General features: G+C 49.4%; 3 protein-coding genes, 1 long non-coding RNA gene and 1 other non-coding gene across 13 annotated transcripts; 1 reads left to right on the forward strand and 4 right to left on the reverse strand.

Moving 5' to 3' along the window:
• Nucleotides 1-23,459: 23,459 nt before the first annotated feature.
• On the reverse strand, nucleotides 23,460-25,889 carry CST3 (cystatin C). Its single transcript, XM_010115646.2, has 3 exons — nucleotides 25,637-25,889; nucleotides 24,971-25,084; nucleotides 23,460-23,867 (listed from the first exon to the last, which is right to left on the reverse strand). The coding sequence occupies exons 1-3, from the start codon at nucleotides 25,868-25,870 to the stop codon at nucleotides 23,790-23,792; spliced, it is 426 nt and encodes a 141-aa protein (XP_010113948.2). The 5' UTR covers nucleotides 25,871-25,889; the 3' UTR covers nucleotides 23,460-23,789.
• Nucleotides 25,890-39,637: 13,748 nt separating this feature from the next.
• On the reverse strand, nucleotides 39,638-60,364 carry LOC147601280 (uncharacterized). 7 transcript variants are annotated; one of them, XR_015258165.1, is made up of 6 exons: nucleotides 60,214-60,364; nucleotides 57,210-57,275; nucleotides 55,063-55,141; nucleotides 51,580-51,686; nucleotides 44,141-44,320; nucleotides 39,638-40,006 (listed from the first exon to the last, which is right to left on the reverse strand). It is a non-coding gene; the product is annotated as an uncharacterized LOC147601280 (long non-coding RNA). The 7 variants fall into 7 exon arrangements; XR_015258166.1 differs by lacking the exon at nucleotides 39,638-40,006 and adding an exon at nucleotides 42,180-42,559 and having other exon boundaries at nucleotides 51,588-51,686; XR_015258163.1 differs by lacking the exon at nucleotides 39,638-40,006 and adding an exon at nucleotides 42,180-42,559.
• On the reverse strand, nucleotides 41,247-41,375 carry LOC147601281 (U6atac minor spliceosomal RNA). The gene has a single exon (XR_015258356.1). It is a non-coding gene; the product is annotated as a U6atac minor spliceosomal RNA (small nuclear RNA).
• A 139-nt stretch (nucleotides 60,365-60,503) lies between the features above and the next one.
• DSTN (destrin, actin depolymerizing factor) lies at nucleotides 60,504-71,631 on the forward strand. The gene is made up of 4 exons (XM_086745015.1): nucleotides 60,504-60,668; nucleotides 69,440-69,747; nucleotides 69,988-70,064; nucleotides 71,341-71,631. The coding sequence occupies exons 1-4, from the start codon at nucleotides 60,666-60,668 to the stop codon at nucleotides 71,448-71,450; spliced, it is 498 nt and encodes a 165-aa protein (XP_086601141.1). The 5' UTR covers nucleotides 60,504-60,665; the 3' UTR covers nucleotides 71,451-71,631.
• Nucleotides 71,632-77,519: 5,888 nt separating this feature from the next.
• On the reverse strand, nucleotides 77,520-105,580 carry RRBP1 (ribosome binding protein 1). Of its 3 annotated transcripts, XM_086745418.1 has the most exons (25): nucleotides 105,331-105,580; nucleotides 103,776-103,807; nucleotides 97,925-98,629; nucleotides 94,041-94,189; nucleotides 93,678-93,800; nucleotides 92,548-92,700; nucleotides 92,106-92,224; nucleotides 91,158-91,311; nucleotides 89,167-89,305; nucleotides 88,627-88,814; nucleotides 88,409-88,446; nucleotides 87,125-87,215; nucleotides 86,329-86,421; nucleotides 85,860-85,952; nucleotides 85,676-85,756; nucleotides 85,486-85,575; nucleotides 84,955-85,047; nucleotides 83,381-83,452; nucleotides 81,992-82,087; nucleotides 81,462-81,545; nucleotides 80,061-80,153; nucleotides 79,097-79,180; nucleotides 78,534-78,632; nucleotides 77,917-78,060; nucleotides 77,520-77,635 (listed from the first exon to the last, which is right to left on the reverse strand). In XM_086745418.1, the coding sequence occupies exons 3-25, from the start codon at nucleotides 98,607-98,609 to the stop codon at nucleotides 77,597-77,599; spliced, it is 3,000 nt and encodes a 999-aa protein (XP_086601544.1). In that variant the 5' UTR covers nucleotides 98,610-98,629; nucleotides 103,776-103,807; nucleotides 105,331-105,580; the 3' UTR covers nucleotides 77,520-77,596. The 3 variants fall into 3 exon arrangements, with proteins under 3 accessions (XP_086601544.1, XP_086601543.1, XP_086601545.1); XM_086745417.1 differs by lacking the exon at nucleotides 103,776-103,807 and having other exon boundaries at nucleotides 105,331-105,579; XM_086745419.1 differs by lacking the exons at nucleotides 80,061-80,153; nucleotides 103,776-103,807 and having other exon boundaries at nucleotides 105,331-105,578.
• Nucleotides 105,581-141,140: the final 35,560 nt, after the last annotated feature.

The following is a 141,140-nucleotide window of genomic DNA, read 5'->3' on the forward strand; positions in this document are numbered from 1 at the left end:
AAGTTACATCACTTTAAAAGACATCACTCCAAAGTCAAGCAGAGAAAATACCAATTTTAAAGTGTTAGAGGACTTTATGTTGGACTCTGGTGTAAATCCAGATAGGTACACTCTTGAAAGTCATAGCAGTAACTCCTTATTTGCCCCTAATAAAGTAATTATGGCTGTGATTGATGAGTTGATTAATCCTGCTCATAAAATTGAGACAGCTTTTACTAAGTACATGCATCACAGGCATCTCATCATCCTAGACATTGTCCAGAGTGTTATGGCCTGCAGTAAAGGCAAGCTGCATATCACTGTTCCACCAAATTGCTTGACTTGCATGAAGGCAGGAAACTGGAAAAGAGGGAAAATTATGCTCATTCTACTGGGGAAAAAAAAAAAAAAAAAACTAAGAGGAGACATAGGAAAAGGCATCCCTTAATTATGCGATGGTCCCAGAGAGGTTCAGGGTGGGTTTAGTTGAAGGTGCCTCACTGAAGGCACACCCATGTATTTTCAGATGAGGGAGCTTTGTTACTCTTCATCCCAGGCAGCGCGCTCATGGGGACTGCTCAGCTGAGCTCTGCAGGGACCAGGATGTGCCTAGGAGGTGGAGAAGTTTCCCCCGCAGCCCACACGGAGCACCTCCCCACCATGCCATGGAGGTGCCACCACGCGGCCCCAGAGCCATGCTTCCCGGTGCTCATCACCCCTCACAGGCAAAGAGGCCACAGGAGATGATAAAAATCATCTCTCTTTGCAGCAAGACTGAAATAACCCTGGAAGGTGTCTCCATCCAATTATCCGCAAGCATCTTCAGTGATGCATCCTTCAGCAGGGTCTGCTGTAAACATCCTTCTCATCTGCAACTCCAAGAGCGGATTCGGCTCTCTGATCAATGGTGCACAATTTCCCAGAACAGCATACGCTCTGACTCTCGCAATCAAATAGATCACTCGCAACTGGCTTTCTGTGAATTAGTCACGCTTAAATTGGCTTTTCATGAGCATTTAGCCCAGTGTGCTGACGGCTTTTGCAGGAAGTGGGCAAATGAGGATTGCTGGTATGTTCCAATGAAATTCAGCTTTTGCAGTTCGCACATTTGCAGGAAGAAAGCAGAGGAGGGTGAGCTGCTCAGGAGCGCTCTACCACACCTGAATCCAGCACTTGCGGTCCAGTGTTGAAGGGACCTAAAGGTCCCTGAGGGCATCAGGGGTAGGATTAAGTAGGTCTGCGTAACTGCAGCTATGGGAATAACAGGAACGGCACAGAGCAGCAACGCTCACCCATCCACAGGGAACAAGACTTTTCCCATCACCTCCTGATGGGGAAAACCAATCAAACCCCAACCTTTTGCCACGCGAAGGTGGTGGCCGCTGTAAGAGTTTAACCTCCACAGACGGGAAGCAGCATATTGCTTGCAGCTGCAGCTCCTGGTTTCGGTGCTACAGATACGTTAGTGTGAAGATGGGTAAGCTGTGTGTGTGAAAACAGGAACATGTCAGGAGCACATTGCTCAGTCAGCTGTGGGAGGTGAGTTTATGATTCAAATACCCTTGATATTTGAGGTTATAAAATACCCAGGGTTCATTTATTTTAATCTGAAGATCCATGTCTAGTCTTAAATGCCTTTTTAGACATGCTCCATGTGTCCTTTCTAAAATAAGGGGGAAAAAGCCTTTTTTATCTTTACAGAGGATGCCTGCATGCAAAGGGGTTGCTGCAAGACTGAGTTTGGGGCTGAAAGACAGTGACAAGCCATACCCCCACAGGAGGAGACCTGCGTTGCTCACAGCTTTCTTATCTGTATCCATCCTTCCCCTCCTTCTCCAGCCTTGGGGCTTTCCTGATGAGCTCTCCAGGAGGAAAAGCTCAGGGTTGAGTGTTGTTGTCACTGCCCTATTTCCCCCTGGGGAGAAGATGGAATTGGCATTTCTGGCTTAGGTTTTGGACTTTTCCTTACAGCAAGCTCAACAGAAGCTACACCACAGCCCATTTACCAGTGCTGCGGGAGGGATGCACTGTGGAGGCGAGGAGTGCAAAAAGCCAAAGCTGCAAACATTGCACAGGGATGGAAACGACAGGGCTGGAGGAGGGGACATGAGGGGAGAGGCATTAGCAAGCAACGGGAGAGGGGCAAGGGAACATGCACAGGCATGGTGCAGTCACTTGGCTGTGGGAGGGAAGCTGGAGGAAGCCGAGGGCTGTATAGGGAGCTGCAAGAGCAGAACGACTCGTTCCGAAAGACCTTCATTTAGCTGTGGAAGGTCCCTGCGCACACGTACATCCGTGGTCTGCTTAGTGGGAGGCTGGATGATGCAATTTGCAGTGTGATTGTAATTCATTAGGTGTAGGAAGAAAAAAGGGAGCATAATAAATTTGCTGGAAATAATGCCGTTTTGAAGGAGCTGACATGAATCACAAATTGCATGAAATTTGTTCAATAGAAATGGGTAGCTCAGAGTAGTTGAGATGTTTCATTTCACTTTTTCTTTACACATATGCTTCCATTCTTCTTTTTGATATGAGACTTTTATTTCATTTTCATATTTTAATGGACTAATAGAAAGAGTTAAATAACCTGAAAGTTACATGAACTATTTTATCAGAAGACAGGTGTTGCCAAAAGAGACAAGTAGGCTTTTCTTTCCTTATGGCTGTTAATTTTATGTGAACATGGGCACTTTTCAAACCCAGATATCCTTTGGCCAAGGATACCGTTAGCTGACTTATGCAGGATGCTGTGGGCCAAACTGAGTCAAGTCAGCAGCATCCCTACAAATGACAAAAGCTTGTTGTTAACAAGAGAAAACCAAGGAGTCCAAGTATAATGAGCCCCTGAATAAGAGCACTGCTGAAGGAAATGAGTCTATGGTCTCTTCTACACTGTGTGCCCATGTGGAACAGCTACTGTGGCTGCAAAGTTGATGCAAATTGTTTTTTCCACCATAAAGGAAGGATCTCAGGCACTTAAGTCCTCTTGAAATGCCACAGTAGGAACAGAAAACCATCCTTTATGAGGCCAATGGCAGACCTTTCACAGGAACATCCAAGAAGCCAAAACTGTTGCTCAAAACATAAAGCCCTTATTTAACCCCAGGACTGAGCCCCAGCACATCAGGTTCCACAACATGAAGCATAGCCCTGGTTTGTACCAATAAAATGTAAGCATTGATGCATGAAGCTTGCAGAGACAGAGCGAAAAACCCTCAGAAGGATGAATGTTGCATGACTGCCAGAAGCAGGGAAAAATCTCATTCCCTTTTAATCAGTATGGGACTATTTTCCATGAACTAAAGCTGGTTCAGGTAATAAAGGAAGTGGGAAGGACAGCAAAGCCAAGGCATCGCAGGGAGCGGAGCACTGTGTTGTATTCAGCCTCATACCCTTCCTGTAGCCCAGCACTCAGGTGTAAAAGTCCAAGACCAGCTTTGGCAAAATGTTCTCCTATTTTGTGAGCATGATTCGTAGTCAGAGAGAGCTGAAACTGAGGTGACTTTGAGTTCGCTGCCAAATTTCCTAACCAAAGCCAGTTATTTCTCCAGAAGTGTATTGGCCATGTGGTACTGCCATATCCTCTGGATTTGAATTGCAAATTGGCAATCTCACACACACACACACACGTGCCATCCCCAAAACAGTACACAGCATTAAACTGAGCATCTACTGCACCTCACATCCGTATTCCTGGGGGCACTACCTCGTGAGGGCAATCCTGGCCTTCTGTATGGAGCTTTTCTTTTTGAATGGAATAACTTGGGGTCTTTCAATAGAGGCACTTTTCTTTCTGCTTTCCTCCTTAGAAATGTTTTAAAAGGAGTTTTTCCCCTCCACAGTACTCAGCACATATAAAGGCTGAGAAGTTACAGCCCAGGCCAATGACAGAAGTGAGCAATTACAACAGCTATTCTCTGAAACCATTAGCAGCAGAGGTTACTGCTTTCTCCATCTTAATTAACCAGAACTGGCCAAAAGTGGTTTTACTCCTTCCTCTTCCTCCTCTTCCCAAATTAAAAAAAAGTTTATGAATTATATAATGTCATTTCATAACAGAAGTGGCAGCTTAGGTTTGTGATCATCTGAAATCAGTATTTTGAAGGACAACACAATTTTCATTTTAGCATCTAATTAAACAATAAACATTTATAATTGCAAATCATTTATTTGCAATTAAAACATTGAAGAGATCTTTCATTTCAGTGCCTCACTTCAGTTCAGAACAAAAAGCAATTGCAAACCATCTGCCTGCCACTCACAATCTCTTGGAAATAGCTCCCTGAGGCCTGAAAGGAGCAGTTCTTTCAATCCCATCTCAGTCGACACTCTGACTACCCTCTGCGCAGGGGAGACTTACAAACACCGTAATCCAAAGGCCTATGGTTTTGATTAAGATGAAAATTAAATAACATTAAATCAATACTGTAGCACCTGACTTCTGCCTCCAAGAAGACTTCTTCCAGATCCAACCTACCTGCACTCAACCGTACTGAGGCATTTCTAATATCAGCTACAGACAAAACCTTCCCACTAAGAGGTACAAGGAGACACATCCCAGCGGTGAACTTCCTCTTCGCTGCGCTGCCGATGCTCCTGGGTTTGCATCAACCTGCCCTCTGCCACAGCTCCTTCTGGGATGTAGGTGACTCAGGGTCAGTTCCTATGGCAGATGAACTATTTCACACGGGTATGGTTTAGCAGTAATTGAAGATTTATTAATGGTGTGAGGGAGATCAAAAGGTGAATTCAGCAGCAATTAATCATCAACTAATTTACAGATCAACAAAGTAGAATATGTTATAATTAAACCAGTGACTTAATTACAGATTTGAGAATGACAAGAGTTACACTAAATTACTACAGGGTATCCTAAATCTCTATCTGTATGTCTATGTGTATAAGCACAAAACAAATATAAATCAATATACACATATACATGTATAAACACAAAACACACAAACACAGACAGAAATATTTGGACACAGTGAAATATATGTATAGAGGAGAATAGCTTAGAGTTAGAAGTTCCCTCTTCCTTCTTGAGTTGAGAGTTAATACTCACAGTGCGTTGGCATTCCTCAACGGGCAATAATTGAGCCTCGTGAAGTTGAACTTCGCCCTGGCCTTTCGTCGACTTTGCAGGCAGATGGTCTTTAAGTCTCCTCAGTCTAAGGATAAGGATAAGGTGCCTGAGAGGTGTCACAGCCCAGGGAGATGCTGGTCACAGCCCACTGCGATCCAGGAGAGCTCAACTCGCTTAGGATTGCTACTCATATGGTCTGAGATAACACACTTTTGTTAGGTACTTTTCCATTTCAACCCAACTTGGATTATGATATATTCTGGTGCTTTCCACTTGTTGCACAGGCCCAGAATTTGTTTGATTTTTGAAATTCTGGTATCACCCACTCTGGGCTACAACCCAGGTGCAGATGTACTAGGAGGTCAGGAGGTGACTGACTGTTATTACTTCTTCCAGTAACGGGGAAAGCAGGAGCCAGGTATGTTAAGGGGATTCCCCAGTGCCTGGGTCCATCCCCTTCACAATCCATGCTTGGCTTGTCCTAGGTTGATATGTGTCCTAGGTTGATACGTGTCCCAGGAGGGGAGTAATCACACCAAGCATCAAGTGCCTTGGCGGGGGTGCATTGCACCACCACAGTTCCACACCCGGCTATGGTGTTACCAAATTTCCTTCCCGAACAGCACAAGAGGAACATCTAGGTTTTCCCCAAGCCAATGATCCATGACCAGTTCTCTCCTGCCGGAGCTGTTCCACTGCATGGGAGTGACATGGAGCCAAACAGGGAGCAGAGAGGGAAAAGCAAGAGGTGGGCAGGTTGCAAGTTCCTGCTCCCATCCACCATCCTGCTCAGATGCAGGAGCACAGCTACGCTGTGTTTTCCCAGATTCCCAACAGAAAAGCCATTTCTCCCCATTAGCAGGAAGCACAGCCATTGTGCCAAGGTAGAAAAAGACAATGACAGAGAGCAGTGAGCCATGTCATTTTTCAACAGCTTCTTCATTCAGCATCAATCAGAAAAAAAAAAAACATTTCGACTACAGCAAAAGCATCTTCAAGATTTCTGCCAACTGTCAGCATGTCTGGCTTGTCAAGGAGAAGCAGGAAAACTTCTAAGCAAAGAGATCAAGTGATCCAATCCCCTAAACATTTAACTTATCTGATTAAACACTCAAGGCTGGGGCTCTGAAGGTTTATTTATCCTGGGGTGAAGCAGCCAATTAAGTACCGGATGCTTCTGCAGGCTGTTGGGAGGTGTTGCTCCCAGCCTGCCTTGGTTGCCAACATCTGATGGCAACAAAAGGAATGAATAATGTGTTCTTTGCAAAGCAAGGTAGAAAAGGACAGTCGGCTTGGGGAGCAAACGATGTGCTGGCAGGAGCCTGTCCCCTCTACCTGTCTTCACAGGGCTGTGAAAAAAAAAGGGGGTAGAGCGATACTCACTTTGCTGTAAGAGGACAGCCAGCCCCACCGAGCAGTGGGAAACATGGCCGGAGATCACAGCTCTTGGCTTTCCATGTTTTTTGCTCCTGCTCTTTCATCTGCGACGCAGGCAGGCTCGCAGCCTTGGCTGTCACCATCCCTGGTCCCTTGGCCAGGGTGCAGCTCCCAGCCCCTGGCTGAGCCTCCGCTGCGCAGCTGAGAGCAGACCTGCACCCCAGGCTGACATCTTGCAACACCTGGGCCACATCCATCCTGGTGTCACCCCACACACTGGCGCACTGCTCTGCCTCGGAACATCTGCATGTATGCGTTTTGCATACATCTTCTGTGTGCCTGCCCTTCTCAAACACGTGTGTGTGCTCTGGCTGCTCTGGACAGTTTATCAAAGATCTGCACGTACCCAGCACCCCAGATGGTGCGGCCAAGCATACATGATCCAAAACATCTGCGCACACAGCAAAGCCAGTTTGGCCAAGGCCTTGCTTTGCTGTCCTTACAGTCCCTCCAACAGCATCTCTGGGCTGGAGGGATCACCCACCACCAAAATTGTACTGGCATCTTAGTCAGGGTCAGGAGACGGTGAATCCTTACTTGCTCTTACTGCTTCCTCACTACCCAAACCTTTAGAGCAGGTTTACAGAAGCACAGATCTCCTTTGGGTAATGAATTGCACTGTCTCACATGAACAGCAGATGTTGGTAACTTGTTCAGTGCAAAACTTTGAAACAAAACCGCAATACAAACCCCAATGTTTTATTCTTGCATCAGTTTATGGCAATTGAAGACCCTGACCTGCCTGAAATGACTCTTTTCCTTTAAGGGGAATGAATAAAGCTTATCTTCTAATTATTTTTTAATTCACTGAGAATTGTGAAAGCTTGAACAGGAAAATAAGATGGGCATCTCAGCAATTTATAGTAAAATATTCATTGAAAATTGTCCAGGCACCAGCAGCGCTATCTAACAAAAATTACCCTAAAATTTCAACTCTACAGGTGGGTCCGCTTCAGGGAAACTTAATATGGTTATATTTCAATGTTTCTTTCTGGAACTTCATACATAATCATAGTGTTTTTTACACCGGCATGAAAGTGCATAAGCAGAAACACACTGATGCTGTATAGCACAATTAATTTCTCCAAGTAGTAAATTGACCCATGTGTCATGAGGGTCAGACTGAGAGAGTTAGAACATGTTCCTCTGCAAAAACTGAAAATTGCTTGCTTTATTATGAAGCTCTTTATTCTTCAGGTGACAGAGCAAATTAAAAATTACATATTGAGAAAATTGCCCCACAAATAAGAGCTCAGCTCCTGTGTAACCATGGCAGTGAATGTTTATATCTACTCAAATGAGTTTGGACATTTTTTTAAAGGGTGCGTGGGGAGAGGGGGGAGGTGCCTCATGGTTATCACCATTTTACAGACTGGGGAAACCGAGGCACAGAAAGAAGAAGCAACTTGCCCAAGATCACCCAGAAAGCCAGCAGCAGAGCCAGAAAGTGAAACCGAGTCTCTTAAGATCCAGTCCCGTGTTCTGGGACACGCTGTCCCCTGTGAAGGAGTTTGGCTCCTCATCACTTCCACCAAAGCTTTCTGCCAAGCTGAGAACCACCCACAGGCCAGCCTAGCCAATTTGCAGACCTCACCACCAACAAGTGACCTTGTAAAACCTGCGGTGGACCTGCCTGTTCCCTGCAGCAGATGGAGATACGTGGACCTGCATGCTTGCCTTTTGGGCGAATGGGGAGAAGTCAGACATTAGTGACCAGAATATCACCCTGAAGTTCACAAACTCTAAACACGGCTTCCTCCATCCATGAAGACTCTAGGGGAGCAGAAAAGCATGGCAGTCATTCAACACCCAGAAGCCATGAAACATGTACCATGTGTAGACCTACGCTACCATGCAAACATAGGACAAAACATAGACCTTGCCCTGCAAAAGGGCCAGAAAAACCACATCACCAAAGATGACACCCTTGGAAACATGGTATTTGTAGCTGGAGTCACAAATTAATGCAAGCTGGAGATATCTGGTCCCACACCATGCTCAAAGCAGGGCCAGCTCAAGCAGGTTGCTCATGGACCTAACTGGTTGAGTTTTGAATGTCTCCAAGGATCGAGACCCTGCAGCCTCTTTGGGCAAGCTGTTGCAGTGCTTGGCTGATGAAATGGGGAAACCCAGTCTGATTCTCTCTTGTTTCAGTCTATGCCCATGCTCTCTCATGTTCCCAACACGCACTGTTGGGAAGAGCTCAGCTTCATCTTCTAGATAAATGTGTAGGAGACAAAAATCTTCCCCTGTGCAAAAGGGGTGGGCCAGGATCCGTCCTGCTCCATGAACATCACTGTGCATGCAATCCATTTTCTCATGATTCATCCACCACTGCACTGTCCCAGTTACTCTGCAGCAGCCGGATTAATGTGGAACAAGTTTTGTTCTAGGATCAGCCATTCATCTTTCCTTGGCAGCCCACCAGCTCCTGCCAAAACACTTTGTCCAGGCCTGCAGGGCTGGGAGTTCCAAGAGATTCCACTCCAGCTCCAGCACAGCCCAGTAAATGTGATTTGTGCTATTGTTAGTAAAAGGCCACGAGCTTTCTACTGCTCTGACACTGCAAGACCTCAGTGCATACCTTGGCCCAAACTAATTTTGCCTTCTTTTAGCAGTGACTCCAGATGCGAGGGTGCATGCAAGGGTGATACCTGAGATCCCAGTCCACAAACACAACCCACAGTGGTCAAAGAGTGGTCACTACTGGAGTGAGTATGTAAGACCATGTAAGCAGACAATGTTAAGAAAACATATAAAAGTAAATCCACCACTATGCTCAGACTCCTCAATACCAAGATCTCAGAGTAACTCACTGTGTACACTCAATTTCTCCATCTGACTTAGACTGAGTCCCAATCGAGGGACCCAGGGTGAATGTGACATCCATGAAGAGGGATGGATACAGGGAAGCTTTTCCATACAATGCTAAGCATTTCCTTGACAAGGCTTTTCTGATTGAGTCAGGGCAAAGCCCATTAGTACAAGTGGAAGTGCACTATGAAGGACTACAAATAAACACAATTCAGGCAATACTGACTTGTGCATCCTTGCAGCAGCTGTGTCAGGCAGTCAGTGTGAAAAATTGTCACTGTCACCCCCATTCTAACCTCTGCCAAATTTGTGTAAACCTCCCCAAAACCCCACTGCCTCCTTTTCCATCCATCACAGCACAACATCAGGGTCTGAGCTTCAGTCACCCACGGTGGCTGGGAGCATCCCAGTTTGCAAGAACAAATCCTCATATAAGGTTCCATCTGCAATCCCCTCCCAGATAATGTGTTATGTTAATTAAGAGAGGGCTTCTGCCTTGGAAACCATGGGTACCTGTGTTGGGCTCTGCTTTGCAAGGTACAGTCAAGAGCTTAGGAGAACCAAGTAACCAGAAACCATCCTTAGACATCCTTTATTCTCAGAATGGTTTCTTTTTGGTGCAATTTGGAGGTCTTACCCACTTTTTATGATACTTTACAATAATAAAATAGAACATATCAGCAAAACTGAGCTATGATAATATTAAACACATTAAGAGCAAAATAGAAAATTCAAGTCAAGTTACTCTGACATGAACTCAAATTAGCAAATTAAGTGTTATCTCAGATCTCTAAATCCTCAAAAAAAATGGCAGTGGGTAATCAAATCTAAAAGGGGACAAAAAACTGCATTTGCTGCTCCAGTCTTGGTCTCCAGATGGGTGTCAAAGATTATTTTCCTTTGCTGGTGATGGTCCCAGAGCACAGCGTTAGCTTTGACCAAGTGTCGGGCCATGGAGGTCTTAAGCAAGAGAAGTCGCCCATAACAGGCACAAAACGAACTCAGTTACTAAGCACAGAAATCAAAAGGTTTACATCAATCTCACTGTATTGTTTTCTCTTTAAATCGAAGAGTAGTTAAAATAATCATCAGTCTGCCTGCTCGAACTGAAGTTTTCTTTCCAAACCCAGTAACTTAGGGTTGAGATGCAGCTGATGACAAGACAACCCTCAACATAAACTTTCAGTATCTGTTTAGTGAATATTTTTTCTTCCAGGGAAGTAAGTGATGTAGCCTTCCACCTCCCCAAGCAGCTGCTGAGAGAACAGGACCTTGTGGCAGAGCTCTCTGAGGACTCCAGAAATGCAAATACATTTCCCATATGCCCATGGGAGGGCTCAGAGGGGACATCCTGGATCCTCCAGACACGGCCCTCACAGCAGCGGAGCTGGCTCTGTGTTGTGCTACCAAGAGCCCCTTGTCCCTTACCCAACATCTTGCATTCACTTACATATCACCTCGTTAAACTCAGGCTGGCTGTTAGCAGAAAACGAGGAATTTGGCCATGCCTGACTTGGGCACAGCCAGGATCATCCCCAGGACTCTTGAGCAGAGCACTCCCATTTAATTTGTGTACCTTCGTAACCTCTTCCATTTGATACACGACAATTCACAATTTTCCGAGTCTCACCTCAAACAGGGCTCTGACACCCTCACAAGGAAGAGATAAGCTCTTAATTGATGGCGCAATATCCCAGGAGCAAGAAAGCAAGCAGTGAGCAAACAAAAAATGATTCCGATTTTCATTTCTTCAGCACAATGATCCCAATTATACCATATATCACATCATTTGCATTGCCACGACACAGCCTTTTATATCTGCTTGAGTTGCAAGCCGTTTAATCTCAGCCTACCTTTAAAAAAAGGCATGTGAAAAATGAGATACTTGCTTTATGCTGATGTAGTTAAGGGAGCTAATTTCAATTCTGAAGTAAACAAGATTTATGCAAGCTAATAGCCTAAGGGGTCCAGGAGCCAGCTAGAGTAAGGCTCTTGTTGTTCTGTTTTATTAATCCATGGGACAATCACAGGTATTTACATAAATTGAATTTTTCACATCTCATCTAATTTCCAGACAATAATTTCGGGGGGGTGGGGGGGGAGGCGCGCAGGGAGACATTTACCACTAATTTCAGAAGTGTCCATACGACTTCTGCTGGCTTTGCACTTGGCCCCGAAACATACTTGCGGCAGCAGGACAGTTTCCCGCTCGGCGCTGATCTGCCAGAACTAAACACCACCAGTATCACCCAAGGCGGTTTCAGTGTCTGCAGAGTCAACGGTTTACCCTGCCCCCCGCCGTTGCAGGGTCTGCCGGTACAAGAAGCTGGTGTTCAGCATCTCCGATACTTACAAGCAACGCAGTGGCATGTGTCAGCGGCTGCTCTTGAGAAAGCGATGTAAAGTTCCACAAAGCGTAACAGGCTGCATTTCAATTAGGCCAGAGATCTGAAGAAACACCAAATTAATTTAATCTGTCGTTAAGATATTATAACTCCTGTTGTTTATTGATCATGCTGGAGAAACATCCACTTTCTGCCTCTTTTCTTACGGCAACATATTGAAAAACAGCCAATTATTTCCACAACAGAAGGGAATATTTTCCTATGCAGAGCCTGGTTTTCCTGAGGAGATAATCACAATGAGATATCTCCAGTGTAACATTTTCAGCAGAACTCAGTAAGTTTACATCCCTTTCCCGCAAACATGTTGGTATCTGTATAAAATTTGTAAGAGCTGCAAATGCAATTTGTCAATCTTTGTGTTTCATTGCTTCTCTGAGCACCTGCCAGGTACGAGGGTAGGGAAGGATCTGTGGTTGAGGATGCTCGTATTTCAGTATCCCTGTTCTCACGCTTGCTTACACAGCCTCAGGACCTGCACTTGCAGAGGCACGACTGAAGCTCTGCAACTATTTTCGTTTTCTATTGCGAAATGAACAGAAATCACAAAGAGAAAAAAAAAACCACCAAATCCATGTACCATCACACCTCTCTGCCTGATCCAGCCACAGCATAAGCATAACAATGCAGCGGCTCATGGCACACAGCCCTTCGCCCAGGGCAGGCTTCAGCCGCTGTCATGGCTGAAGGTGTCACTGGACCTGCCCGAGGATTTTTAGCAGAACAGGGAAGCCCTGTGTTTGCTCCTGGGCTGCTTCTGCAATCTTAATGCATGCCAGGGGAGGAGCTGCTGGCTGCTTTGGCATTTGATGTCCCTCAGATAAACCATGCCTCTCAACCAGCAAGCCTGGCTGATTGTGCCGGCCTGGAACGTAGGTGGGGAGATGTTTCCTCCTTGCTCCAAACTGAGCAGATGAACAAGAATGTGCTCACAACACAACATGCGTTTTTGAGGTCTGCTGCATGCTAAGCCCCAGATTACATGTTTTGGGGCACACAGAGCATCAGCTGTGGAGGACAAGCATGTTCATATTAGTGTTCCTCAAAAGAATGGGAGAAAAATCAGAAGCACTGAATTCTCAAGAAGTGTCTCATCTTGATCTCAAGGAACACGATAAATACTCTTCCCCACCTAGGGAGATACATTTGGTTTTGCTCTGTGCACTTACACAAACAGCTTAATTCTCCTCAGCAGCGCAAGAAGATCGGGTGAAATGAAAATAATTTCCTTCTGTTTGCAGCCCACCTGGACAAAAGATGTTGAGAGGTATCTGTTGGCAATGGAAACATCCAGGCAAAGAGCTGCAAAAACAGGTGCTGATCGTGCAGGAGAGCACCTGTTCAGGGCATCCAGGATTTTCAGGGCCTGACTGAGGGAGCATCAGCCCCTCTAGTGACCTTTTGCCTGGGTGATCAAGGCAAAAGGTAGCTCCAGGCAAGCTGTATCAGACCTTCCTCCAGGAGGCACGTACCTGCTGGCATCAGGGACAGGGTTGTGGCAGATGCCTGGCTCTGCCTTGCTTTTGCTGAGGACAAGCAGCCAGCCTGCCTTGCGTCCCCAGCTGTGTCCTGCATCCCCTGTGAGATGGTGACCCCCTGTGGAAAGCGTTTAGGTTACACCTACAAGGCTGCAAGAGATTGAGAGCATTAGCTCAGCGACAGGGAAAGGAATGCTTTACTTAGTCCCAGGTATCCGGGGCCACTTTTCCCTGCTGGAAATTCATCCATTACTTTCATTTGCCCTGCTCTTGAGGCCATACCTCGAATACTGTGTTTAGTTTTGGGTCCCTCACTACAACAAGGACGTTGAGTTGCTCAAGTGCATCCAGAGAAGGGCAACCAAGCTGGTGAAGGGTCTGGAGCACAAGTCTTATGAGGAGCGTCTGAGGGAACTGGGGTTGTTTAGGCTGGACAAGGGGAGGGCTGAGGGAAGATCTCATTGCTCTCTACAACTACCTGAAAGGAGGTTGTAGGGAGATGGGTGTTGGTCTCTTCTCCCAAATAACTAGTGATAGGACGAGAGGTAATGGCCTCAAGTTGCTGCAGGGGAGGTTTAGACTGGTTATTAGGAAACACTGCTGGAAGATGGGTCAGGCACTGGAACAGGCTGCCCAGGGAAGTGGTGAAGTCACCATCCCTGGAGGTGTTCAAAGAACATGTAGACGTCGCACTTCAGGACATGGTTTAGTGGACATGGCGGTGTTAGGTTGATGGTTGGACTTGATGATCTTGGAGGTCTTCTCCAACCTTAAAGATTCCATGATTCTGTGTCATCTTTGTGAAGATCGGCAGAGACACAAGAGCAGGAAAGGACCACAGCATCGATGTCCACTCACCATCCATCCCATATGAAGGCATGAGCCACAAAACAAATCCCATTCCAGGCTCCATTCACCCAGCATTTGGCAACCTCAGCAACCCTATGTCACGCACATTCAAGCAATCACCAACAGGGGAAGTCACATACAGCCCAACCCAGGGGTCTGCAGCCAAAAGCAGTCCTCCATCCTGGTCCTGCTCTCCAAAAATAGAGACTGGGGTTGCTTCCCAAAAGGCATAAGCAAAAGGAGGTTTTGTGCTCTGTCTCCCTGGAGCTGACCTCTTCAGGGTAGACAACCCTGCAAGTGAGATCTTGCCATGCTGTGCTTGTGCAGGGACCTGCTCACAAGCAGCATCCCACCCACAGGAGGAAGCACAGAGAGACCTACAGCCCTAGTGCAGAGCAGAGCCCAGGCTGGACCACAAAAAAGAGTGAGTGGGCTTTCCTCCAGCCCTTGTGCAGCAGCGGTGCCTTTTTCTCTGTTTCAGTCCTGAGAGACACAAGTGCAATGGTTAGATATCATCTGTTTCAGGAGGGCTTGTGAGATGGCATCTTCCACAAGACAACACAGATGCCCCAGAAAAATGCCGATGGTGATGATCAAGCTCAGGGAAGAGCAGCCCAAATGTCAGCAGAGGGGCATTCTGACCACATCTGCAGCTTATAGGCTGGTTTCAGATCCCATCACACAGCACCTTCCCCAATGGTAGATACTCCCTCAACATTCTTTATACAATAAAAATAAAATTTTAAAAAATAAAAATAAAAATGTAAACTTTTCCTCTATATGAGGCAAGACTCAATAGAGAGTCTATGCCTCTCTGTTGGCTAAAGCAGGGTTTCTACAGCGCCCTGCTCCTCTCACAGCAGGTACTTTGGCACCATGTGAAAGTTTCAAAGGTGCTTGAACAACCAAAGTGCTTAGAGGCATCACATCAGGCAATGTACAGCCCCTTGTATGGGGCATTGCCCGGCTCAGAGGTGGATACCGAACACCAGATTCAATGAAAGGCCAAGAAACCCTCTGTGACTTCAGGGGGATTTGGGAGCCCATTTCAGCACAAGACCCTTTGCTGTCTACATTGTCAGACCCAGGCACTGGAAGCCCCCATAGACAGCAAGGTGTCCTGTCACAGCTCTTGCGTTGGCTACATGTGCTTTGGGCAGTGTTAGGGTGAAGGAACAGATCCCAACCCTGTGATGGCTCACCGAGTTCACTGGCAAGAAACATGCCCGGGGACAAGTCCCTGCTCTCCAGCTCAGCTGGGTTAGTACAGCCTCACCTGCACTGGGAGGGGAGAGGATGCCCACCAGGCACCACAGCCCTTTCACGGCTCTCCTCTCAGCAGCTCCCAGGCAGTGCTTCTCCTTTGAAGTGCTTGAAGGACAAATCAAGTGCTAAAGATATCTCCAATTCTCTTTTAAAAATTAGGCCAGCTTATAGCGCAGGCCTAGAGGCAGGCTCGTTTCCAAACAAGTCACTTTGGTGCGCAGCATTGCTTTAGGTCGAAAATTGTCTGCCATGTCAGGCTCTGCCATGAGCATCACCCCCAGGATGTGGAAGGATGCTGGGGTGGCATCCCTGAGCCATGGCTTTGCACCAGCCCGGCGCTCCCCATCCTATCCCTGCGCAGTGCAACAAGCATTGGTCCTGACTGGAAGCTCTGCAGAGAGCCAACACAGGAGAAGCCAACATCCTCATCTTCCTTTCTCCCCTCCTGGCCTCCCTTCTAAGGACAAACAGGCTCATTTCAGTGCACTCAGTGTGCACTGAGCAGCGCATATTGAGTAGTGGTAGGTGTCTGAAATGTGACCAAAACATGTCCGTTTGGAGACAACGTTTAATTTCTCACTCACTACTCGCTCTCACTACTTCCCAATCGAATTGGCTCTGTTGATAGCCATCAACAGAGGGTGATGCTGTTGGATGCTGGGGTTTTTCTAACTGTCAGCACCGCAAACTCAGCGGAGCGTCTGAAAACCTGTCAGGCATTTTTCCATCCCTGCTATCAGCCCAGAAGCTCTGCGGTTAGTACTGAGCTGACAATCTTTGGGATGAGGTGGAAAAAAATTGGTTCACAGCAGCTGTGGCTCTTCCCTGGTGAATCCCACCCCACCAGACACAAGAACAGACCAGTCCTTTTTCCTCTGAGTCCGGCCCACACATTGGCCTGTCCCACAGCGTGCACAAACCATGCTGGCTCTCCCCGTGCACAGCGGACCCCAATGGCATCTCCTTGGGGGATTAAATATCTAGCTCTACCCTCTTGTGCTGCAAACTGGGTTGCACTACTGGGTTGCTGCTTCCCCCATCGAGTGCAGGTGTTGGGCTTTCTTCACTCCCATTAGAGGTGGCGATCAAGGGGTCAAAAAGAGGTTTTTCTGAGGGCTCTTGATTTGTGCTGGCTTGCTGAAAGCGTGTCTGTGCTTGTTTTCATCTGATATCCGAACTCCGCTTCTTGCTTTCCCAGCACAAGCACCTGGAAGAAGCACTTGCTATATTTGGGAGAAAGTAGTTTAAAACGGCACAGAGCAAAAAGTCTCTTGCCAGTTCTCCAGCTTCCTGACAAACTGCAATCCCAGATCCAGTTTTGTCTGAAAGCCGCTGAGCAAGTTAGCAGCACAAAAAGCTTGTTGGAGCTGTGGAATTACATTTCGTTATTCTCTCAACATTTCTCAGAAGAAATAATTTTCACTGAGCCAGCCGGGGTGTGCAGGAGACGGACAAAGTGTCAGAGTGAATAGGAAAAAACATTTCCAACTATGTTATCTGGCTAATGCAGAAAGCAGTGAAAAGACCTACTATTCAGAGAAGAAAAATAGATAATTAAAAATCTGTAGTCATCTTAACAAGTCCCATGGTTTTAACAAGGGAAGGTCAGTGTAATTAGACAAACTATCGAGCCAAGCCATGCTCAGAGGTCCAAAGCTAATTTTGTTTTATAGGCTACTGCTCTTCTTGAGGGGAGCCTGTTCCTGAAGACTTTCCAGATGTCCCTTCTGGGACTGGCCCTGTGACCCCCCACAGTTCACCAAACCGCACGGTCTGCACAACTGGAGCTTGGTACATCCAGCTTCACCTGGACAAGCTGTAACGTGGTACGCAAAGTGCATCTTTTCAAAAGGCTCTGGTGCCCCCTCTCCTCCAGAGAAGATGTGCCTAGAACTACTGTGGCTGTGTTTGCAAACTGAAGTCAGCCAAAAAGCCCAGACAAACTTTTCTCCAGCCTTTTCCTCATCAGCACGGGTGGCTTCATCCAGCTCAGTTGGCTATCAACAAGCTAACGCCAGGTTCACTAGCCATAAAAGCCTCCTGATGCTCCTTTGCAGGGAAAAATTACTGTGCTTTTGGCCTTTGGTACACAGAGGTAGGAACTTCCCCGGGCAGCCGCTTGGGAAGAGTCCTGGCACAGCTTGTCATACACCAGGACTACAACAGTGATGGAGCAAACAGCAGGTGAAGAGAGAAGCTCACCAGCCCTGCAGCCATCACGGCTGCCATGTGACAAAGGGTGGCACTTCATTTTCCTCTCTGTCGCGTAGCAATCCACAGCCTGGCAGAACTCAATCAGGAGACAACAGAGGGTTGAAGATGTTTAGAGAAATGCTCCATGCTTACCATCACCAGTGAGGGCAAGACGTCTCTGCACAAGAGGCCTTTGAAGGTGACAGCAGTAACATCACTGCCCCACCCCACAGTCAAGGGTGGGTGATGTTACTGGGAACAAGGAGGATTCAGGCTTCACTGATGTTAATGCGACATAAGCCGTTCTTAGCCACTTCTGGCACTTTGAGACGGTAACTTTTCTCCAGGGATGTCAGAGCTTCCCTCCTCAGCCCCATAATGAGGGAAGTAAATCCCTGCTCATCTGTACAGATGGGGGAACTTAACCTAGGCCAAGGGAGAGGGGTACGCTTAGTGTCATCACTACTTCACCTGAAACCACTCTTTTCTTGCTATCTTTTATATTCAAGATATAAAAACAATTTCCTGAGTCCAGGAAAACTCCAAGCCTGAGTCCCAGTTTCCTCTGCAGGTGGGGTGAATGCCCTTTGTGGTACCTGTACTCCTGCAGGAAGACAGAGAGGATCCTGCTGGGTTCGGCTTGTCCATGAGATCATCTTGCAGCAGAGTACACGCACGCACTCACTTGAGAAGAGACCCTTAGGGAGGAAGTTTCACTCTTTAGCACTCATATTGGTTCCTGTCTGCTCACATTATTTTATTTTTAATTGATATAACATCTACACTCCTAGATTTTATTTTAAGCTGCTTTTGGTTCCCCTCGCCCATATCATCCTCCTGGTTAAGGTGAGAGGATAAAGTGATGTTGCCACACAGTGTCCCCTAGAGACTGTTGCTGTGAACAGCCAGGATGCCCGTTTGCAAGGTGAGTGGCAAGAGCCACCCTCAGCGCTACCTGCCTGCAGACATGGGCCAGGAGATAAGTACCGGGAGGAGACGCCTTCCCTTGCTGACGATGGCCTCACCCCAGCTACAGCCAGATCACCCCAGGGTGCTCAAAAGGGGTGGAGATGGCACAACACAAGGTCTGACGTTTCTCAGCTGGTGGGAAAGAGGGGACAGTGCCTCCCAGCAAGGCATGGTAAAACAAGGGCATCGTGAGTCACTGGTGGTTTTTCTCCTGATGGAGGCAGAGAAAGGTTTCCCCATCGTCAGTCCTACGCACCCACATACCCACACCCATCTCCAGCGAGGTCAAAAATAGTACCGACCACACATCCCAACAGTCATGCACTGGCTTATCACGGAGACGAGCGGCTGAGCTTCTCCTTTTCCTCCCTCTTGCTAAATCCTACAGTAGTAGCCTGCCAGCTCATGGAAGTTGAGCAATGCCATGCAAGTGAGTGACGACACAGAAGAGTCTTTAGCAAGTGTCACCTTGAGCCAGGGTCGACCTGCCACAGTGAGCCATGCCCCATGTCAGAGAGGGACAGCAGGGAGATGCTCATGAGGGATTTGCACTGTGGAGTCTGCAGGTTGGCTGCTCTCAAGCCAGGTAGGCACCAAGACTCCTCCCCACCCCTCCTTGCCAGCCAGGGACCATGCTACCTGGAGAGGAGAACCAGGCACCTGCCCTCCTGCTTTCTCACCAGCGAGCCACCACCAAAGCTGGGTGACAAGAGTCATGGAGGGGCCCAGCATCGCCAGCAGTGACGTAACTTAGGATGTTTTCCTGCTCAACCCTCCAGAAATGATCTCTAGATCACCATTGGGTCCCACAAGGCAAGGGATCTGAAGTCTTACCTCTCCAGTGTTGTCATCAAGAGATAAAGCACCAAGATTCAAAATGGGATGTGGGTTTGATCAGTAAATTTGATCTCCTGAAGGATCCACACTACAGTGATTCTAAGGCATTGCATGTTAGTGATGAATACAAACAACCTAGCACCTTCAAACACTCACTTAGAGGTCTCCACGCCTGAGGCTAAGCAATTTTGTACATCCTGAGCACATGGACATTGGCAACAGCACTGGGCAGCCCAGCCCTAGGGCTGCAGGGTGACGTGGATCCTCACATGGTTACTTGCTTTCATAATTGCAGGAAATTGCAATTTAGGCTGTGTGCAGAGGGAAGCGTCCCTGCCTGGCAGGAAGGCTGATAGAGCTTCAGAGATCTCAGAAAGACCCTGCTGGGCCACATCCCAGGAAGCAGCACAAGGAGAGGATGAACCAGGAGCAAAGGGGGCCCCAGCACTGGCCATGCCCTTCCCAACAGGGCACAGTCCCATGGGGTCTCAGCTTGGCTGGCAGAGCTGGCGGTGGGACAGGGTCCATCAACAGCCCCAGACACAGCAATGTCAATGCAGCAGCCAGGGCTGGAGATAAGGACATATCTAAGGCAGCTCAGACAGGGACAGTGGACCCAGGCTTAAGCTTAAATGAGGTCTTGGGGCCATGGGGAGAGGAGGTGCATGGGTGAGGGTCCCAGATAAGGTAAGGTAAAAAAGCCAGAGGCAACCTGTACCCCATTTCTCAACACTGTCTGGGCTCTTCAGTTCTCATGGTGAAGCTGGCTTTTATCGCTCTCTCACACACAAAAGGTGTCCTTCAAAAAAGCCAGCTAGGCTGAATGCTGCCAGCCTGTTAAGATGGGATCAATACTTCTGCTTGTTCAGGCTAACAAGGATACAGCCCCGTTGTCTCCAACTGAGCATGCCACAGTTGTGGCACACCAGTAATGCCCACAGGCTCCAAAAACATCACGACTTTCACAGCTCTGTCTCTCAGCTGTGCTTTGCAAAGCTGGCAGCTACAAGTCTACATGAGTATGGGGTCTGAAGGTGCCGGCACTGCTAAGGAGAGCTACGCTTCTCAGGCAGTTGGCCCTAAATCTCTCCCTGAGTCCCAGAGCCAGGAAAAAGCTTTGGGTTCACGAGCTGCAGCAGCAGCAAAGCTCTGACCCTCCCAAATTTAAGGAAGACCCCAGAATTGATCCATCAGATGCAAGCAAAGCATAACAAGAGACAATGTGACATAAGCACTTCTCTGGTCACTCGTTCATGTCTGTCACCAGCATTTGAAAAAGTCAGGCAGCAAGTGCAGCTAAAAATGAGGGGCTGGTGTTCAGCTGACCGAGCCTCTGCCAGCCAGCCAGCCAAGCAGAAAGACCTGCCAAGTGAAATGCCCTTGGCAGGGAAACTTCCGCTAATGCTCTTAGCCTGTTGCAAATGCAAAGGCGGCTGTGGAAGGCTTTTTTGGCACTTGCTCCAAGTGGAGAGGACGTAGAGACAATCACCAAGGCTGACGCTCAGCAGCTTGTGAGGATGGGGTAAACTGTGCCACTCATTCGTGCCCTTAGTCACTGGCATTTCAACATGAAAATGCAGTACCCTTCAATTCAAGAGCTCGTAACACAAACTCTAATTTCTCTGGCACAGCCACTCCTTTTCCCGCCCGCAGAGCCGCTGGTTAATAAATACAGCTAAAGTGGTGGAAACGCCAGTGGTTACATCCACCTGCACCCTCATTTCTTGCCTCGTCTCCCTACGAAGGAGACAAGTGCAATTACCCATCTAGGCTTCAAGCCCAGATGATAAAAAGGAAACACAGACAAACTCACCAAATCATGATGGGTCCCCTTCACCACTGCCTAGGCGCTTGTACCCAGACTAGAAAACGGGGAATAAGCATGTGCAAATGAAGGCAGTTGGTAGAAAAATGACAAATGAGGGCACCTGAGCACCTCGGCACCAGGATTTCCTCGGTCAGCAGGGTTACTGACCCAACGACACAGCAGACGGACACCTGTACTCACTAACCTGGCTGGCAAGAGAAATGGGCCATCTTCGTGCACAGCACTCAGAAGGAATGGGGCAATGATGGTGGGGAAGCAGGAGGAATAATTCCTACTGGATTTGAGCACATCCTGGGCAGAGATCCTTGGTGTCGGGCAACCAGCTCATCCCCCTCACAACGTCAATCAAGATCTGGCATTGTGCTCACCACAAGCTCATCAAACCCTGGCAACAATGTGAAGGGAGATTTCCCTTAGGAGAAAGAGCAACCCACAGGAGATGCACTCCTAGGGAGCTGTATTTCCCACTAGAAGCTTGTTTTCTGGTTACTCTCTTATTTTGCTCTTCTTCATTAGATCCAAGGCCTCCCATGCCAAAATATGTGATCGTGTTAGCTCTCATCAAGGTACCATTTTTTAGGCAAAAAAAATACCAGGATCCTTACACTTCTCACCTCAAGCTGCTTTCTCCAGCCATCGGATCACTTCTGCAGCCCTTCTCTGCACCCCTCACACATTACTTTTAAGACAGGACCACCAGAGCTGGACACAGGACTGCTAGGCTTGAGGATTTACAAAGAGCATGACAGAACACTGGGCTCCCTTTATTCCTGGGTGAGATTTAAACCAAAAGGACTATGTTTACTTCAAACCACGGAAAAGCAAAGACCCAAGATAAAGTAAGAAAAACACTATTAGGGCTATGCAAAACAAGAAGCATCCCCATTGTTCATCTTAGCACCATTCCCGAGACTCCTTCTCTTGACCTGGCACCTTCCTCTATTACCTGAAGATGAAATTTCTTTCAAGAGGATCCTGCTCCTTCCTTCCAGTCTTCCCTCAGGAGTGAAAACCAAAAGGTCTCCCCTTTGCACGGTCTCAAGCTCCAGTCTCACTTGCCTTCTGCTCAGAGAAGCTTCCTTGACTCTTTTGCTTACGTTCTGGGACATCCCATCACAAGACATTGAAATGCTACAGGCTTTTTCCTAGACCTGGAGCTGTCTTTCCCTGTGATGCTCACACCAACCCCAGATATGGTGCCATACTTATGGAAACTAGCAGCAGTGCACTTGACTGAGTGAAAGACCTCAGCAGGCTTGTACCTGCACTTAGATTTAGAGGGCTGCTTCTGAGGAACATCCACACTCGCAGAACAAAGACAGGTTTTGTGGACAACACCCATTTGCTATAAAACTACACTGGCTGATAGTGATGTTTCTTTCTTTCTTGTCAGTTATGCACATAACACCAATTTCTAACTTTCCCATTATTTTTGGGTTAGGCTGTCCTCAGATAAAGCAGGTTATGGGTATCACGGTTACCTGTCCTTTCAGATGCAGGCACAGTATCCTAAATTTCCCTGCAGTACAAATTCATCACAAGTTTATTGGAACCACCTCAGGCAGTTTTGTTCTCATGTGCTGATCCTCACTACCTGCTGAGTTAAAACTATTTGCCCAAATCGGATATCATTTAAAATTCCTCACAGTTAATACACAGTGACAGTACAGTTCAGTCTTCCCCCAAGACAGATTTGTCACTGAGCCACTCCAGGCATTTCCGCATCCATCTCTGCTTATAAACAGAAGTTGTGACAGGTCAGGCACATGTGCCAAAGCAGCTGTTCCTCCAGCTCCACCAGTTATAGTTTAGGTTATAAATAAATGCAGCAAGCCATGCCACTGCTTAGACTGGAAGGAAGGTTCTGGGGCTTTCCACTCAGAAAAGCTAGGGACAGAATAGGGGAACCTGCAAAGACCAGATGCCACTGGAAGCAAGGGTTCCTAAAATACCTCACATGCAGTGCAGGAAGACACCAGCATGTATAATTCTCACACAGCACAGCTGTATAAACACATCTAGCCCTGCCACACAACAGCTAAAGCAGCTAGGACCTGAAGTGATCACAGCCTCAGTATAAGCTTCAGTTTATCCTCCCAAGATGAAGTGTGTCACATACTGCAGTGTTTTCAGAAGCAGAGTGTTTCTTCAGTGAAAATAGCTAAGGATGTCCATCGCTTACTCAAAACCAGAGGTCAGGTTAAGGGACAAGGATACACAGTTTATCTCCTCCATGATCAGGACCCCACGATAGACCAGGTCACAAAAAAGCAAACCCTCCCTCTGAAACAGCAGAAGCTGAAAGGAAATCACACATCACAGCAATTATTAATTAAGTTTTTATGTCTACAGTAGTCACTTAACAGGGATACTAAGTTTTTTTTTTAATCAGAACTCTGATTTGGAGTTACTTTATTGGGAAAGTTATATGAAGACGAAAATAGCTGCTCTAAAGTGTAATTACAAGGAAAAACGAAGTTGAGATCATACTGTGCTTTAAAGGAAAGTTACATAGTTTAACTTGCATAGCACAAGGTTACATAAGTAGTTGAGTTAACAAGCATGGATAAAGCCCATCCCAATTTGTGTTATTACTTTTCCTTTTAAATCTGAGCAACTGGTTGCCGGTGTCTGCTGGAACCAAGGTAAGCTTATTGGCATTTATTCTCCAGTAGGCTAATTTTGTTTAGCCAAGGAACAGTGTACACTTTGAAGACACAAACAGTGTGCTAAGGAGAGAAAGAAAAAAGCAGTTATCAGATTAAGAGCATAAACCAGTGTCATTGATCACTGTTTTACACTGATTTATTACCCCACATGATCTAGAATGTATGGCACTTCCATGGCTCTCCACATTTCCACTCTCCTGACAAGTATCCTGGAACACCACTCTTGTTAGTACCTGCTCAGGATAAATTGTTTCTCTCACTAACAAAGAAGCTGAGCAGTCAGCACTTCTGAAGATCAGGTTACCTCCTTTACCCATTTACACACGGGAAAGCTTTCAGCACAGGCAATACTCCAACATAAGCTCTCAGGCAGAGGTAAGCACACCTGCACAGTTAATTCATATAGGCATATGTCAAATCACTGCGGCTGTCATAATGGTACACACAAGCTTCTAGCTAGGTGCTTCATGGATCACTTGTGTGCAGTTGCACTTCTCATACATGCAGGCAGAAAGGGCATGTACACAGAGAGGCTAAGCCTATCACTGTGATTAATAGAAGTAAAGAAGTACTACAGAAGAATTAGACTTAGCCCAGATCAAGGCAGACATTTGGTGCTTTTATCTGAAAAGCTGAAGTACTCCTCAAAGAGTATTGCTATTAGGCAAAACTCCAGCATAATAGCTTGGTGAGTACACGGGTACTCAGCCTCTTGTGGTCACTGCTTAGCCCAAAGCACTGTTCACAGTAATATAAGTCCCCCAGGAAAGTGTGTCAAGTCCAGCATGTTTACATCACCATGGGACAAGAGGAGCTGAGAACGGCATAGCAACTCAGGACACTGGACTGAGAGCCAGGAGAGTTTCCACCACATATCCTTGTGATCCAAACCATGAGCACTTTAAGAGGACTGAGGCACACAGTCCTCCATGCACTACAGCCTCAGATCCTCACTTACAAAACAGGCTAGAAGGCCCTGCCTTCTCTGTCACCATCATCTGGCAAGACAAGTTCTGCAAGGGCAGTATCTTATTAAGTGCAAAGGCATGAGGTCTCTGATCTTGGCTGAGGCTGACAGGCAACACTGCCCATACATCTCTGTACTAAGCCAGACGGAAGGGGTTGGAAACCCAGGGGTCTGCATGCTGTGCTCTAGAGCCTACCTTAGCCATCTGCGGTGCATCATGGAAAGTGCAGCTCTGGAGATCAGCTGCTGGCTTCGTGCAAGTTGTCCGGCCAATCTCAACTTTCATTGTGTATATGATTCCAGATACAAGCTGCAACAAGACAAGTTGGTAGAAGCAGTTTTATTTGCAGCACATACAGAAGGGCTCTCTAACAAGAGAAGCCTAGCAGAAAGGCAGACAGTTTTCTGGTTACACAATGGAAAACAGACTCCAAAAGTACAGAAGGGACTGTGCATGGCAACCTCCACAGAAAAGGCACTTGGCACTATTTCAAAAACAGGAAACAAAATTCAAGTAAACAGCTTCTTTAGTTAGTAGACAGAAACATGTTAAATCAATAGCAGCATAAGGAAGTTACCAACTTCTTCAATAACACACAGCACTCCTGGGCATTCAAATTGACAAGACCCAAGCTATATAAAAAAAAAGCTTTTATTCACCTTCTGTGGTAACAGCTTGAACAACCCCTCAAGCTTGGGGACTGCTCTTTCCCCAAAGAAATCTCACAAGGCCTTATTTTCAGACACCCCCCGGAGGGTGCCAGGGCCGACCCTAACACTCTCCCCCTCCCTAGCCCAGGGCCCACCTGGCCGCCGCTTACAAGCCCGTGCCGGCGAGGGGCCAGGCCGCCCCGGCACCCACCTGCCTCTGGGCGCTGATAATCCGCACCACCCGGCTGTAGTACATGTCGTTGCTGGCCTTGTTGTACTCCGCCATGGCGAACTGCAGGGCCCGCTGCAGGCCCTCATCATTCTCGGGGTTGTCGATTTCAGTCGGAGCCCCCAGGAGCGACGGGCGCCTCTCAGCGCCCACCACGGCGCAGGCGAGCAGCAGGGCCGCAGCCACCAGCGTCACACACTCCCGAGCTCCAGCCATGGCTACCTCCCCTCCCTCCCGCCGCCGCCATTTTATAGCCGGCGGGGCGGGGCGGGCCGCGGCCTCGGCCCAAAACACATCGCTCCGGCCCGCCCCCTCTATCCGGCACGGAGCCCTCTCGCCGCGACAGGAGGGTGTACTGGAGGTGTGTAGCGTCGGCCTTTGCGCTCTAGCCCAAACTGTCCACCGTCGGGCTGGCAGAGGAGCAGCTCCAGTGCCGGCCCAGGCTGGCTCATGGCTGCCTGACGGAACGCTCGGCTTGGGGGGGGGCTCGGGGTGCCCGGGACAGGCGTTATAGCCGGGCAAGGTGCCTGACCAGAAACTCGCCTCTGAAGCCCCTCTTGGTGCTGCTTTCTTTTCGAAGGCCAGCGCTGTGAGGAGGAGAGGGTTTCAGTAAACCTGGGGAAAGGCCTGTGCCCTGAAGCCATCTCTGCGTGTGGAAACACACCCGTTGTCCCCTGTCCCTCGGGGAGGGGGTGGGGTGGGATGGGAGGCAGGCAGGGACGTGGCACTGGCGCTACGCTGCCCTCCACAGCGGTACGGGCGGAGGAGGATGTTTTCTCACACGGGTCTGGGAAGTTGGAGATTTTTTTTTTTCCAGGCTCTGCCTCCTCATGAGTTATTCTAGCACTTATTTCCCTCTACTACGGAGGGAAAATAAAAAACCACAGAGCATTTTAAGCTACAAATGTGGCTCCCAGCACAAAACACCATGTGTCATTTCCTAGATCTGCCTCCACAGCATTGGTGTTGCCTCATCTACACTAACTGCTCCGCTAAAGGTCAGAGGGGCATCTGCGGCAGCGGTGACTTCCCAGACGGGTTGCTTAACTTCCAGTCTCCTCTCGTAACCACAAGCCTATCTCCCCCATCCCGCCAGGAATCCTAAATTTGGAAAGATATTGCAGGAGGGAGCTAGGTCGAGTGAGATTTAAGGCCTCGTGGGCTTGTTAGGCTAAGAGACGGCAACATTTTGCACCTGAATATCCGCAGCACGCCTTACAATGAAAAGGAAAGGGGTTGTGCACTGACTGGAAAGGCTGCCTGCACACTAGCAATATCCAGCATGAGAGTTATCACTGGAAAAATCCCTGAGGTTGGCAACAAGCCGTTGCGACTAGTGTGACAGCAACAGGGCATTGGGGTAGTTTTTACAACTAGAGAAAGGCACGAGCACTCCCGAAAGCACCAGAGAGGGAACTAGGATGCCGGTAGTGGGACTTGAGGCAGAGCTGCTAGCGGGCTGTGGGAGTCTGTCTCCATTTATCTTTTCCCTAATTCACCTTGGATCCAGACTGGATCAGTTTAAAACTCAAGGTTAGAACTCGCCTAAGTGTCTTTAGAGGCAAAGGCTCTCTTTTGCACTGTCAGTGACTCCTGCCAACATGAACAGCTGGCTCTGGCCTAAATCAGTCACCACACCTCCAACGTACCTGCCAGGTCTCTTCCCACCACCCTGTGCTGACCCTGTTAGCTCCAGCCTCCACTAAGCAGTGCCTTGGCTCCCAGCTGCTGGAGGTGCTCAACCCATCTGTGCCTCACATTACCACACAAGGGAAGCACTGTGGGGGAAAAACAGTGCCCTTGGGATTCAGGGAGCTTTAACCTTGCAGGCAAACAAGCAAGCAAAGGCTTAACCCTGCTTGGGTCACCTCATTGGAGTTAAGGTATCCAGTGTCACTTAAACTCATACCAGTAGGCAGTAAGTCAGCTCTTGGTACAGTCCTGATGCTCTCATGGTTTTTCTGCAAGTGCACATCATGTGAGGTACAGGACGACACAGCTGCATTCCCTCTCGCCTCTATTTCGACACCACAGCACGTCCATTCAGACGGCCCTGTTCTGCCTCAGAAGCCCAGGGTTTCAGTTTCTCCTTACATGCCAATCTGTCACTGGCCCAATGAATAATTGATGCCACAAAGCCACTCCACCAGAAAAGACTGAGGAAGCAGAGACTTGCTTCACTAATGTGAAGGGTGGTGACATCTTTTGGGAAAGGTTCATCCTCTCCTTAGGCAGATCATCATTCACACAGTATGGAAGAGGCTCAACAGAGAGAGGGATCATCCTCTCCAAAACAGGGACAACCTTGCCCCCAGAGAGGTGACAGCCTGGGCACAGATGTGGAAAATTTTCTGTCTTTAGTTTTATGAAGCAGAGCCTTCAGCCTGAGTTTCTTTTCTCCCTGGGAAATGCCCTATGTACTGTCTCCTCATAGGTGGGGAAATGTCTCAATGGAGTTTCAACCAAAAGTTCCCTGCTCATCAAACCCCTGCCTACAGCTTCCCCAAGCTGCACCTGAGGCAAAGAAACATTTTCCAATAAATAATTCCAAACCCCTTCCTGTACACTGCAGACAGGCTTTCCAGAAATGTTCTCTACCCTCCTGCTCATACCACCAAATTTTGAACCTAGAGGGAAGACTTACATTCAGTTTGAGAGAGGGGGGAGCAGCCTCAAAGACTGCAGCTCACTGGCCACAAGCGCAGTACAGCAGGGGTAAGCCATCCCAGTGCCAGCAGCAGCAGCAGAGCCAAGTCTGCTTTTACCAAAAAGAAGTGCACTGGGCACTTTGGCATTGTATCACTGTGATACTTAAGGTCACTGGTGATCCCCACTTAGAGTTCCCTTCTCTAGGTACAAGTCAACCCAAGAAAAGGAGTCTGCTGGATTTGCAGCTCAGAAGTCAGCTTGGCCCTTTTCTGCCAAGTGACTTAGCCAAGTGCTAGAGGTCCTGAGCACTGATGGCCCTCAAGCTTTAATATCAAGATTCCCTGTTCTCTCCCCTCGTCCTTCTGCATTCCTGCTCCCTCCCACAGAAAAGAGAGACATATTTGGAGACCTGGTGGATGCCTGACAGCTTTTGTGAATGAAAGGAGTTGCACATTGGTCAATGTCATATTGTCTTCCTCTTTGGTCATCAATACTTCACTCAGTTGAGCATACATAACTGCAGAAAGCAGAGCTGGTCTATGCTCAGCAGTGTCAGACCCTGGAGTTTCTTCAGTGCCAGGATTTCTCTTTGTCTTTCCTAACAGATGCAGCAACATTTATTCTGCAAAAGGGTGGCTGACAGAGTCCCTCTTTGACACAGTTCATGCTTTGCTCCGCTCTGCAGAATGGTTGCAAAGGGAAACCTGCCCTTCGGAGTTCCTGGTTCTTCAGCTTGGGCAGTGCCAGATAAACCCTGCAGACCCACAATGAAGACAGAGCTGCATTTGTTGACTATTGCCAGTCTAAACCTCACAAAATCAGGACTTGAATCAAAGCAATTTTGAGAATAAAAGGCTTGGCAAAAAAAAAAAAAAGACACTCTAAAATCAATGAATAAAGAGGACCTGGTTCATTAAATAAAACTGCATTTTGTCCTTTTGTTTCTGAAGGGTGCGACTATTTTCCTCTATCAGATGTGCTTTTTAAAAAATATAGATAAACCAGAAATTCTCAGATAACCAGATGACCAAAGGAGTCGGTAATTTAAGGAATATACCAAGCAATAGGAGACTCATGGTAACATTGCAAAAGTTTGTAATACTGTGTGCTATCAGTATAACCAGAAAAATAGAGTTTTAGTGTCTTCTTACATGGTTGGTTTAACAGCATTTGCACAATATCCAATATATTTCCATCTACCTTTTTTCTGTGTTTCAATTTCACTCAGAGCTGGTGAGCTTTTTATGTTACTGGGCACACTCTTTTCTCCAGATAACTCCTACATTCCTTGCCCTTGCTGTTGACATCTGTCATCTCTCTTTTAACATCCAAAGTAACAATTATAGATATCTCTACTCGGTAGCTAACTGAAAAGCTCTGGAATACTGTGACATGTCTTTCAAAGTACGATTAGGCAAGGATGTTTGAAAAAGCAGCTAGTCCTTTAATCAAGAATAACAGTTTCCCCACAGAGCTGAACTCTGAATGACTCTCAAGAGAGAGTAATTACTGTGATAGAGGCAGGAACAATGGGAAAAGCATGATCGAACACTAAACATCTGGTTTCGATTTCTCTTAACCGAGGGGCAGCAGGCCAATTCTACGCTGGGGTCAGTGCTTTGCATCCCGCTACGTGAATCTAGAGCAGCGAAGGGTGGGGTGCTGACGTGGTTCCTCCTCCTCCCACCACGCCGCATAACTAACACAAGGTGATGGAAGGGAGGTGTTTCATAAAGGGATTGCTTTCGAAGGCTGAAAGCCTCTTGAGCAAGATTGTCAGCAGTTTATGAGACAGGGCTGGGAGTGATTCAATACCAAAAGCAAAGCCGTTTCACTGTTGAAGAGTGCCCTCTGCTTATGGAAATGAACCTATCCCATACCAGCTGATATTCAGGTGGGAGAAGTAGGGAGCCTCTGCCTTCCTTTGAGAGCCATGGCTACCTCTGTCCGCTCCCTGCTGTGGCATGCAGAAGCATTTTTTTTTCAGGAGAGGAATGGATGCAATGCCATGACTCGTCCACACAAGGACAATCAGGGCCTCATCTTTGCTTTCAGCTTCAAGAGAGGGGAGTCTCTGAAATAATTTGAAAGTCCTTAGGGAACTAGGACCATGGCCACATCTCTTCTGCATGTACACACGCCTTCACATGCTGGCAAGCTCTCGCCACAAGCAGCCAGGGGTGGCTTTTCTGGATAGACTGCAAAGCAATTCTTCAGCTGAAAAACACCATGTGCCAGGACAGGCTTCAAAAGTACCGAAGGGCTGCTCTGAACATACTTCAGTCCTGGCAGTACAACCAGATTAGTAAAGACCCCTCACTTCAGTCCCTCTGAGACACAACCATGCTTCCTTTGCTCTTCACAGTAGCCTGGAAGGAGCTAGTGACTGCTTTAAATAAGCTTTGCCCTTAGTGCTGAGTGCACCTCAGTGGCAATTCAATGGGAACAGAGCTATTGGGAAACACAGGCCCTCAGTCTAGGTGTTGAGCTCTCTCGAAAGCACAGCCCTAGATTTCTTGGGAACAGAATATAAAATTAAAAAAAAAAAAAAAAAAACAACAGGAAGCAAGTCCAAGTAGTACTTAGCCCTGTTCAGTCCCTGTCAGTTCCTTTTAGGAATTTATTGGCAAACAACTTTCAGGACTGATCTCAATAAGGCCAATGATTATCAACCTGCAGAGAGCGACTCCTGTGAGATGGAGGTGAGGCAGGGGGAGCTACCCAGCTCTCTTTGCTGAGTCCCAGGCTGCTCACATCCCTTGTAGGATGAGAGCACCGAGATTTGAATCCCTTTCCCTTAAACCAATGCAGAAGATAATCTGCCTCTAAGAAAACATCTGCTTTAGTAATTACTGATGTTAATCTGCCTTTGTGCCACAAGGGAAGGCATTATTGTTTTACAGGCAAGCAGTAAATAAAGTAATTGCCAGCAGAAAAGCTGCATTTCAAATAACTGCAAGCAATCAGTTATGGTCAGATTGTGCAACTGAAGCAATAAAGGCATGGTATTGACAGTGAATGCTGATATAAGTGAAGTGCTAGTGCACTTGGGATGTTAGCAAAAAAAAAAAACCCTACACCAGCATCCTTTTTTTTTACTCTGCAAACATAAATGCTGGCACAGTGATAGCATATATTCAAAATTATCACCAGAGATTTTATGCAATCTGGTACCTTCGACTGCTGCATTAGCTTGTATTCACTAAGACTAACTTGTCCATTCCCTTTTCTTCTGTATTCTTCTTCTTATGTATTTGTTCACCACAGCCTGCAGGAGAAATAGCTTTACTGCTTAAGATTTGTATTCATAAGTTCTTACTAGATGTTTTTTTCTTCCTCAGGAATTGTTCAGAGCTGACAAGAAAATAAGTTCTGTCCTCTGTCTCCAATCCCATCAGAAGCATAAAGTGCATGTTTAGCTTCTGAAGAAGACTGGTAACTTCACAGGGCTAAAAATAAGCCTAAAATTAAGAGTATGTTTGTGTGCTGTGCTGAAACTGTCCCTCCAGCAGCGCGCTGGAGTACAGTCCATTCCTGTCTCTTCCAGCAGCAAACTCTCAAGTTGGAGTGAAATGGTCAGATGTTTCAACAGAAGTTTGCCTAGTGGAGAAGAAAAGCCAGGCCATAAAGAATGAGTATTTCTTCGAGTTTGGGCCAGAGTCTGCACACAGCAGAGAAACAAAGTGTAACAGAGCAGCCTGCAAAGATTACAGCTCATGCTCTGAGACTTCACGGGTCCCAGGTATCCAGAGGGAAAGTTTCCTCTGCAGTAGCATGGTGTCTACACAGAGTTCCTCCAAACTCTGCAGGAGAAGGTGGTTCACTAGCCACACTACTTTTGTTCTCTCTATAAATCGAATCACTCCTGTCCTCCCTTGACCACATCTCGTAGCCATAACTTCACTACTGCTAACTCCAAGGGCTTTAGGATATAGCACAAATTTGGATGTTCACTAAGCATGATATCACTCCCTAGCTATACATATACATATTTATCATGAAGGTCCTTTATGGGGAGCAAGACTACAAATCCCTAATGCTTGCAAGAACCTACAAATAAAGGGCAATCCAGAACCTCAAGCTTTTTTCCAGTTGAAATGAGCTCCTCCACTGTGTTCCCAGCAGAGCCAGGCCAGCTGGCAGCCAGATGCCAGACTGCTTTGGGTTGCATGGCACTGCATAGACAGACACAACAGTTACCAAATTACTTTTAATTTTTTTTTTTTTTAAGAGACAACTGTCAAGTAATTGCATTGATTTCTTGTTGGAAGACAAACCAATGGTGCAGAGCCTGGATGTATTCACAGTCCCCATATATGTACAACCTCTGTGCTCAGTTTTGAAGTGGTCATAGTTTCTGTCTGCTCAGCATTTCAGAGCAGCAAATTCTGCCTGGTTAAGGCTTTCTGTGGTATGGGGAAGCAAAACTCTGGTCTATGAAACATCTGAGTGCAGAGAACAGCCTGTTCTCAAGGGGTTGACTTGCCATCATGATTCCTGGCTGCTTCTCATTAGAAAGGACTTAAGCTCTTTCTACATTGTGCTTGTTGGATGTGAAGCACTGGGAAGGGGCAGGGGCATTTATTACATTTAACAACTGCATGAGAGAAATCCTTGGGAAGTCAAGGTAGCTTGCAAACAAAACCAGGGAGTCGCTTATACCATACAAACTGAGATACTTGGCCACTGAGATTTTTCCATCAAGAGGGAAGTGAAATTGTGAACAACCTCAACATTCACCCAGCCAGCAGTTCACACACTGCCCTACATGTTACATGCAGCAAAAACCAGCCCGCTCCAAAACATCAAAGGGCCTTTCAGAAGAGTACATATTGTTGTACATAAATAGGAGTACCACATCTGTTATCATTAATAAACTAGGACATAGAAAGACCCCACAGTTAATCCTTAGGCCATGCTGCATCCCGATTTATAGCGAGCCATCCTTCAGGTTTCAGTAAGCTCAAGAGCACAAGCCAAGACTCACTTCCAGAGCCGTACTTTTAGTCAAACAAGAATATGGTTATTTGTGAGTATGCAAAACTGCTTCGTATCCAGTGGCTGGCAGTCGGTTCGCTCCAGTTCAAAAGTTTCAGTCATTCAAGCAGGGAGACAGAAAGCCAGATCACAGCGCAGAAGGCAGCTGATGACACAGAGCTGTAAAACGCTACCAGCACAAACGTTACAGAGGAACCTTAGGAGGGTGCAGGGAATAGTAAAGAATGGGCCTCAGCACCTAGGAGGCAAACACTTACCTGTGAATCTGTTCACAAACAAAAACTCGCATAATCATTTCCCAGCAATCTGTGTAACACATACTTCTGTAGAAAAGGGACCAAACACACTTGGCTGGCGAGCTTACAAGGATTCATTTGAGCAGGAATAATTAAATTGTGTGAACTTGAGAAGGAAGAATTAAATTGTGCAAACATATCCCTTCTTAGATTGTCAGTTAGGTCATAATTAGGCTTTTATGAAAATGACAGCAGAGCAGGGGCAAGGAAGCTTTAGTTTCATTGCAGTTTGTTGGGTGGTCAAGTGCCCAGCTCCTTTAGGAAGAGCTACATGGATCAGGTCTTTCACTTAAAGTCTTAAGAGCTCAGCCACAATACTATGGTCTTGGTGGAACCTAGTTCCACCCTGGCTGGATATTTTGGCCTCCTCACAAACTTCAGTGCACAGACTTGACACAGTCACAGTTCTTTGTTCAGCAAATGCCTTCCACTGAAATAATTAAGATCAGGATTAAGAAGCTTTGGCATAGCTTTGCAAGGAAATGTGCAGAGACTCGCTGCAGGATCCCCTCCATTGTTTCTGGCATGCTGCTGGTTTTATGAGTATTAAGTCTTTCACAAGCATTCAGTAATAAATTAGGTAACATTTTCTTCATTCTCTACCACTCAAAAAATATATTTCTCAAACACAAAAGCTTTGCTTTTACAAGTCTAGCTATTAGAATATGTTCATATTTGCAAAAATTCCTTCAAATAAATGTCCTTTAGCCTCCAGCTGAGGTGTCTTGCCATCTGTATGGGCACAGGGAATCCTGTGAAATACAGTCAGCCAGGCCATTTTCCAGTTAGACAGTTATATGGGCAGCTCTGTGTCAGTGGGACTGAAAGGTATAATCCCCAGTTTAATTCAGGGGTAAGATTCATAGGATCAAGCTCATAAAGACATGGATAATAGAAATGGCAGTTGAAAGTATGATGGCACACATCAATAGGTAGTGCTGCTGCAGGCCACGTTTCCAAGTTTGCTTTCATAGTATGAAAATAAACATGGGGGCATGTGTTCTTTTGGAAAAGACTACATTTAAGTGTGGGAGATTTTGTCGTCTGCTCTCAGCTTTGGCAATTCCTAACATGTATGCAGAGCTATTCTCTGGGCACCAGTTTCAGAGTTTGGCTGCACTTGCCAGAAAAATCACCATTATTGCAGTCCCTTGCACATTATCTAAGTACCTCCACTCCAGACCTGCTATCTGCATTTGTCTAAAGATAATTACATTTAGCACAGCCCCGCGCTGGTGCCTGCAGGGTTGGAAAGCCAGCTTGCAAAGCTCTAATCTCCGCACGGCACTCAGGACGGAAACCAGGGCCTGCAAGAGGCACAACAGTTTTTGCTGTCACCAAGCAACGAGATAGCAAACCTCAGATGTTGAAAAATGAGTAATCATGCTCCTTAAAGCTAGGAGATTACTGTTGAAATATCTCAAAACCAATACAATCTAAATGCTTTTTAAATCTGCTTTTTGATTACTCTTTTAAATATATCAATCATAAAACAAGGTTAGATTCCCCAGTTTTTCTCTGCCAAACTGGCAGCCAGAACCAAACACAGTATAATGAATAACAGGATTTGCATATGTTCACGTGAGTCCAGGGGCTGAAACTTGAAAAAAAAAAATCTGCAAATTATTGTGAGATCTCTCAGAGGAAAAGCAAATCCATGAGGATTAGCAAGGCTGTGATGATACATCACTGTAGCAGCCCAGCAGCAACATGTACTACTCAGAGATATTTATTAGGCAAAAGATGTTTCTTACAAGACTAAGAATAAACTAATAAAACCATGCACGTATGAACACACACACAGACAGCTATCCAATAAAAAAATAACTACCTGGATAACTGAGAGCAGCAAGGGGAATAAAAATTATGCATAAGCCTATATTCTTGAGAGATCACTGTTTTTAAAATCTAAATTGCCACTCAGATGTTTGAACAGTTACTTCCTGAGCAGGCAAGCAGTCTCATTTGGAGAATGCGATGACATTATGCATTCAAGCCTTCCTCTTTTCAAATGCCAGGGACCTCTAAAATCAGCGGGGACAGAATAAAGAGAAGTTAGGCAGCTGGATGCAGAATTAATTAACCACACTGACACTTGATATTTTCTTTCCAGTTATTCTGAACCATTTTGTGTCAGGTCAAAGTATTCCACTGCGCACTTAGATACTGGCCGTTAAACTTCAGGGCTCCAGCTGAACAGTTTTTTACCTAGTAGGAAATCACTCCACAGCAAAAAGGCATTATTTACTTTGCTGCACTTCACTGTGAAAATACAGAGCAACTGAGCAGGCCTTGAGGCAGCTGTCACACGTATGCCACAGCCACTTCAGCATCAAGCAGCGTTATCTACCTAGAAGTCCCACTGTGCTGAGTCTGTACAAAGCAAGAAGCCTGGAGGCTTTACAGTCCAGTGCTCCAGTTCTGGGCTTGAAAACATGCAGGCACCCAAATAATGTCACTCTGCCAGGTGGGGTAATGCTTTCTTGATGCAAACAGCAGAAGCAGGACTAATGCCTTAGCTATTCCTAACTTCCAAAATGAGGACATGTCTCCTGAACCCTTTGTTGATGTCCCAAGGAAGAATTAAATTCTCCTCCAAAAGTATTCATCTCAACTACTCCCAACGCCACCTTCTCTTTTTCCTTCAAATTCCAGGATAAATCTGATGAGAAAAAAAATAAAGCAGTGGACAGCAAGGTAGTGCGTTAAAACCCTGCCTTTCTGCTGCCTGCCACTGTGTCCCTCTGCCTAGATCTCATTGTTCAGGTTACACCATAATTTGAAGCTCTGAGGGGTAAGAGCTGCTTCCTTCTCTTGCACTGGTACAGCATCTGCAGACACAAGCACGGAGTTCAGTGTTTAAGCACCACAATACCACAAATCATTTGGAGTTCACTGGACTGAAGTCAGCTTGCACTGGGTGAAGACCTGTCCTATTTGATCTTTCTGCATGTTTGCTGAAGATCAGATCTTTCCTGGAGAAGTCAATATGGCTATTAATTAAACTTCTAGTACAACTGATGGCTTGCAGAACCAGGACAAGCAAGGTTATTGCTCAAGAACACGCAACATAGTGAATACATTGAAGGAGATTTGAATCAAGGCCCAAAATCAGGAGAGGGAAAACATGTCTTAATACCTCTTATTTAATTGCATTATTATTTCTTTCTTTCTTCCTTCAGTGTATTTCCTTTCAACCATACGGGGAAAGTCCCTCCAGGAGGTCATTGTTAATAAAGAAAAAGGCATATTCCTTGTACTTCTGATTGATTAACATTAATGAGTCATTGCATGCTATGCAGTAATCCACCCTCACACATAATTAACAATGTCCACTTTAATAATGTCAGGAATTCGGGCTCTCTCCCCCCACCCCAAAGGAGTTTGGCTGTAAAAGGATCCAATATTTCAAGGTCACCCCAGCAGTCTCAGTTTTGGACGTCATTCACCCCTTTGCTTACACACACTTGCACAAAGAAAAGGGGTGATTCTGACTTAGGTCAAAACCAGGACATCCTCTCCCCACTGCTAGATGAAGGCAGCTGCTAGGGCCCTAATTTCCAGAATCACAAGAGAAACTAAAACAGTCTCAACCTTTCGTATTATGAATGCTAGTTTGCAGGCGGCTTTAGGAGAGAAAAAGAAGGTTGCAGACCTCTTACCATGATCCCGATTATAGCAGAAAAGATGCAGAGAACATCTACACAGTACCTCAGCTGCCTGAAACCTAGGGGCTTGAACATCTGCTTCTACAAGTCCATTAAGAGACAATTTAGGCTGCTTAGAAATGCCATCTGCTTCCTCATGAGCAACACTGGAACCCTTCTAAGAGGGTTTCCGTAGCCAAGATGGATGAGGGAACATTATGTTAAGGGCAGGCGGAACAGTGTGGATGATCAGTTGATTAAGCCAAGAGGTTGTCCTTAAGACACAGTGTCTGTGTAATTGGACATTCCTTAGCAGGGGGTATGGGGAAGAAAACACAGAGGGTTCTCACTATGAGAGGAGTGGTATGAGGTGAAGCACAGCCCCTTGCATGAGGCAGAAGCTGGGGTTTGCAGGGAATCCACTGAACAGAGGAGGCTGAGAGAGTGACCATGGGAAAAAGGAAACGTGAGGAACCTCTAAGCTGCCCCTGTTCTGCTCCCCTCCTGACTCCAGCCTGGAGGCCAGGCAGGGTCTAGAGATGCCTCCAGCTCTGATCCCTTGCTGTTCTCCCTTCCCTGCCTGGGCCTAACCAGTTCAGTCACAATGTGTGACTCACTACTGGGGTGAGACAAGTTGAAGTCTGTGGCAAGTGGTGGTGATCCCACTGAAGACAGAGTAATTGCCGCAGCAGTCCTCTCTGACCCCGACTCCACATGAAAGCTGCTCTCCAAAACCCTCTCACCCATGCTCAAGATAAAAACAGCCCAACTAGTCCCCACCACAAGCCATCCTCTATTGTGTAGCTCACACTGTTGGATTTAAGTGGTGAAAGTGTGCTGCCACTTTAGGAGTCATTCAGTTGCCAAACAGTTGAGATTAGAGATTAGAGATTCTGGAAAGAAAAAAAAAAAAAAAAAAAAAAAAAAAAAAAAAGCAGAATTAAACCCACATTTGGTCTCAGGATCAGAAGGAAGTCACAGGCCAAGTGGGCATTTGGGGACATGGGCCTTAGGAGCGTGATTGGCTAGCTCTCAACTTCACGACACAATCCTTGGCTCAGGGAGCTCCCAGTATAGGCAAATGGAGAGAATGGGAAGAAAGACGTGAGATGTCTTACCTACGGCTCTCAGGCAACCCTTAGCAGGGCTGAGTCTTGGGACCCAACTGCTCAATCCCAGCCTCATGCATTTTTTTCCTCTTGAGCGTACCACAGTCTTCGTAGACAAGTAACACTTGTTTCTGCAGCTACTCCTTCTTGGCTGGAAGCAGTTCTCATGTTATCTTTCACCATGTGTCTCTTCCCATTAACAGCAATTTTAAAAGAGCCTCACTGTTTTTTCACTGACATCCTCGCTGCCAGCCATACACAATTAGAAAGAAGGAATAACAGGCTTTAGCTGTAATTACGGTTTTGCCTATTTTGTAGAGAAGTCGTCCTGTGAAGACTGACACAGCTGAGTACTTGCCCTGGTCACCAACTACATCAATTCTCTTAGTGGGAGTTTTAAGAGGGAAAAATTAAATTGGAGCTGTATAATACATTGAACACTCAGAGGGAAGCAATGCTAGTGATTATCCAGCAAAATGACATAAAAAAGCACAGGCACCAACAGTGAAAACTTCCAAGGGGGCATAAAGTATTCTGAAGAGTTACCCTGCAAAGGATGACAAGGCCCTTCAAGAACATTGTCCAAATCCAACTACTGTCCTCATGACAGCAAAACCCGCCAAGCCACTAAAACAAAATAGTACCTACCATGAGCTCTGTGCTTCATATATAGGAGTATTGCACTTTCAGCAGACAAAAAGAGAAGGGATGAGGGTGTGTACGGAATCATACATCTGTTTCATCCCCTTTATTTGTTGGCTTCTCCGTGAGACGTATAGGACCAGACCAGTCCTATAAAACTTTGCAGATACCTCACATTTGCTTGCAGGTACACATACTTGACACAACCTGGCAAGTCTTTCCTTTTCCTTTCTTTTGCAAGCCATTAAAACACACTGGCCAACCTCTCAGTTCAGTCCCTGCCTTAATTCTGTTCACCCCAGTGCTCAGGAACCGATCCTACCCTTCCTCTGGCTGCACGACAAGGGAGCACTTCTTGGAACTCCACTGCCCTAATGTCTCACTGAATGGAAGCCTGCCACCCCCCCTTCCCAAAAACCCACACATGTAAGATACATCTAAAATTCACAGCATGACCAGGAATTTGCCTTCTTTCCCTTCCTGCCCACCCTAGCAATGAGGCAACCCTCCTCACTGCTGCAAGCGGCCAGGTACAGTACGATATGTGAGTCCTATATCACTCAGCCAAGCTCAGCGCACCTCCTGAGCTGGGATCACGCTGAGCAAATTCACCTGACAGACAGCCCCAGGGAGGCTTGTTATTTACATGGAGATGCAAGCTCATCACAAAGAGTGTGACATGAAGCAATGCTAGAAGGCAACAATAGATCTACAGTAGCAAAGACAAACCAGGAAACATGGAGCTGGTCTGGTGACCAGGCACACCTTGACCTGAGGCGTGACTGTGAGGAAATGCAGAAATGTTCTCCAGTGAGATATCTTAACACAACATTCTCAATGCCAAGTACAGAGGAGGATGTCAAGATGAACCAGGCACAGAAGGGGAGGCAGTGCAGGGAGATGCCAGATTCTGTAAAGGCATCTGGGGTCATGGGTGAGATCACATTGCTTGCAAACTCCCACAATCACAGCTATGCCAAGGCCAATGTTTTCTGAGTCTCTCCTTGACACCTGTGGAAAACAGAGGAACAGAAGACTCGCATGATTATCCTATGGCAGAAGTCCAGGCACGAAGACGCTTCAACAGCATGTCCCACAGCAAGTAAACGATCCAGCCAGCGCGGATGCCGGAGAACTACTCAACTAATCTCCATTGCTAGAACTCACTGCCTGTTTAATCAAAGGCCTGGCTTATAAAAGAAGGGTCTTCTCCACTACCTCACACACACCCCCTTAAATAGTAAGCTTTTATCATCCATTTGCTATATACACTTTGCCAAAGGCAGAGGCCTACCCTAGAAGTTCCCAGGTGCCGATAGGTCACATCCAGCTGGCGTCTGAGATACAGCTGAGGAAGGAAGCAAAGCCAAATTCCTTCATCTGGGGAGTATCCCCTTGACTCGTCTGGATGCTTCAGGGACATACCTCCAAAAATACATATGCACTGGGGGCTACCAGGAGATATAAAAGTGAGGGAGCCATCTGCTTCCCAAGGAAGCCAAGCTTCCTTCCCATCTGGCCTGACACATCTCCTGGACCAAAGTTCAGCACTGTTCCCGTGTTCCTCCTTGGCTCCATCCATTTCAGCTGTTGAGTTCACAGACGTCCCAGGATAAATGCAAAGGTAGATTCCTTTCCTTCCAAACCTACACCTTCTGCATATTACCCCAAAGAGTTTTACTGGAGGTGAGGGGTGGAAATAAATTTATAATGGTTACGTTTTCCCCACTTTTTTTCTTCTCTGCTACAAATCAAATCATCTGCCTGTTTTTCTCAGGCTCCTCAGGCTTCATAAGATTCACAACCTTCATATCCACTGATGCATATCGAAGGACAATAGAAACACCCTGGAATGCAAAAATCATTGCATTACATCTCATTTAGCAGAGGACAGAAAGCCCTGGCTTCACCTCCCTCTGCCCAGGGTCACGGGGCCAGCGCACCAACTCTTCGCACCAGGTGATGGACAGTCTCCAGATCTATAGTAACCCAAAACTGCAGTCTTCCAGATCATTGGCCTCCTGGTGCTGCAGTGTCAACGTTACTCCCCACCTGCTGTCCCGAAGACAAAGTCGGCACCCAGCTTCAAAAGCCCTGAACTTCCATCGCACATCCGTAAGTAAGCTTACCAATTAGGACTCATTTCTTAGACCCAGGGCACACTGCAAACAAAGTACATGGGCTACCTCTAAGCTTAATGAACTGAAGAGGGGCTTGTTTAGACAGCAGAGGGGGTGCAGGGGACAGGTGGAAGGAAGAGTGGTGGAAACCTCATGAAGAACATGGCAATACCTTAGCCATGTGTGTATTTTGAAGGAGAGGAAGGCATCTCCTAGCCTTAGGAAGGAGAGGGCTAACCTTCACTCCTTTTGCACAGCACAAAATTAGCAAAAACTAAGGCTTACAAAAACAATCCAGACAAGAAATGGGGACATAAATTTAAATTTTCCCAGTATTGTACGGGGAAAATACATTGTGGTTTTTCACCTGAGCATCTTTGCAGTAAAAACACCCTCACAAACCATTCAGTAACTCTCAAAAAATATTCTGCAGCTCATATCACATTTCCAGGTCAGACAAACTTTCCCCCAGCTCTTGAAGACAGAGATGTAGTGCCCCAAAGAACAATTGTTCACAAACACAAACATTCTGGGAACGCAGAAAGAGGAGGGCAGCACCATGAGGCAATCACTCAAGCCAGTATTTGAAGCACAAACACACAAATAAACCGGATGCATGCTCAGTTTATTCTGGAATAAATTAATGCTTTTCAGCATGCAATGAAACAAGAGATTCAGATTCCCTACAAACACCACAGGAACAGGCACGTCTAGTTTATCCTGTTGAGATGTGGAGCAGTTTGCCAGGAGAGGTGACTGACTTTGCGCCACTGGACAGACAAACAGCTGTTACAAAGTTTTACTTAGGTTAATCCTGCATGTTGATAGGAAAATGGACAAAACGGACACTCAGCCTCTCTTCCACCTCTGATATCTAGGAGTTATATTTCATCTGTTCTGTCCTGCTCATGTTCTCACAAGAAACTAGATATTTTGGTAGATCACTTATACCCCAATGCTGAAAAAGTTTCTTACTATACTACACGACAGAGCTTCACTCTCTCTGTTGATACTCTCAAGTTTATTGGCAAGAATATTTACAGGACCAACCAATTTCAAGCAAATATTACAGAAAATGGCCAAAATGCATGTTCTTCCATAGCAAACCTGGTTTTAAAAGAAAAGGAAAAACCAAACTTGTCACAGAGAACAAATATCCCACAGGAGACGTTTCTCAGATAAGAGTATTCCAGCAAGCCACTTCCAAACAAACACAGCAACCAGGCACGGGCATTGCTGGCAAATATCAAAAACACTGCTGAGAAACATCACAGACACCTTGTGACAACACCCCAACTGGGCAAGGAGAAGGAAGGAGAAATAAGCACTGAAGGCATCAGATCTGTCGGAAACCACTTCTCTCAGACCTACTACAGCTCACGGATTTGAGCTCTGATGGTTAAACTCCCACACACTTCAGAGTTTGAGGAGGTGCTAAGAAAACCTGTAAAGAAAAATAAAAATTGGGATTTTTCACTCGTTCAGCTACTGCATCTTGCTCCCGAAAGCATGCTGAGTCCCACCAGCCCCATTCTAAGGTCATGCTTTCTGCAAAGTTCTCACTTAGGAATTTTAAGTAGCAGTTCAGAAATGAGTGTTTTGAAAAGTGGGTAACCAGTTGCTCCGGCCATGCCACGTCTAACTTTCTATATCTCCCTCTGCCTGCTCAAGTGCCTCTAATCACTGCATGCCATACAACAGGTTCCTCTGAAATGTGCGTACACACCACTTATTAAAGGCTGGCAAACACAGATAAGTCAGTCTGTGCTATGACGCATGACCTGATGTGTGGCACAAAGGAACACCTCTCCCCACTTCTCTCTCTTCCCAGCTAAGCCACTCTTGCTTTTATTTGTTTGAGCTGGGATAGCTCAGCCTGCCTTAGGGCCTGCCACAGCCTCAGTCGGTAGCAAGATGTAGGCTCTGTTACCAGATGCACTGGGTCTGTTACAGATTTCCTAGGTGGTCTCTAGCAAGTCCCCTGCCATGTAACGCTGATGAATTTATCAGAGAGTAATATAGGTTGGAAGAGATTTCTGGAGGTCATCAAGTCCAGCTCTCTGCTCAAAGCAGATTCAGCTTGATCAAGTTATTCAGGGTCTTGTCCAGCCTATGACAGCTAAACCTTGAAGGCCTCTCTCTTTGTTGGTTTAAGATGGGTGTAAAGCTACTCCTGCCCCTACCTTCTGGTAGGCTCTCATATACATTGCTTAATGCATGGATTGGCCCTTGCCTTGCACCCAGCACACAGGGGAGGCACCTGAGGTTAATAATACTGGGAAAGGCCTGAATTAGAATAGAATGTAAGATAGAATTAGATAGAATGTAAGAGTTGACTGCTAATTATCCATATGACCTCAAAGCCCTGGACAGCCATGTGTCTACTACAGGATAAACTACAGGGTGATAGATACAAAAGTTTATGCTCTGAAGACAAGGGCTCTGACAAATAAGCTCTAGCAAGCCTGTCTATGGTTAAGACATTTTTATCTCATATAAATGATGCTCAGAGCTGCAAATCTTATTCTGTGGATTTCTAACCTGAACAAGATAATGAAAGACATCTGGAGAAGAAAAATCACACCAGGGATAGTACTTTGTCTCATCCTAAACGCTGAATGGTCCAGGTCTAAAAACATCATTTCACCTAGATGAAATTTCTCCAAGGGAGAAATGGTCCTAAATGTTGGGAGCCTGACTGCAGGACAAGCTGAGAGATTGCAGTCTGCAAGGGTTGTTGCAGAGTTCAATACTGTGTGGAAGCACTAACACCCACCCATGGTTTCTCTCCTAAATGCAAACACATGGGAAGCAATCTGCCTCCCACAATCTAGGAAAGAAACCATACCCTTTCCAAAACAGTCCAGGATAGGTTTAGAGCAGGACAACAGTCTCTGGAAAAGAGCCACTAGCTGTACTGGCTCCAAAGAAACTATTTCATCTGCAGCTAGGCTATGCAGAGATAGACTAACTTCACACCATCATGCTGTTGTTTTATTCATGCACCCACAGCTGTCACACATACCTCAGGATCCTCTTCAGATGGGCTGCCAGCCTTGGACAGTGGTATATACTGGTTCCTCACCTTGCCTGGACCAGGACTTCCCCAACACATACTCCTGCTGTGAGATTCCTGTGTAGCTCATCCTGCTGCTGTTCCTTGGGACTCCAATAACCAGGGCTTTGCAGCCCCTTTAATTTCATTCTGCAAACAGGGAATACGGTTCATGACATAAAACCTGGAGTTAGTCAGTCAGGTCAGAAAAGAGAACTCTTCTGCAAGACAAAGGGCATGGTGCAGGCCTGGGATACAACAGGGTTTCTGTTCTCGTTGCTGGCTGCTAGCTTTAGCTCTAAATATTCATGCTCAAACAACTAAGCTCAGGCTAGGTGTGGATGGGGTTGTGCCCAATTCAGCTAGCTCCTAAGAGGAAGATCTTAGGCCCACAGCAAGCATGTTTAGAACTCCATCTCCCAATTTTCAGAAGGTGCCGCAGTTTGGGCCAAGCTAGCATTTGAGCTTGAATCTGCCTGCTAGCTCCAAGACGGGAGTGCAAGAACAACCTGGTCTGAAGGCTGCAGCATGGATGACGATACAATCGTCACTGCCATGTCACATAAGTAGGGGATAGGAGAGAGAATGATCTCTGTTTTGCATCCTCCTTTTCTCACACCACCCAACAGCTTCACTATCAGTCTGGCCACAAAGTTTGCCACTACAGACCCTCAGGGCCAGTTCTGCTTGGAGAACTGAAATTCCCTCTCCATGAATTCCTACATTGTGCACGTCCTTCGCAAAAATTCAGTCATCTTCTCTGGAAAAAAACAAAACAAGCCAACAACTTCCCTAGTCATGAGAAGATGAGCTCAAATGTGACTTTGAGTGGCTGCCCTGAGCCACTCAGAAACATCACCTGCTCAGCCGATAAAAGGCAATATCCAGGTGCAACATCAAACACCATGTAAGGTGGAATTTTCCAGCACCAAATCAAAACAAAACTGGAAAGCAAAGAATGGGATGAGGGTGGTGAGGCACTGGAACAGGTTGCCCAGAGGAGCTGTGGATGCCCCATCCCTGGAAGTGTTCAAGGCCAGGTGGGATGGGGCTTTGAGCGACCTGGACCAGTGTCCCTGGCCACAGCAAGGGGATTGGAACTAGATTATCTTTAAGGTCCCCTCCAACCCAAGACATTTTATGATTCTATGATTCTAAGCCAAAATGAAGAAAGGAAGAAAACACAAAATCTGAGGTCAACATCAAAAACAAACCAAACTGAAATCTCTAGACAGAAGCATTAAAGTCAAGAGGGAAAGAAGCATGAACCAAAAGAGATTCAGGATGAAATTCTCACTCAAGACAAAACAAAATGAGTTGAGAAACAAACAAACAAACCAAAAAAGATACAAAAGGAGACTCAAGCAATGCTCAATGAAGTTTTGAAAAAGAAGTGTTCTCACCAGAGAAATATTCAAAAATATTTAATTTGAAAGAAATATTTACTTTTTATAAAAATCAGTGTTGCTTAACCAAAAAGAGACTAAACTCCGATTCTAAAATCACATGTGCCCTCATGCCAGCACTCAGGTCCCAGAAGTCAGATACTGATACATTTCCAAAGTGCAGAATTTCTAAGCCAATCTAAGGCTGTTTGTTGGCCGTCTGGATGTTAAAGCTATGAACCAAGTTTTCCATTGTCTTTGGTTTTGATTTCAACATCCTATCTGGAACATTGAGCTCATGTTTTCATGTTTTTCTAAGCCACCGTGAGGGTTAGAAACTTCCTTTTTTAAAATGAGAAAGTGGAGACTCTTATGCAATATCTTCCTTACAGCAGCTGGGATTTTAAGAAAAAAATATATATACAACATCCTGAGATGGCTGACAAAACCATCAGGCTTGGTAACCGCTGCATTATGGCATTAAAAAAAAAAGTTGCCCTTTTCCCTTCCATACACAACTCTCTTATTTGTATAATTCAGCCTTTCTTCCCAAGAATTTACTGCAGTGTTTACTGAACCAGTGTACTAAAATGAACTATTCATAACTTTAAAGAATTTCCATTAAAGCATGACTTGGATGGCTCAACAAGCAAATCTCATTGATGCTACATGTCACAGACAAACAAACAACATAGAATCACAGAATCATTTAGGCTGGAAAGGACCTTTAAGAACACTGAATCTAACCATTAACTTAATACTGCCAAGTCCACCACTGAACCATGTTCCTGAGCACCACATCTACACGTCTTTTAAATACCTCCAGGGATGGTGACTCCAGCACTTCCCTGGGCAGCCTGTTCCAATGCTTGACAATCCTTTTGGTGAAGAACTTTTTCCTAATATCCAACCTAAATCTCTCCTGGCGCAACTTGAGGCCATTTCCTCTTGTCCTATCGCTTGTTACTCTCGCTAGAAGAGACCAACACCCACCTCCCTACGACCTCCTTTCAGGTAGTTGTAGACAGCAATGAGGCCTCCTCTTCTCCAGACTAAACAATCCCAGTTCCCTCAGCCGCTCCTTGTAAGACTTGTGCTCCAGACCCTTCACCAGCTTTGTTGCTCTTCTTTGGATGCCCTGCAGCACCCCGATATCTTTCTTGTAGTGAGGGGCCCAAAAGTGAACACAGTATTCGAGGTACAGCCTCACCAGTGCCGAGTATGTGAGAATGATCACTTCCCTACTCCTGCTGGCCACACTGTTCCTAATACAACATCTGTGCTTGGCTCTGATCAAGACATTGTTTTATGGAGAAGCAGTGCTCCCAAGACCATCACAAATCCACATGGTGCCTGTGAGTGCCAGATTTTCTGTTCACATCTCAAAGTAAACTCAAAGAAGTGGAAAATCACAAGTAGACATGGAGCCCCTTGATGATTTCATAAACAGCTTAGAAGAGTCCTCTGCTGTGTTTGTTCTGGCAAATACAGGAAATATCTAAGCCTCATGAAAACGCAAATGTTGGAGCCTGTAAATAAATGATGAAGCAAGTTCTCCCACTCTAAAAGATCTCTGGCTCTTTTTTCCCTGTGGATATTCACACACAGATGCACACTAGCATGTACTGATCTTCCAGTATGTATGCCCCCAGACTCACCGTAACTTTTGAAACATTTCCCCTGACCTGCACCAGGTTTACAACTGCAGGTGTCTCGCTGCTTTGAAGTTCCCTTACAGGTCAGACAGCCTTTCAGGATGTGTATCTTCATCCAGGGTTTCGGTGCTGTGACGCAGCTGTGTTGTAGCTCTGTTACAAAAGCAGGATTCCTCCAGCCTAAGGAGCTGTTCTGATGACCACCGAAGATATACGTTCTTTAGATATAAGTTTCTAGTGAAAATCTGGATAGTGAAAATGCTTCCGTCAAAATGCAGCCTATTTGACCTAAAAGTGGAATTTACTTCACAGCTGCTGCAGGACTGGAGCCAATTCTCATTCATGCTGAAGATCCTTCACGCTGCTTAGGAGAGAGGGTGCTTCACATGGCACCAGCATTAATTCACACTCCATTTAAAATCCCTGCATACCGGAGTGAGAATCAGGCTCTGCACCCAGAGCACGGAGCTCAGCAGGAGGGAGAGTGTTTTGTGGATGAGATCTTCATCTCCAAACCAGCTGTTCTATTCTGCTGGTTTGCTTCTCACTGAGACGGAGCTCACTGCGTATGTCAAAGAGCAGAAGCAGAGCTTCTACCTTGCCTTGGCAATTCTGCCAAACCCAGCACTCCCAAGAATTACAACAATGCCCTGGGGGCCTCTTGCAAACTACGCAGAGCTGCTGCAGTCTCTTGTTGCAAAAAGGGACATACATGATAGTTCTGTACTTAGGACTGCTACAAGCTTTTAATTCTAGCTTAGGGCATTCTTGTTTGGTGTAATGATACTGCCCAGTGCAGCCAGAGCTGGTCGAGACCAGAGAAGGGATAATGTTGCAGAACACGCTTGTCTCCCCAGGCTAGGATAATGTTTCTGGACCGGTAACTCCAGTCAGGGCCACAAAGAAGCCACGTTGGACTGAAAAGTGCCAGAAATGTGTCCTTGATTTCCTGTGGTAAAATTATTCTCCTGGTAACTACCTGGATTTTGAAGGACTCTCTTCTCTTCCTTGGCACTATGTGACTCAGTTTCCAACAGACACTGTGCACAACCTTTGTGGATCCATCATGGGAAAGATCCTAGGCCTATGATGAGGGAACTTGCCAGGCAGGTCTCTTGAGGTGTGCTTCCACTCTCCTCTCTCTGTGCTGCAGAAACTTTTGCTGAGGTACTTCTTTGCTCTGACAGACCAGCTGAAGACATGGATGGAAGTTATACCATTCTTGATGCTCCTTTTTAAGAACCTCCAAGAAAGGACATTCATTTCTTTCCCAAGTAACCTAGTCCACTGGTTTGCTATCCTAGCCCTTGGAAACATTTTTCTGATCCTAATCACTGATGTCCCTTGCTATGATCTAAGACTAATACAGCTTGTCTTCAGCTAGCATGAACACAAAGAACACATTACTCTTCCACAACTGACCTCACATATGTTTGGAGATTGCTATAACCTCTTAAGTCCTCTCTTCTTTAAACTAGAGCAACCTTCACAGTTCCCTCCTCCTTCTCCTGAAGATCATGGTTTTAAAATAGAGGGAAGTAGATTCAAATCAAATATTAGGAAAAAAAAATTTACAATGAGGGTGGTGGAACAGTGGCACAGGTTGTCCAGAGAGGTGGTGGATGCCCTATCCCTGGAAACATTCAAGGCCAGGTTGGACGGAGCTCTGAGAAACCCGATCTGGTTGGAGATGTTCCTGCTCCTTGCAGGGGGGTTGGACTAGATGACCTTCGAAGGTCCCTTCCAACCCTAACTATTCTATGATTCTATGTTTTGTAGACTAACACAAGCTTTTACCTTTACCTACAGTCCCCATTTCTCCTATCCTGTGACAGCATGCCAGCAGACAGCCTGCAGGGAACCTACTGCCCAAGAAAACCTGCAGGACTCTAAGCAAGAAGCAAGATAAGCAGTGAAAAACATGCCTAGGTCTCCACCAGACCCTTTTCACAGAGCACAACAAGTTACAATAAAAACTCCCACAACACTGAGCTGTGGCACAATGTGCCACTCCAGGAAGCAGGGAGCCTGATGATTCTGCACTGTCTTCTCCAAGAGAGCACCCTGGTTTTGAACATGATTGCCTCGTGGCCACAGCTGCAGCCAAGCGTGGCCCTCACTCGTCATCTCCAGACAACAAGGTGAGAAGGGGAAGGAGCCAGCCTTTTGGGCACAGTCGCACAGCTAATACCCCCTGGTCTGAGGCATTAGAGGCAAGGGCTTTTTTAAATATCAGGCTCCTGCTGCTTTTTTGAGGTATGGCTTTAGGTACTGCTGGCAGATAGGTCTTTTGTTGAAGTAGCGCTAAAGTAGGATAAGAGAGACTAGATCTGACAATATGTGACTGGTTTGACCTCTTGTGTCTTATGCTCCCCAACCTTCAGTTCCTTTGGGATTTCTATCAGGTATAGGGCACCACAGAAAAGGAATGTCTAAACAAAAACAGAGGAGATTGAGCAAATTGAGAGCAGTTGCAAGGATGGGCCCTTCAATCTCTGCTGGAACCAGGAGCTGAGACTATTAATTTGCAGATTCATCTCCGCCAAGATGCCACGGGGGTGGCCACAGAGGGAAGAACTGCTCCTTGGCTGACATCTCACAGGCTCCAGGTGAGCCAGGGCTTCCTCAGGCTCTCAGCATGGGTAAGGGGCAAGGAGGAGAGGCACAGAAGGAATGCAAGACACCACATTGGCCCCGCAAAAAAGGGAGTGCAGTCATTTTTCCAAACTCACTGTAGCGTTCAGACTGCTCATCCAGGACTATTTTTTCAGTTATTAGTTTCACATATTCAATGAACTAAACCAATTACCCATCTTTTTCCCCCAAGTGTGGAAAACTTGTCTCCTCAACAACCACACTCCTCACCCTGTGAAAGTGCCAGGTAAGAGCAGAGAAAGGAGCCAGGCATTGGAAGAAAGAAGAGTGGATGAAAAAGGCCAGAATTAGATTGTTTGGGGGAGTTAATGCTTCAGCATTAACTTTATTTATTACTTTATTTACTTTAATTCAGTAATTAAACAGGAAAAGTGGTATCACTAGTGATTATTAACTCAAAGTACAAAACTAAACTTACTGCATGTGCTAACACTGTTTCTAGAACTGTAACTCACAGAGGCAAGCAAAACCACCACGATCTTCTGTAGGACTACTAGCAGCAAGACTAATGCTTCAGGCAGACCCTCTCAAGCCCTGCTGTTCCATCAGCAAGACTGTCCAAACCACCAGAGAAAGGAAAACTGTATTGCCACCAGATTTCCACCTGCTCACTCTGTTTTCTCAGGTTAGCCAGCCTCGATATTGCCAGCCTCGATATACCGTCTTTCATAACAAGTCTGCAATGAAGGGGCAAAAATCATCCAAGCACTAAAAGGATTTTCTTTTTTTTTTTTTTTAAAGGCAGAGCAAGCATCACAGAGTTCAGCTCTTACAATGAAAGCTGGGATGCAGTGGAGACTGAGGGACTTTTTTGCCATGCTGGCCACTATTTCATGACCCTTGGACTGGTGTGAAGGATGGGAGCTCTCTGGTGGCAAAATGTGAATTTGCAAAGATGGGACTTTCGGTGGCCCCATTGCTTTTCCCTGCTCACGTGGAAGGCACAAGAGCATAACAGAAAACCAGTCCTGTGCTGCCCTCTCCTAGAGGAGATCCAACCAAAGCACTGCTCTCCAGAGAGCAGTCAGAAGTGAACACTGGACAAGATGCTTCTTAGTTCAGAAGTGCCTGTTTCAGAGCCTGGCACAACTCCTAGCTCGTAGCCTGCTCCTGCTCCTCACGACTGCAGCCCTTTCTCCAACCCAGGCAGACAAGCTGTGGTGGGACACATGTTCACAGCCCAGGAGGTACCTGCACTTGGTTATAAGACAAAAGCAAAAGTGCACCAGCCAGATCAGTGTTTCTAGGGGCTGCTGTGGCTCCAGTCCAAAGAAAACAGGGGACAGCACTGCTCCAGGAATCCGAGACACTAGTGAGAGAACAGGAAAGCTGACGGATGGGAAGCCAACAGCAAAATGAAAGGCAAGTGTGTGAAGTTGGTCTGCTGGGAGAAGCACTAGCAGCTATGTAACCTGCCAGCCAAGGGGAGAAACACCTTAATCCTCACCATCTCGTTTCACGAGACACCAAAACAGAAGCAAGACCCAGCCAAAAACCAGGAGAATTTGGATGAGAAAGAGCTTGGACTGACGTGATTTTCACAAAACAGGCCTCCACTTTTTTCTACCTCATTTTTGGCACTGCCTTCTTAGGGAGCAGTCAAGCTTGAGTGTCCAGTAGCCCTCACATAGTCAAAATCTCAGGATCTGGAGGAGCCAAACCACCCCATCTCATGTAGACAGCTCACGTACAAGGCTCGCTCCTTAAGGCCCACCTTCACACCTGGTTCTCAGCTGTGTGTCACTGCTCATCACTGCTTGGAGCTCAGTATATCCACACTCTGGACACATCTGGTATATCTGTCTGGTCCCTCCAAGGGGCCTGGAAAAGAGACACAGCAGTGACACGCTACCAATCCTTTCTGGCATGTGCACTGAGTCAGAAGCCCCAGCACGTAGATTAATGATGCCCATGCAATCTCAGACAGCTGTTCCCACCTCCTGGCCCAGGGCAGAAGCCTCTTGCCCAGCTGCCCCTCCATGAAGCGTAGTGAACACTAGGAGTCTTCATGGGTTCAAATGGTGACAAGTCAAAATCAGGGAGGAGGAAATCCACAAAGGGTTATTAAAAATAGAGACACGGTGTCAAACTCAAGATGTTCCTGCCTGCATACTGGAGGCTGGCAGACCATCTAGCCGATCTCCTGCTGCCAGCTCACTGCTTTCGTCCATCCTTCCCCAGGCATCTGCCATCAGGAACAGGATACTAGGCCAGACAGACCTCCGATCTGACCTAGGGAGGTCAGCTCTAATGGGAGCAGAGCTGTCACAGCTCCGGCCCTAACAGCCTGTCCTTGGGCAATTACCCCTGCAACCCTGCAACGCTCCTTGCCAGACCAAGAAACTGTACTACACTCCAGAAACCACCCAGAGCTGGCCAAGTTTGTCAGCTTAAGCCCGTCTGCAAGAGGTGATGGCAGCAGCTGGCGAGAAACAAGTGCATCAGGCAGGTAGGGAAAGCCATAGTGAGGCTTAATGCTGCGGAAGTTGAGGGGGGTGGGAATTTGAAATTACTAGTTTGTATCTGCCTGAGAAAGTCAGGTCTGCTCTCTGACAGACGTGTGGACAAATTCCTTTAATGCCACCAGATGGTGCCCTGCCTTCAGTCACCAGCAGGCAGCTGGCCTAGCAGGGGACAACAGCCCTCCGACCTCCACTCCACCTGCCTTTGGTGGGCACTGCCCCCAGAACTGTGGAGAAACACCAGTCTTGCTTTGCTCCAGGGCCTGGCCTGCCCAGCAGGACATCTCACGGTTGCAGGGCCACCTCTACCCTGAACTGAGGTGAGGCTGACTTTGAACACCAGATTGAGAGACTTGGGAACCAAGAGAGGGGGGTAAATCAACTGCCTGCCCAGAGTTGAGGCCCCTGGAGCTGGAGTGAAGGTCAGAAGTACCTGTTTGAGCACCACAAGAGCAAAGCACCCTATGCTGGGAGACAGGCATCTGTGACAGGGCATCTGATGGAGGAAGCGCTGTCCTGGAGTTGTGTTTTGGTTACAGTCAAGTCTTTTTGAACGAGCAGAAGTGTCAGAGCCCTGTGGAAGGATTTCAGGGTAGCCTGCACAAGGAAGAAGTTGCTCTGGCAGGCCAGGTTTAGCGGATACACCATCAACTGGCAACCCGTGCTTCCTGGCCTCCTTCAGGAAAGCAGCTGCAGTCATGCTCCTTGCCAGCACCCACATATGGCTTGGTGGGTGACTACCCATCAGGAGATCTGAGCTGTGCTATTCTGGCAATGCAGTGGCTCAGAAAAATACCATTGCTTGCTGAAGACTGGAAACACAGAGGCTCACCAAGCTGGTTCATCCCACCAGACCAGCTAGCCTTTCTCCAGCCAGTGTGCTGGAAGAGAGCCAGCACACCAAGCACAGGCCACCATCACAGATCCAGGCACAGAAGAGATCTAAAGAGGGCAATGGGAAAGGGCTTCTCCACTCACATTATCATGTTTGTCAGTGGAGACTTCCCCACAGACACTTCATTGGACGTGACTGACCACAACAGGAATATATAGCTCGCCATGGCCCAGCTATCAGCCCAGGTCGCTAGCAGAACTATAGGTCTCAAGCCACTCTTGACCCCATTCCTGATCTACACATAAAGACCACATCCTGAGGGCCGATCACACCCACAACACAGGTAAGAGAGAGGTCAGGGATACTGTCAGAGGTTCACATCCTTGGCTGTGTGCTGTCTGCCTGCACACTTGCAGGCAACACAGCGAGACCCTCCTCTTTTCCAGTTTGCATCTCTGCAATAACCTCCTACTCCTCCACCTCACCTCACTCTGTCCACACGGCAGAAGTGGTAGGAGTGTTGTCTACCTGTGTGTGAGGCAGGTTCACCAGGAAAGCAACACCCTTTTGTAGACTATCTGATATATTGCAAGGCAAAAAAAAATAAGCGAGCGCAACCTGATGTGCTGCTCCCCCTAGCACCCTCTCATAATGGCCCTGGCATAGCCAGGTCTCATAGACCCATCCAGTCCCAGGCCATGGGCAGGAGATCTGACCTGCTGCCCACCCATGTTGTGCTCCACAGGCACTGGCAGTGCTGTGGCTTCTCCCTAGTGTCACAGCAGCCAGGGCTGTGCTTTGGAAACGAGTGCTTATCTCTCCATACCTGCGTCTGCAACTCAGGCCTCCAGTAACCACCCAAAATTCTCTGAGCACCCCTCTGGTACAACATCGCATTCCCAGAAATCACATTCAGTGCTGTTTTGTTATCTTTGGACAGTTTTGAAGGGCCTTTCTCTACCCTCTAGCAAATCGTTCCCAGCTATCAGGTTGCTGTTGATGAACACCCATCACGCTGACTAATATGGACTCAACGCTTCCTTTTTCATTACCCCATGTGTTTCTTATCTTATGGTTAGACAGTAAGCAGATTAGGGTGGGGATTTTCCAGTCTGTGCCTGTACAGCACCTTGCACCATTGGTGATACATGTGGTAGGGCTAATTCACATGCCATCTGATCTTACCATCAGAAGCCCTCCTTATAATGAACTCCCAATTTTAACCACCCCACTAACAAGAGCCAAGCTCCCCCCATTCCTGAGAGCTAAACCTAGACAGGTTCAACAAGTGGTCACAGCCCCACCAAACACAAACAGGCCTGGAGTTTCCAAGCCAGGAGCAAGGGCCGTCCTGCAGAAGCAACAAACCACTGAGAGGTTTCTTCATTCTTGTGATGCAGCTAAGTGCAAACCCTATCATAAAAAACCAACCTGCTACAGCAACCTTCTGTCTGGATCACAGTGTAAAAGGAGCAGGGGTTAATTTAGTCAGGGGGGAAAAAAAATAAAATTAATGGCATTGCAGATAGATCTCAGCAGCATCCACCTCCACAGAAGCTGGAACAAAGCCCACAGAAGCCACTAGTGCTTATTCGCTAAGAAATTCCTGCAGCCATGCCACATTCAGTACAGTAGCATTATCATCTTACATGCGCAGGGAAGAGATGGCCTAAAGGTTAGGGTGTTACCCTGTGAAGGCAGCGAGACTTCATCAGACTTGCCACAGATTTCCTGCCCCAGGCTGAGAGAGTCATGCAGCCTCTCTCTGCTCAGCCCTCCCCCTCTATAAAAGAGGTTGCACAGGCAGCCGAGTCTCACAGCAAAAGCTCAGAAGCATAACCACACTAAACACTGCAAAGCATTTGGGTAACACAGCCAGAGATGCTGCTTAAAGCTTTACCTGCTGGTTAAGAGGAGTTCAGGGTCTCAGTGTGCTCAACCCCCTTCCCAGACCGAGGGGGATTTAAGATCCAATTCACCTGCACACAGGAAAACCAACACATCACTGTGAGTTTTGCTTGTTGCCTATTTTGAGGATTTAAGCGAGAGTTGAGCAGTGGCTAGTCCTTAAGCTGAGTCTGGGGCAGGATGTGTTTCATTCTCATCCTACAAAGTACTTTGGACAGGCACTTCAGTGGAAAAAAAAAAAAAAAAAAAAACAAGCCAGGTAGGAGAGTCGCTTGATTACATTCTTGCATATTTAAATTATGGGGCTGTTCCATTCCTGAGCTGCCTTCTTGTGTTGCTCCCTCCTTCCTCCTTCTAGTGGTGAAAATGCCCCAGGGGTAACGAAGGATAGGCTACCTTCCCCATCACACTCAATCCAGAATGGATCTGATGAGGCTGATAAAATTAGCCAGGTTTTACAGCAGTAAGCAGGGTCAGATTTTGGTCCAGCTCTTCATAGCCTGCAGAGTTTTTACCGTACGGAAATTAAAAGGACTGCAACCTGCAGCAATTGTGGAAGTTGAGAGCAAATTAAAAAGAACACGAGTTCTGGCATTCATCCTCTTTTCATTACTGCAAAAATATCGCGTATTTATAAGCAACATACGCCTCTGATCTTCACTAAATCTCAAATTGCATTATAGAAAAGGCAGTAACAATGTTAACACTTTGCAAATGGGAAACTAAGGGAAAGGGGGAAACCAGCTTGCCCAGCCTCACCCCACAGGCCAAAGTAGGGGTTTGGACCGGACTTCTGGCTCTGGGTTCCTGCACGCTGCCCAGTGTGCCGCACCACCTCCTCAGAAAAGGCACAGAGCATCGCAGCAGTTTCTGGAAATCACCTTTAGGCTCTCCTCCTCCCCTGAACTTTCCCTTTAAATTTCGATTCCAGTGCATTTACTAAGCAGAACGTTTCAGCAACACACAGCAATGGGCTTCTCATGGCTCTGTTTCTGCCAGTGAAATAGCTGTGACTGACTGCAAGGTTTACAGAGACTTTCTGTTCCTGTCTAAAATTATCTTTGCTGAGCTCTGCGACGCCAAGAGCACAAAGCCAATATTCCATAAGCCCTGAGAAAAAGCGGACTACATTTCAGGCACACTGTGCTAGTGCGGTTACAGTAGCATCCATCAGCCACAACCAAAGCTCAGGGCCACCACCACCACGCCAGACCTCACACAGGGGGATGCTGCCTGTTTCTTCATCGCATGAGACAGCAGATAAATCAGGGCCTGATCCCGCTGCCTGGGTGCTCTGCGGCTGCAGGGTGGTTGTCCAGCCAAAGAGGAGTCTCTGCAATCGCTGCTAGAACCACGAGATCAGGGCGAAAGGGTCTGAAAAGACAGCAGGTGGATGCAGACAGATGGGGAAGCAGGGGGCTAAGAGGGAGACAACAGCAATTAGCATAGGCAGCAGCAGTCTCAGCTCACCAGCTGCTCTGCTGATTGTCTGCCTCCTTGATTTCCAACAGCAAAGCAGCAATTTGTCTGAGAGCACAGCCAGTAGCTAAAACTGCCCCTTCAGAACTGGAAGTATCAGGGGAAAAAAAAAAAAAAAAACAAAACCTATTTCCATGGTATAAAAGCAAGGCTTGCAGGGCTGTCATGTAGGAGTTTGCCTAAGTAAGGCATGGAGCAGGCAGCTCAAAACAGCCACCAAATACTTCAGAGCGAAAGGCTAAAAAAGGAAGGTTTTAGAGGAGGAAATGAGTCAGTAGCTTAGAGGACGGGAGGGGGAGTTCAAATAGCTGAAGCATATAAAGTAAGCAAGTAGTCACCATCTCAAATGCTGTAAAGTCAGTGAGGTGGATGTGTTATTGATCTTTGGTTTTTGTTGATGCAGGGTCTCACTCACAAACAGGAGTCCATGGGCAACTTTTTATATTGACTATGCTGGGTTCTGAAGCAGTCCTTCACAAACAGACGTTTGTCAGCTGCAATTCACAACGGTGTTTCAAACTGGAGGAGCCAAAGCCAAAACCACCAGCTAGAGGACTGCTGAAATTTCCTGGGCTCCCCCTGGGGACAGGGTTTTTTTTCAGGGGGAGTTTCAGGATAACTGCAAATGCCATTTGCCTTAAGAGAGGGAAGGGGATTCACCTTTTGAGATGGTTCATCCAAACATCCAGCGTGAGCTTTCAGCTTAGCTTATTTATAGCACTAGCACTAGGAATAAAGGACAAATTTTATTCAGTGCTGAAAAGCAACAAAGCTAGTAAAATACCTCCATCTCCACGATGCTGTAGCAATCCACAGCGCGCATTTCTTTCTTCATAACAACCTTGCATTGCACTGAAACCCTGGGGTTAAAGTCTCACTCCCAGAAGCCTTTAACCTTGCTTGCTGGTACACCACCATAGCAGCTGGCCGTAACAGGGCATGCATTAGTGGAGCAGTAAGCCATGAGCACGTTAGTGCCAGCGTGGCAATAAGCCACAAGGCAGAACTTCCTCACCTCTGTCCCATGTCCCTCTTCCATCAAAAGGGCAGGACTGATGAAAGGGAGCTCATAAAAAGAGGCACCAAAATTCCCTCCCCAAAACAGGGAGCTTCCCCTCAGTTCAGGCACCACGACAACAGCTACGTAGCTTCCTCACGAGGGCCCTGCTGCAAGCCCTCTCTGAGGGAAACCACAGCCTTGCAAACGGTTGGGGCGAAGCTTAAGGTCACAGGCATGTGAGGAGCAGGCTGTCGATTTGAGGAGCAGCACAGGACTGGAAAAATGGACTCCCTTTCCCCTACAAAAGCAGCAGCATGGGATTTACATACAGTAGGGGTTCGCAAACCGTGACAAACGTACTGCTAATCACCAGCAAGCCGCTCCTAGTGCCAAGCTGGAGCTCCCAGTGCCTGTGCTGGTACAGCACGCAGAGTCTGTGAAGCCCTACACTAAGGCAGGCAGGCTAGTACCACCACAAGCCACACACTTGTCGAGGCATCTTGGCACACAGCTCCTGGCTCTAGCTTCCTCCAAGCACCACAGCCACTGTGTTTATGTCTCACCGGGCTATGCTGTTTTGTCTTTTGGGGAATTAAACCTTTCCAGAAGCCATTATGGTTCTCAGTGTCCTTCCCAGACCAAGGTCATCTTTCACACGAGTCTAAAACAAGTGAAAGACATCTCCTCCCCTTACTTTGCTGGTGAAGGAGTTCCTGCCCTTGCTGAGGTTCCTTTATCTAGTTAGGAGACCTTCTCAACCCACTGCAGTGTTTCCAAAAACACAAGAAGATCTCTTGAAACAGACTGAGCTAACAGGCCAGTTCCAGCTCATTTTCCCTTTTAAGTATACAAAATGAAACAGCCCCAGCCCTGTTCTCAGGGACTTACATAATCCCTTCCCCTCCTCCCCAGGATGTCTTACTTCTGTACCCCTCTTTCATAGCAAAACCAGTTTATGAACAGCAAGCTTGGAATAATAGCAGACAAATTGCCCACATCAATTAAGTCTAAAAAGCACAGCTGCCCCAGGTCTGTTAGGTGCCACCGGAGGTGGAGGTCTGCTACGACACTGTGCAGGGAGGCCCCCAATAGTGTCCCCCAAGATTTACTCTCCCAGCCTCACAGCATGCACGACTAGCAGGCTAACAGTCACAGCAGAAAGACAGGACCAGAACAAGTTGTCCAGAGAATCTTATTTGTAGGACTGAAGCTCTACTATTACAAAGGCATTTTATCTGACTTGTTTTAGAACTAGATGTTTAAAAAACAAAAACCAAACACATCCCTACTCAATTCTTGTTATTACTTCCAAAGTCAGTTAAGACTTTGGTCCAAATTTAAGCATTCCTTGATTAAATAGATCAGAAAAGAGCCTAGGGAAGAACTACCCACCTTCCCCAATTTAAGTCTAAGTCGTACTTGTAGTGCTTTTGCCAGTTTCACCACAAATCTGATGCAAATGCTCTTGCAAAAGGGACCCTTGGCCAGTGCAAGCCACCCAACACAAGAGCCTAACACAACAGGACTGCTTTTTCAGTACATGCATCTTCAATACGGGGTCTTTTGGCAACTTCTATCCAATGTGAACAGGCATAACAGCATCTAAAAAGGGCATCTACTGGGGTCTGCTGCAAGGAGGGGAAAAAAAAAATCAAAATGTAACACCCTTAATTTGGACAGCAGTATAAATGAAAGCTGGAAGGTATGGCTTACACCTTTTGTATGGAAGCTTCATGCTCGCTGTAACCTGGTATGAAGTCCTGTTGCCTCACACCCTAGCCCTGAAAACATGCAGTCGAGTCTTTTGTTTCCTGCTTACAAGCAGGCACAGAGACTCCATAAATAGCATTGAGCTTTTTGCTCATAAATTCAAGCCAATAACATCACTGCAGTCAGGATCCAGTAATGAAACCTAACTGTCTATACATTTTTTAACATTAGCAGGTGCTTGTGCAATCTCATTACAAAAAGCTGGAGCCTCACTGCCCAGAAACATTAAGGAAATAATATTTTCATAGCATTTCAGAGCGAGAGTACGGCAACAAACACGGAACAGCAGCTTCTCCGAGCGCCCCGGTTTCAGCAGCAGCGTTTTCTCCGCGGACAGCTTTGTCCCGAGGACAAATCCTTCACTGTTTCAGCCGCCACCTGAAATAGATGCCGCTCGGATTCATGCGGGGACGGGGCTGCTGGGGCTGATGATGATGATGCTGCTGATGCTGCTGCTGCTGCTGCCGCCGCCGGGAAGCAATGCACAGGGTTTCCTGCAGCACAGCGAGCGCGGCCGGCCGGAGCCAATCAGGAGTGCCTGACCGAGATCGCACCAAAGTAGGTATTAAAAAAACCCTCAAAAAAAAAAAAAAAAAAAAAAAAAAAAAGCCCTGCACTTCCTCCTCGCCAGCTCTTCTGGCCCCCGCCCCCATCTGCTCTCTGTCAGGTCGCCTCCCCCCTGCGCGCCTCAGGGCCGTGACCACCCCAGGGCCGTCCCCTTGGAGACCCCCACCCCCCGTGCCCCCCAAGCTCTCCCCTACCCGTTCACGACTCCCTCAGACCCCTTAACGCCCCTCCCAGCAGTCCAAATCGTCTTTTCGCCCTCCTCAGCAGCCGCCCCCCGACCCCTTCCCTCACAGCTTCCTCAATCGCTACCCCCCCACCCCGGCGCACCTTGGGGCAGGTAATCCCGCCCCGCCTCGCAGAGGGGCCGCCGCCATTGGCCGGCCGGGGGGTGGCGGCCGTCAATCACCCGGCGGCTCCCCGCCGTGATTGGGTAACCCACCCACCTGAGCCGGGCGGGATAGGGGGGGAGGGTGCGGGGAGCGGGGGTGGGGGGGAGGTGGGGGGGGTTTGTAGGTACGTGGGTTCCCTCCCCCCACCCCCCGCGCCGTGCGGGCGGAGCCGGGCGGGACGGGGCGGTCCGGGGCGTTGCCACGCACGGCTCCCACCATAGCAACCGCTTCCTCCTCCGGGCACAGCGGCCGTGACGTCGCAGCGTTTCCGCCTGGCTCGCGCCCTCGCCGCTTCCCTTCCTGCAGCCGGAGCCCGCGCCGCGCCCAGCATCCGAGGGGAGCAGCTGCTGCCGCACCGCGCTCCGCCGCCCGCCGCGCCCCGCCGACACCATGGTAGGGAGCCGGGCGCCGCCGGGGGAGCGGAGGGCGCGGGTCGTAGCGCTTCTCTCTTCCTTTTCCCCGCTCCTCCGCCTTCATCCCCGGGGAAATGGGGGAGGGGGGCGGTTGGTACCGCCCGTCGCATGCCGGCCTGCGGCGCCCCTATACTCGGCGGCCCGACGGCATCGCGCCCTCCCTGTCCTTCTCTTTCCCTTCCCCCAGTCCTTTCCGTTCGCCTTTGAACTTGAGGCGGTGGATTCATTCTCCCTTTCCCCCCCACCCCATCCCGCCATGAGGCGGCGGAAGGTTACTTCCCTCCCCCACTTTGAGGCGATGGAACTGTCCTCTCCCCTTCGTCCTCCCCCCGTGAGGCGATGGTACGTTCCGCGCCGCACACGGGCGCTAGGGGCGGAAGCGTCCATTTCGCCCGAAGCTGGGGGGGGGAGTAGTGGGGTGGTGAGCAGAGCGGGCGAGGCGGGAAGAGCCGGGAGGGGGAGGACGGCCGCCGCCGCGGGGCGATGCGCGGCCCCTCCCCGTGCCGCAGGGCGCGGCCGGGGGGGAGGGGAGGGGGAAGCGGGGGCTCAGCCCCACGCAAGGGGTTGCGCGGGGAGTGGGTCGCAGCCTGGCAGAAAGGCCGTGGGGGGGAGAGTGGTGGGAGGCCCCCCCTCCCCGGGGGAATGGGGGGCTGCCCCGCTCGGGAGGAAGCGCGGCCTCAGCCGCATCCGCCCCATTGGGCGGGCGGCCCCGGGCGGGAGCCATCTTCCCCAAAGGCGAGGGGTTTCGGGCCTGGCCTAGAAAGCGGCGGCGGCTCCTCCTCGGCGGAGCGGGGCGGCTTGAGATGAGCACCTATCCTCCCACCGGGCCGGGCCTCGCTCCGCCGTCCCCGGTGTGCAGCCTCTTGGGGCCGGGCCGCCTTTAATCGGGCCCGGCTGGAGTCAGCAGGCCTGGTAGCAGACAAAAGAGGGGAAGCCAAACCGGCGGAAGGAAAACGCTGGTTGTAGCAAGCGTGTTTTTGCAACGACTGCTCGAAGAAGCTTTAATTTTTAAGGTACTTGCGGCAAGAGCTTGAGAGATTTTTTTTTTTTTTTTTTTTTTTTTTTTTCTCTGCGCATAGAAGATACAAATCTGGAAACATTATATCTCAGATACAATGCTGGAAGCATAGAAATATGTTAAACATACACACTGACTTGCCTGTTTTCTGTTGCTTTCAAAAAAACTGCCACACGACTCCTTTCATAAATGGGGTGGAATAGACCAAACAGCAGTTTTTCTTCATGATGGTTCCTTTTCTGTTTGGTTTGTGCTAAAAGTTTGCATCCTTGTTTAACGCAGACTACTGAGACTGACAAATTCACTTGAATTACTAGCTCATACAGTTTTAACTGTTCTCCTGTTTTTGCTTGAGTCATGCACAAACACTTGTCTGGCAACAAACATTTGTGTGTTTTAATGCCCTTGCCTATGTTATTTGCCTTTAGTAGAGGCGTTACATATTGAGGCCTTCCCGTGGTATTTACCACTAGTTTCTTGAGTGAGTGATGTATCTAGTAAATACACTTCTAGTCTGTATAGACCTGGCAGACAGCATGTGCTGCTAGTCTCCCTGCTTCTTACACCACCAAGTTGAAGCATCTATGGCTGGTCTGCAGTGTGGAGCAGAGTTAATGGGACTTGCAGATGAAGCTGCTAAAAATCTGACGAGACTTGCAGCTCTTATTTAAAATAGACTTGTCTGAACAAGCTAGCTACCACCTCTGCAGTACGCAAGCCTAGTTTAGAATGACTAGTCAGTGTATCAGGCTTCATCTTGCTTCAGAACCAGAGAATTCCCCAGTCAATCAAAACTAGTATTTCTCATAGTGATCTCCTTTTTGTAAGAGAGTCTGGGTTGGGTTTTTTTAAGATGTTTTCCAGTTGCTGGAAATAAACTTGCTTTTGGGCAAAGGCCTTTGGCAAAGTGCAGTAATGCCAGCAGGAGGGCATCATTTGGTATCAAAAGGGCATTGGATTTTCTGCTTTTGTGTCTTGCCACAAGGTTCAGTTTCTTTGCTACTGGATTAAATGATTCCATGGTCTTTGGAGGACCGTGCAAATTATTTTTCTTGGTTGTTAGTCAATACTGTTCCCAAATCTGTGTAATTACAAGGTACATATGCCTCATATACAAGATGACAGCCTCCTGACAATTGGTAGTGTGGGTGTCTGGCATGTTCCTACTTGCCTTGTCAGAATATCACTATCAAGAGGCTCCTGCTGGGAGCAAGGGCTGACCTAAGCGATCTCATGCGCGAGAGCTTGCAGGCAGCCAGAACTTGCATGTAAAGCTGTTCAGAGCCTTTCACACATCTGACTGTTCAGTATTCACAGCGATCTCCAGGAAGGATACCTTGGTAATGAGTGTCTGGGATGCCCACAGCAGGCCTTCAAAGCCTGTTTTTAAGGGTGAGGTTTAAGTTCTAGGTTGCTGTGGGTGCCTGGAGGGCCACAAGAAAAGTCTCACAGACGCTTGGGCTCATAATAGCTGATTTCTGTGCTGAATGTGTTTCTAAGAAGCTTTACTTTCCTGCAAGAGTCCTGTTGCATACCAGCTTACACCCGCATTACCTTAAAAACATTCATTTCAACACAGGAGTGGGTACTACTCAAAGCTTCTGCCCTGCCAGAAGCTACCTACCGGTTCCTGTTTTTCAGCAGTGTTACTGGGATTGCTTTTTGCAGGTGTTGCTTGTTCTGCCTACCTTGAAAATTATATCAAGAGCGAACTTCATAGTAGCTTGGAGGAGGTGATGATTTCCTTTTTGGCTGAAAGCTGAGGAAGTAACCTCCAGGAATTCAGGGGAGGCTTTTTTCCTTGCTTTTTTTTTTTTTTTTTTAATAATTGCTTTCTTACTCATCTCTCCTCATCTAGTCGATAACCTTTCTTATTGGCAGGAAAAAAATGCTGAATAGAGTTTTGATTCCTTCTCCTCCCAAAAGAGACCAAATAATGCCGAGTAAAAAAACTCAAGTCTAGCTGGCAAGATCTGCCTACAAGTGATATGCAAATAACTCTGTACTTCTTGCTGGTTTATGGTGTGCAAATAATGGCCTCTTACACAACAGCAGTAAAAAGGCAGTTAGTTATGTTTCCTATCATGCTTCAGATCTGAATTGAAGCTTTGGACTTTCAGATGCATAGGCTGCCTGGCATAAATGGAGCTGTCTGCCCAGCTGTACGTAGCAGAGGACGTGGGCCTCTTGGGACTTGGGAGGTCACTGGTGTTCCCACACTGGTGCTGGTCTTTGGGGTGAAGTTAAATTAGTCTATGCATTGCCTCCTTTCCCACTCAGTAAAATGGAGGTGGTAATATCAGATGGGTTTTCTCAAGCACTCAAATAACAGATTAAAAGCAAAGCAGTATTTGAGATCCTTGTATTTGTAACCACCCACATTTTTGGTCAGCCATAGCTGACACCTTTTCAGAGGCCTAATCTGGCAAAACCTTCCAGTCTATTAGCTGCAGCCAGGCTATGTGACCCTCCCTATTTGCTGGGTACTCTCACAACTCACCTGGCTTAGTTTTTCCTTCAAGGTCTTGGTGCTGATGGTGTCCCAGGGTATTGTGTGGCAATATAAGGGACAGCTTTGTGGAGGCCCACTGTCCCAGAACAGTCAAGTGGTAATAGGTTTAATTGAAAAAAAATATTTGTTGCAGACTATGACACATTACTGAGTCAGATGGAAATGCCGCACGGTTTATGCAGGCAGTTTTGGCCGTGGCAGGGGGTTTTGAGGGTAGGTGAGAGGGATGGTATGCCAAGCATAGGGGAAACAAGCTGTTTGCTGGAGAAACTGAGAACCAAATATATGGCAGTGATGTGGCTAGCAAGCATCAGAGCACAGTGTTCTCAAATCTCTGCCTTTGCAATTAACAAGGCATACTTTAATAAGTTATTCGTGTCAAAGTCTGGAGAAATTGGTGCTTTTCCAAGTAGAAGTTTCCTCTTTAGTAGCTGTGGTAGTTCACGCTGTTGTATACAGTGTGTGTGTGGGTCCCAAACTAAATAAATCAAGAACTGGTGCTTGACACGTCTCTGTAGGTAACCCATGTGCAGGCACCACTATGGAGAGCTCTTAGGTTCTGATCATGGGAAAGAAAACCCACACTGTAAAATGTCAATACTTAAAAACAAATTTAGTCCTGCAAATGGAGTCATTAATTTGAAGTCATCTGGATTGTCATCCAATGGAGGGAACAAAGACTTTTTTTAGGTAGAAGATTCTAAGTATTCAAGGAAAGTATTGGAGCTCACAGCACTTCCTAACAAAAACGAAGGCAAATTTCATTGTTTCAAAGTTGTATTTCAATACAGGCTTGCTACAAATCCAGTTTATCAGGTCTCTGGCATGTGTCTCACTTCTGAAATGGCTTTCTGTATATGAGGATTTTCTTGAAAGCTTTGGATTATTCTTCAGTCTTCCCTCGTTTAGATTAAATTTCAGTTGTAGGGAACTTGGTGATGAAGGCAGAACATTGGAAGCTGTTAGTGGAGGCAGCTGGGGATGGCTCTTGCAGTTGCAAGCCTGCTAGACAGAAGGCTCTCTTTTTGGACTGTCCTGTGTAGGGACGGCATTCTGTTCTCGCAAGACTTCTGCAGTGCTTAGCACTTAAGGCAGGAACGATGGCTTTGTGTGGGGAATAAGAGCCGCTGTGTTACTGCAGCTCATGCTGACAAGGCATTTAATGCAACCATTACCTCATGTGCCTACAGCAGTCTGTATGAAAATACAATGGGGGTACTGGTGTGAGTGCTCCATAATAATGTACAAGGCAACACTGACTGCAAGACATGCTGCCTTTGCGGTGACGAGTACTGAGGGAGAACTCATTTTTGTGAATTCCCTCATTACTGTGTCCGTTCTTGCCTGAATGTCTCCCCGAATATGCTGTACTGGCATTGTTTGTCATTTTTCTGTCTAATACTTAGGTGGCTTGCCTCCTTGCTGCTGCCTTGTTTCAGTGAGCTTAACAGGCCCCACAGTTAAGGTCCTCGACACCTATAGGAACAGGCTGGCTACTTAAACGTAGTCTTTTCTCTGCAGTTGTCTTGAGAATGGTTTTAAGTTGGTGTTGCCTGTGTTACAGGGTTGATCTGTCCTCTACAACAAAATGTCACCAGCTGATGGTTGTGTATCCCACAAGTACCTGCAACGTGTACTGCTCAGTACAACAGCCACCCGTGTACCAGTCCAGAGTTGGACTAACTGCTTTCATACTGAAAGAGGAACAGAACCAGGATAGCTGCTGTAGCCCTGCAGTGTTCAAGCCAGAATGCATAAAATAGTAATGAATGTACTGTATCGAGTCCTCCAAGCAGAATGATTTTGGGCCAAATGGAGAAAATCCAGACTAACAAATAAACATTTATCCTGTCATTACTGGTGGAGTTGGGGCTTCTTACCAGTTACTCTTCTGGGCAAATCGGCAGAGACACAGTTAAAATGTTGGTTGAGGACATGTATTTACCAGTGTGGCATTTCTCCTTGTTCTAGTGCTCTTAACAGTCATCCTGTTGCTGCTCTACACAGAATGGTTGCAACTACCTTAAAACAAAAGCTGCCTAGGGTTTGGGTTTTTTCCTTTTTAAGTATGTTTACGAAGCCAGTTGTGGCTGGTACAAGCCCAGGGTTGAAGAGGGAGTCCTGCGGTTACGAAAGTAGATCCTCTTTTTTTGGAAGCAGTTAGTTGCACTGGGAGTTTATGGGTTCATTTCAGCCCATACTGTGACACAGCTATGGGGTTTTCTCAGATGGAACAAATCTGCATTGTCCCTAGCAATATAATGGCTGCTAATGTCAGCCTGTGTGATGAATCCAGAGGTTGTATAGCAGCTGTGAAAAGGAGTAGCACCAGCTACTAACAGCCTTTTGCTTTGGAAAGCTAAAAAAAAATCCAATTCTCACCACTGTCCCTTCAGCTTCTGGTCAGTCCCAGTTATCAGCTGCAATTTAACAGTGAATTTTAAGTTTCCAGATTAAATACTCTCAACATTTTTGGAATCTGAACTGACTTGCCAGCAGTGCACAGTTTCTTTATAAGGAAACAACTTGTCTCCCAACTTGGAGACATGTTTCTGGCTGTGCAGTAGCACAAGCGTATGCCCTTGACTGCACAGTCTGCATCAACCTGCAGCACCATTGCTGCTGCTTGCTTCTGGCTCTGCTGAGCATTAACCTCTTCTTTCAAAGTTAACTACTTGGCAACAGGAATTGCTACAGGGGAATTAGTTGTTGTCTTGGGGCAAAGATAAAGAATTGACAAAGGTAGAGCTAGGTGACATGAACCACATTTATGCTATTACTAGACCAGTAATGCCAGTTTCAGGCTTTCTAAGAATTTTCTCTTTAAAATAATGAGTTTTTTGTGACTATAAACCGAGTCTTAACACCTGTTGTCGGGGGGGGGGGGGGGCGGGGGGCGTTTCTTGAGTTTACTATGGATTTGTCATTAGTGAATGACACAATAGTTCTCGTCACTGCACTCTCTGCTTTATTAGGGCAACTTTGTATTATTTAGTCTTCCCAGGGAACTCTTGCCTACACCAACCACAGGGACAGGAGGAAGAAGACCTTTATTCCTCATTAGTCCTCAGTCACGCTCTGACAAAGTGCAGTATCTGCCTATGGAGGAGGTGGCATAGGAATGAGTCACTTTGAGTTGATGTTTGCACTTTTGCTCTAATTTATCTAGGAATAGGCTTTCTCCACTTGCTTTCCTTGCCTTATTAGAGATTCACAGAAGAGTGGTTGCCTGCCAGGTAGCTGAGGCACAGTGACTTACTCCTTCTTCTCCTACCCCAAAGTAAGTGCAAGGGATTCTGAATAGATTACCCCTAATAGACAAGCCAAGCATTGTAAATCTTGTGGGAGGTCTGCTTGTGTTTCAGTAGAACCCTAAGTAACACTGTTCTCCATGACAGAGAAATGCTTCTGTCTGAGGTTCACTGCTGTATGAGATTGCCCTGGCTTTGCCACTTGGAGAGATCTGGATGCCAGACTCCATGGTAATAGATTCTGCCAGCCGTGCCACCTCTCTTCACTGGGTTAGCAAAGCTATGCCAGCCACTAGAAATCACAGAAGGAGAGATGTTGGTAGAAGAAAGAGAAACTGGGCTCATCTGAGGTCCTGTGCAGCAGGCATTGGTCAAGGCTTTAAAAAAATACACATTAAGTAGTTGTGCAATCAATAACTATCTCTCAAGGACAGCCTGTTTGAAGGCTAGCGCTAAGCAGTTCCCCTTCACCACTGATCCTCCCTGGTTTTGCAGCTGAACTCTGCTGTTTCTTTAGAACGCTTCGACTCTGACAAGGTACAGTGTCTCCCACAAAATGAATCCATCAAGCATGTGTTTTGGGGTTGAACTTAAGGAAAAACAAAATGAAGAACCACCTCTGGTCTCTTTCAACCTTTGGTCTTTTTCAGTTGGTATATTGCGCATAATGCTTTACCTGACTGTTTAGTACTGCTAACTGTGCTTTGTAACAATGATGTGTGGCAGTTTACACAGAGGGAGGAGGACAGCGTTCCTTCTGAGATACGAATTGCCATATCTGAGGATAATGTCGTTTTGAATTTGAAAGACCAAAAACCAGCAGGGGAAGAAGGCAGTGTTAGAAAGGAATCTCGCTGTTTACACTGCATGCAGCATTTTGAACAGACAGGCTTCAATTTGGTCTTTACTGCTCTGGCCATGATGTCCTTCCAGCAGTGTCTGCTGACCGGTATGGCTTCCCATGTTTGCTGTATTTGCTGTTGCACAGCTACTTTTAAGTTCTCAAGTTTTGTACTCTGAGAATGAAACTCAGATACAAAGGCCACCTCATATACCCTGGCACTTTTTTTTTTTTTTTTTTCTTTCCCTCCTTATTCCCAAAAAAAGCAGCTGACAGAAAATGCAGTTCAGCCTCTTGTCATTCTTGCTAGGTCTTGTCCTCTTTATTCTGTGCAGCTGCCTTTAACATTAGACTGGTAATGCTGCATCTGTACCTCCTATTAGAGCTAGCACAGGAGGATACCACTAAGTAACTAGAATTTCCCATCAGAGTTCAAGCAGGGTGGGGGAGAAGCTGAAAAGGCAGACAGCTTGCTTTAAAAATTGGTGGAGGAACTGCTGTGCAGTAGAAACTTGAGCTGTTAGACTTGCAGATTCTCCCTTTAAAACACTGAATTCAGAGCAATGTCTGAAAGCTGGCTTGTTCAACTAGAAACTGTACCACTACAGTCCCAGTACCCTACTACATCTCTCTTGATCTGTAAGCCAACCAAATTCATGTGACAGGCGTGGAATTTGGCTATGTTTTACGTCTGTTCCTAAAGCTGCTAGCAAGTGTGCTAGAAAAGGCGAGAAAACTTTGAACAGGGGATCCTCATGGACTTGATTGTCTAGCCAGCCTGAAATGAGTAACAAAATTAAGCTGCTGTAAGGAGAGAGGATCTGCTGCAGCTGAGTCTCGGAGGACAAGGGGTGGACATGCGTGTAAAACTACCCCAAAACAATGTTCTAATACAAGTAGGATTATGCCTTCTTCTGAATAGTTTTGGTTTGGCAGCTGGCTGTGGGCAGCATTGAGACTCCAGATTCTTTACTGGAAAAAGAAGGCCTGCAGCCTTTTCTGACGAGACTCAGGCCACTGGCGGCTATTACCAGTATCAATTGTCTTCTAGCCTCGCATTTAAGGCAATACAGTAATGTAGTTGTGAAAACTTGTGGTAGCCCTAAAGGTCTTTGCTCTGTCTTTGCAGGCATCTGGAGTACAAGTTGCCGATGAGGTATGCCGTATCTTCTATGACATGAAAGTGCGGAAGTGCTCTACGCCTGAGGAAGTTAAGAAGAGGAAGAAGGCTGTCATCTTCTGCCTCAGTCCAGACAAAAAGTGCATTATTGTGGAAGAAGGCAAAGAGATTCTGGTGGGAGATGTCGGTGTGACAGTTACCGACCCTTTCAAGCACTTTGTGCAGATGCTTCCCGAGAAGGATTGCCGTTATGCCTTGTATGATGCAAGCTTTGAGACCAAGGAATCCAAAAAAGAAGAGCTGATGTTTTTCTTGTGGTAAGCCATCTTCCCAACTCACTCATTCCTAACGTGCAGTCCAAGCACTGTGGGTGAGGTATCTGAGCATTTGTATTGCGAAGGCTGGCAAGACGGCAGGCTTAAAAGTGAGCTGAAAAGCCTGATGCCTGTGTTCTGAGCCATCAGACATTTCACTTGCTCTAATCGGTAGGATACTGCTTCAGTCTGTGCTGGATAATAAATGTCACTAATTGCAGTCTTTTTGGTGTATCCCACTAGGGCACCAGAACAAGCACCTCTCAAAAGTAAGATGATCTACGCAAGCTCCAAGGATGCAATCAAAAAGAAGTTTCAAGGTATGTAATAACAGCTAACACTCCTAGCTGTGCCATGCCCCTAAAATGCTTACACAGCAAGTCTTAATTGTTAGCTAATTGATTTGGGGGGGTTTCTTGGGAGGCTAGTGAGAGATGAGAACTTCACAGGTGAAATGCCCTGTGTCTGAGCTAAAATAAGCTCTGGCTAAAACTTGCACTGTCTGATGGAATTTTAGAGGCACTAGAACTGTGTCAGGGCAAGAGCAGGCTTTGCAGTGTGTGACCGTAGCTGTACTGTACAGAGCAGCACATCTGCACCATACAGGCTAGAACCATTAGATTCGTAACACAGAGCTGGATTTTGTGCAGAGCTGCCTCTGTGGCAGAGGACTTTCAGCCCTGTGTCTGTTGAAATACACAATCTCATAAACTTACTGTGTTGTAGTAGTAGTAATTAACAATTCACTTGATTTAGAGATGCAGTTGTGATTACTTATTTCAAAAGGCATTATGTCTCCAAGTGGAGAAGAAAAACTCTGTTCAGCGTGTCAGGCACCATTAGTCAAGGAGTAAACACCTTGCTGCAGCATTCAGAAATTTCATGCTAAGTCAGTCATTATGATGGCTCGTAGTCAGATAACGCTGCCACCACTTCATTTCCTCGTGCTGGGCCAAAATCTTGCAGCGTGCGAGACTGAGAGGATCATTGTGCAGCAGTGCCAGCCTTCACGGGACAGGTTGCCAGTGGATAGGAACTACACAGGGAGACTGTGCTGCATGTGTGGAGGTTGGGCGGGGGGGGGTGGGGTGGAGGGAAGAGATCCTGAAGAAAATCTGCTTTTCTCCACATAAGACAGATCCTTCAAAAAAAGAAACCATTTTTAATTCCTTAGACCAGCAAGATCTTTCTGGTCTGCATCTTAGGTTCTCTGTTTCTTTCACCCACCTCTTTAGAGCCAGTGGCAGCTGAGTCAGCCATCTTAGTGTGCTTGTGTGTAGCTCGCTCACCTGCCATATCCAGAGTAGCACTAGAAATTGGAGGTTTGCTTCTAAAATAGCCTGCAATGAAGAGGCTAACAGTCTTAGCACTGATCTAGTGAAAACTTTCTCCCTGGTGTTTCTACGTTGATATTTGGTGTATAGCCAGATGCCTCCTGTGACATATTAGGGGAAAACCATGCGAATACCTAAGCTAAGGGAGGACCTACCTGCTTGAGTGACTGGATTGACTCTTAATATTACTACTGAGTATGTTTCTTTGATTACTAACATGTTGCAATACTGCATTATTTAGTGTTTTGCCTCTTTTTTTTAGGCATAAAGCATGAATGCCAAGCAAATGGGCCAGAGGACCTCAACCGAGCTTGCATTGCTGAGAAGCTAGGAGGCTCCCTAGTCGTAGCTTTTGAAGGAAGTCCCGTGTAGATGTCATACAGTGCCACAACTCTACAAGCATTCCATGTTTTAATATATCAGTCATGTAAAGCAACCATTCTAGGCAAGGGTTTCACTAACTGTAGGGAAGCTGTCCTGTAGAATAAAGTAGATTTTGGAGATGTAGCTCGTATGTACAAATGACCCTAAATAAATCAAATCTAAGGATTTATCTTGGTGTATTAATATTTGCATTGGTTGTCCAGCCCAATACTGTCCCGGATGGATTAACACTAAAGGTCTCAAAAAATTTTGGTCCAATGCAGCAGTGTATCATGGGATGAAAGGGGGGGAGGTGAGAACAATCTGGTTCCTGTTCTTACTTTTTTAAATTGTAACAAGCAAAATTCAGTCAGTCTTTTTGAGGCTACTGGCCAAATTGCCAAACTCAAACTTTTCCCCTGTAACTGTTTGATAGAAAACTTAAAGCCTGTAGTTAAGAGTTAGGCAAAAGCAACCTGTTGGCATCAAAACTGGGTTAAATTCTTAGTGCTTGCAGTTGCAGAGCAGTCCTTATAAAGGCTAATTCTGAAGTTAAATAGAGATAAAACAGACACACTTTTCTGGAGAAACAGTCCTAATCCACTCTTGTGAACCCTCGGTGCAGTAATAATATTGAAAGGTTCACTTGTTCTGTAGGTTTCATTTTCTTGTCATGAAGCGTCTTGAAGTCTCTTTCAGCCTGAGCGATTCTAAAAAATTGCTTTTCTGTTGACATAGTTTAATTTAGAACTACCTTAGTTTCTCTAATACACACTTACTAGCAAATTGGATGCTTCTGAGGCTTTTACAAATGCAGATTCTTATATCGGAGCTCTCCAGTTATGGGTAGTACAACGAGAAGGAACCACATCTTAGAAAGTGGTATTCTCTGCCCCAGTCTTTGGTCACTTGGTCCATTTGTCCATAACTACTATTGATTTAACGTAGTAGAACCAATCAGCCTGACTAATACGGCTTGATTTGGGCTTTTTGTCTGTTAGCTTCTTTAATTCTGTAGAAATGCATGGAAATATCACCTACTAGAAAGTTTGACCTGAAATGCCTTTTTGTATGGGGGGTAGAGAACATTCCTGTGCCAGCTACAGAGATCTTAAAAGCTTCCATGTTTCACCAGTGGTTGATTAAAGCTGTTTCCTTTGTGTAATGTGTACATGGGAGTTGCATAGAGTTTTCCTGTATGTCTGTAGAGAAAAAGAAAAAAAAAAAAAAACCAACAAAACCCTTAGCCTCCAGTGCATTACTGTGATATGTTCTGTGCGTGCCAAATTTGAATAGCCTAAATAAATGGGGTTTCCCTCCCCTGGGTCAGTGACTGATTCCTCTCCAGCCTCCGGATTAGCCCTCCTGCAGCGGGGCTGGCGCTGCTGGCTGAGCACGCTGGTGTAAGTTTGGGAGCTGGTATGCCATCCGCAGCTGCTGTCCTGTGCTGCTCACAGGGAAGAAAGGATGGGGGAAACAGGCTGGAAGGAAGAGCTGATGGAGGGAGTTGGGCGGGGAAAAGCAGGTTTGTCTGCAAAGTGTGCTGCACTCCTGGCAGCTGAGTGACTGCCAGCCTGCTGCAGGCTCTAGCTCCCCAATGCCACCTGGTCCCTGCCTTTTATGCTTGAGACCCAAATTTCCATGTGTCTTCCTGGGAGACATCTTTTATTTGCAGTCCACGCAGGAGAAACCCAGCATGTGTCAGTTATTTTGTGCTGCTTTCCCTGTAACCACTGAGGGAGCTTTCTCTGGCCAGCCTGATGAAGCCAGGCAGTTACAGGCTGCCCCTGCCTCTGCAAGCTCTTGCCAGATGTGCTGGGACAGAAAGCTGTACTGTACTCTCGCCGCAGCCCCTCGGCGGAGCAGTGCACTGCGCTGGTTTATCTGCGAGGCCAGGGAAATAATGGTCCATTACCTAACTCAGCATGTGCCCTCCCTGGCTGTGCTGCATGGTTAAAACCCTTAATTAAAGGCAGGCATTGACTGCTTTCTCTGACTTGGCACCCACGCGGGTCACAGGGTTGGGAGCACAAGGTTTTCTGATGCAAAGAGATCCATCAGAGCGAAGCTTTCTGATTTGGAGAAAAGCACACCGGCCTGGTTTCTGCTGTTGTTTTTGGCCTGTCTTTCAGTCAACTGTGAGCTCTTCCAAGTGGGTAATCATCCCTGTAAACAGCTCCTCCTTGCCTAGGTGTCTGCAGTACTGGTCCCTGTCCAAAGTCCAGGCTGAGATAAGGAAACCAGAGTGACACAGCGGGAGTGGTGCTGCCTGACAAACAAAGGGAACTCCCAGCCAAGATCCAGCTGATAACTGACTGCAGGCATCTGTGAAGAGATATCCAGCCCAGGTGACGCTGTGGTGGACTTCTGCCTGGTATTTCCTTATTTGGTTAGGAAATGGAGCAGGAGACTCTGTAAAGGGGAAAGATGTCAGACCTGGAAGGTTGGAGGGTACTTCCCAAAACATGAAAGCCCTTGGATCAGGGACTTAGGTACAAAGTGCCTTAGTCTTGGGACTTTGAGGGATGAAAGGTCTGAGGTGGCACTTTGGTCCCTTGTTAGGTGTGGTCCCACAGTTTGAGCTGATCTAAGAGGCTTTGTCCACTTTTAGGACCCTCGCAGCCACTCCTGAGGCATTATACTGGCCTCTGGAAGAGTATTCCAGTAACTCAGCCTTCAGAGCTATAATGCTTCAGGCTTGTCCACATCATGGAATTAGTGGGCCAGACTTCACCACCTCCCAAGGCTGTTCGCCTTTGTGGTTGGAGGGGTTGAAAAGCATGCAAAGATGTTGCCTCTTGTGACTGGTTCAAATCCTTTCACTTAAGGTTTCTCCCAAATCAGCCAGACCTTCTGAAATGGCAGGGCAAGAAGGGAAACACAACATGAAGAATACTTCCTATAGCTTGGCCCATTGCTAGGGAGAGAAATTACTTTCTAAGAGGACTACACAAGGAAGAAAAAGGTGAAGGGGTTCAAATGGTGGACACAACTGTGCAAGCTCAGCTGGGCCGCAGCCTGGGTAGCACAGCTCAGGTGCAGCAGGAGTGGAACTGTTAGAAACCCTTTTGAGTCCATGTGCAGGCAAGGGTTTCCAAAAAGCCATTTTTGTCCTTTGCACTGGGGAGAAGATGGGGATGGGAGGTGGAGACTGGTAATTCAGGCCTGAGTGTGAGCAGCAGGCGGTGTAAACATAATTTAGCTGCTCTAGCAAAGGTGAACTTGAGTGTCTAAGCTATGGCTCGATAACCCCACATACCCGGGCAGAAAGGTAACTCCGGTCACGGCTAAAATGAGCAGAAGGATCCAGCGCTCCCATCTGACATCACCCCAGCTGGGCGACTGCTTGATCTTTATCAAGAAAGTATCGGGCTGCAGCACAGGCTGATGAGTAAGAAGCCAACAGCCTGGCTTGCCTGAAGGAAAGGAGATAAAGCCCACGCCGGGCAATGAGTAGGCACTTGGCAAAATCCCACCAGCTACTGGCAGAGCAGGGGCTGGCCAGTGCTCAGCCCACCGAGGTGCCAAGGGAAGAGAAAACCCCAGCAGTACCACTACAGGTATCTGAAATGAAGCTAAACATCTTTCTCCAAGGAGACATGGCTTTTTTTCTGCTTTGCTTAACAAGATGAGCCCCTCGCTCTCTTCCCGAAACAGCCAGCTCAGCAATGTGTCCTGGAAGGGCACTATGTCCCCCATGCTGGGGACACCGAATCTGCTCTTGTGTGGCTTTTGGAGCCCTGACAGAGCACCCCCCCGCCTCCCGTAAGCACATTGGGGATGCTGCCTGCCCTCCTTGCGCTGGTTGTTTCAGGGGCTTTGTTACTGGTCTTGTGTTAACGCCTGGGTATCTCACTCGGTTTTGCACAAGCCCTCACAATAAAGGAAATCATTGCAAAAGCAAAAAAAAAAAACCTGAAAAACCAAAGAATTGCATCACTTTCGCTGCATCTGCTGCTCTGAGGTCCTTCCTGCCGGCAGCTCTCTGGTGGTGATGGCCACTCCGATACACTCGATAGCTCACTCCAGCCTATGGGTTGGGTGTTTTGTTTTTTGGGGTTTTTTTTTTTTGCAATCCTGATAAAATCCAGGTTTTTCCTCACTTTTGGGTATCTTAAAAAGCCAAAAGGTGACAGGCCAGGCATGCTGCTGTGTGGTGAGCAGTGATGCTTTGCTGGCATTCCTTGGTTCATGAGGTCATCCCCGGGCATCACAACGTCCTAGAAAAAGGAACTGAAGGCTAATCATCATGGCTGTGGGGCAAAGGGCTTGTAATGAGTGTGTGGGGTCTCAGCTGCCATGTAAAGGGCTGGGGCCACCACCCCACAAAGAGATAGACCCCTCTACCAGGTGTGTGAGCTCCATCACCTCCCATCCTGTGAGGAACTGCACGCAGGGGCGAGCAGCGAGCGATGGAGGAGTGAGATGGGGTGGCCCTCCTCCTTGAGGCTCAGCACAACTCCCTGAAGGTGCTCAGCCCATTTCTGCAATGAGTGTTAATGTGCTCAGCACTGGTGTGTGCCCCGACTTGTGGGCGCAGCAGCCTTTGTTCAGCCCTTGAGCAAAGCCTCAGCAAGCACCAGCTAAAAGGGTGCCTTCGGACATGGAGGGGAGGCAGGGTTGGGGGGGCAGGGTTGTTGGGGGGGTGTCTCAGTTTGCCATTTCCTCAGCCAGAATTCAGCAGGACCCCACCCCCACCCCCCCCCCCCTTCTTGCCTGGTCAAAGACAAGTCTCACACACCTTTCTCTCTCACCTAAATGTCATTTTTCACAGCCATTCTCCATCCCAGCCACAGTGCTGGGGGAGGGACAAGACACATGTTTGCCCAGTCCTGTCTGCGTGGAGTCTCTGATGTCTAATCTAGAGATTGAGCACACACTGCCTTCCCCCAGAACAAAATGGAGGCGGGTCTGTCACTCATCCCTCTTCTCAGCCTCGGTTCTTTGCACACCCCAGAGGGACCCAGCGCTTCAGGGCCTCTTTCCCCCTTCTCTCAAATCCTGCTGATGTCAGCGCCGGGCTCAGCAGCTTTGTTGTGGGGAGACAGGCACCGAGTTGTCACATGGCCTCTGCCATTTCCTAAGAAACCAGCTTAAAAAAAAAAAAGAGAGAGAGAGAAAGAGAAAAGAAAAAAAAAAAAAAAAAAAAAAAAAGCCACAAAAAGAGGAGAGCAGAGGGCTGGAAAGCCCGGCAGCTACCAAAGACCACCACTATGCTGCACTCGCAGGGACAAAATTACAGGGGAGTGCTGAGGTTTAAGCAAAGAGGAGGGACAGTCCCCACGGGCCTGCTGTGGCTCACCCTGCCGTGCCCTGTCCCCACATTTGGTGTGACCCCACAGCAATGGAGCAGCAACACCCTGCCCCGGCTGCCATCATGTCCCCACTGCCATGGTGGCAGGAAGGAAAAGTTTCTCTCCTTTGCTTATCTCAGAGGAAAAAAAAAAAGAGAGGGGTGGCTTTTGCAGCTCAGCAAGCAAGGGGGCGAATAAAGGGTCTGCTCCTGTGCTCCTGGTCAAAGCAGGGTCCTTCTTCAGTGACCCCAAAGACCTGCCTGGCCTGCAAACTTTAAAAAAAATTAAATGATAATCAGAATAAAGTGCTGACAAGCTCTTTTCACTACATCATTTAATTGCATCGACACCCGGAAATACACAAAAGGATACGTGCCAAGAGCCACCCATCAAAGACAGGCTTCCTTCCATGGTGGGTCTTACTTTCACACTCCTTTCACTCCAAAAAAAAAAAAAAAAAAGAAAAAAAAAGAAAAAATATATAATAATAATTGCACTGGTTGATGTACAAACACAGTCTTCCCTTTTCACACATTCATGGGTTCTGCTGAGATGGGAGGGTGAAGCCCCAGCGCCTGCCCTGACACAGCCACAGCGGCTTCGCGGGGATCAGAGGGTTGTACAAAACAGTATGAAGATTTTCCTGCAAATGTACACCTGCAGTGTTTACTGGTTGGGTTGGTTTTTTTTGGTTTGTTGGTTTTTTTTGTTTGCTTTTTTTTTTTTTTAGTTTCAAAACTAGGTTTTGGGTCACTAATGGCTTGTATCTTTTATCTACAATAAATTCAGCATATATTTTATTTTTAGGAATGTGTAAGGCATTTTGGTAAGTTGAAAGATAAGGTCGAGGTCACGGACTGGTCAAACTGAAGTCCCTTCCTTTGAACTGTCCTCTTCCCCCTGGAGAAGGAAAACCGAGAGGTGAGTTACTCAGCTGGGTCTCAACCTTATTCTCATGGCAGCTCAAGCATCAAAGCATTTCACAGATGGGCCAGGTCCTGCCTTCTGGGCATGGAGAACTCTGACCACCATCTTGTGTGGTCCCAGGGCTTCCCAAAAGCCACCCAGATGGTTTCTGGCAGCAAATGCCATCTTGCCTCTGGTTTTAAACAACTGACTGACGCATGCTTTCCCGTGGCCTCTGCTGGCATCAAGGGGAGGATCCCCCATCCCACAAGTACCGTTTCCTGAAGCTGTTCTTTCAACTTCTTCACCGTTTCTCTCTCTTTGGCCAGTTGTTCCTGGGTAACCTTCAGTAGCTCCTGTAGTTTGGTTGCTGCCTGACCCAGGTCCTTCGTTAATTTTTTTTCTTTTTCAAGTCTTTCCTATATGGGAGTCAAAAGAAGCCACCTGCCTGAGCATCCCTTTGCCTTCTGGTGACCTTCCCCCCTCCAAAACACCTCAGGTCTGCAACGAGCCACCTCAGCAGCCACAAGCCAGAGGGGCCAGGTGTCACCCCACCAGCTGCAGCTCACTCTGGCTCCTCAGAGATGCCATGGGCTGAGACAACCTCATGGGAGCTGAACAGTTTCCCAACATGTGAAAAACCCAGCCTGTGAGAGCATTTGCTCAGAGCATTGCCCTCATCTTGGCCAACACAGATGAAGTGGCTGTGACTCACTCACATCCTGCTGTTCTTCAGCCATGTTGGAGCTCACAGCTCGCCCTGAGCAGGGGAACTATCTACCTGGTCCCACCATCCCCAAGAATGATAAATCATGCCCTTAGTCCTGTTTGGACAGGGCTTTTACTGTCTTGGCTGACCACCAAGCACAAGAGAGCAAGACAGCCAAATCACCTTGAGATGTTGGGCCTCTTCCGTGTCTGAAGTTGCTGCATTGTCAGCCAGTCTCAGCTTTTCCAGCTCGGCTTGCAAGCTGCACGCTGAGCTCTGGGCCTGGAAGGGGAACACATACTCAATAAGCACACAAGCTAGCAGTGGCAGGCACCTCCTGCATCCTGTCCTGTACAGCCCCTGGTCCTCCGTGGGTCTGCCTCTGGTGAAGAGTTAGGTTATACAGACATCGTTGGGTGGCTGGATGCTAAACACAATGCATTGCTTTTGCTGATCCAGCTACTGGGAAGACAGGATTTCTTGCCAGAAGCAGCATGAAACCCAGCTAAAGCCCTGGGGGGACTGGGCAAGGGGCAATTCGATGGGCCAGCAACGCCACATGGCTTTAGCACAGCTGCTGCAAGAAGTTCTTCAGATGTGTGAGGGAATGCGGCGATGCCTGAGATGCAGACAGGGATGGGGAAAAACCTTCAAATTAACTCTTCAAATTAATTCTTGGGCTTCATTAGCAGCCAAGAACCCATACAGGCTTTGCAAACCCATGTATCCTCCTCGCCTGCACCTACCTCCTCCAGCTCCAGTGCCAGCTTTTGCCGCAGCACTTGCTCTTTCTCCACCAGCATTTCGTTTTGCTCCAGCTGGGTTTTCAACTGTATTCAGAAAAGGGGAAAACACCCAGAAATAAGATCTTTAAAAAGACCCAAGAGATGAGCTAGCAGGGACATTGCCAGGAAAGCCTGGATAGACAGAAGAAATGAAAACTGAAGCTTTCCCCAGAGCATCAAAGGGCAAGAGGTACCAGCATACCCTCTCCGCACAAAAGCCGGGAGGATGCCGATGGCAAGCCCGGGGCTGGGCTTTGCATGGCCAGATTTTGCCCACTCCTTAGGCAGTGCCAGCTGGGACTTGAGACAAGAGGCATCCCATAGCGGAGGGCATGCCTGGCAGGTCCCTGTGCCCCAGAGAAGGCTCCACACTTAACGGGATTAAAGGAGAGAGACAGAGCCCGGCTCGTGACAGCATCACCACCGGCGAGAGGTGTTAGCCCAAAAGGGAACAGCTGCTGATAAATGCCCTCAGCTCGGCTCCATCAAGATTTACAGAGCCTCTGTAACCCTAATCCTCGCTGGCTGGGAAGGGATCCCGGCACAGCTCTGTCAGGGAGTCCCCTTCCTCCAAGGAGACCCGAGCCCTGAACCCAACAGGGCATGTTGCATGGCAACAAGGGCTTGCAGAATCCCCTGCCTGCCTCCTCCAAAATCTTGCCAGCCTGATGCCGTGATGGAGGGCTCCCAAGGGGAACTGCCTGGCAAAAGCCAGCTGGCGACGTGTTCCCAGTGGGAACAGGACGCATGGTTGAAGGGATGGAGGGCTGGCTTCCCCCCAACACACAAGACGGGAGACGACACAGCCGTGATAGCCCTAAGCAAAGCCACATGCGGTTGTCCATGCGGTTAGAGACAGTGAGACAGGACAAGGGACATGGTTAAAGGTCAGCGCCTCCATGGGCAGCGGTCTCACCACCCTGACTTCGAGGGGTGCAGGCTCGCTTGGGTCAGCTTGTAACCCCACTACTTCTCCATCCTGTACATGGCTCTTCATCTCACTCAACTGCTGCCTGACCTGGAAGAAGGACCAGCAAGCCTGGCTCAGTTACCCTGCACCAGAGCTGTTACGAGATCCACAAGGACCTATAGATAGAGTTTGCTGGCTTTTTGGCTTGCACATGAGTGGAAATGTTTGGAAAACCACCTCAGTGTCTGCTGGGCACAGGACGGTGGTACCTAACCTGGGCAACTTGAGGCACGACAGCTCCTAGGGGTGCTGGTGCCTCATCTGCTCACCTTTGATCACTCACCACTTTGGTTTAAAGCCATCGCTGAGGGCTTGCACTAACATAGTTGAGGTGGTAAATAAAACCATCGAGGCAGGGTGGCAGGTCCTGTTTTGTCATTGATCACAACTGGGATGGCTGGGAAGGCAGTTACTTGAACACCTCCTCCTCTCCCCAATTAACCCCCCGCTACTCCATCTACCAGAGCTCCATCCTGCATCACAGCAGCACCGGCAGTCAAGCTGCCAGCTAACAGCATGCCTTGGCCAGAAGAAAGGGAAGGTTGCTGGATGAACACAAATGTGTTCCACGCTTACAACCACCTGCCGATCTAATGAGATTAAGGCTAATGATGACCCTTCCTCATGTTCCCTGGAGAGCAAGGGGCTGCATCGGCTCGCTGAGTGAGCTAGACGGTAGCAGCTGCAAGGCTGGCAAGAATCACGTTACCCAAGGGAAACCATACGCCCAGCTTGCTCCGCTCCGAGCAGCTCTGCAAGTCAGCAGTACCACCAAGGATTTTAAAAACAATCTCCTGAGCCTCTCACAGTCAAAGTAAGGATTTAAAACCAAAAGCCCTCATGGTTTTAGCAGGTCTCTTTAGCTCTTCCGGCTCTATATCCCAATCCTCTCCCCCACTTACCTGCAGAAACCTAGCCCCATCCTTCAGCTCCCTGAGCAACTCCTCCACACGGGCTGCACAGCCTCAGCCCTCCCATCCGGTGGTGGATGGACGAATGCTCAAGGCACCCAAACCCCTGCCCCAGGGTGCTGTTGGGGTAACCAGTGTCCAGTGGTGGGGCGGCTGGGTTTTTCTGCTACACATCAGCTTGTGCAAGCCTTGCTGCTCTCCCTTCCTTCCCAACCCCATCACAGGAGGAAAGGTAGGCAAATAATCTCCGGGATCTCCAACATCCCCTCCAAAAGCTGAATCAGTCTGGTGCCCAGCAGCACTGAGTTTCCCCGTGTGCTGGCTGTGCCTTCTTCCCCTCCCCAAACCCGCAGGGAGGGTGCCAGCCCCACAGCTGGGTTTGCAAACTGGCCCCAGGCAGAGCAGCAAGGTCCCAGCAGGGCAGCTCCAGGGGTCCTCCCCTTACCAGGGCCAACTCCTGGCTCTGCTTCTGTGTTTCTGTCTTCGCTGCCTCCAGCTGCTCCTGGGACTCTGACAAGAGCTGCCTCAACTGTCGATGAGGAATAGAAAGAAAAAAGGTAAGTCAATTTATGCACTTGATTTTGGAGCCCTTTGGCCCAAGGAAGCATTTTTATGATGCCAGCATCTTCTCAAAGAGGCCACGATGGCATCACTTTCTAACCTGCCTGCTGATGCCTGCTCAGAAAGATGTCAGTGAGACAGCTCTGTCTCACCTGAGCCACAGAAATCCCACAAGCCACCAAGAAGCAGTGCACAGCATCTCCATACAGATTTCCCCGTCCCATCATCTTGCCAATGGATCTCCTGACTTTAGGTGTCTGCAACCCAGATCGGAGCAAATACCTCCATCTGTTTTCCCCTGCTTTGCAAAGCTGCAGATCCCTGTGCACTCCCCAAATCCCCAAAACGCAAATGAGTGGTGAGTCAGACTTAGAAGAAAGAAGTGTTTAGGAAGGTAACGGCTGCCACACTTACGACTTCAACTTCTTTTGTGTAGTTTTGTCGTTCGGAGCTGGCTGTCTCCAAGTGATTTTCCAGTTGCGTTTCCAGAAGAGAGGTGTATTCTTTCAGCTGGATTAGAAGGGAGGAAAGCAGGAGTGGGTTGATCGTTTGAGGTCCAACACATCCCAAACATCCCATGGCCCAAGCCTGCCCTCCTGCGGTGTGTTAGTTTTATTTAGTGGGGGGGTGGGGGGACTACGGTGGCAGCTTCTGTAGGAAGCTGCTAGAAGTTTTTCCCCTTTGTCTAGTGGACTCGGCCAGGGCTGAGCCAATTGGTGACAGAATGTTCCCTGATAACGCCTCTGCGATAACATATTTAAGAAGGGGAAAAACAGAAAAAAAAAAAGGAAGAGCAAATGTGAAGACGCTTAGCAGGGGCAGAGAGGGGGCGGCGCGAGCCTTGTGGGCCTTGCAGACCTCACCCTCTGGCCTCCCGCCGGGTAGCCGCCCAGCTGCAAGAAGTGGAGAGGAGATGAGATGGATGATGTGAAGAGAACCTGAGAGGCGTCTGCCTGCCAATTGTGAAGAATTCCTTGTGAGAGGAATGGCTGCAGACGCCAAGGTCAGTTCAGAAGGAGGGGGAGGAGTAATGCGGCTCCTGGCCAAGATTCCCCTGCAGCCTGTGGTGATGACCATGGTGGAGCAGGTTGTCGCTCTGCAGCCCATGGAGGTCCACAGAGGAGCAGAGATCCACCTGCAGCCCGTGGAGGTCCCCACGCTGGCGCAGGCAGATGCCTGAAGGAGGCTGTGGCCCGTGGAGGGCCCGAGTTGGGGCAGTCATTCTGGAGAGACTGCACCCAGTGGTAGAGATGACCCACGCCGGAGTAGTTTCATGAAGGACTGTGGCCCGAGGGTGGACCCCACAATGGACCAAGGGAGGAATGTGAGTTCTTCCCCCGAGGAGGAAGGAGCAGCATAAAGCAACATGTGATGAACTGACCATAACCCCCATTCCCTCTTCCCCCTGTGCCACTCAGGGGAGGAGGAGGTAGAGATAATTTTAAGCCCGTGAAGAAGGAGCAGTTGGGAGAAGTTATCTTGTTCTCTTTCTCATTATCCTGCTTTGATTTTAATAATAAAGAAATAGTTTTCCCCAAGCCAAGTCTGTTTTGGCCGTAACAGTAACTTTAAGAATCTCTCCCTGTCCTTATCTCAAACCTCGAGCCTTTTTTCTTGTATTATCTCCCCCTATTCTCTCAGAGGGTGGAGGGAGTGAGAGAGAGACTGTGTAGTCTGGACCCGAGTGGGGCTAAACTACGACACCAGGGCAAGTCAGGAGATGGGTCCGAACTCAGCTCCAGCACAGCAAGCATCTGCCTGGCACCTGCGTCAGGACCTTCTCCCATACCCAAAAAACCTTACCTGATCTGTGCTTAGCAGGTCTGTTTTCAACTTCTCCACCATGCCTTCAAGAGATTTCAGCTGGAGTTGTGACTAAGCCAGAAAGGATCAGAGAAGGTCAGTGAACAGCGTCTCATGTGGACACTGAGCATCTTTCATTCAAACAAAAACGGGCCAGTGTTTCACTCCCACCTCTCCCACTTCTATCCTGTACCCAAGTGCAGAAGAGACCAGACACCAAAGCAGAGCTCCACAGCCTGCAGGGCAGGAGCTCCTCTTCCCAGGGAGGACGAGTCCAACAAGCCCAGGCCATAAATCATGGAGCAAGGTAACTGCTTTTGCCTGCAGGACTTCAGCTGGCTGCAGTCAGCTTTCAACACCCAAGAAACTGGCATCAGACTCGGTGCAAGTTTCCTACTGAAAGCGCCTTTGGTTTGGAAGCAGCAAGGTAGACTTTCCAATGAGGTGTCATGGGTTTTGCTATTAAAAGAAGCCAAGCAATCAGAAAAAGCATGGGATTCATATTTAAACCTGGACTGATTTTTTAAGAGGACTCTATGGTTGCTAAATTCTTTGGAAAGGAGGAATTCACTGCTTCTCCACAGAGAGGCAGGACTGCTCTGGGACCTGCCCTAGCCACCAGACATCACGCACGCCCCGCTGCCAGCACACCACCAGCAGCCACGTCATCCCAGTGCAATCCTACACCAGCCCTCAGCAGCGCTGGCGCTGCAGGAGCCAGCAATAAGCTGAGAAATCAAAGATCTCTTGTACAAGAGCTCCCTCACCTCACTGCAACCCCAGTTAACTTCAAAACCCTGCATGATGGACAGGGAGCAACCAGACCATGGAAAATAGCTTCATCTCAGTTCTACATTCAAAAGGGAGGAGACAAGTCTGCTTTGCAGAAAAGGCATGGCCAGCCAAGTTCTCTAGACTCCAGCGAAGTCACGAGAGCTCACGGAACATGCTCCCCACCAAACTCCTGGGCAAGAACAGCTCTCTGGCAGCTGCCGGCTGGCTTTTTAACTAGGAAGAGCTGTTCCCAGAGCTAGACAGACAGCTGGACCCAGAAATATGTGCAGTACGTGGCTTGGACCTCAGTTCCTTTCTGAAGGCTCAACGAACGCCAAGGTCAACCCAGGTTTTGAGAGCAAGCCAGGTTCTTCTGAAAATGGGAGTCCAAGAGCCTCGCACGTGCTCTGCTCCTGTTAAGCTAACCCCCACCAGGAGGGCTCAGCCCTATTTCCAAGCATCAGAACTTGGATTACTGAAGCAGTGACATGTTTTCCAAACTACCATGCCTGGACCGGGGAGCTGCAACCATTCCTCCAGCTCCATTGTCTGGGTCTAGGCACACACCAGGCAGGGAGGTGGGATCCAGGAGGAAAAGAGATTTCAATCCTATGTGAAGTGGGCTTCTTGTCTGCTGGTTTGGTGACAGGCAGGTGGATTTGGAAAGAAGAGAAAGTCCCAGTGTCTCAGAGTTCAAGGTTGGCAGGAATGGTTAGGGTCAACCAATTTATAGCCAATAGCCCCTCTGCTCTAAGTCCAGGTCCATAAGCAACAAACCCAGGTGTGCCCCAAACACGCACCTTCTGGAGTTCCTCTTCAGATGCCGTCAGCTTCGCTTTCCACACCTGCTCCTCCTCTTCCACGCTCTTCTGCAGGTCTCGCAGCATCCCTTCCTGTTGGCAAAGCCTCAGCTGAGCCCAAACCTTCTCCAGCCCTCCCAAGCCAAGCAGTGTCAGGGCTGGAAGCCCTGGCATACCCAATGTCTCTCCAAGGATTTGGGCCAAATAACAGGTGACAGAATTAGATGCCCTAGGTGGGGGTAAGGGCTCCTAGTTTCTAGGCTGGCTCAACCGCCCTGTTCATCAGAGCTCTTGCTGTGCCACATCCCACCACCACCAGGAAGATTTCCAACACAATTAGGCTGAAGAGCTCTATAAATTCAGGTTTTTCCTGTTTCCCTGTCTCACTGGCAAATAGTCTTCCACATGGCAGCCCCCTCAGCATACTGAGGGGTGCCCACCATGAGCCCATGGGCAGCCTGGGCTGCCAGGACACCTCTTAAGAGGCATTTCTACTGGAAGTCCAACACAGTGCAAAGGGCTGCAACTTACCGTCTCTGCAAGGATAGCTCTATACTGCTCACATTCTGCTTGTAAAGTGCTTTGCGCTTCCTCTGCCTCTTTTAATTTAAGTGCTGAATCCTGAAAAGAGAGGGAAGGGATGGAGAGAGAGGTGAGGAAAGAAATGAGCGACCATCAGGCAGTGCCCTTCCCCCCTCCACCTCCCAGCCCCTTCACTTACTAGGGGCTCTGTTGTAAGGGTCTGCTGCTTTAGCACATCTGCGGTCTTCTCCTTAAACTCTTGTAGCCACATGTCATAATCCTAAGTATGAAAAAAAGAGAACAAGGAAGAAAAAGGACACTTAGATGTCTCTCCTTCCCATGTGGTGGAGGCTCTGTGAGGGTCTGAGAAAGCTCATGCCCACCTGCTGCAAGGACATGGTGACTCCGGGGAGGGCAGAGAGCAGCGTCTGCTTTGTTCGCGTCTGGAGCGCATCCAGCTTTTGGGCCAGCTCTTCCTGTAAGAGGGACAAACTGGTCTTGGATGGAGGTATTGGGTGCCTTCTGGCCAGGCTGCCAATAGTGGTCCTGCTTTTCTGTGCCTACAGGGGTGAGCTGGCATGGGGAAACCGGCCGACAGAGAACATTGCTGCTGCTGAGAACCACGAAAACATCACTTCCAGCTTACCCATCTTCCCCATTCCCTGACCATAACTTCTACTGGGGATACACAGCCCTCAAGACAAACTTTGGAGAAGCCAGCAAGAGGGTTGGGCCAGCACTGTTCCTAAGAGGAGGAAGGCACACCAGGGCAAGCACCTCCGGTGGCGCAGGGAGGTTGAATGTTACCCTTACAACACCAGCATCACCACTAGAGAGAAATGCCGGGCTCACCTTTGCTTTTGTAGCAGCAAGTAGTTTCTCCTCGCATGCCTTCTCCACCGTGGTCAACGCTTCCATTGCTTTCCAGTTCTTCTCACGAAGGTCCTGCCAAGATCACATACAGAGGGCAATAAGCCACACATCACGCCGAAGGCCAGCAAGCCACTTGTCGGCACAGCGGAGGATTTCAAAACCTCCGCTCAGGAAAACGGGCAGCAGCCCATCGCTTTTGTTAGGGGTCTTCCATCCCACTGCCCATGTGCACCCTCCATCTTTGCAGTGGCCCAATGCACTGCATCATCAGGTGGAGGCCTTGAGAGAGCAGAGCAGAGCTGGATGCAGGCAGGAGCTCCAGAAGCAGCCTTCAGGATGCCTGGAGAGGACACAGGCCAAGTGGAGGGCTGCAAGGTTGCCTCCACACAACTGATACTGTCTTGTATAGAGGGATAATGAACAGAGGAGCAGTGAGGTGTGAGGAACCCCTGCTGAGGGATTGCCTTGACCCTGTTGGGGTAGAATTTCCCTGGCTTACTGGGTCCTAAACCTCCTAAGAGAACAGGGGACAGACACCTCCACCCGGGCAGCCCACCACCTGCTGCGGCCCACCAGCTGGACCTGTGCAGTCTGCCGGGAGGATTCCTGCTCTCTGGCAGACGAGGCAATGCCTCCAGTGCTCTGAAGGGCTGGAAGAGCCTCTGGCTGCATCACAGAGCTGTCGATAGCCAATTATGATTCAAACTCCAGAGATCTGCATTCTGAAAGGAAAAAATTGTGAGCAGCAAAAGCTGAACCTGTTTCACTCACGTACGTTGTTTTTCACCTTCTGTTGCTCCATCGCCTCTCGTAGCTCTGTGGCTTCCCTCTCCAAGGATGAGAGCTGGTCCGTCTTCTCCTGGAGCCTGGAAGGGCAGGATGCAGGACTGAGTTTCAGCATCCACCTCCCTCCCAGGTAGCGAGCTATCAAGAAGGGGATCACAGCCCTTCCTATCCCAGTCTGCTCTGGGATCTACACACACCAGGAGGAGGACAGAGTGGGACTAAAAACCACAGCCGTAGCATTGCTGCAGTGGGATCTAGTTTTCTACCAGCTTATCAGCAACAACAAGCAAGCAAGTAGCTGGCTGGCTGCACACCCAGGAGAAGAGGAAGAAGGAACCTGATCCAAAGGCCAGAAATTCCAGCTTATTCAAGTGGGACTGCTTCTGACACACTCCCATCCACGGCTGGTTAGGATGAGATAGCTCACAGCTCTGCATTTTGAAAGCATCATCCTATGATCTTGAGTGACCATAAATCAGGGCTGCAAGCTAGATGCCCAAGAGCCTGCAGCTTCCCTCCACATCCTCAGATCCACCATCTGCCCTGAAGGGAGCCTCCTATTGAACAGACCAAGGAAGGCTGAGGTCCTTGACAAGAACCAAGTCTCCCAGAGTCCCAGGACAACTGAACAGCTGCCCTCTTTTAAGGGAATGCTGGATGCTTACTGGCAGTGGGGGCATCTGAGAAATCCTCCCCCTGAGCAGAGCCTGAGGCTTCTCAGAAGTGCCCAGCACATGGACAAGGGGCAACAGACATGAGTTGTGACAAGGGAAACTCCAATTAAATGCCAGGAAACCCTTCTGCACTGGTGGGGAAAGAGGTTGTCAAACACTAGAACAGGGGCCCAGAGAGGTGGTGAATCTCCATTCTTGAAGATACCTTGAAACATCCCCAAAAAGCCTCCTCTGGTTGGCCCAGCTTTGAGCAGGGGCTTGGATCAGAGACATCTCACCTCCAACACCAACCCCACCAGCACCAACATCAGCTCCTATTCTGCAGGACCGGTCAGCCTCCATATGCCTACCAGCAACTACAGTCTCACTTCAGAATGGACTGTTATGTGGGGCCAGTTAATTGGCTGGAGCCAATTAATATTTCAAACAGCTGTGTTGGCCAGGATTGACCTTGTCTTCCCAGCTTTGCAGTCCCCAAGCCTGCCTAACGGAGAGGGCGGGAAGCCCTCACACACAGGGCTCAGTGCCCGGGGAAGCCAGGGACACACAGACGACAATCTGGAGGTGCCGTAGCTGTCTCCGTGTGCTCCTAGACCCACCTTGACTGCAGCTGCTTCATTTCTGCTTCATTGGCTGCCTGGAAGAGAGAAAGCACTTTCATTACCTGTCCTAGGCAGGTGATGCAGGTCAGCCCATTCTGCGGCATCCCAGAGGGGATCCCAGAGCAAAGATAACACAGGTACTGGGTTAACACAACACCTGCTTGAGCAGTTTAGCCCCCTCTCCTCCTCCTACCCCAATTAAGGGAGCACGCGACCTGCAAGTCTCTCTCTTTTTCTGCCTCCCTCATCTGGCCTGCCTCTAGCAGAGCTTCGATGGATTTGATCCTCTCCAGGAGCTTCGTATTCTCTGAGCTGGCATGCTGCAGTTTCCCCTTCACGTTGTCCAGCTCCAGCAACTTGCTTTTAACCTCTGCTTCGGAGCTCAGCAGTTTGGCCTGCAGTTCTGTTGGAGGAAGGGGTGAGAAACACAGTAAGGTACGTGCAAACAAATTTGGAGACTCCCCACCCTGCCCTGCCCAAGCAGGACTCTTGGCCAAAGAAGCCTTGGCAGTGGATGCTTTTGGGAGGCGCAGAAAGGGCAGGCCAGGAGGCAGGACAGAATAGGAGAGAGGCATTGGAGTGGCATTCTAGGACAGGACCATGGACCAGTCCCCCGTCTTGCTCACATGGACACCAGGCAGCCTTACTCATCCCTGGGTCTGCTTGTTCTGCCCCGACCAGCCCCACCAAGCACCCGGCCCTGAAAGCTCCAAGTCTGCCCCACAGCTCTCCCTGCACCGATCCAGGGTCCTCACCAGCAATGCTCTGCTGCTGTCCTCTGGCCTTTTCTGCATCTGCTAACAAGCTTTTGTAGCTGGTTTGGGTTTTCCGAAGCTCATCGCTTACTTCGTCCAGCCTCTTCTGCAGCGTTGCCTCCACCTCTCTTTGGGAAGCCTGCATGGCAGGAAGAGAAGGCTTTCCATAGCGTGCCAGGCACCCCGGCCAATTCAAAGCAAAGCTCCGTGTGTCACACAGTTTTATTTTTAAGCTGTGCTCTGAGGGGTTTAAGTCATCCCTCCCCCATGCTCCCCCTGTGCATGAAGTATCTTGCCTCGTGCTCACGTTTTATCATTTGCCAGCCCTCAAGTGGGAAGCAGACAACACCCGAACGTCTCGGTTCTGGGCCAAGACCACGGCCATCCTCCCCTCCGGAGAGCTAAGCTCTTAAAGCGCTGGTCCTAATGCACAGCTCCAGCCTAGCATGGAGAGGTACTGCCACGGTGCTTAGCAGAACGGAGACACCCAGCCACACGTTTCCACATGTGGAGGAATTTTCTGTGCGGTCTGGGCCAGGGAAGACTTTTTTTTTTTTTTCCATCTTAGAAAGCAGCGAGGAAGAGGCCTGGCCAAGGCAGGGGCTTCGAGGGGGAAGGCAGAGGAGGAGGATGAGGAGCGTGCTGCTTACCAGCAGCTCTACGGGTACAAGTTGCACCCTTGCAGATGGAGAAATATTGCTTTGCAAGGAGGGGACAGAAGAAGGTAAACCAGCAGCCCCATCTTGGTCTGGGTGATGCTTCCAGAGCCACCAAGAAAGCAGGACTTCTCAGTTTTTTCAGGATTTGACTTTATATCCTCAGCTCAGAGCTCCAGGTTTTACTGTGGAGCACATTCTCCCTAGCACCTTAAACACACTGTTGGCTTTAAAATCTTCCAGCTAATAAAATTTATTTAATTAGTATTAAGGTGTGCAGCATGCTGATCGCCCTGGAAAAGTTCTCCTAAAAGCATGCCTAGAAGCTGGTGTTTTGAGTCAGGAAGGCAGCTTCCGCTTTCACACCGTCTCTGTGCCCACATCACCCCCCCTTGCTTCTCGCCTGCAAATGCAGCAGGGGCCTAAAACAGCCCACCAAAAGGAGATCGGCATCCTCGCGTACCCAAAAAAATTACGATATTAAAGGATATTAAAGGCCCCTTGCTCTAGGAGCTCCTCTACAAAACCATTTGGGCATGCGCAGATAAAGGTCTCCACCACCACAGTCCCCTTGTAAAGGGGTCAGAGCAATTTGGAGACCACAGTGCATGCAGGAGGGACACGTCACAACCCTCACGCTATCTACCGCCCCTGGGGGAAAGAAGTGCAAGTTCCTGGCTTATCCAAATCCCAGTAGGAGCGCTGCCATCGCCCCACTAGAAGATGCTCTTCCCTGCGTGGGTACAGCCTGCCTGCCAGCAACAGACTACTGCTCCTCTGCCGACAGCATGCTCAGAGGCTTTACGTGGGAGGCAGGCTTTAAACACCCCTAAAAACCCGAAACCCAGCCACACCCTGGTGACAACAAAAAAGCCACAAACTCTACCTCCTGCACCAAGAAGGGAGAGGAACGGGCTTAAAAACAGCTAGGTCAAGAGAGAGCAGGAGCAAGGAGTCTGCAGGAGCACAGCCTGAGGGGGGCCAGTGGGTTTAGTCCCTCACCATAGGGTACCACCCAGCAGCATGCACCATCTAGGCTTCCCACCCTGCACCTTCACATCAGGCTCATGAGCTTCACAGTGAGTGAGAAGAACAGCTTCAACCAAGTCATCGTGCTCCCCAGGCTTTGCCAGTGATGCTGCTCAAAAAGCTCGTTGCATGTGACAAACTAACAAGGGGACAGGCAATTAAGAGGTCCACAAGGCAGCTTGCTTTCCAGCCGTGGACACTCATCTCTCTCCAAGCTCTTCCCATGGCCAAGTCCACAGATCCCACGCAATTTAGCTGCCCAACCCATCTCTGTGAGGGGAACACATTTGCTGGTGCCTGCCTGACCTGCAGCTGCTCAATCTGCTTCTCTGAGGCTGCTGCCTTGATCTCCCAGCTCTTCTTCTGCTGCTCCTCTTGCTGCAGCACCTCCGACTTCTCAGACAGCTCTTTCATCAGCTTGTTGCACTCTTGCCGCAACTTGGCCAGCTCAGCGTTCTGCCTGCACCAAGAGAAGCAGGGTTATTTTAGCCCACAGGCCACCCAAGCACCTCTGATGTTACCTAGGGGGGAACACATCCTCCTGTGGGCCTGATACAGGACTTGAAACATCTCAACGGTTGCATTCGCCTGTTTCTAGGACACGCCTGGTCCTTCAGGGAGGGGGTGAGAAGAGTTGACAAATGACTTTTTAAAAGCCGTGTTTCAATCACAGGAGACATTCCTTTCTCATGAAGTAGAGGACACGAGGATCTGTGTTCCCAGACACAAGAGGAAGCGCTCTAAGCAGCTGGAGTCCGCTCTGTAATTATTTTACTGCTGTTAATCACCAGCCATTTCAGACTTTCTATAAAAAGGAGTGTGAAATTCTTCTACCTAGCTCCTATTTGTTCTGCGTGCACTGGGCAGGTCTTGGTTCTCTGCAGCATCACTCCCACCAAAGAGCCAGCTGCACTTCTTATGAAATTTGAAAGCACAAGCTCCTAACAGGAGAATTGCCACAGCACCTTCTGGTCCCCTCTCCCCTGCTGCCTGTTGGCTCTACCATCAGCACAGGTGACCCCAAAGCAGAGAGGGTTTCCCCTGCCCTTCCACTTGGGAAGAACATCCTTATTTCCCCTGCCAGCCCCCCCAAAACCTATTTGGCAAGCTCTTCCTCACTCCTTCCTCTACCTCCAGCTAGGTGGAGCGTCTGTAGAAGCACCTTAAAGAAAGGGGGTGGCCAAGCCCAATGGACAGCCAACCCCAAGGTTTGCCAGAGGGGATCCCCAGCTCTGCCCCCTGCCCCGGCCTTACTTGCTCTCCGTCTGGCTGGTGGCCTGGTTGAGGGCATCCCTCAGGATGGAGTTCTCCTGCTGCAGGCGAGCCAGCTGCGTGTTGGGACCATTCTCCAGCTGCTCCTGCAGAGTCCGGATCTAGAGGAGCCCAACAGGGGTTAGTGCCACCACTGACCCTTTTGCTCTCTCTGTGAAGCCCACACAATGAGCAAGAGGGAGTGGCGACATGGGGGAGTGTCTACTGATGCTGACAGCCCCCAGAGATGCAACACCCATAAGGATGCTCCCATGTGCCTCTTCTCCCTTGAGCACCATGGTCCAGGAGCATCGCAGGGTCTCGCCCCTCCCTGAGGCCCTGGTCCCCTCACACATCTTAATCTTTTCCAAAAGACCATGCATCTGCCACCAAAAGCCACCTGGTAGCCAGAGGAGGAAGCTGCAGAGCTCAGTGCGGGGCTCACCTTGCCCTGGAGCTGCTGCGTTTCGCTGACATGGTCCTGGTAGCTGGCCTGCATGCGTGCCTGCACTGCTGCAATCTCCCGCTCGCGGGCAAGCAGCTGCTCCTTCAGCTTGCCCTCCACAGCCGCCGCCTTGGCCCGCTCGGCTGCCAGCTCCTTCGAGGAGAGAAGTCATCTGCTTAGTCCTCTGCATGCAAGTTTCCCCACTTTAGGGGGATGTGAAACCAGTGGCCTCCTAGCTCAGAAGACGTAAAAGTTCAGCCCTTTCCGAGCTGCCCCCGAGCCCAGCTACACCATTTAGCACTTACATTTCCTCTTGCATTTTGTTTTGGGCTCTGTGGCCACTGGATGCCACTGTTGTTCCACATTGGGCCAGCTAAGAGAAAGGAGTAAGACAGCCTAGAATTTTATTTTTCCCTCCCTAGGATCAATAACATCACACAAAGTTCGGGGCAAAGCAGGAAAATTAAAAAAAAAATAAAACAAAATCAACACCCTCTGTCCCCTGCCAAGGCTCCGTTGGCTGGCTGGGCAACGCCATGCCGCTGCCTGGGGCAGTCTGCGTGTGCAGGGGTTCAGCACAGGGCCCAAGTGCATGGGGTGGCTTTGCCCTCTCCTCTCCTGCCTGCAGGCGGATGGACCAGCTGCCAAGTCCACCAAGGTGGGGGTCTGTTTCAACTTCAACTCCACCAAAAAGAGGTGGAGGCAAGGGACTGAGTCAGGGAAGGGGGCTGTAAATGAGATCAGCCTTCTTAAAAAGGGCCTGATCAGCACCTTCTCAGCTCAGGGGATCTGGGCAGAGATGAGAAGGGATCTATTTTCCTCCCTAAAGCAGCAGAAAGCTGCTGTCTCTTACAGGAAGGGCTTTCCTCTGCTTCTCCTGCGGCTGCCAACAGGCACTACTCTGTGGCTCTTTGGGCTGGTGGCTCCCCGGGCTGGGTCAGGCCCAGGAGAGGAGGTCAGGCACGGATCTCCTGCCCTTTTGGGGAGAAAACAGCAAACAGGTGAAGGGCCCAGAGATCCCCTGGGCTCCCCCTCCAAGGGGGATGAGATGTGGGGAGTGGGAGGCACATGGCGAGCCACGACGAGCAGAACCCATGTTAGGGATGCCAGGAGGGCCACGCAGCGCTTACCTTGCTCAGCTCCCGTAGCTTGTTTCTGGCAGCAGCCACATCCTCCTGCTCGGCAGCAAGCTGCTTCTCCTTCTCTTCCAGCTGACGTTTCAGGACGGCAACAGGGTCACCCTTCTGCGTGGCCTGCCAGCATGGGGTGGTACATTAGTGGGGACCATCACCTCCAGATCCACCCGCTCCACCCCACATGCATGGGATCCTGCCCTCTGCTCCAAGGGAAAATTCAGCTTTGGTCTCCAAGACTGACTCTCAGGGCCAGCTTGCCCAAAACAGGATGCCTTCCCTCCCCTTCACACCTCCTGAGGCTCGGCAGAGTGGCAGAGCCCCAGTGGCAGGCAGCCACGATGGCGCTGGCAGCCCTACCGTGTGCCAGGTGTCCTGGACGATGCCCGCTTTCTCCGTCAGGATCTCGATGAGCTGCTGGGCCTCCCCCTCGCTGAAAACCATGCTGCTGACAGTGGACATAAGTGTCTTGTAGGGCAGGTAGAGCGGCCCGTCCGAGTCCATGGGTGCTAGGGAGGAGAGAGAAGGTGTTGGGACTGCACAAGCCATTGGCAGAGCTGAGTAGCATCATCTCAGTTGGCTTCAACCCCACAATTGTCATTTCAAACCAGCATCCACCCAGACTTCCACAGTCAAGTTTGATACCTCTCTAATTGAAAGTAATATGAAAAGTGCTGGAGACAACATTCAACACATAGGTCTGCTTCTTGAGCCAGCTGTCACCTCTGCCTGGCTCTACTACTGCCACCATCCTCCATCAAACTTAGTGACTCCCAGCAGGAGTTGGGTATGCTTTGCCCGAGCCAGGGAGCAGAGATCCATTGGGCATCAGAAACTGGACCGCACCATGATACAACAGGGGTATGTCGCCCCCATTGCCAGTACCAGTGATGTAGAGTGCAGCAAGGTCATCTCCTGCCTTTCACCAGGCAGGTTTGTTCCAGCTCTTTGCTAAGGGAATGACACAACTCCAACCCTTCCAACCCCTCTGCTAACCCAGCAAAACCAAGGAGCATCAGGGACCATGATGCTGTCATAGGACCACAGTGCACATGGTCATGATGGATAGAGGGCAGTGGTTTAGGAGTTCCTGCACAGTATCTATGGCCCAGTGGGCTTATTTTCCTATGTTAAAAAAAAAAACAAACCAAAACAGAAGAAGCAGTTTGGATCCCAGCAGCTCCAGAGCCTCTAAAGCCGTTAACACCGGGGTCTCTTGCACACAGAGCTGGGACCTCCCAAGCAGCAAGGTCAGAGAAGGAGCAGGAGGTGCTGCAGGGATCAGAGCAGAGATTCCCCTGTGGCCCCTGGAGAAGAGCCCACGCTGGAGCAAGTAAATCCTGAAGGACTGCAACCCATAGAAGGCCCCAGGCTGGAGCAGAGGAAAGGTGTGAGGAGGAAGGAGAGGCAGAGAGGAGCTGTTATGGACTGACAGCAGCTGCCGTCCTCCTACGCCACGCAGGGAGGAGAGGTAGAGGAGTTGTGAGGAGGAAGGAGTGAAGGTGAAGCCTGGAAAGAAGGGCAGTTTTAACTTTGTCTCTGTTCTTCATCTATTTTAATTGGAAATAAATTAAAATAGTCTTCCCCAAGTCAAGTGTGTTTTGCCTACGACAGTAATTGCTAAGTAATCGCCCTGTCTCTATCTCAACCCATGAGCTCCCCAATCTTATTTTCTCCTTCATCCTGCTAAGGAAGGGGAGTGGGAGAGCAGCTGGGTGGGGGTCTGGCAGCCAGCCACCATCAAACCAGCACAGCAACAGAGCAGCAAAGCCCGGGAATGCCTAGCAGCTCTAGCATGCACTGTTTGCTCCTGGCTTCTGGTAGATCCATTTGGGACGGCAGCCCTACGCCCTGGCAGCAGCGGAGTCTGTCTCACCAGCAGCAGCCACTTCTCAGCAGCACAGCTGGGGCAGCTCCACCATCTTGTGCAACCAGGGCCCAAGAGCTTGGCTCACACTTTACTCATGCTGGCAACTGCACCAATGCAGGACGGCACATCACATCCCCTGGCCCAGTCTCACTGGGCGGAGGGACCCATCAAGCAAAATTTTGCCCATCTTCCAGTGGCGTTGCGCAAGTGAGCCTTGCACAAGGCAGGCACGATGCAAATCCCACCTTGTAGCTGGCAAACAGAGCTGGGGCAGCCTGCCAAGCTGTAGCAAAAGGAAGCCTACGCTGCCACCGAACCCATTTGCAGAGTCGGAAGCCTCGCACCTTGCCAAAGGAAGCAGCAAAACAAGAGGCAGCCGTGCAGCAAAGCTGCCATGGGAAAGCACTGCAGGGACTCGGGGTCTGAATTGCCTCTTCTCAAACCCAGGGGGACATGGGAGACATGGATGGAGCCCCACACCTAGGAGGCTGCAGCTCAAGTCAGGTACCCACGCAGGTTTCATGGGAGAGCGTGGCTCCTGCTATCACAGATAATGACCTGGGATCCGACTACACACGAACCACTTGCAAGCAAGTTTTGGTGCGATGCAGGAGGCTAAAAACGAACCACACAAGAGAAAACTACCCCAAGCCGCTCTTGTCAGGTTTGCCATCTGTTTCAGTGCCAAGCATGTGCCTTTGAACACTTTGAACACCCATTTTTATCTGCCACTGGATGATTTGTTGCTTCTGCCTTTGAGGAGGAGAGACCACAGCTGCCAAAAGGCTGCCCACAATACCTTGGTCAAACTGCAGTCAGCTTCGTGGTGCAAACACTGCCGAGAGCTTTCCTTTGAAAAATCCCACAGGAGCAGCTAAGATATCGCTCTTGGCTTTTAAGACATGCTGAATCAGCACTTCATACCCAAAGGAGTGGATGTTTGGAGCAGCCAAAAAAACTCCCAACTTAACAAGTACTAAAAGTTCATCTCCCATCCACATTCCCTCGGCTGTTACAGCCTGAATTTAGCGTCATGTTTTTCAGTGTTAAAGAAGTGCATCCCCACATGCACATGCCAAAACAGCCACCTCCAGTTTCCCCAACACCATCGCTGCGATACCCTCCAGCAGTGGTTGCTCAAACTGTTTCAAACCTTGTTACTATGTGGAGTTGGCCCTTAGTAAAATCTTTTCCTCAGAAGAGCAGACACAAGAGTTTTAACCCAACCTTGGAGATCAGCAGCTACAAAATGTCTTGCTGAGTAGCAAGCCCTCTTCCAAAACATGGGTGTGGAAACTGCCAGGTTACACAGCAGCCTAGGTTGGGATGTGCTGGAGAAGGCTAGCAAGGGCTGTCTTTTTGTTTGGGTTGGTTTTTTTTTCTGTAAAAAAAGAAATGAAACTCTGCACACCACATCACGTCTTTGAGAATACCTGAGAGATTTCTCCCTTGTGTCCATATGGGAACACTTCTACAAATCTGAAAGCACTCACATTTTTAGTGCCTGTAGTTATCACTTAATTACAATCAAACATGAAACCCAAACTGTTCACGCTGGTGCAATGAGAGGCAAGAATCCAGCTACAGAGCTGTTTTTCTCCCCTCCCTACACCTATTTACACCCTGGAGAGTTGAGGACCACCTTCTTTAATCTCTTCCACCTCCACGTCAACAACAGGCAAGTTTTTCCTTCCCTGTGACACATCCAAAGTCACTTCCCTCTAACTATCCTATGATCAGTCACCTGCAGTATAAAATCCTTTCAATTCTCTCTCCTCCAATAGGCTGTTTTTCACCTCCACTGAAGAAGGAGGAAATTCCAGTAGCAACCCCACCTCCTCGTAGAAGAAGAGCAGTAGAGCTCCTGTGTGCTTTTAATAATCAGAGGTGGAAAGGGAAAACATTTTGTCTTGGCTTTCCACCCAGATGTCCAGCACCCTGGCAGCCGTCTCCTCTCGCAGGACAGGTACATGCACCTCCCGTTCATTCTCAGTGTGCAGATCTGCTCAGAAACCCACAACGCAACAGCAAATCCAAGAGGAACCTGTAACTCTCCAAGGTGTGTGTGGTGGACCAAGGAGCTAAGCACCAAGTAGGGGTATCCGATGCAGGAGGCAACACATTACAGAGTGAAGACAAGTCAATAAACTCTTGACTTCAACTCTACTTCCCCCTAGAGAGAACTACAGTCCAGTACAGACTTTTTCAACCCACTTCCCTTTGGTGCACATGGTCCATCTCACCAGAGACAGCCTTTCTACAGGTGCTCTGTTTACAACACTGAAGAAGAATGAAGAGATCTCAGAAAGGGATAGCTGTTTTAACAACACTAGGATGCCCTGCTGGCTTACTCGATGGGGATACATGGCCTTACCTGGTTCGCTCTTCTTCTTGGATGCCGCCTTCTTCTTGACAGGTCCATCATGCTTCTGTTCCTCATGGGTCGGAAGAGCATCGGTTTTCTTGATGGCAATGGAGCTGATGACTGGAGCGCTTTGCTGCGTGCCAACCGGTGGCACAGCCACAACAGGCACCTCCTTAGGGGTCACCTCCAAGACAGGAGAACTTTTGGGGACAGTGACAGGAGGCGAAGCCAACATGGGGCTAGGAGCAGGCTCTACCTTTGCCACCTTCTTCTCCTTCTTCCTCTTCTCCTTAGGTGATGGAGCAGGTTTCTCCTTTTCCTGTGTAGGGGCCACTGACACTGCTGCAACTGGAGACTCAACAGTTACACGCTCAGGCACCACAGCAGGCTCAAGAACCACATCCTTGGGAGAGTCTGTCACTTCCTGAGTCAGCTGCTGCTCCGGGATCTTTCCATTAGGTTTCTCTTCCTTTTTCTTCGCTTTTCCTTTCTTCTCAACAGGTTTCTCTTTCTTCTTTTTCTCTAGTTTCTGCTGCTGGGTCTTCTCAAGCTCTTTGCGTTGCTTGGCCAAGGCTTCCTCGTAAGATGTCTCCTTCATGGAGAAGGTGGACACCAGGAAGATCCCGATGGCTGATATCACCATAAAACCTCCAAAGACCATAACACCCAGCGTCTGAGGGTCATACACATCCATCCTGCCTTATTCTTCTGCACCTGCAAGACACCAGAACAGCAGTTAGTGGGGAGAAAAAAACCCAATGCAACAGCCTCCCTGAGCAGGGAGTTTCATATCTGTGTCTCCGAACGGCACTGTGAACTGAAAAGACAAACGCTCAAGATTCACACAACTCTGGTCAGGGTGATCTGCCTACACACACCCAAGTTTGTGATCCTCCACTATGCTGCCTATGCAGAGTGGTCCTGTCATACTGCAGCCACTAACTTCCCTGGCTGCAGCAATCTCCAGAAGAAACAAAGAGGAGGAAGAAAAAAAACAGGGGTGCAATCAGAGAGACATGAGCAACTATCCAATACATGTTCAATGGGATGGTTTTGCATAACCGTGGGCAATAACTGCAGCCCTGCAGCAGTAAGAGTATCCATTTTCAGACTGTTTGGTGCAGGCTGGCCAAGAGCTAGGCTCTCCCTGGAGTACCTGGCCTTTTCACTGCACCCAGACACATATCCAGGTCTCAACTTTGTAATAAAACATTCCTCTGGAATACGAAAACACACACAAGAGAGCTTTCCCCAGCTTTGCTGCAGCCCTGGCCTTCTCCCTTCGCCACCTGCACCCTGCAGCACTACTGGTTTCTGCCCAGCCCGGCAGGGAGGATGCTCGGTGACCGCATCCCACTGGGTAGCTTCTCCCAGCCTACAGCAAAGAAAGGCAACCCGGCAATGATGCTGCGTGCGTGGACACCATGTGGAGAACCAAGTTACAGCCATTTCCTTGAGATGCAAATACCAATGAAAGGTAGAAGTTTAAGCTAAAAAAAAAAACCAAAAAAAAAACCCCACGGTCATTAATTATCTCGTCTCCTCAACAGATGCCCACAGGAAGAACTGAGACTTGCAAAGGGAGCACAGGATGTGGCACTTCTTTCCACCTCTGCTATTGGCTGGTGGGCAAACTGAGGACAGGATCCTTCCTACCCTCCTCTCCAGCCTCAGTTTCTGCACCTGTAACACACAGAGCAGCAACAAAGACCATACTGCCTGCTCTGAGATCTGGCAGGCAGGGCACAGTCACACACAGAGAATGGTGCTGCTGTCTCCACTCTTCTTAATTGCTCATTGAACCCTGTCCTGAGTTTCGAAGCCAATCTCTTCCCTGCTGTCCCACTCAGGTGTTTCTCCCATCAAGCTATCACCTCCATGCAGCCCTGAGGTGGCTCATGAACCCCCAGATGCTGAAGTCGGGCACCTGTGAAGTGAAGTCAGTTAATCTGTGAAGACGCACTTTCTAGGAGGTGCCAAGCTGCAGTTTCTCATCATTGTGCCTCAAAACATAACCACGAAAATGCAGCAAGACTTCGGCTATCAGAAGTTCCCATCCCCATACTTAACTGTAAACATGATCAAGTTTCCTCTTTAAGAGGTTGTGGGTTGAGGAGGGAGGGGCTGAAAGGGGAGGAGGCAAATATAAGAATAAAACTAAGGAGATCAGCATCTTTTCAAAACCTCAGTGCTCCCAGGGAGAGCCCACAGAGCCTTTTCCTTTCTAACAGCTGGAGCAGCAAACTCGCGGCCGAAGCTGCAGCCCAAAGCTGCTCCTGCAGTGAAGGGGGTGACAGTGCAATGAAAAACTCCTCCAACACCCGAGCAGGGGGTGCAGAGTTGAAAGGAGCTGCAAAGCTGCTGTCTCCCACCAGAGATACCCACCTGCCCAGGGAAGGATGTCTTAACCAGCCTCCCAGCTCTCCCCACCCGCCTCTCTGAGCATCCCAGGCAAAGCAGGAAAGAGCTGGCAGGCAGAAGGGCTGCCAACGCCAGCTGGAACCAGCCTCCCCTGGCAGGGCCAACCTTCTACCCTGGGGCACCACTCAAGATCCCAGCTGATACTACCTGGCATCGCTATTTCATGACTGCCCCAGCCGTTTCGGATTTAAACAGCCTCAGTCCACTCTATTGCAGCACATCTGGTAGCATCACTTTGGGATGGTCCCCACCAGGACAGATTATTCCTAACCCACAGGGTGAAAAGGGCTGGATTTCCTCTCTCTGGCAGGAAATAAAAGGCAGGGCTGGAGAACACATACCCACAACCTTGTGCTGGTTTTAAGGCTACAGTGTAGCACCCAGGAGCTGTTTTAGGGGCAGAACAATGTGACCTGCATTCCTCGCCCAGCAACCTCAAGATGACAGTAAACACAAATCTTTCCTGACCTCACATCGCCACAGATTTATATTTAGATAAAAATTTGCCACTCCAGCTTAGGGCAAGGGCACCACTGAGCACTGGCAAATGCACTCCAGCCCCACCAGCTGCTACCACCATCTCCAAAAGCATCTGGATGGAGCCCACAGAGAATGGGAACGGAAGAAAAAAAACAAACCTCCACTACAGAGGCATCCAGCATGCACAGGATGGATGAGAGAGGACAGGGCTATTACGCAGAGACCAGGGGGTGAGGTGGGTCAGACAGTGGTGCCGGACATGGCATCACGGTGTCGGAGCCCTTTGCCTGCTCCACATCCCACCCTGCACTGGTGTCCCCCCCAAAGTCCTTACAGGCAGAGGGTGTTTGGGCCCCACGCTCCCTCTCCCCAGCAGGCAGCCTCACCCAGCCTCGCTGCAGTAAAAGCTGCCTGGACCTTGACTTGTCTCAGGCTTTACACTCAGGATGAGATAGTGATGCAGATTGGCATTAAAGTCCTTCCTCAATAAACAACAACACCACAACACCAACAAAACCTCCCCCCCCCCCCGAAAAAAAAATACAAGAAAAAAGCAGCCTAGAGCATGAACCTAGAGGAGCTGTGGACATCTTGTACCTGCTGGAAGAGCTGTCGCAGCAGCCAGAACTGGTGAAAGCAGCTCAGATGCCCGCACAGGCCATTCGCAAGCTCCCACCACTGGCCCAGAGAAATGCCGCGCTGTGCCCAAGGACGGGCCTTTCAGAACATCCGAAAGGAAGAACGAGAGGTACCAACTGGGCAGCAATTGCTCCCTGCAGCGCTATCATGGCAAAGGGAAACTTTGGCCCTGTCTCACTGCTTGTGCCCTGCAGCCCAAGGCATTGGAGCAAGTTCTACCAGTACAGTTCCTCCTGTGGTCGAGACTTGGCACTGACCAGCCAAACAACTCGTTCAGCGAAGAGCCTATCACTCTGATGGTGCAAAGATGGCAGCAGGCTGTATGCTACCACGCGCGCTTAAATCAAATCAGGTTGGCTTTCGCATTTAGGGGATAAGAAAAAGTCTTCCTCTGGGAACTTCCTGATGCATAAATGCAAGAAGCAACGTGCCGCAGCATTAGCATCAGGAGCAAAGCATTTCCTGACGTCGCAGCCTTTGAAGGGCTGAAAGTTTGCTCCCAGATTTGCACAGTAAGATGCAGTACCCATTGTGAGCATGGTGCAGGAGCATGCACACCTTGCCCTTTGGCAGGAATGCCCTCCACGTTTGCCACCTGCGCAAAGCCTTAGCCAGGACATGGAAAAATAGGGCACTGAAGGTACCGCTGCTTGTCTGCTCGCAGATGCCCAGAAGAGACCTTCACATGTGTACGTTTGGCTCAACAGCCAGGCTTTGAAGAGGCTTGAAGACTTCAGCATCTTCTACTCTGTACTTTCTGGTCCCCCAGGATGTTTTTTCAATCTGATTCCCAGGCTGCTTTGGGAGAGGGTTGCGTGCCTAAGGGGTGCAGGGATACCAGCAGCTATCTGAGTCCACTTTCAAAAAATCAAGTTCACATCCGACGCCGAGCATGTTTACCTGCGTGAAGTTTCTTGAGCAGGATCATCCTCTACTCCTTACCTGGCCAAAACAGTGGAAATCATAAAATATCTCCATAGGCAAACTCCTTCCCAAAAATAGCTTGTTCAGGTAAAGCTTTTCACCACCACCAGAACAGGAATAAGATAGACAACTGGTATTTCACTTGGCCTTCTCACACAAAGGATCCAGCTGAAATTCTGTGCTCTGACTCTTCTGTTCCTGTGGCTTTTTCTTGTTATCCATCAAACTTCCCAACACCCCAGATAACAGCCCAGGAGGCCTGACCTCCCTCGCCACCCTGCACATGCTGTTTTCACCTCTCTTTGCCCTGAGCAAAAGTCCAACTTGCCCTAAGGAAGCAAAACCAGTATAGCACTCAGCCTTGCTGGTTTTTCAGCACCAAACAATTTCCAGGAGGAACCAACCCACAGACACGTGGCGCAAGAGCAGCAGGGCCACATTCAGTGTCCTATGGTCACGTTTGCTGGAGGCAGCTAAGTGTCAAAAGCCAGGCTAGAGCCTTCCCACCTGGTTCAGCCTCTCCTCCCCTTTGCAACCACTTCCACAAAATCCACACAAATTCAGTATCTCTGCAACTCAGCATTCCACCAACCCTGGTTTAAACCAGCCAGGTCAAGCATCAGATGGGCAGGAGCAAAGGAAGAGACAGGTTGTGCAAGAGTTACAGAAACTATTTCTTTAGGCAGCCAAAGGAAAATACATCTGTTATCACCCTCCCCGGTCTGGACAGGTGCTGCAGGTGAGAAAAGATGCTCTTTGCAACCATTCCCCCTGCAATCCAAGGCCTGCACTTTGCCATGGTGCCAAGGTGGCTTCTCAGGTTAGAGCAATGTAGAAGAAGAGGTGATGGGGACTCAGAAGGCAGAGAAAGACAGAAGTGGTCTTGTGCAGCCAGGCTCTGCATAGCTGCAGCAACACCTGCCTGCGAAGCACCTGCAGCTCCCCTTCCTCTACAGCACCTCCCAGCATGTTAAAAATAAAAAAAAAAAACCAACCCACAAATAAAAAGCTCTCCCCTCCCTAAACACGCACACACAAGTTGGTCGAAGCTGGCTGACCCAACACACAAGTTTCCAGGCTGAGATTTTGGCTTTTTCCAAGGCCATCAGGGCGAGAAGTAGGCTGCACCCAAGGGACTGGACACAGTTTCGGGAGGGCAATGCCTGGCTTCTGGCTCAAAGAAATAAAGTCTTGCCTCCTTCCCTGCCCCTGGTCTGCAGCTTCTCTGACCAAAAGGCAGCAGGAGGGCATAGACGTGGCTGGGGGCGGTGTTCCTCCAGCACAAGGGAGGAAGAGAATGAGGGAGAGGGAACTGGGAGGCTCGATCCCACCAATGCCAGGGCAGCCCGGCAGCAGGAGAAGGCAGCAGCACTGCGAGCAGATAAAAGACAATCACCAGATACTTCTCCTGGAGTTTCTCTCTCCACCCTGTTGCAATAGAGAGAGACAAAAATTAAAAACAAACAAGAAAAAGCCTGTGCACCATGAGCGGATCCTGCCCGCGTCCCCAGCAGCCTGTGTTTAAATACATTTTCCGTATAAGTGACTGTGCATTTCCAGCCTCCCGGCAGTGCACATTGCCCTACGCAGCAACTTCAGATCAGCTGCCTAACTGATCGACAACAGTTATAGCTCTGCTTAATTGAACGTGCTTGAGTGCTCCATTAGCTCTTGCAGTGCGGCAGCAGCAGCCGGGGCCCTTGGCGGTGCTGCCAGCTCCCTTTCTCAGCCTCGGAGTAAAAACAAACAAAAAAAAAGGCAGAAAAAACATATATACACATAAGGAGAGTGTAACAGCACCATAGCTGCAGCTTGACTAAACTCTGCAGCGGCTATTACAAATTTTCTCCCCCCTCCCCGGCCCCAAGTGGCGTTTCCTCGCCAGCTTCTGCTTGGGTTTCTCCTAGGTAGCACCCGCCTCGCTCTGCTCCTTCCAGCCACGTCCCGGTGACACGGGCAAGGGAAGGCCACTGCCATAGCCTCTGTGAAGAGGTAAGCCAACATTTCGGGCGGGGAGGTTCCTCCCTTGCACCCGGCCACGTGTGCAGGCGCATGCTCTCCTTGCTGGACCCCTTCCCCAGCAGGGCGAGAAGCAGGACGTCCCACCAGAAAATGCACTGCAAAGCTGGCACATCTGCCCAGGGCAGGGGGGGTTGGAAGGAGATAGTCTTTAAGGTCTCTTCCAACCCAAACTATGCCGCGGTTCTGCGGTCCAGTCTCGAAAGACCCCAGGGTGGAGAGGGGGGGGTCTCCGCTTATGGGGTCGTCACCTCTCTCCAAACGCTCTGGGCATGGCTGCCGGGAGTCTCCCAGGGCTGCCAGGGATTTTTGGGGGGGGCAGGGGGAGGTTTAGTTAAGGAAAGAGAAAATAAATCAGGCACAACCGTCTGAGAGCTGTGACCATTTATAACCGCGCTTAATCAGATTAATGAATTTCGCCGGGCGGGCGCTGGGGCAGGGGAATGGGTTTGAGGGCTGCGGGGCGGGCGGCGATGCCAGGGGCGGGGTGGCGGGCAGGGGGCGAGGATCGGGGGGGCCGGGGGCGGCGCAGGGCCCCTCCTCTCCCTTTCCTCCCTCCCTCCCCTCCCCGGCCCAGCCCGGCCGCACACGCCGCCATTCCGCACCGCCCTCTCCGCGCCGCGGGCCATTCATCCGCCCGACACCCCCCCCCCACCCCACCCGCAAACGTGGCCAGAACCTAAACCTGGGATCTCACCCCTCTCCCTTTTCCCCGTCCCACGCGGGACACCCTTCCGCGCGTGGGAGCGGCGGGGGCGCACGCGCGCGTGTGTCCCCACCCCGCTCCACGTCTGCTGACAGCCGGGGGTGGCGGGGAGCACCGGGGTGGGGGGTAAAGGGGGTCCCATGCGGCGACTCCCCCGCATGGAAGTGGAAGTGGAAGGGGAAGGGGCTGTGGAAGGGGAGAGGGAGGGCGGCCGCCGCCTACCCACCCGTGCCGGGTCGCGGTCCCTCCTCGCAGCCGCGGCCGTGTGGAGTCGTGGCACTTTCCGCCGCTGTCTCGCCGGGCTCGGCTGCCCCGTCCCGCCCCGCCCCGTCCCGCCCCGTCGCTCCGCGCCGCGCCGCGGGGCCCACTCAGCGCGGCGGGGCGGGATGGGACGGGACGGGAGTGTGGGGCGTGTAGCCTCCGCTTCATCCCCGCGGGTGGAAGGGTCCCGCCATCTCTCCCCACGCCGCGGAGCCTCGCCCGGGGGCTGGAGCCGGCCTTTGGGCGGCGGGAGAGCGCCCGGCTAGCAGCCGAGGAGGGTCGGTACCGGTCGTCCCGGGCTGGGGAAACCTCGCAGACCTTTGCCCCGGGCGGTGCTGGCGAGTGGAGTTGCCAGGGATCGGCCACGAGCAGGGCTGGGAGAGGACGGATGGGAAACCCGGGGAGTCCCCTGCAAGGGATGAGGATGCTGGTCCACGCTCTGGACCCTCCTCAAGTGCTGGGTGCGGGCCTCACGGAGCAGGTGGAACCCTAAAGATGCCTGCCCCCAAATGAGCCTTTCTTCAGGGTTGACAAACGCTGGGCCTGGGCTGATCTGCTCTCTACAACTACCTGAAAGAGATTGTAGGAGGTGGGTGTCGGTCTCTTCTCCCAAAAAACTTGTGATAGGACAAGAGGAAATGACCCCAAGTTGCGGCAGGGGAGGTTTAGGTTGGATATTAGGAAAAAATTCTTTACTGAAGGAGTGGTCAGGCACTGGAACAGGCTGCCCAGGGAAGTCGTGGAGTGTTCAAAGGACGTGTAGATGTGGCACTCCAGGACATGGTTTAGTAGGCATGGTGGTGTTAGATTGATGGTTGGATTTTATGATCTTAGAGGTCTCTTCCAACCTTAGGATTCTATGATTCTGTGATCACCCACCAGCTTGTGGATCCCAAGGTGGGGGTAAAACCATGCCCAGAGCTGCCCACGATGGCCAGTGCCAGCCAGCATGGTGGCTGTCCTCTGGGCACACACCCTCTGCATACCTCCTGGCTTGGCTGTGACCTCCCATGGTGGGACAGAAGAAACTGGAGGTGCCTGTTTGCAACCAGAGGGAGTTAGCTATCTGGAAGTTATTCGGATCACTTTCCCAGTACCTTGGAAATGAAAAGGGAAGGGTTGGAAGGGCCTCCTTCATGTTAGAAGGGACTAACTGTTGGAGAAGACCCAGGGCACTCTGAGAGATGCTGTAACTCTGCCGCTTCGTGCCATAAGGACACGAGAGCCGTCTCTGACCAAAGGCCCATCTCCCCAGGAATGTGCCTCCAAAACCAACCAAGCACCCAGACACCCAGCCAAGCAGGAGCCCTAAGAACAGAGCTTTGCTGTCTACTCTGTAATTCAGAGATTGCACCAGCTACACTTTTTACCCAAAATTGCACAAAAGGTCTAGGCTTGGGTGGGAATATGTCTCCCAGGCCTCCACATCTTCAGCTAAGCTCCAAGCCATCTCTCTCCCTTTCCTGCTCCTCCCTGGCCAGGTTGTGGTGCACACTCTAGCTTCCGCGTTTGCTAGGCACTGACCGTGGAGTAAGAAATTAATTTGTTCTAGAAGTGCCTGGGAGGGAGCGATAATTCAACGTCACAGGGCAGGCTGTCAGGATCTTCCTGCCATCTCTCTCCTTGCAGCCTGTTGTAGATGCTGGGTCACCTATGTCACTGCATTTCGGTGGCCAGACCTTCTCACGGGGCAGCAGCAAGGGCTGCTCGCAGTGGCCTCCCTGGGATTCCCACCAGCTGCCACCACATCGTCGCCCCTTGTGCAGAGAACAGGCTGTGCTATTGAGGCTGGGCTGGGGACGGGCAGCAGGTCCTGCCCGCCGCCTGGCACATCTCGACACAACGGCAAGGAGAATAAGTAACTGTTTCATGCAGGCTGGTGTGGTGGAAGAAGAGAAAAAAAATATGCTAATGGAGAAATGTTTCAGCTAATTATGATAATACAGCTTCTGCAGAGGGACTTGAAATAGGCACAAACACTTCTATTCTCAGCACTCATGAGACCTTGGAGACTTTTTGGGGGGTTTCTACACACTGCAGGCAAACTGGGCAGGAGTCCCCACCACGAGCAGGACGTGGAGTGGCAAGACCCAGACTGGCAGGACCCAGGGACACAAAGGATGGCTGTAGGCAGAGAGCAATCCAGCTTTCAGCCCTTTGGGCAAAGGCACAAAGGTTTGGGCTCCAGCCTTGCCCCACTCTTCCCAGGAGCATCAGCTGGTTAAACCCACCAAAGACCTTCTCAAACCGAAATGTTCAGAGGCAAGAATGCGGGCCCTGAACAGCACTGATGTCCCAAGAGCCATAGGTCCTCATTTTCCCCACCTGCAGCCATGATGGAGCAGGCAGCTGGGCACCCTGCCCAGCCACCCAATTTGCTGTGAGCATCCCGGGGGGCCACGCCAGTCACCTCGCGCGGGGCTGGGCTCTCTTGAGCCCTCTCAGCAAAGCTTTTGCCGTTTGCTCCAAGTACTTCATTATTCACCGGGGCAGAGACTAGCACGCACTGCCCCAGCCAAGCACCCAGGGTGCAGGGAGGTGAGCTCTTACCATCTCCGGCCAAATGAATAACTGAGTGTCTGCTTCAGCCTGGAACAACAATGTGGGCAGAGTGACGCACGCGTGCGTGGGGAAATGCACGGCGTGGCGGGAAATGGAGCTGGGATGTGAAAGTGGGTGTCCTCTGCCACCGTGGCACGGGTGTGCCCCGAGGACAGCTCCCTCCCCAGCTGTGTTTCAGGTCTGCAGACAGATGTCCAAAACCCTCACTTGCCCTCTGCTCACCGATACCTACGTCGTTCAAAGCTGGTGCACCCCACAGCACTCCTCCCAGCATTCACAGTTGCCAGTTGGTCTGTTCTTGGATCTTTCCCCCCACTTTTTAAGACTTCAAGCCTATACCTCCCACCATAGTGATTCCCTTGGATTCTTGCATGGTGCTGCTGATCCAGGCCATTGAGTCCTATATTATCAATATAATCTGCTTTCACCTCATATCGAAGGAGTTCTTCCTAACTACTAGTTCTCTAACTCCTGCCCAGAGGCAGCATCCAGCCCAAACCCAGAGGTTTGTGTACCCTGTTGTTTAAACAACCCAAGTGCTGGCGGTTATCCATGGTCGTCCTCACTGCTATGAAGTTTTTCTTGGGTTCAATTTGAAAATCCTTCGCGCAAGCTCAAGTTTTTTAGTTCCTAGTTATTTTTGCATCCACAAGTCTTTGGCTGTTGGTGAAGAAACTGTTGTTTAGCCCTGGAACAGCTCCAAATCTTTCCACTGGATGTATTAGTTATCCTAAATTCATAACCATCGCTAGGGTATTTTTAGCTCTGCACAGCAGTCATGAAATAAACCCTGCCACAAGGGTTTTTTTTTGCAGGCCTTGCAGGACTCCCCAAGGTCCCTCACAGCCCTGCTCCTTCTGAAGGTCCAGGCTCAACAGTGCAGAGATGACCATGAAAGCCTACCTGGGGAGCCATCTGGGACTGTGACCAAGCGCCTCATAGCGTCCCCATGCCATCCATGTCTGGGCTGCGGCTGAACATGCAGACAGGCACGACTTGTGTTTTCTTACAGGAGAGCAGTCAGCTCTGCCCAGGCTCGCTGGTGCCTTTCAATCCTGAGCCCTTGGGGAGGTGGGGAGGTGCCAGCCACCCTCGCTCCCACTGTGGGACACTTACTGCTACAGAAACACCCCGCAAAAGCTGGTAGGAGTGAAAGCAGAGGAGTCCTTTGCTCCAGATTTGGGTGCTGCCTGCACTGTGGACATGGTGCTGCGTTTTCTACCAGCTGAGCTGGTCCTCCAAGTGGCCCCACATCCACATTCAATCCCTTCAGAGACCCTGGAAGCAGCCTCCCATTTTTTATAAAAGCAGGGATCGCCTAGCCTCGCCTCGGCTCCCTGGAGGTCCCTCCTGGCCCGTGCGCCTTGCCAAGCACTCGCTGGTCTGGGTTTAATAAGCAGTGGCTCTGCTCCAGCGATGGAAACTGGAGGTGGATGCTGCAGTGGAGCACAGCACGAGGCCACAGTGTGACCGCAGGGAGGTGACAGCAAGAGCTTCTGGGTCATTCTTCTCCCTTCTTGCCCGTGTTTCTGTGGTGGCACAGCTGAGGTTTGGATGAGAAAATGCACTGTGCCACAGCTAGGCCTGCATCTGGAGCAGGGTATGCCTTGGCCTCCCCCTTTTTCCACCCAACTCCATGTGAGCTTGGGAAATGCTACCTGAATACGAAACATGAATCAGGAGCTGCAGGAGACTCCCACTTTGGTGGGCTGGCAGCCAGAGACCAGTGGGACAGCCAGCTTCCCCAGGGGCACTAAACCCCTGTGTCTCAGCATCTAGGCCTTGCCCTCGGTGTTTGTAAAAGAACGTGTTTCCCAGAGCGGGGACACACTCATAGTGCTCACGCCTCAGATCCCTGTTCCACTGCTTCCCCATCCCCACCACCCTGCTCTGTGAGATGCCCCAAATGCCAGTGGGAGGAGCGCTACCTGGGTAGTCATGGGGTGGGAAGCGGGAACACCCCTCTGGAGGTCCGCAGAGCTCCCGAAAACCTCTGTCATTCCCCAGTGTTCACCACTGTGCTGCCAGCCTCCAAGCTGCTGGTAGCCACTTAGCCAAAGAGGTGCACCCACCCAGCCTGTCCTCCTGGTGGAAAAAAACCTAGTTGCACAGCTGCTGAAAATGGGCATCGTGTCTGTCTAGGACAGAGCCACCCTAGAGTCAAGGATGGCTCCCAGTTTGGGGATCTCTCATGGGCTGGAGGAAGGTGCTGATATGGCACACGTGAACCTCATGGCCTCACCTCACCTCATTGGAGGTGAGGCCATAGTAGTTGGCAGCAATGTCCTGCAACTTGCAAACCAGGCTGGGGGCTAGATGTGAGCCCTTTCCCTCCAAGGTAGGAGTGACAGCTATCTCAGAGGAGAATTGCTCCTGGTCAGCTGGGGTGGCACCTGGCAATGGCCATCTTTCTCCCAAGTGAGAGAAGGGGTGGACATCTCATGAGCAGAGCAGGCAGACCTTGAGCACAAGATGAAATTCAGCAGTCCCAAGGGCAAGATCATGTACCTGGAGATACTATGAAGCCCAGAGGAATTCCTGCATAGGAAGATGCTGTGGGGGAGGACTTGAGTGTGCTCGGGTGGGGATGTTCAAGGCACAAGAGAGGCACTTGCAATTCCAGTAATCCCTCCAGACTCTTGGTGGCACTGTGCTTGGACCTCTCCTGTATGGTGGCTGCAGTTCCGGTTGCTCATGTTCAAAGGAAGAAGTTAATTCCTCCAGGACCAGCTGCTGGGAAGGGCCCTGGGGATATCGGGGAATGAGCCCCTACATCCAGTGCATTTATGAAAAGAATGTCACAGCGCAAGCATCCCGTCCCGGGTGGAGGAACCCTTGGCTGTCTGAGCTGGAGGCTGCTGGCCAGCCTCTGCTCTTGTACCAACACCTGCACCAAATCATGAGGAGCACATCTGTACTTTAGCTTATTTTTTTCCTCCTCTTTCCAACCACTCCAGCCTGCAGAAATGGCAACCAGAAGCCAAAGGTTCAACAACTTTATCTTTGGGCCCACTGGTGATGAAACTATTACAGAAGTAGATGGGATTGATGAGGACCTTGGAGTTAAATTAGCTGACAAAGATTTTGAGAAGGTAACCTCTTTCTTTCCTCCCCAGCTACTTCCCACATTGCCCACTGACCTCATCAAGAATATCACATTCTTGCAGCATCCTTTCTTCTCCCCTCCTGGCCATAACAGGGCTCCCACTGTGTAAATTCATCTGAAATCTGGTGGCAGATTGCTCCAGGCCATTTCAAGGCTTGATAACATGCGCTTTGCAATGGGGCAAGGTCAAATACCCATGTGGTTCATCCTCCATCCTTCTCTGGAAATGTTTTAAGCAGAACTTAAACCTTACTTAGACTTCTCTTCACAGAGGGTGTGTTGTGAAGCTACACCACCTCCTGTGGCTTAGCCGGCAGTGAATGAGTGTTAACCAGCTGATTTCAGACTCCCCCGATCTTCTGGGGATAAGGCTTGACACCAAAGAGATGTGCCAACCAGTAACTTCAGATTCTACGTTGCATGCCCGACCAGACCTCCTCTGCAAGCATCTCCTGCTCTCCACGACATGCAAGAGCCCCCAGTTAATCACTCTGTGTGCATGTGCATGTATCTATCCTGTTGGCACTTGAAAAATATTTCACATTTTACTCTGAATGTTCTCCTAGAACCATGCATTGTTTCAGTTCAGAGTGATGTTTGGCAGGAGGAAAGCAGAAACAGGTGAGTGACTGGCAGAGGGATGTGCTAGATGGGCTCAGACCCATCTAGACAGGATGGCTTGAGATACCAGAGCTGTGCACCTTAGCCTGTGCCAGAAGTTAATGTTCCCTGTGCCACCATGGCAGGGAAGGAGATGGCCATTGTCCCAGCTGCTCCTACCCTTTGTCCAGCACATGCTGTGGTCCCACTGGCCTCACATCAAAGCTTGGGCTGTTTGAACATTTTCCACGCAGCTATCCCAGGCGCTGGAAAGCTGCAGGGCTGTAGGACCAGCTCTCTGTAGGATCCACCCCGATGTAAAGCTATATCACTGTGCCAGAGCAGGCTTGCAACAGGAAAAGCCAGCCTACGGGCAAAGCCAGGAACACAAGCTAATTTGGGAACACAATGGTTATGCTAATCAAAACACCTTCCAGAGGAGAAGGGAAGGAAATTGCTTAATCCTTCACCATGCAAGGTGGCCTGGCAGTGCCCAGTCCACAAAATCAGGGCTATATACAGCTTGAAAGAAAGGGCATTCCCATCTGGGCAAGGAAAAAAGCATTTTTCCTCTTTCCTCCAGATCCTCTTCATCCACATTGGATGCAGAAGAACCCCCCCAAACTGGCTTTAGGGCCAGATCATTTCATGCCTCTCAAAAGTTTAGCTGGACACAAACTCACGGAACTGTAGGAGCTGAGGCTTAAGAAGAAACTTCTTCAGGACTTAGAAAACCTGATGAGATGGGTTGCAGTGATTCAGGGACATGGGGCTTGTCTTGCTCCACCACTAACAGATTGCCATGGGGTAATTGTTGGTTTTATCAAGGGAACTCCTCTCACTTCCCATGTATAACCTCAGCAGGGTTCACGCTCATTGCCTGACTCAACATCTGGAAATTGTAATCCAACTGAAAACAGCCCAGGAAGGACCTCCTAACACGCCAGGAACAAACACAGCTCCCAGCTTTGAGAAATCCCAGGGCATGGCCCCAGATGGAGAATTTAAGATATTTTGGGGATGCTAGCACTACAGAGTGCTAGAGGACATGAATGCAGTTGTGGGATTGAATAAAAGGCTACAAAGTACCTCTGTCTTAAAAGAAACACACCTCTTCTAGCGGCAGACTTCTCTGAAGCTCTCCCATTTTCACAAGCCTCCTCTGCCTATGGCCACCACACCTCAGACATGAAACTGGTGCAACACCTCTCCTCCCCTGGTTGAAGCACCCTTTGGGGAGAGCAGAGGCGTTTGCTTCTGCAGGTACCTTTTGCCCTGTGCAACCCACGTAAAGCACAGGGGTAGGAAGGGACAGTCCATCTCTCCAGCTGTGCCCGTGAGAGAGAGTGTGTCCTTGCTGGTACTGTATGTGGACGGCAACACCAGCTGGGGACAGAGTCAGAATGGTGACTGTCTGGCTGGTGACACCAAGAAATCACAGGCATGGATGCTCTGCAGGGGTAGACACGCTGCAGTATGGGCAAATGTGGGCTTACGTGATTCATGCGTCTGCTTCCCGTCAGCAGCTGATCTCCAACCAATCTAGCAATGGGCTGTAAGCCTCAAAGACACCAGTGCAAACAGGAGAGGTACCCAGGCAGCCCACGAGTGCTTTGGCTGGGTGAAAGCCACAACAAGCAGTCAGGGAGCTGAACACGTCATGGGAAGGGCAGCAGGGGTGGCCTGGCTTCCCACTCAACAAAAGCTGCAGAGCAAAGCCTGAGGGCCACCAGACACTCGTAGCCCTGAAGGCCAAAGGGAAGAGGAAGCTCAAAGCAGCCATCACCCTGCCACACCAGCTCCTCTTCTCTCTGGGATGGTTTTGCTGGGAACTAACGGGGAAAAAGCGTGAACCAGAGGTTCTGCTGCACCTGGAGGGACTGCGAAATCTTGGCACAAGAGCCAGGAAGGGAAAGCAAAGGCCTGAAGGAGTCACAATGCAATCCAAGCTGCAGACAGAGATAATGCCTTCCACCCCGACGCTCACCTCCGGACAGGTAATTTGTTTTTATGTATTTACTTATAACCGCCACGTCGCCCCAGCACACAGCAATTATCTTGCATGAGTCCCTCTCACCTCAGGTTCTGCCTGTTTGATGAGAAGCAGGAAAAGCAAACAGCACCGTTCTAAAGTAATTCTCCTGGGCTGCTCAGTGGCACTGGAGCACAGCCCTACAGCAAAAAAAAATCTCCCTGTGGCTTTGTGTTGGGTCTTTATGGACACACTACTCATGGCACCTTCCAGTATGTGACACCAAGCTGCTCCAGAGCCCTTTGGATAGAAAGGCAGTACCATCAACCCCACTTTTCAGGACGAGAAACGCAGGCAGAGGGAGGATGCAGCTTCTCCTAGGTCTCTCCTGGGCCAGCGGTAGAAGCATCTCCGTGGCCTTAGCTGAATGTGCCGACTCCCAGGCAAGGATGACATTATCCCACCATTCATGTCCATTGATGCACAGTGATTCCTCTCAAAAAAAATCATGGCATATTTTTCTGGAAGATAAAAATTCCTGTTTTCTCCCTCATTCCTTCCAAATTTTAAGGGGCTCTCTATGGGAAAAAAAAAAAACAAAACAACTTGCGTTTCTTTAATCTCTGATTTTCTCCTGTTTGAATGTTTCTCCAGCCAGCAGACATCGATGGGAAACGCGTGGAGTGTGAAACCAACCTGTGAGTCAGCAAAGGACCATGGGAGGCAGGTGTCCCAGGACTTCTCCTCCAGCACAGGACACGAGTGCTCCATCAGCTCCCATGACTCAGAAGGGGCCATGGCCAGACCCCTCTCAGTGCAGGGCAGCCTGGGCAGGACAGGCAGGCGTGCAGATCCGCTGTGGGTGCAGGAGTCGGGTCCTACCTGAGGCTGGGTGCTGGATGTGCCTGGGAGAGGTCCTCTGTGGGACCCAGCCACCCTTTCTGCCCCTGTGGATCCCTCTGGTCTGCTTGAGAGGATAGAAACCTTCACCCCCCAAGCTCAACACCACCTGAGGTTACACAGCTTCCACACCACTGCTCATTCCTCTGCTCCCATGCAACACACAGACAATCCCTCCACCTCCATTGTGCTAAATGTCTTTATTTTCATGTCACTTGAAGCCCACTTCTCTCCACACACTCCTTAGGATGAATTTCTCTTGCCAGGCACAAACATCCAACCCATACCCACTATTGCAAAGGGGGCTTTGCTAAAGGCCAGGAGCACCCCCGTCTCTGCTGGAAAAGCTTTGCTTTAGACATCCTGGGATCTGCCACATCAGCACTGAAATTCATCAAAAGGTCTCAAAACCAGGCACACCTAGGGATGGTTATTTACCCAGAGAAGCTGAACTGCTGTAAAGGGAGTGCTCTGGACGTACTGACTCTGTAACAGGATCAGTGAACCAGATCCTGAGTAGAAGAAGAAGTAGAAGAAGGAGAAAAATACAGAAAAGAGAAAATATATATATTTTTTTAAAAGATACATCATTTTAAAGCAGTTTTGCTTCCAAAAAGTATAGCAGGAAAACTCAGGCTTGAGGAGAGTTTAAATCTGTGTGTGAGGTGGCACTGAAAAATGCCAAGGTAAATCCTGACTCTGAATTACTCTTCTTAGGGCAGAGCTGTGTACCTGCACGCTGCCGTCCGAGAACACGCTGTACTTGCTGCCTGCAAAAAACACTTTGTACTCGGTGTCTCTTAGCAGAGCAGGGATTTTCATATTAGCAAATACAAAAAAAAAGACCTCTCTGAGTAAGTATACAATTACACCCAGGTGCCAGGCTGACATTTCAGCCAGGTGAGGGGTTTGAACCGATGCGTGGGTCAGAAAGCCTGGACCTCGCTGCAGCAGCACAGTGTGGCCGATGTTGGGGTGTCCAAATACCAGGAGTTTGGGGCCTGGGGAAGCTTTCAGGTCTGTGGGGTGGTGGTGGGGAGGTGGGAGTTGTGGGAGAAACTCAAAGTCCTGTTTCAGGTTTGCCAGAGGTATCTCACTTGTCCCCCCACCCCGAGACAACAGACTGGTATTGAATTAACACAACAGAGTGGCTGCTTGTGCCAGCCCTGCGATAGCGGCATTGAACTCTGGCAGGGGGAAGGCACCCCAAAATCCTAAAATACCCTGCTAGGCTTTGCCCTGTCTCTCCAAGGGGAGCTCTAAGGGCTGCTTGCAAAACACCTCCTCCCTTGGATGCACCATCAAATCATGGAGCATTTAAGGTTGGAAAAGACCTCCAAGATCATTGAGTCCAACCATCAGCTTAACACCACCGTGCCTACTAAACCATATCCTGAACCACCGCTCATGCCCTGCTGCTTGCCTGGCTCCCCTGCTCACATTTTACATTCCTCGGATACTCACGCGCTGCCCAGCACACCAGCGACTTCAACCTGGCCTGACACCTCAGTGCCATTGCTGTGATGACACAAGACCCACTCTGGATGGGGAGGCATGTCTCCAGCCACTTGTGCTTCGAGTCCACTCTCCTGGCGCGGCCGTGAGCGCTTGAGAGCTGTCACCTGCAGTTCACGTTGAAAGAGGGACTTCTGAGCAGCCATTGCCTTGGCAAGGGGCAGTGTTCAATAAGTGACAAGGGCCTTAAAAATACAACTGGAGCGAAAGGAGATTGAATAGGAGAAAGCTGGGGAATTGGGTCATTGTGACACCACTTTGTCTGAAGTGCTCTGACACAGCAGAGCTGTCCCATGGGCAATGGCCTCTGGCGTGCTCGCACCTCCCGGTGAGCCGAGTGCCCGGACCCATCGAGCGTGCGGGTGCAGTGCAGATCTGTCCCAGCCAGCAGAAGTGGCTCCTGTTTCCACTGCCAGGGGCGGTGACTCTTGTAAAGCTAATTAACCTCTTCATATGTGTCGTGGTTTTGTTAGTGAGGGGGGGCCTAAGGTGGTAGCTTCTGTAGGAAACTGCTAGAAGTCGCTCCCTTTTGTTCAGTGGACTCGGCCGGGCCTAGGGCGGACCTGCTGCTGGCCAAGGCCGAGCCGATTGGTAGCAGAATGTCTCGTGATAACGCCTCTGCGATAACGTATTTAAGAAGGGGAAAACAGAAAAAAAAAGAGAGAGAAGAGAAGATGTGAAGAAGCTGAGCGGGGGCAGAGGCGCAGAGGGGGAGGCGCAGGCCTCATGGGCCTTGCAGGCCTCACCCTCTGGCCTCTCGCCAGGCAGCCGACTGGGCCCGACTCGGTCCAGCCCGGCTGCAAGAAGTGGAGAGGAGATGAGAAGTGAATGAGATGTAAAAAAGATCCTGAGAGATATCTACCAGCCTGTTGTGAGGAACGGCTGCAGACACCAAGGTCAGTTCAGAAGGAGGGGGAGGAGTAATGCGGCTCCTGGCCAAGATTCCCCTGCAGCCTGTGGTGACGACCATGGTGGAGCAGGTTGTCCCCCTGCAGCCCATGGAGGTCCACGGAGGAGCAGAGATCCACTTGGAGCCCGTGAAGGACCCCATATCGGGGGAGGTGGATGCCTGAAGGCAGCTGTGGCCCGTGGAGGGCCCGCTGGGACAGCTGTTCTGGAGAGACTGCACTCCGTGGAAGAGATGACCCACGCCGGAGCAGTTTCAGGAAGGACTGTGGCGTATGGGTGGGACCCCACAATGGAGCAGGGGAGGAATGTGAGGAGTTCTTCCCCCGACCATGAAGCAGCGGCGTAGAACAACATATGATGAACTGACTGCAACCCCCATTCCCTCTTCCCCCCTGTGCCGCTCGGGGGGGGGGGAAGGTAGTAGAGATAATGTTAAGCTTGGGAAGAGGGAGGGGTGGATGGAGGTTATCTTGTTCTCTGTCTCATTTTCCTGCTGTTTGTAGTAATAAATGAATAGTTTTCCCCAAGTCGAGTCTGTTTTGCCCGTGACGGTAACTTTAAGGATTTCTCCCCGTCCTTATCTCAAACCTTGAGCCGTTTTTCTTATATCATCTCCCCCGTTCTCTCGGAGGGTGGGGGGAGCGGGAGAGAGACTGTGTAGTCTGGTCCTGATCAGGGCTGAACTACAACAATATGGCATAATTAACCTGTGGGAACCGCTTACAAAGAACAACATGTTGTAAACCCCAAGCGTTCGGATGTGACATAAACGCCAAGTTTATCTTAAAAATAACCCCACTGAATCCCTTCAAATAAAGCATTTTGCGGTCTTTCTGACTCAGCAGCACTTGCTTAAAACTTAACAGAGGGCAGGGGGTCACACCCTCCGGACCCTTTCCCAGCTGTCCCGGTTAGAAATGAACCCACGCGTGCTTTCTGAGAGCAGCTGTAAGTCCACATGTCCATGTGCTGCTGGAAGAGCTGGCCTCAAGTGGAGCTTCCCCGTGGCAGCTGCCTGTGTTGGATCTGTGAGAGGTCCCAGCAGCATGGCAGGAGAGGACAGGGCTAGCAGTGACCCAGAATGAAGCCAGCACGTTCGCTGCCGGAAAGCTGCGGTTTTGCCCCCAGCTTTATATATATTGCAAGCTGTACTTTGTGTACTCAAGGGAAATATTTACCTTGAGAGCAACAACGCTTGTCTGCATAGCTACCTCTGCTCCTAATTGTACCCCACCTCATCAACCTTTGAAAGGCAAATCACCACACACAGACAAAAACCTCCTCCAGGAGATGGATGTCGTATGCAGAAAGGCTGTCCCTCACATGGGAGCGCAGGTCTACCTGGAGGGCTCAGCAATGCACAAGGGGGAGAGGGGGCTGGTTTAAAACCTGGAGTGTTTTCCCTCTGGTTCACAAAATTAAAGGACCATCTTGACTCCTAGATGAGAAGGCATTTTCCTAAAAGAGTCAGCTTTCCATTAATGCCTTAAAAAAATGGTAACAGATACTTGTCAACCTGCCCTAGTCCAAACGGAGAAGCAAGTTACACGCTGGTTTGCAGGTCTGTAGATATTACTGAGGGCAGTTTGTTCCAAAGAGCAGACCAAAGGCTTTGGGATTAAATGCCCTTTGGTAGCCATTCAGGCAGGATTGTCAAAGCCTTGCTCAACCATCAGCACCTGCTCTCCTGGGCAAGAGGGTGGAGGTGACACAACCACCAGCTTCCTGGGAGATGCAGTGGGGTGGCCTATCTTCACTGATGGCTCTCCATCATCTGCCAGGGCTCCAAGGAGGACAAACCACAGGAAACACAGCAGCTCAGCCTTGCTCCTCCCCAGCCTCTGCTCTCCAGAACACCCCCTCACTTTGGGTTCCTCTATTTTTAAATGTCAGGCCACCTTGTTCTTCAGAAGGTGCTAAACACTTACAGCCAGGGCTTTTACTAGAAAATTTTCCACATTTATTAGCATTATGTTAGCACAAGAAAAAGGAGGGAAGGGCTTGTAGTACAGACTGTGCAAACTCAGATCCTTGTTGCTCATAAAATGGCTTTTCACCTTTACCTGATCAAAAAGGTGTCAGTCAAAGCGAACAACAGACAGATCTCCATGCCTGCACTGCCACCTAAACCACAGTAGCGTGCCGTACGCACAAGGTCACAGGAAGGCCCAGCATCAGCGCCCCATCTACCAGCCCAAAGGGCAGGTTTGTAAGCGCAAGGCTACACTTCCTCCTCTGTCACCCCAAAATTTATCTGTATCACTTGCAGTTATTAAAATAAATCCTAGCTGAGCCAATCAGAACATTTGATTTATCCATGCTTGTTTATTAATTGAGTGGACTGATGAAGACACATTCATTAATCCAGCCAGTTATATGTTCTGCCCTACCCACGCCACTGCTCAGGACCAAGGAGTTTCGTGCTCTGGCGTTCCCGTCTTCCCAGGAGAAATGTCGCCTGTTAATGCGGGAAGAGGCAAGGCTCAGGCGGAGATCAAGGGGCAATTATAGGTGCAGGCAGGGATCTGGCTGCTACTGTGCCTGGCTGCAAGCAAGCAAATAAACAGATAATAAACACAGAGCAAATGCGTCTTCTGGGGAGCCCATGCCCTTGTGAAAGAGTGTCTGAGGCTCAAAAAGGAAAGAAAAATATTAACAATGCCGCCTGACACTCCTGAATCTTCTTGAGCTGCTCTGAACGGTTTGCGAGAGGCAAGCTCGTAGTGGATCTTGTGATGTTTTAAGAGCTACACAGGGCCAGCTGGAGAAGGGGACACCCAGGGGTGCATGGCCAATTTTGAGAGAGCAATACCGCTCCTGTAACCAGCAGCTGCTGGGAACTTTTTGCAATCAAACAGCGGGAGTTAAAGAAGAAAGCAGCCTGGCAGTAAATATACTTAGCAAATTCAAACACTGAACAAGTTCCAGGAAATTGAGATAACCCTGTAGGCACAAAGATCCTGATCCAAAGCCCACAGAAGTCAGTGGAAAAGAAAATCATGTTAGCTTTTACCAGGCTTTGGATGGAGCCCAAGGAAAGTCAAATAAGCGATCCTGTCCCAATGACTCTGTAATTCTTCCCAATTAAATAGCCACCCAAATCTCACACACCTTCCCTGGCAGCTCCTCACTTGCTGCTTGGCCCCCACGCTGTGAGTTTCTACTGAGAGTTACCTATATGTACACAGGTTTTTGTACTCACTAGCTGCTACTGGGTCCTGCTCTCCTGGCAGGTCGCTGGTGTCTGCAGCTCTGTCACGAGACTGAGCATTTGGCATTTCTCCTTGAGCCTCCTGTAGTTACAAGGATATCTGAAGATTTCAAAAGGCAGCAAACTAAAAATGAGCAGCCCCCAAAGCTGTGAATTTCCATGTAACCTCACAGCACTCGAACCCGGGTTGTGGGATCCATGCATCACCCAGCAGGGACCAACATCCCACGGCGTGGAGAGGACACAGGAGAGGAGCAGCCAGTCACTTGCCGGACTGAAGAAGCTGCACTCCTAGCACCCTGCACCCATCATGGAGCGGAAGCCCCCAGCCTCCCGCAGCACCCAGTTCCCAAGCAAAGATGGGCCCAGGGGCATCTGTGAAAGGCAGCAGAAGTCAGCTCTTCATAGACCCAGCTGAACTCTGGTTACACACTGTGCCAACCAGCTTTGCCTCCTGCTTGCTGGGAAAAGCGCTGCATGCAAGCTGGCCTCTGTCCAGAGGTCCACAATCCAGCATGCAAAGAAGACCCAACATCTCCCCTCTTCCAAAACATCTGACCAATCCACCAGTTTCTAAGTCCGCTAGTCCTGACTCAAGCACATCAAATGCCAGTTGTTGATGACAGTGAATCATTTCATGTCATCCACCCTCCACGATAACTACACGGCTGTTGAGTCAGATCCTGAAGCTGAGGTGGAAGCCCAGTGCCCCATCCACATCTGCAGAGCTGCACCCTTCACTGCACTGGATCTGGCTCTCTCTGCCTGGGGAGTCAGCCCAGCTTCAGGAATAACTTACAACCCCTCCTCCTCCCAGAAATACTCCCAGTTGATAAACACAGCCATTTCTGTAACCCCCTGCCCTCTCTTGAAGACATGTTCATGGAATGGACGGTATGGGTTGCACAGTGCTCTCCTTCCATGGGCTCAGGCCATGCTGGCACAGCCAGACCTTACAGAAGTTCATGATCAGCTGGATGTACTGCAGATTCCTGAGATGCTCACCATAAAGTCACTGGGTTTTTCTTTTTCCTCCCTTCTCCTCACAAAGCCCTGCATTTATTTCAAACAGAAAATCCAAAGAAAGAAAGTAAAATGTCTTTGTTAAGGAGAACAGCCTCGATTTTCCCAAGGGATGAGCAATTTGGTAACTCTCACTGCTTCATAGGAGTCTGGTGCGATACCCTGGTTTAAGCAGGACCCTTGTTTCAGTTCCTCAGCAGCCACTGGACCTGGCCTGAGTACTTTACTTTTAAAATAAAATGTGGGGTTTTTTCTTCACTCCCTTTAACTGTGATTGTCTGGATAAAAAAAAAAAAACCAGCAGTTACACAGTGCCTGCTCCAGAGACCACTGACATCAACAGCAAATTGCTCCTGCCTTCAGTGGGCTTTGAATCAGATCCTAAAAATGCAGCCCAGCCCATCCACATGAGCAATACCACAGTCAGAAATAAGCTCAAGCATCCTAGAAATCCAGAGGGGCGGGAGGAAAAACCCCAAGGTGACATCTAGGAAAAGAAATGTTCTGCAAGTCTGGAGCTGTGTTTGAGCTTGAGGGGGGATTACGGGGAGCGGTTGAGGGGGGGTTGCTTGGCACGGCTGCTGTGGATTTAGAGGGACGATTGCCCTGTTAATACAAGCGTTATCCCGCTCCGGCTGGGCCACTCCATTTCTCACTCATGCTGACAAGTTTTACTGTCCCTGGGCTGTCAGGGCAAAGCTAAGCAACCATTTTCCAACAAAAAGACCCTTGTCAAAGAAGAAAGTATCTTCCTAAGAAAGATATGTTTATATGAGAAAATACAGACATTTTACTTGTAAGTGCTCCCTTCCCCCACTGAATTTACAACATTAAAATGAATTGGAAAAAAAATAAGACTGTTGGGTATTTTAATTACAATATTTATCAAAGAGCAGCTTTCATGACGCTGGAAAGGAAATCAAGTTGAGACTTTGGAAAACTTTTCCTGGCAACAACTCCTTTTTGTTTTTAACATGGTTTTAGTATGGCTTTGTAAGGCCCTAACAAGAGTTGCATCTGCTCATCATTCCCCTCCTCTTTTGACATTTTAACCCACCGAGTGCTTTCAAACAGGTTTGATAGAGGGTGAGAGCTTCTAAAGATATTAAGTTCCCATGAGTTTTCTGAGGACAGGAGAAAGCTGGAGAAGAGCTCCTATGAAGCCCTCTTTCCCCACCAGAGAGACTGGAGCATGAGCCGAACCATCATTAGATATCAGAGAAGCCATCGCAAGGCGCAGCTCCATAGACCCAGGCATCGGACTGGCACAGCCATTCAGGATGTGTCCTCATTGCAAGGGGCATGAGCCTGGAGGGGTTTCGTGGATTCTTCACTGGAAGCAACAGGGAAGCAGCTTGGCTGCAAGGGTACCTGGTGCTGTAGGGCTGCACAGCTTTGTCACCCACAAGGCCCATGGCTGGCTTCTGCCTGTGGGCAAGGAAAAAAATTAAGGCTGGATGACACAGCCTGCTTCAAGGCAGAGATGTTTCAGGTTTTCCATGCCTATCATCCACTCCCCAGAGGTCATGTCCTCGGTGAATGAGGCAGGCAGTGGGTTGCGACCCACGTGCTTCCCACCAGCAACAGCGCAGGTCCAGAGCTGACACCAAAAATCAGCCCTGTTCAGGATTTCTGCTAGTAGTGTAATGCACCCCACCAGTGTGGCAGTGACCTCTGTGGACATCTGACAAGGGATGGACCTTGCCCTGTTCTGTCTTTGTGTTACAGGGTGAAGGTCTAGAGTAGGTTCTGCTAAGGGTGCATATGTAGCCCTTGATTCCACAGGAAGATCCCTTCATTATGGTCCTCCCCAGGTGCCACCCAGAAAAACCACACAGCAGGTCAGACGCACCCGCTTTCACCTCACAGCAGAGCCGGTCTCTTCCTGCTTGTCCACATTTGCCCGTCGTGGAAACTATCACTTGGCTGGCAGCAGGGAAAATCCCAGGAGATGGACTTCCCTGGCTGGGGGTAGCCACTCTTGACTGCTAACGCGGAGAGGATGTGGGTGACAGCTGTTTCAAGGGGGGATCCCCTGCTGCAATTTTCTCATGCCTCTTTCCCCAGTTTTTTCCCCACAACAGTTTACTTCTCACCAAATCAAAGGCAGCAGATCAGATCTTCCTTAGTCTGGCCAGGTCTGCTCTGCAGAAGATGTGGTTACATGCATAAAGTGAAACTCCTCTTCTCTGTGCCGTCCTTCACCCCAGCACCTCCCAGCACTAAACCTCCTCCGGGAGTCAGCCTGAAGGGTGCAGTGCTCAGACTTTCTTCTCATTTGAACCGAGTGATGCTGGGGTGTTTTTTTTCTTCTTCCTTTGCTGAGGCACAGTATGATCTTCCGGCATTCATCAGTATTACAGTTGATCTTCCTATTGACTTCTCCATTCACAAGTGGAGTTTGTGACTCTGCCAGGGAGGGTCAGGACACGCATGCCCGAGGGTCATCAGCATTACAGGGGTATCTCCCATCCTGCCCATTGCCACAGCTAGAGATGCCCAGCTTTTGCTAGAGGAAGGACTGGAAGGATTCATTCCCCAAGCTATCCATTGGAGTTCTTGTCCAAGGATTAAAGGCACGCTGGTCAAGGCACAGAGCTAGCCTAATACTCTGGCCAAAGCAAAGCAACTTCTTCTGATGTGTGACAGAGGCAAGTTAAGTCCCAACTACATTGATGCAGACAGGACCAGGCAGAGAAATGAAGAACTAAAGAAAATTGCCCAGAAGAAATAGAAAGCCATCCCTCCATTAGAGGACAGATGAACACCTGGTCAGAACAGCCACCTCCCAGGCTTGGTTCAATACTCCCTAGTCAAAGACAGCTCTCCATCGACACAAGCGGGTGTCAGTAAGGCTGCTGTGAGTCTCCCATCTCAGCAGGGGCTCAGATTGGGTGCATGCCAGAACTGGAGGCCAAGACAAAAGGACTCCATCCCTTTTTCGCCAAAGGAGGTTACTACAACAGCTTGCCAGAAGAGCTGAGCACGGCATCTGCTCTGGCTTTTCAGGCTCATATTTGCTATTGTAACCAGCTCTAGATGCAGCTTAGATTTAGAGGTTTTCAGCTTTGACTCTCTCTGTATCTGCACGGAAGAGTCTTGGGCTCCCTCTGTATGAAGGCGAGGACCTGTGCAAAGCACTTCTCACTGAGTGAAAGCTTTATAATCTGCAGCACACAACCCCAGTGAGTGCAAATGTCCTGCAGAGACAGGAAGGGAGTGCTGTCACCCACTGTCTAAAAAGTGTTTGAAAGGAAAAGTGAAATAAATCATCCCCACACCAAAGCAACCTGACCCCAGAGGGTTAAAGCAACCCATACCTTGGGAAGTGGGTGGCAAGGATTCAAGTCTCAAGCCTGGCTCCATCAGGTCAGGCTTGCATTTATAAGCAAGAGCTGTAATCAGCATGCTCTTAGCTCTGTAGCGGGCACGCACTCATCCTCTTTAGTCAGAAATCCCATCCTTCATCAAACTGGACCCTGCATTCTCAGGAAGAGTTTGGCTGCCAGTTAAAGCATCCACACACAGAGTAAGGTTTTCCTGCAAAGCCTCTGTGTGCCTCCCCTTCCAGTGAGGTCTGGGTGGCACGTCTAATGGGAGAGGGAGGGAACAACACTGTGCAGTTTCCAAGGCTTGCTCTTGGAGCACACCTTGCTTGAAGACAAAGATTTCCAGCTCCTCGCAGTGTTTCGGTGAGCCAAACCAGTAGCTGTTGAAAGGCCTGCAGCTACATCTCGGCCATTCTGTAAGCTGATGTGCTTCTGCTCATCCACCACATCACCAGAGGAATATCTGGTCTGCTCTATTTTCTTGTAGTTATTTCCTCTTTCCCACAGCATTTTGAAGTGTCATGAGGTTTCCCCTATGTACAAAAGAATGCTTTTCCCCCCATCCTTGGGCAGTTCAACACCTAAGAGTAATCCTTTCACAAAAGCCCAGTGGTTTAAATTACATCATGCCTGCTCTGATTGTCATCAATACTGGATTAGCTGCTCTGCAGACAGACCTAGAACAAGGAGGAGGTTCCATCGTGGCCAGTGCTGCCCAGGTGCGTGGGCAGACACAGGCCCCTTCACATTTTGCTCCTTGGGAAGCTGATCCGAACCAGAGACCTGTCCCACAGCAGCTGGAAGCTGCTGTTAACAACTTCAGAAGCAGCAGAGGCTGCGTCCCTGCCAGCCCCAGCCAGGGAGGTTTGCTTCCTCTGGCAGCTGAGTTGTTATTACGAAGAGAGTGCAGGCTTCGTTCACACCCCTGCTCCTTCCAGCGATGTCGGGAGAGAGCTGAGTAAATGGCACAAGATACATCTCAGCATTAACATCCTGGGCACAAGCCGCAGGGGAGCAGCGCCGTGTAGGAGTGCGCTAAAGACTGAATTGTACAGGAAGATACGCTCATTTATTTTTCCAGCACAGATCTCACCATCTTGACATCTCCTGGGGCTTTCCCGGCCAGCCTGGAAGGTCTCTGTGCTGACGTGTGTTTGCCAGCTCACGCTCTTGGGTTCGGTGCAGGGCAGCGTGTCCTTGGGGTGCTTTAACAAGGGCCTGTCCCTCTGATGCTGCAGGGTTTTCTGGCTCCCACAGATGTCCAGGGTACACAGCAGCAGCTGTGCCAGCTCGGGGAGCATCAGTCAGTATTTTTGGTGCTGATTTTCCCAAGAGATTTTAAGGGGCTCATGCCAGGGGTGAAAGACACCACCTCCTTCCCGTGTGGATGGCTTGGACCGGCTCCTGCAGCCGTGGCAGCCAGAGCAGGGCAGTTGTAACCAGGATGGTCTCAGGATGCAGGAGAGAGTGCAATGGCCCAAATCTCGTCCACTTTTTTCAGCCACAACAGCCAACTGGAGGAGAATTATTGCGTCTCCCTGCCTGGCTCTGGCAGTGCTTTCAGTAGCGAACTTACCAAGCGGTCCCGTGCTGCCTGGCTTCCCACAGTCATGGGCAGCACACCCCTTCCCTGCTCCCGGCTGCTCCACCACGGCTTACCCTGTCCCTGACTGGGGGGACAACCTGATCAGGAAACGGATCCAGCTTAAAAATATCATCAATACTGGGGAGAGAGAAGGAGCAGGGATTACTTTCAGAGGCAGGACCTGCCCCAGGTCCCATTACTCTCAACCTGCCTGCAGCAACAGGAGCTGGGGAGAGGCAGTCTGGGTTGAGGGGAGGGGAAGGAATTTGGTGAAGCAGCTGAGCCAAGTGCGTGGTGAGTACGTGCACATCCTACCCTGGCCGCCAGCTTCGCACGCCACCAGCCACACGCCACTCCGGAGATTCCCATTCCCCGGGGCTCTGCTTAACTCATGTGCTCACAATTTCCTATTGGAAAAAAAAAGAGAGAGGAAGATGTAAAGTAGTTCTGAGGGAAATGTCAAGCCAAGAAGAGCGGGCAATAAAAGGCCAGTTCTGCCTGCTCCCTGGTGCTGTTTTATTTGCCTTTCCAACACGTGGAGACTTTTGGCTGGCACAGTGGTATTTTGAAGGCTGAACTTACAGCTTTTCCCAGCTTTCCAGAGTGGGGAACGCTCGATCCATCCCTGGCATCAGTGCATGTGTGAACTCCCATCTGTGTGGGGTCAGACTTGCCCATCGTCCTTCTTTGCAGCTAGAAGTACTTACCCAAACATCTCTCTAAACACCACCAAGTTCATTTTGATCTTGGCTTTACCAGAAATGGCAATGAAAGCAAATTCCCAAACAGTATGTCCTGAATTAAAACAGCTTTGGAGCTGAACGAGAGTAGAGCTGACCTGCAGATGTGGCAGGAGACAACAGAGCAAGGTTCAGGCTCAGCATGGACCCCACTACGCTGGAGGAAAGGCTCATGCTCCTGCCACAGCCTGTCCACGTTGCTCAGCACGTACCACAAACCTCCAGCCAGGAGACCTGAGGGGAATGGCAACACAGCTGTGAAAGTACAAGACTTTGGGATGTCACAGAGACAAATCCATCCAACTGCTACTTCTGCGGCCAGTCAGCATTACACCAATACCACTGCCCAGTGGTTTTGGGGACACAAGGCAGAAAGCAACACCTGGCTTGATGGAGAACAGGATGATGAAGGAAGGGCTGATGGTGGATCGCTGAGATGGTGAGTGGCCCTGCTCCTCACAAATGCCACCTTCCAGCAGTGTATTGACATGGGTATCTTTAAAGGCACAGGTTAGACATCCATCAAGCAGATGCTGCTCAGAGTTTAAAACTAAAAAAGATCAAGGGCCACACAGTGTAACCCCCCTCAGAGATGTTTCTGCACAGCTCTGTCTCCAAAGGGATGCAAGGACAGATCAGAAGACACAAGCTCTTCTTAGGGATTTTTACCCACTTGAATAAAAGAGCGTGGTATTTGAATCAGCATATTGCAACCAGAACCAGCACTGATAACCTGTTCTGCTGGACACTGCGAATACACATAGCAGAGACAGCAACCAAGCTGAAAGTAAAACCAGACACAGGCAATGAAAGGGATGTGCAGGGAAATGGAGGTGAAGTGCCTCTGAGTGAACCCAGTGGCACGGGGAGGTTTCCTGGGCCCAGATCAGCATGCCCAGCTTCCCCAGGAGGGCGCATCCTGACCGCCCCAGGCTGCAGCGGGACAGGCCCACTGTGAGTGCCAGCTGTGTGAAAGCCATGATGTGGAGCATCACGGGACCAGGTATTCCTCCTGTCCCAGTACATCGCACCCTCAAAGACAGAGCCCACTGGAGTCAGGCTGCTGGCCAGGTCACGCCAAAGCACACTGGGAACTGCCACAGTGTGCAGTGCGAAATGCTGACCGCCGGCTGAAATCGAGTCCACCGTCTCCCCGTGGGACGCACAATGCTCCTTCAGCAGCACAGCCACATCTGGAAGAAATTTGGCCAAGCTTGGTGGTTGCGGGCACAGGTCCGCAGACGCTCCCGGTAGCTATGGGGAACCATGGCCCCAGGCTGCCTCTTTTGAAACACAAAGGCTGTGTAGGCTGCTGAAGTAAGAGAAGCAGAAGGCAAGGACTATGTTGCTTCACCACACCTCCACATCCCACAGGGTAAATGGACTCAGCTCTCCCCATCCAGGCAGTCCCCACAATGGGCATCCTCACTCCAAACTGGGCACTGGGTCTCTACAGGCATTTGGGCATGAATTCACGCTTGGGCTCCTTTCTCCCGGCCTCAAAACCAACCCTGGGCTTCCTAACGGTGAGTGACCCAGAACCAGGGAAGATTTCTGTTTGATCTGCTTGGTTCATGCCACCACACTGTCTCCTATAGTGGACCAGGAAGATTTCTGTTTGATCTGCTTCATTCATGCCACCACACTGTCTCCTGTGGTGGCCACTGTGAAGCAAGAAGATGCAGACTGATGTTGCTTTAGCAGATGCTGGTGTGTCTCCAAAGCCGGTGCCATTCAACCTCCCCACAGTCATTGAGCATCGGACAGCTGGGCAGAGATCTGCCAAATGCCCAGTCTTTCATGGCAGTCACTGGCAGAGACGAGATTTCTGGAGACAGTTGTTTCCCTGCCTGCCTTCCTCCTCCTGTCTTTCAGAGGCACTCCTGCAAAATGTGGAGGGGTGGAGGGGGACAGTGAGAGATCAGTTGATCCCTTAGCCCAATGTGGTCCAGAGGATGTGAAGTTCACATTGCCCTTTATCAGATAAAACCTGCCATGAGTGATTCCTAACACAGTACAGTTTGTTACCTATAGGAACCCTCCAAATCTGCTAGCAAGACTAGGAAAGCTGATTTTTTTTTTTTAATCCAACTCACTTTTTCATATGTTTTCATGAAAATTGTCACTTAGTAGAGAGTTTCAGGTGGTTTTTGATGGGAAAAGGAAAATCCCCAAACCCATTTTGGCTAACATTCCAGGTGGACTCAAAACATACCACAGGATATGTAGTCTGAGGCTCACTTACCCCTGTTCTCCACTGAGAGACCTCATCTCCCAGGATGGACTCCTACAAGCAACTTCATGGCAGCGTTGCACCTTCTCTGGAGTTAAACCCAAAGCACCTCATGGAAGAGGTGGGCGTCCAGCTGACTTCAGCCACCTGGAAAGAGGAGGAGAAGATGACACCTACCATGCAACTCCTGAAAGGCATGAAAAGTTTGAATCAAAAATATTTGTGTAAATCTTTTGGTAAGATTTTTGCACTAGCCAGGGAGCTGCCCTCAATGGCTGCCAGCAGCTTCCCTTAGGGCAAGAGCCATTTTTCTCCTCCCTGCCCAGGAGGCACAGATTGATGTCAAGCCACAGCACACAGCTTAAGGAGGGGAGCAGGAGAGCGAGAAGAGCTGCATTTTCAAATACAGAGAAATACTTGTCTGTGGACTGTACATCGCTGTGTCAAATCGTGTCATTTAAGCCATTGCCCAAAACAAATCACATGCAAAGGTCCTGTCACAGGTTCTGCAGATTCAGGTCTGGACTGTGGCCAGCACGGACCCTTGTTCATGTGGTTACACCAGAAAACACTGCAGAGCATCTCTGCCCATTTCTCTGCCCAGTTACTATGTTAAACATAAGTCCTGGGGAAAAGATGCACCCTCCAGGGTTGGGAAGGGTGTTTATATGAAAGCAGCACCTCCACTGCAGGCCACAAAACCAGCTGAATTTTGGTCAAAACTGCCAGAAGTCTTGACTGCCAGAGATTTGTAGCACTGTTACTGGTATTTCCATGAGGCACTGGCACATAGAGCAAGAGCCTTCATGCAATCACACAGCCAGCCCAAATCCTGGTCTCTGCCCATAGTCAGTGACAGCCCAGCTACAGCATTTGCCTTTCTGGAAAGAGGAAACAGGAGCTGAAACAAGAACTGCATCACTGCCGGTAGCCACAGCCATCACTGGTTTTCTGTACTACAAAGGAACAGGCAAACCTACAGGAGCTAAGAAAGATGTGACCGAGTTCAAATAAGCCGGCAAGCAAGCAGGTTACCAAATCAGCAAGGCCACCCTGCAAGAGAGCTGGGGCACCCTGCCCAGGGCCAGGAGCAAGCCAGGCAGGGGAAGGGAGGCCTGAGCTGGGAAGAAGAGAGGTCTAGCATAAAAGGAAGCTTCCTCAGAAACACTGAAAAAAATATTAATGGGAAATAGTCTAGATACCAATGCAGCATTTAGCTAATGAAAATCACAGAAACGGGTCTGTCCAAGTATCTGTAAACAGCAGGGGATAATTAATAATATGGATAATTGCCATAATTAGTAAGAATTGCAGGTTACACTTGGTAAACACAAAAGGAGACAGGCACAGTCACACTGAGAATCAGTCAGCCCCTAAGAGAAGCCACTGCTGAGAAAAGGCTGTCCTGCACCTTGCCACTACCTGTGTGTAGCGGGGCCGTATCCCTGAGGTGTGAAAGTCTGAAGCTCTGTTTCAAAAAGCACAAAAATCGGTGTGAAGGGAAGACACCTTTCAGGAGAAAGGATGCCTTTTTCCTACATGTCAATGAGAGGACCTTTACCGTAACAACTCCGTCCCACTTACCCCAAGTTCTCCCTCGGGAACAAGCAGGACATCCTAAGGGAGTAGAGGTGTTCACCTGCCCTAAAGCATCATTAGAGGGTTTGTGCTTTTGTTGCACTGAACTTTTGTCACCACGTTGCATCAGTAAGGAGAGTTTGCCTTCTGCTTGCTGGGAGAAAGAGGGAGGTCCCCAGCAGGGATAAATCAGTGCTCCCCACTGCTGCTCAGAGTATCAGTGACTTCCACCAGCTGGCAACAGGGATGGCCAAGCCTGGATCATGTAAGTACAGAGGTTCCCCTGGCACCACCCTTGCTCAGGAAAAAAATTCTGAAAAAGAGAGTGCTGGTGACACTCTTGCCCTCGGGGAAGGGGTGAGTTTTACCAGGGCCTGGCACCAGGTTCAGCTGGAATGAAACCCTCCGAGAGGAACATTGCCTGCAAGGAGCTCGTCTGTCCTGTCCTGCTCGCGTGCCCATGCTGAAATTCAAAGCGGCTGCCAGCACACCTGCAGCTGAAATCACCCCCATGATGGGAAAGTCTGAAGGTCACAGATGCAAACAAATATTTGATGAGTCGATACAAGGCAGCCTTGACCACTGCACCTCCAGTGTCGGGGAGGACCCCCTCCACCGTGCTGTGTGTGAATGCCCTTCAGCATACCACCCACGCCGTGTTTGAGCTGCCCTGCTGTGCACACGCCGCTTGCTTTGTTAATGTTTAGACTTTCCCTGAAAGGCCTGTCTGGGCTCAAGAGAATGGGAATCTGTCATAAATGAGCTGGAGACAAAGTGTTTACCTCAAATACTGCTATCACCTCTCTTTTATGTCGGCAGAGGAGCCATGTTCCTCCTGGGCTTCTCTACGTGACCTTTCCTCCCCAGCCCACCTTCTCCTGGGATCATCTGACCTAGACCTCACTTGCTCTGGGCCTGGCCACGTTCCTTGCAACCCTCCTTCTGAGACCAACCAGGCTCAGCCAAGCTCCTTAAAGCATCTGAAGGGCTAATGCATCTTCTGACTATTGCTCTTGCAGGGGAGCAGGGGACCAGCTGAGTGAGAGCCTCAAGAACAAGCCTCTGATGGAATCCTTGGTCCGTATGGCAGCAGGACATGAGGTTGCTCATGGGACAACAGCCCTGCTTTGGTGGACCTGCTTTGCTGATGCATGTGTGACTTTGCCCTCAGGATGCATGAGACTGTGCTCACAGGAACATGAGCGATGAGAGCAGCCTCAGGGTTGTACTTAAAACTGCTGTTGCTGATAAACTGTGGATATTGCCCCTGTAAAACCATGGGAGGTTTGTACAGGATGCCAGGAAACATGATTTTGACATCTTCAATAGCCCATTCAGTATCTTAAACAGCCTCTCCTGGTACCCAGCTCTCTTTCTCTCTTCATCTTCTCTTTGCTTGTTCCCTTCCTGCCTCCTTCCAAGTTCTGTGGGATTTCTTCCAGCCCAGCTTGAAGAAAAAACATCAGCCTTGGATCCCAGTGCAAGAATCTCATCACTTTGGGTGTAGACCTTTTGCTCCATCAGGACCTATAAAATGGGAGGGATTTTCCTCCCTTCTAAATCTTGTTGCAAGAGGCCTGCAAATTGCATGGCACAGTGCTCTCACCTGAGGGAAATGTCCTTCACGACACGAAGAAGAAGAAAGTGTTTTACTGAAACCTACGACTTGGTGGGATGAAGTCTGTGTCTTGTCTCCTGACTCAGCAAACCTGGGTGGACCACCTGCATATGCCCCAAGTGACTGCTCGCTCTGCTGGGAGTTTTCCGGAAAGCTGGGAGAGAGAAGTTTTAAGATTGCTTTTTTTTTTTCCCCCCTGTAAATTTTCATATAGAAAAATAAGCCTGGCCATCCCACAGGCCCTCCAGCTGAATTTACTGTGCTGTAACAGCATGGCAGGAGAGTATGAGACCCACCACCCTTCCAGCTCCCCACCCAGCACCTCAGCACAGCTCATCCAGCTGGCGCGGATTCAGGGCTCGGCTGCGGCTATCCCGAGGAAAGTCTGGTTTAAAAGGAATTAAGAGGATATTGCATCATTTTTACAGGATTAGTTTAACCGAGATCTGTGCCACAGACAGCCATGAGCCCCAACACTGCTCCTCAGACAGAGGAACCTATAAGACAGACCTGCTCACAAATCTCTCTCTTATCCAAAAGTCAGTTATTTCCCCCAAGTAGCTTAGCAAAGGCAAGCCGTTTCACAGTGCTGGATTAAAATTCTCTTCCTTTCTCAAGAGCTCAGCTTTCGTCACCCAGACTCCAGGTACCACATAAACTGAGAGCCACAAGAGAGTATTTGCCCTGGTGAGCTCTGATCCCCCTTGCTGCAGGAGCTGGGCACTTACTCTCACTAAATCCCCTCAGATCCTCTTCAACAAGGAGGTGCAAGAGCAGCAAAATGCCTCATTAACCATTTTTTCCCCCAGCTTTGCCTCATCTTCCCAGCAAACGAAGTTTGCAGCAGGTTTTGTTTTAATTCTCCAGCTATGTGGCTTTTTTTTTTAATGCCTGGCTGCCCAAGTGCAGCCACAGGGCTTGGTGAAGCAGGCTTGACTTTCAGCCTTTGCGGTGGTTTCGGACCTAAAACACCTAAAATCCTGGTGCTAAAAATATACCCTGTCATTTTCAAGAACCAAAAAAGTGGCTACTAGTCATGTTAATTTACCCGTTCGCCTGGTGTTAGCATCCCCATATGTCTGCTAGTGAGCTATTTCCCGCTCCTAAGAGGCGTGTTATCTCGTATCTTTTTTCACTTTAAATCTCAGCTTACAATCTGCGACGAATGGGACATTTAAAAAATAGCATCATGCATTTCTGCAGCAGTTTCAGGTGCTCCAGTTCCTCCCAGCGCTACAGCTGTGTGGGTTTCTGGGCAGAGGCCCTCATATAATAGCTATTTCTCTCAAAAATGCTAAGGGATGGCTCAGCACCAGGATTTCCAGGCCTGCAAATGGATGTTGTCCCATCCTGCTGACCTCAAGTGCTCTGGGGCTGGTGTCTCCCACCAGGGCTAGGCATAAACCTTTTGGAGACAGACCTTGTCTGGTCCATAAACATGAGGACTAACCCCTGCTAAATCCTGGGAAGTCCCAGGATTTCCCCGGTACATTATAGCCTTTACGTATTGGATGGTCCAACCAAAGCTCAACAAGCTTGATGCTCTTGGTGCAGCCCCAGGGAAGGTTACCCAGCTAAGCCTGGAAGAAGAGGAGAGCCCTATACGGTTTTGTTCCTGCATGCCTGAGCACTGCTCTACCTGTCCAAGCTTGCTCCCAACAAGGCTCGGGATGCATAAATTTGGTAACATAGCAGCTAAGGAACAGGGTGGGTGCTGTGTCCAGCCGTGCAACTGCAGGCATGCTTGCACATCACCTCCTGGATGGGCACCAGCTCCCATGCTGCTATCAGTCCAGCAGCATGACGAGATCTGCACCCACTTCTCCTGGTGCAAGAGCTGGCCCTCAGAGTCCGATGTCGTGATTTGAGGCCTGAAAATGCCCCCAAAGCCATTGGTACACATACGGAGCCACCACGAGGGTAATCAAGCCGCTGCACCGAGACCTGAGCAGCCACCTCTGCTGGCACTGTCTGCCTGTCCTGACCCTCTGCGGCCGGATGCCCCAACCATCCTAATGCACCCACAAATGGCTCTTACTTGGGATGGAGTGGCAACTGAAGGACAGGGAGATAGGACTGCTCACACAGCAGCTTCTCCACGTGTCCTGCATGCAGCTTTCTCTCTTAACTAATACCAGGATTATCTTTATTATTCATATTTCCTCTGAGCAAAACACTTGGTTTTAAGGAAGGGACTCACGGTTTGGGACACCACCTGCATGGCTGGGAGCTGGAGGCATAAAGGAACATCCAAACCAGCCCATGAGTGCAGACTGACACAATCCAAGTGTGTCAGTGAGGTTAGCAGAGCAGCTCGCATCTGAAGCTGGGGGTCTGGGATGCCACACAGCCACTGGCTCAGAGTGCTGCTGCAGATCCATCCCTGGTTCCATGCTACCATCACTGCTGCACCCAGCTGGAGGCACAGGGAGGACATGAAACCCAGCTCAAGCTCGAGATGCGTAAGAAGGAATATTTCAACCTGCAGATCAGCAGCTCTTCCCACGCCCACCTGGGCATCAGCCTGGCACTGGCAGACCTCAGCACGGCTGCCATGAGCATTGCCATTATCACACGAGTATTGTCGTAGCATCTGGCAGCCCCGTCTTTGGGCTTGATGATGTACCTAGAAGGCAAACTACCCAGCCTCAGTTGTTTCTACTCACATTTAAGGCTGGGTTCATCTTGCATCACTCCAGGCTTTTTGCTTTGCAAACATACTGCAGTTCCTGAGGTGACAGGGCAGAAGTGATGGAGCACTAAAACTGGAGTAATGCAGTGAAGGGAGCAGGCCAGTTGCAAACAGCATTTAAAAATTCTTGTATTTTAGCTCCTTGCCTGGGAGTCGTTGTGGAGCTTAGTGGAATTCAAGCAAAATCAGACCAAAGCTGCAGAAGGGACATTTACACAGCACACATGTTGCAGTAAGCCCCATCAACAGGTGGGTATTACCCTGGCATGATGCCGTCCAGCCCTTGAGGAAGGAGAGGTGTCCACCAGTGGCGATGTGGAGTTATTCCCCTCCTGGAGACCCTCTTGCACACATAACACAGGCTGCATGGTGGGTCTCAGTGTTTGCTACCTCTGTAGCATCCCTGCGGTGGTGGGCTTAGGTCTTAGGTGGTCTTAAGGGGCAGCTTAGTTGTAGAGGCAGCCTCCGTGCTTCGTCACCCTGGCATGATGCAGTCTGGAAAAACAGCAGCAGATGTCTGCCTGGTGATGCTGAGGGAGAGATTAACGTGCCCAAGGCCAAGAGGAGAGGCAGCGAGGGGCACTCGGGCTGTTGGGTTTCCCGACAAGGCACCTTGCACGGACACATGAGCTGTGCCACCCGGGCAGAGGCATCAGGAGGAGAGATGGAAGAACATCTCGCGCACTCGTTATCCACAGAAGTAAACAGATGAGAAAAGAGTGAAAAGCCATCTCCAGAAAGAGTAATCTAGAAACTGTTTAGTTCAGGCAAACCAAAAATTGATCTTTACAGAGCAAAACTGTAAAAACAATTATTCATACAGTTGTCCCTGCAACCAAGAGAGAAAGCAGCTGCACGGGGCTTGGTGTTTTTTTTAACATGAAACCGAGCAGCGGAAGTGTGAACAAAAACCTTGCAGAGCCCGAGATTTCACATATTTACATGTAATTAGGAGACTCTTGGCAAAGTGCGAGTTACCAAATATTCCCCCATAATTTCTGAGACTCCTGACACCAGCTTGCAAATGTCGCAGTCTTCAGCACCTTAATGATGCATCCAGCGACTCTAAAGTGCCGTTCGGGGACCACTGTCAACTCACGGCTGAGCCAGACCCTGGTGCACCCTCAGGGCACCTACCTCCCCTTGGATGCGATGAGAATTGAGAACCCCCGGGGATTTCACTCCCCCATCCTGGCTCTCGCCTTCTCCCAGTTTCAGTCCCCTGGAGGGATCCTGCCAGCAGGGCTGCTCCCCACCTCCCGCCCAGGACCACGTCACCCCCCCACAAAGAGGGGCCTGTGCAGGAGCTAGGGCTCACGCCGTGCTGAGAGGAGTCATAAAGCTCCTTTTAAGCCGGACAGCACAAAGCCCGGCCTGTTCGGCCGCAGGTTGGGGGCTGCTGCCTGCCCTCCCTGCCTCTGCCAGGCACTGAGTCATCGCCCCAACGTGGGGCTGCCAGCCCAGCACGGGCCAGAGGGCCAGGGCCAGCGGCCCAGAGAGGGAAACCTACCCCGCTAACCGCTGCAACAGCCAAAACGTGTGCCTCAAGGCATGGCTTCTTCCCAGAGATGCAAATAGGGAATATTGTGGAAAAGACCCGGGTCTGCCAGCGAAAGGGGCAGCCACGTGGAACGGGTCATGTGCAGCCTTCTTCGGGCTTTTATCCTCTTGTCACAGATCCCTTTCAAATCTCTTTTTGACATAAAGAAAAAGCATAGGTTTCTACCTGCTTCCTTTTACAAGACAAGGGAGGGAAAGTGGAAGGTATTTGCCAGCTTGCAACGCTCATGACTCTCACAGTGGGGGCTTTTCCCCCCAAGACTCGGCACCCAGAGTCAAGACTGCAAAGAAATCTCTGCTGTTGTCCAGAGCAGCACAAATACAAGGGACACACAGTCTTCTGCCCACGAAAAAAAAAAAAAAAAAACTGTAAGAAGTGGGTCTCGGCACTTTTTCAAGTTTTTAAAGCACTTTTATGATTCCGAGTCCCTCTTTTTTTGACAGTCTGAGCTGGCAGCAGAATGATGCTCACAGCTTTGCTGGTGCCCAAGGGATCAAAGCGTTGCTTCTCTTTAGCTCCCTTTAAAAGTACAGCCCAGCTCCCTAAGGGTAAATGCAATGATCCATATCATTAACAGACAGGGAGGAGAGCTAGAGATGCATATCGTGATTTCAGTCTACCACCTCTTAAGTCATAGCAATATAAAAAATAAATAAAAAGCAGGATAGAACTGGGAAAAGAGTCCTGCTCAGAGCCAGGGATATGAGGTCGGTTGGAGAAAGACTCTCTCGACTCCTTTACCTTGCCCATGTCCATGATCCAGGTACACACTCCCTTAAAAAGGCCAGTAAGCACCAGCAGGAAAGAGCAGCAGCCAATTTAAAACTGGGGGAAATAAGAGACTTGGAGCCAAAAAAATAAAGCCCTTGAGCACCTCACCTGTGCCCAGCTGTGCAAGTTCAACAGCTGGGAGCCCTGGGCACTGGCTGTTGTGAAGGCTGAGTCACACTCTTAAATACTGGCTGGTTTCGCTTTGTAACTGCCTTTTCAGATTGAAGAACAAAAAACGAGGGGTGAGGGGGAAGACAAGCCAAACAGCTTAGAAGCCTGCAAGTTGAGAGAAAAATAACTTCAGCACAGGAAAAAAAGACTCAATGCAGGCAGGAGATTCAACCTCTCCATTTATTTTTCATCTTCTGGACTCTGCCTTCCCTCTCTCTTTCTCTTCCACGTTAATCAAGGAATACTGACAGCAGAGCCTCAGCCAGTGTCACCCCAATGTCCTTCTCAGGGTCTAAACGCAGGGCAAGTGCCAAAGACCAATTTGCAAATTGGCATCAGTGGTGCGCAGGCTGACGAAGGCTTCCCACACCTCCGCCCTGTGCTGAAGCCAAATTCACCCCGTTTCTGTCTCCACAGACATTGTGGGCATTCTTCAACAAAGAAACAGTTTTTCATCTGACACACTGGCTAATCATGCTGTGATCCCGCCTGGACTCACCCACGGGTCCTGTTCTCCTTACAAGCATCACAGATTTTTAGCATTGACCTCCCTGGCTTAAAACAGCCAGATCAGCTCCAGCTTTTACACGTGTGCTGAGCTGAACAATGCATATTTGCTCCCCAATGAAAGCCTGCAGCCTTGACGGGCAAGCAGAAGGCTCTGAAGGGATAAGCGGACTTAATCAGCACTTGAAATGGCTTGGCCTCTTGGGCCAGGGCACATTTCGGCCATGCCGACTCAAAAGCTCCAAAGCTATAAAGGGAAGGGGTCAAACTCCTTAAAAAAAAAAAGCAAAGCCCCACTCCTACTGCTGTCAAGCGGAGAGCAGAGGCTCCCCTCGCCTGCTGGGGCTGGCCAGTCCCCTCTGCAAAGGGGATGGGTACCTTGAGCGTGTTGGGGCATCCCGGAGATGCTCACCGCTCTGACTCGGCCCCCAGCCATCTTCACCTGGAGCAGCAGCAGGCGCAGCCTCTCCACTGCCTGACTGGTAACCACCAGTACCCACCCTCAGGTCTGGGATGGCCTTCACTTCCCCCCCAGTTTTGTTTTTTTTTTCATAACTGAATTCACTGATTTTGCAGGGACGTGGGCTGGAATGGCTCTCACCAACAAAGCTATTTTAAACTCAGCTTCCCTTTGCTTTCCAAGGGCCAGCAATTCCCTTCTCCCAGTGGGATGCTCTGCCCACACAGCCCACAATGCGCTTGAGCACTGAGGCACAATGGGGAGGAAGCACTGCAAAGCCGCCAGGCCGGCTGGGACTCCCGGCACAGCTCTTGCCTCAACCACCCCTCCCCAGCCCCCAGCTCCACTGTTTGCTCTGAACCCTGGGGACACTGGCCCTGGCTGGGGATCTCCAGCCGTGGGCAGGCCAGCGAGCCGGCCTGAAGATCCCTTAGCTCCTCCATTGTGGCCAGATGGGAACAGTCTCCCTTGAAACACATCTGGCAAATCCAAGCTGGATAGTTTCAGGCGGACTGAACCAGGATTTTCCATTGAATAAGCTCCTTCAAACAGCGTGGCAATGCATTGCAGGCACTCGAGCCAGCTGAATCCCTCTGATGCCCTCCTATCAGCCCTGAGGCGTTAATTTGCCCAAGGCCCAAATTAACTTTGCTGCAGTCCTTCCCCCTCTGCAGCTTCTGGAAGTCACTGTGTCCTGCTCCCCAAGTGCCCTGCTCCCGTCTCTCCCAGGGCTTCTGTCAAAACGGCATTTCCTTGCAAGGAAAAGCCCAGGCAAACCATACACTTTCCCTCCCTTTAAATGCACTTCTGTTTAACTTCATAACCCTGTCGTGGCTGGCCGTACTCCACAGCAAAGCCATGCTGGAATTCCCACCTCCGGGCAATGCTTCACCTAATAGGAATGATTTAGGAGATTTTGTAGGGTGGTCTATGCTACCTAGAGCCAGGCACTCGCTAGGGGAGAGAGAGAGGGTGGTTTCTTAGCTGGTTTAAGCTTCCTCTAGGTAAGCACTTGGTAATCAAGTTTACATTTAAAAAGACTTGATTCTGATGGCTATTCTTTCTTTTCCCCAGTAATAAAAAGTCAGGCCAACCTCTGCTGCTCAGGGAAGTAACTTTTACATCTCTCCTTAGAAACGCGCTTGCATATATGTTAAATTCCAGGCACACAATAAACACCGAAGTCGGATGGGAAACCGCTCAGGATTGAGCAGTTTCAGGCACTGATGCCCTAAAAGTCCTCACCTGGCTGAGCCCCCTGCAAGGATCTGACCTGCAGCCTTCACGTAGCACCAGCGTGGCAGTGCTGCCAAGCATCAGTAACTGCTCCTGACAGCTTCACACAAAGTCCTCATCAAGATGTCAGGACCAATTAGTGAGCATGCAGGAGCCAGGACGGAGAGCACTCCCCATGCCGGGTGGATGCAGTTTGACCCCAAGGCCTCTGCGAGCCATATGCAAAGCAACCAAGGGACTGTGACCCTCATGAGATGCTGCAGTAGGACCCTTCAGCAAGGAGACCCTGCTCCATGACACACCCCTAAAAGCTAAACTTTGCCAGAAGGTAGTGGGGAAGGACCTGCAGCTGAGTTTGGCTTCCTGCACAAGCAACCCAGTTTTGCAGGGTAAAAGCCACCAACAGACATTGGTTCGATGCTGAGCAACTGCAATGTTCCTGTCCAGGCACTGCAAGGGAGAATGAGCTGCACAAGCTTGGCATTTGCAGAAGCCACCAAGGTGAAAAGCTTAATCCTTACCCCACAAAGGCAGTTATCAGCTAAGGAGGGAGACACTGTCCCCCACCCCCAGCCATCTCTCTTTGGGATACCCAGCTGGGTGCTCTCTCCCAGATGTAAATGTCCAAGCAAAGTCAACCCTGACCTCAGCAATGAAAAAACCTGGTCTTCTGCATCCCACTCACCCAGAAAGTCATTCTGCCCAAGAGAAATAAGAAAATCCCACTCAAAGTGACCGAAACATTCTTCATGCCCCAGAGCACCTCCTCCACACCCATATGGATTGTTTACCTTCTTCCCCTACCTTCTTCCCTAATCTTTACTTTTCATACAGTTTCAGCCAAGCTCACTAGGGATACTCTGGCTAACCAAGACCTCTTTGGCAGCTCAGGCACTCTCATGGGAGTGGGACACTCCACCTCATGCAGAACTGAGGCCTGGAAATAAGCCATCATCCCCCTTGCAGGGGTGCAGACGCTGATGGGACATGTGTCCAATGTCTGTCTGATAGCAAAGGTCTACCTCACCCTACTCTTTTCCCTCACCCTACTCTTTTCCAGGGAAGCTGGTACGACCACCCTCACTAGGATCCTTGGCCTACAGAGACCTTCCTGCTCATCCCCTAGGACAAGGGTGGCCCTCTTTATAGCCCAGCCTCCTTGAAATCCTGCTTTTGGGCAACAAACAGAGTGAGGTGGACCTCTCTCCAGCTCTGGTCCAGATGGGAGGGGGAGGCAGCAGTTCACCCACTGTGAAGACGTGCCCCATGCTGTTCTCATCTCCAGCTGGCTGGAGGTGGGAAGGAAGGACCGCAACACAATGAATGCTGTCAGCCAGAGATCCTTCCCTTCCACGTCATGTTGATGTTGGCAATCATCCTCAGCATCCCTTCCTGCTTCTTCCATAATTTTCCTTTCTCTTTTCAAGATTTTCTTCCCCTCCTCATCATTTAGGCCTCAAGATCACCTCTGTGACTCCTTGCTGGGTGGGAGAGGG

Source organism: Chlamydotis macqueenii, chromosome 3 (genome assembly GCF_036417535.1).
Source record: "Chlamydotis macqueenii isolate bChlMac1 chromosome 3, bChlMac1.mat, whole genome shotgun sequence".
Taxonomy (NCBI): Eukaryota; Metazoa; Chordata; class Aves; order Otidiformes; family Otididae; genus Chlamydotis; species Chlamydotis macqueenii.

What these genes read in the sequence shown, in the direction of transcription:
- DSTN (XM_086745015.1), top strand. An exon ending in GAGCTGATGTTTTTCTTGTG is followed by an intron (nt 69,748 to 69,987) that starts GTAAGCCATCTT and finishes GTATCCCACTAG; the next exon opens with GGCACCAGAACAAGCACCTC. An exon ending in AATCAAAAAGAAGTTTCAAG is followed by an intron (nt 70,065 to 71,340) that starts GTATGTAATAAC and finishes TCTTTTTTTTAG; the next exon opens with GCATAAAGCATGAATGCCAA.
- RRBP1 (XM_086745418.1), bottom strand. Translation starts at nt 98,609, where the DNA reads ATGGATGTGTATGACCCTCAGACGCTGGGTGTTATGGTCTTTGGAGGT. An exon ending in TCCAGGACACCTGGCACACG is followed by an intron (nt 93,801 to 94,040) that starts GTAGGGCTGCCA and finishes CCATGCTGGCAG; the next exon opens with GCCACGCAGAAGGGTGACCC. An exon ending in AAGAGGCCCAACATCTCAAG is followed by an intron (nt 78,061 to 78,533) that starts GTGATTTGGCTG and finishes ACTCCCATATAG; the next exon opens with GAAAGACTTGAAAAAGAAAA.
- CST3 (XM_010115646.2), bottom strand. Translation starts at nt 25,870, where the DNA reads ATGGCTGGAGCTCGGGAGTGTGTGACGCTGGTGGCTGCGGCCCTGCTG. An exon ending in TTATCAGCGCCCAGAGGCAG is followed by an intron (nt 25,085 to 25,636) that starts GTGGGTGCCGGG and finishes GTCTTGTTGCAG; the next exon opens with CTTGTATCTGGAATCATATA. An exon ending in ATGCACCGCAGATGGCTAAG is followed by an intron (nt 23,868 to 24,970) that starts GTAGGCTCTAGA and finishes TTCTCTCCTTAG; the next exon opens with CACACTGTTTGTGTCTTCAA.